Source organism: Populus alba, chromosome 16, assembly GCF_005239225.2.
Source record: "Populus alba chromosome 16, ASM523922v2, whole genome shotgun sequence".
NCBI classification, from domain to species: domain Eukaryota; kingdom Viridiplantae; phylum Streptophyta; class Magnoliopsida; order Malpighiales; family Salicaceae; genus Populus; species Populus alba.
Genome location: NC_133299.1, coordinates 15,417,853 through 15,560,007, shown reverse-complemented (window position 1 = coordinate 15,560,007; position 142,155 = coordinate 15,417,853). Strand labels below are relative to the sequence as shown.

The window sequence follows — 142,155 nt, the reverse complement described above, 5'->3', positions numbered from 1 at the left end:
TTTCAATTGAGATCGAACAATTTTCTTCAAAGGCTGCATGATGCAACTCCTGTGATGCACTCTTAAGAGAATTGAGTGGCAAATCACAGAACATTTCCTCAATTTTAACCTAGAATTTCCTGAACCTTTCAAACCAAATCAAAGTTCAAGTGCTCTAGCACCTTGTCTAATTGTTAGTTTAGACTAAAAAAAATTACTTTTACCAGCGACCTTTCCATCCTCACTACTAAGGTAGAAAATGAAATATGATAGCACAAAAAAATTAGGGAACAAGGAACCTGACGAGGGTTGCAACAGGAGTAAAAAATGAACCTCCCTGCAAAACAAAAATGTTTAGACTGTTAGAACTTTGAAACACAATAACAAATACATAATACAGCAGATAAAACGGGAAAGATGACATGGCTGTTTAAAGAACCCGTACCCGAGTCATTATGATTCTAATGTCCCTAAGAAAGATTATAGCCACTATTGCTGCAGGACCAAACACAGTAGTTAAAAGCTTGAAGTCAAATATACAACAGAAGATATGTACAAGTATAGCATAAGTTGTAGAGAATAAAAAAATAAAAACCATGTAAGAAAAAAAGTGATCAAGCAATGGCCTGAAATAATAGCTATCCTTTCATCCCGAAGTAGCTCACACACTAATATTATCAGAAAATATAATCAAAATAGTCAGCCTGATGACTTAGAGCATGGAGGAAAGAATGCCCCAAAGCAGCAAAAACATGTACTCACAAAACCTGAATGGTTAAAATATGCAATAGAAGCAAAAACTTATAGATGAGGAAGAGCTAAGCTAGACACTAAAGCTCTTGTCTACGGTGCCTTTTAAATTTTTAACTTAACCCTGATCTCTCTTTGTTATGAACCTGCAAGTGAATCCAAGCATTTCATCCTTATGCTTTGAGACATTCTACACAAGGTGCATGCTGTTAAATTCATAACTTAACGGCATCCTTTGTTATATATGATACCATATTCCAAAACTTGTCCAAAATGATCCAACTATATAACTAATAAGAAACAGAAAGCAGCCTTCCTAAGCTCATATAGTTTAGAAGCTACCAACAGAAAGCAATTTGAGATTTATTCTTTTTATATGTCTATGTTTTATTATAGAATAGAACCACATACTAACCTGCCTGTCCTTTCAAGGCCAAGGAATCTGGCTCTCCTCTTTTGTAAGATTTTAAACTTGATACGCTTAAAGCCAGAAGTGCACCACCAAGAATGACACCAAACCTAATGGAATTGATGCTGCCTGACAGCATGAAGGAGAGAAATCCAGCAGTAGCAAGTAATAAACCTGTGAAGTGTAGCAATAGCATGAAAAACAATGAAGCCATTTAAAACAGAGAATACACTAAAAGGCAATTGCACAGTTAAGAGAAACCAATGTAGGGGTCGGGAGAGACAATTCAACAAAACCTTTCCCAGCTCATCCATATTCAGTTAGCATTATTAAGGGTCGTCTAATAGAATAGAGCAGAAGAGCTTGCAACCGTAAATTGACAGTATATTGCAACATTGTTATATCTATCATGTTGTTACTCCTAACAAATTCTAATTTATGACAGAAACCTCATTCAACAAAATTTTAACAAAATGAGTTCCAGTGGCGCACTAGTCATACCATATGGTATTCCAACATGGAAATCGCGGACTTTAGAAATATCATTAAAATCATCGGTTGAAGAAGATAACGTTTCCACAACCTCCTTCACTGGTTCTGGAGAATTCTCTGTAGCTGCTACAAGATACTCTATACTATCTTCACCAAGTTCCTTTGCTAGCTCACCCAAATCCTTCTTTGCCTCCACTGCTTGAATCTTTAACTTCTCTGAAGTTTCTTCCAAAATAACCATGGCTTTCTTTGAGTATATCTCATATGCTTCTTGAGAAACACTTTGCAACCTTAAAGCTTGTTCTTTGAAAGATTCTAGTGTCTGCTTCCATACTTCCTCTGAGTCTTCACCCTCTAATTTTTTATCTTCACTTTCCTTTTCCACTTCAATCTCTGAATGCTCCTAAACATTGCCAACAAAAAAAATATAAAAGATGATCCAATTGCATCTCATTTCAATTCAGCTATTGAAAAGAACCCATTTTAAAAATCTCTCTTGAAATGAAATTGCAAAGAGAAATAAAAAGCTTTAAAATTTGGCACAAACAAGATGGGATTGCTCAAAATACAAAACCAAATCAAACCATGAAAATTCGATGTTAATCAAACAGCACAGCTTTCTCATGTTCAACAAAAAGCACTAACACCCAACACAAATTCAACATTCAAAAAAGGGAAACCCAATTGAAAAAACACAAAAATCACTCAAAAAGAATTCAAGAATTCAAATTTCAAATTTTCAGACGGTAGATGAAATTAAAAGAAAAGGAATTGCAATTCTTACAGAATCCTCGTGAGCGCCAGCAAATACCACAATTTGTCGGTTCAACGAATTCCCAGAACGAAAACCAACGCCAACACCAAGCCCTTTTGGGACAAAAGCCCTTGGAGACTCAAAAGACAACCTGTGACCGCTAGGTTTAAGCAATAGAGATTGAAACTTTAAGGATGGAGCAAACATAGCCATTGAAGAAGATGAACAAAAAGATGGCCTTTTTGTTAGCAACGAACTACAACCAGAAGATAACAACTCCATTGAAAAACTCAGTCTCTTCTTTTACCCTTCTTGTTCAGAGAGAGAGAGAGAGAAGTCTAGGTTTTTGAAGCGAGAGTCCCGAGGGGAAGAAGAGAAACGAGGGTTTTAGCAGTGGGATACAGTTTTCCTACTTCCTTTGCCTTCGGACTAGGAATCATGTAATGTCTTGGTTACACGTATTGAGAAATGTTTGCATGAAATTTACTCTAGTCCTTATATTCTTAACAATATTTCACTTCTCCCTTCATATTCATAGATAAGAGTTTTTCAAGGAGAATAATAGAATTATTCTATATTATTTTCATTTATTATTTTTATTATCTTTCTCCTTCAATTCTAATCATTTTCAATGAGCAAATGCTCTCTGATGTGTAGTTGTTGAAGCAGGTTTTTTTAGAATGATATTAAACATGATAAAAGATTTTGATAACCACCCATATCGAATTCTCAAAATAATTTTTTCATAATAATTTTTTTAAATAATGCAATTTGTTTTCTAGCCTTTAATAATTTAAATTTCTTTTGTGCTCCATAGCATGTGCACAGAGATTCCTGCTGGAGGAGGAGCTTATTTGAAGAAGGGAATAATAGAGAGCGCAGACGGCAAGAAAAGGATTGGATGCAATCGGCATTCTATTGTTATCATTTATTTATTTATTATTATTATTATAGATATTATGCTACGGTTATACCATTAGTAGTTGTAAAATTAGAAAATTAAAGTTAATAGTGTCGAAAATTAGAGGAGTTAATAGCTTTAGAGTGTGTTTGAAAATGTGATAATATTGTTTTTAAAAGTACTTTTTATTTAAAATATATTAAAATAATATTTTTTTTTATTTTTTTAACATCAACATATCAAAACATTTAAAAAAATTAAAAATTATTCAAATTTTTAAATTTTTTTTTTAAATATTTTTAAAACACAAAAATAATACAACTTTTACTCCGTAACCGCAGTTCTTGTAGTCTAGATTTGAAGGCAGCGTAAACGTTATTGTGTAAACCGCTAGCAATGCCATGGCGTGTCAAGATTTGTTGGGCATTACTCTGGCCCAGGATATACAATTGATAAATCATGAGCTTCAAATGTCCAGAAGTATTGGGCCCTGATGGGCCATGTTTTGGCGTTTTATGGGCTTCTGTTGAGTTCATGGATATGCCCTCTCTGCCTCTCCAAGACACGTCAATAGAAGTATAGAACTATGAAAATGCTTGGGCCTCTTCAAGATTTTTCCAAAAAAAATGGTTACCAAGTGACTGTAATTGTTGTAGGAAAAGCTTTTCAATCATGGAGGGCAAATCGTATCCTATTTGATAAAAAATTATAATTATTGGAATTAAATAACTAATTAATCACCATTGGCAAACCACAACATCATTTAATTAAAAGGGCCTAGAAAAATTAAAGTGCCTCCAAAATTATAGAAAGTGAGCGAGTTGATGTATTCCTGTTTCCTTTATTATTTTAATTTGGGATAGAAACATTGTTTATAAGAAAAGTGAAGCACCTTTATTTTCTTTTCTTTTCCTTACTTTTCTTTTTTAAATTTAATCATCGAATTAGAATCGAGCATGGTAAATTATTTCTATTGACTTTGTATAGGTACTCGTCGTGCTAGAGAAGAAACCTTATGCTTGATTTGGTAAATTTAAATTCAATTTTGTTAAGTTTTTTTTTTTCTTTTTCTATTGAGTCCTTCCAAGTTTTTTTTTTTCATTTGATTGTTTTTGCCACTTGTCTCTCTTTTTTTTTTCAATTTAATCCCTTTACATTAGGTTTGTTTAGAATCAACCATGATAAGTTATTTTGATTGGCTTGGTATAGGATCTTTGTGATATAAAAAAACATATTTGACACTTAAATGATGCTTGATTTGGCAAAAATCAAATTTAGTTTTATTGAATTTTTTTTTTGTGTAGCTAATTTAGTGAGTAATTGATGAATTTTTAAATAGAAAAAAGAAGAATGTTGAAATGGGAAAGGTGAGGAAATCACATAGCCAATCTAGAATTCATGCAAAAGATCATTTTAGTTTAAAATTCTAATTTGTTGATTTTTTTAGTTTTTATGTTAAAGAGAATCTCATTGAAAAACAATAAAAAAGAGAGAATGTTATTAATTGATCACATTCTGACAATTAAAATGAACAATCTCGGTATTGATGAATCTATATTTATTTTAATTATATATATTTTTATATCAATTTAAGAACCCATGACAAAAAATATATGTTTTTTTTCAATGGAGTTTAAATTATTTATTTTCTAAAAAAAAAAATTTTATTGTTATGTAATTAAATAAAAAAAATTAAAGAGCTCCCATAACATAAGATCAAATAGCTTAAATATGCACTTTATCTCAGCTTCCAACTCAATTTTTAGTTGGAATCATCATATTTGTTATAATTTATTGACATATGTAATTTTTGATTTATTTTAATGAATGCACGTATAAACTTTTTAGTTTGTAATTTTTTTTTTTAATGGTAGAAAAAGTATTACAATGCCGGTGCCCTTTTTATGTTGAGAGAAAAATTGCTCCATCCCACAACATAGACAAGTAACAAAACACTTTAAATCGGTGTTATCATACCCAATGTAACTTAATGGGTTAACTCGGTAACTTATCAGCCTAAGTTTCATATCAAACTAGATGTTAATGACTTGATCAACTTGATCAACTCGATTAAAATTTAAGTAGAACTTGGTTTGATTTTTTAAAAAAAACTATGTTGTTTTAATTTTTTTAAAAATTACTAAAATAACATTGTTTGGATTAACATGCTCAACATTTAAACTAGGCCTCGAACCAGGTCATGATCCAGGTCAAAGTTTATAACTCCAGGTTAAATTCCACCCACAGTTGATATTAGATCTTTCAAACAATTGGGGTGTTAATCATGACAAGCTAGTAGACGAAGCAAAGGATGATGTTCTTTTATTACTTGTGATTTAAGGGTTGAAGATGGACATCATGTTAGAACTCGATCGAAACATGAACTGCATGCCACAACATTGCCGGGATATATAGACTTTTTTCAAAAAGGCCATGGATTCTTTTACAAGGGCAATCGATGGGGACAACAAGAACTACACAAGTCATAATTTGGATTTACCAAAGATTTTAGATCTATTTGTAGATACTATTAGCATGATAGCCCGCCATCCACGCCACCCATCCACCATCCATGGCAGCTCCACGAGAAGCACAATTAATGCACAAATTTTCTAAGCATAAAAAATTACATCGGGAGGAGGGTTTGAGGTGTGGAGACCGGAGGGATCAATGGAGTTTACAAAAGGGATCTCAAATCTCCCATTCCCCTTGTGAAAAGGCCAATCAAGTGTTTAATAAAATGAATTTTAATGTCATTTTTATGAAGAATTTACTAGAAGAAATGGTAATATATATATATATGTTTTTGTAGTAGTTAGGAAGAGTTTTTAAATCATGTAGTGCAAATTGTATCCCATTTGATAAACAATTATAATTAATGGAATCAAATAACTAATTAATCATGGATGGCAAACCACAACATCATTTATTAAAAACACCAAGAAAAATAAAGTACCTCCAAAATAATAGAAAGTGGGCAAGTTGATATATTTTTGTTTTCTTTGTTATTGATATAATTAAAAAAACTTGGGATGGAAAAACTAAAGAGTGAACAACCTCAATGTCTTTTTTTTATTTGTTTTTTCATCACTTGACTTTTTTTTCCCTTCAATTTAATTATTTTATATTAGATTGATTTAAGATTAGACTTGGTTATTTATTTATGTTAGCTTGTTATAGGTATCTTATGGTGTCAAAAAAACAAATCGGATGCTCGATTGATGCTTGATTTGGTAAATTTAAATTTAAATTTTTTTCTATTTGAATCCTTTCATGTTTTTTTTCTTTTGTCATTTGATTTTTCTTGGTCACTTGATTTTTTTTTTTAAATTTTTATTAATATTAATTGATTTAGGATCAAGCTTGATGATTTATTTTTGTTGGCTTGGGATTTCTCATAGTGTCGGAAAATAAATTCAACATTTAGTTGATGCTCGATTTGAGAGAATCAAATTTAGTTTTGTTGATTCTTTTCCGATTAAATCCTTTTATGGCCAATTTAACAAGTAATTGATGAAGTTTTCAATAAAGAAAATAAAAGAGGGGTTGACATGGAAAAAGTAGGGAAATCATATAGCAAGTCTAAAATTCATGCGAAAAGGTCATTTTAGTTTAAAAATTCATTTTGTTAATTTTCCAATCCTTGGGCCGAGAGAAGAGAGAGAATCTTGATAAAAAAAATGAATGAGAGATTTCAATGGAGTTTAAATTATCTTTTTCCTAACATTTTTTTTATTGCTAAATAATTAAATAAAAAAAGATTAGAAGAGCTCCTCACAACATGAGATTAGATAGCTTAACATGCATTTTATCTTAGTTTTTTTGACTTAATTTTTAGTTGGAATCAATAAATTTATTATTATTTATTGGCCTATATAATAATTCTTGATTTATTTTATTGAATGTATATATAAAATTTTTAATTTGCAATTAAAAAAAATTTTTTTTGATGGTAAAAATAATGCTTCCAATGCTCACACCTTTTTTTTATGTTGAGAGAAAAATTGTTACATATCACAACGTAGTGTAGAGAATCAAACTAGTTATTATGATGTAAGATGATACTTTTTAAAAATAAAAAAAATATCATGATAATTTAAATTAATATTATTAAACCTGGTCTAATTTAACAGGTCAATTCAATGACTTGTCAATTTAAATTTAAATTGAAATGGATCGAAATCATCCAGTCGACCAGAAATTCAAATAAGACTTTGATTGAATTTTTTAAAAAAATTATATCATTTTAGTTTTTTTTAAAATCCTTAAATAAAGTTTTTATAAATTAAATAACCCAACTTGTAAATCATATCTTGAACTGAATAGTCCGTGTTTATAACTATTGGTGAAATTCCACCAACAAGAGATATTATATCTTTCAAACAATTGAGGTGTTAATTATGACAAGCTAGTAGACGAAGCAAAAGATGATGTTCTTTAATTACTTGTGATTTAAGGGTTGAAGATGGAAATCATGTTAGAACTTGATCGAAACATGAACTGCGAGACACGGCATCGCCAGGATAGACTTTTCGAAAAGGCCATGGATTCGTTTGCAAGGGCAATCAATGGGGACAACAAGAATTACACAAGTCATAATTTGGATTTAGCAAATATTTTAGATTTATTTGTTGGTATTATTAGCATGATAGCCCGCCATCTACGCCACTCATCCACCATCCATGGCAGCTCCCCGAGAAGCACAATTAAAACAAAAATTTTCTAAGCGTAAAAAGTACATCGATAAGAGGGTTTGAAGTGTGGAAAATGGAAAAATAAATGGAGTTTATAAAAGGGATCTCAATTTTTTTATTCTACTTGTAAGACTAAGAAGTCAATTGATTATTTAATAACCTGGTTCGAAATTCCAAATAAAATTATAGTGGTAAGACCTGGATTAGCATGATGGATTAAACCCAATAACTTCGAAGATTTTTATTGGTTCAAGTTGGAAAAAAAAAGAAAAAAAACACTACCATGTTAAAAATTCAATTTAACATGCTGATCTAATTGACTCGAGCCTGATCGAGTCAAGGTCTAACACTCAATTCATTGATTTTTATTTAAAAAAAATTTAATTAAAATAATATCATTTAAAAAACTTAAGTTGATCAATGATCCAGGATACAAATCTTGCTCTAAGTTGATTTATTGGTTAGGCTTTAGAATTATGGGTTAAAGTAAAGAGTAAACCGTGAACCAAGCGTCTTTTCTAAGGGATTTTCTTGGTAGGATGATTGTTGTATTCAATTCCTTTTCCCTTGTTTGGTAATTGGTATATACCTAGAAAATCTCAAATTCACTAAAACGTGAGAGAAATATCATATTTGTGTTAGAAGTCCGGAGTTCTAAAATATACTATAATGTTATTTTATAACTGCTATTGTTATATATCTTTGATCATTTTTATATTAATATTAACGGCAGTTATAGCTATATAATAAGTTCGTTGAAGAAGAAAAAACTTGATTAAACATGCGTGTGTGTATATATATATGTTTTTTTATCAAGATTCTATCATGTATCACGTATATATGTGGTGATCTTGCAAAATATTTATTTTCTACAGGAATTATGACAATTGTCTGGAACGTCATTAAAACATTTTCTTACAATTATATTTGATTAAAAATACCGGTATAAATATCGAATAATCGCGACTAAAATCTCATATCTGTGGCAGTATTTTTCTTTTGACTAAAATCCCACTATTCTAGGGTAACTCTTGCTCGCCACAGCTACGTGTTTTTCTCATCAAACCCATCATTTCTTGGCGGGTAAAATCTATCTCAAGACCTACCTTCATACTCGAACATAACGTGAAAAACAAATGTTAATTTGAGTGAACACTCAAAGGGCGAGCTCGACGAGGCCGGTGAAGGTGGGTGGAGAGTATCGAAGTGGAGAAAAATGCCAGAAGAAGGAGGTTTTTTGATTGATGTCTTGCAAGGAAATCTTATACGACAACTGGGTTGTTAGAATACGAACAACAGTAGAGAAAACATTAAAGAAACAGAGAGGAATTTGGCCACATTCAACACATGGATCTTTGAAAACTGCTACTACGATTTGCCTTTTTTCTTGTACTTTGTAGTCTAATCTTGGACAAGACAGTACTGCTGCCTTAGCTACGGTATCTTATATTATCATGCCTCCATTGAACAGTGTAAAAAAGGAGGTGCAGGTCTCTGTCCCTCTCCTGTCTTGATTACTACCATTTCTGATCCTGTTCTTCCTCCATGTTTTCTCAACCTGGGAGTGTAACATCCCTGTTAGAAATCTTAGGGCCCTTTCAGTTTCTCAACCTGGGTTTTTTTTAATATATATATATATATATATATATATATATATATATATATATATATATATAGTGTCCGACTTGGTAGTGCAAGGAGGTGTAGTTGAAATTCTGTCTTGTCCCTACTGTCTGAAAGTGTTTGATTGGTCGAAATTCTGAAAAATTTTATTCTTTGATTATGAAAAAAATTATAATCTGTTTTTTCTTAAATATATTTTTTAAAAATAACTGTAAAAGCTATTATATTATTGAACAAATATATATATATATATATATAATATTCAAATAAAATGAAATTTATATGGCCTGAATATTTTTTATATATATAAAAAACTATTAGGAAACAAATTTATTAAGCTATACTTATGACATTAGTTCGGTGGAGATATTAGATTCAAGACATGGATTCTACACATGAATGATCGTAAACGATAAAAGATAGCACTCCCCGTCACTCTTTGGCTTAATTCTACGTTTTTGGTTTTCATTTGATTTTATTAATTATGGTGCTTGATTTTTTTGTCCCACGTCATAGCTACAAACTCTAAGCAATCAATTTTCAAGTAATCGGCAAATATGAAAAGCCATCTTGACTAAGATATTTGACGTAACTTGTAAAAAAAAAAAAAAAAACTTTATATGCTAAAACTAATGTAGCAACATGGAATGTAATAAAATAAATTATAATTGATTCGAATTTATGATTTTTAAATTTGAAGCTATTTACAATTTCAAACAAGTTAAATATATTAGAGAATAATATAAATCATATAATATCAAAGAACCACCTCAATTTAAAAATTTAAACTGTTTGGTGAGGTTCTAAAATATGATTTATATTATTTTCTAACACATCCATTCAAGTGAAAGCTTTCTAGACTTAAAACTTATACAGATCCATATTACCTTTATTCTTTATCAAATAAATGGGGATGGTGAGATTCAAACTCGTGACCGTTTGATCTTCAAAACTCTAATATTATGTCAAATAACCATCTAAACCCGATAGTAAGCTATTGAGTTGAGATGATTTTTTGATAAAATAAATGCAATTGATGTATGATTGTGGTAATGCTAGTCTAAAATCAACTTTTTTAAAAAATAAAATAAAATGTTATTCACAATAAATTTCTTTATTTGATATCTTGGGAAAAAAGGTTGAGGTAATGGGGTGAATTTCATATATTTGTCTGTCAATCAGTAACATAAAAAAAATAAATGTCTGCATATACGAAAATAATAGCAAAATAAATTAAAATTAATGTAACTCACATCACATGCTTTGTTTTTTTTTTTTTTTGTTAAATACTGCATATACGATGACAATCTTAGTAGTCATTTGACATGTATATAGTTCATACTCTGGTATAAATACACACGTACGTACGTGCAAATGTTAAAATATGATAAATTTTGAAAATGAAAATATATAGTAGGGATATCGATGCCGTTGAGTGCTGTTGAGTATGAATAGAGGGAAGAGTGAATCTTAAGTTAGTATTATAAGATAGAAATGATAGATATAAAAAAAAATATAAATGAATTTGGTTAAAAATATGAAAGAAAAATATGTAAAATAAATCTGTTTTCAAATAGTTTTTTAGTAAATTTTTGTATTTTTAAAATATAAAAAGAATAATGAAACATGTTTATTTTACCCCTATTATCTCATTCTTTTTTGTTTTAAAACGAGAAGTTATTTTACATTATTTTTGAATATTGTGATGTATAATAATTTTTTTTTATTTAAAAATATATTAAAATAATTTTTTTATTTTTATTTTTGATATCAGTATATTATAATTATTAAAAATATATAAATTTAATTTTTTTTAATGGAAGATACACTTTTAAAACACAATTTTGACGACAAGAATAAACAAAATTTTAATCAATTTCAAAATTCCTCTGATCCCTGAGATCAAAGAAAAAGAGAAGGATAAAATGCCCTGACAATTTGGGCAAGAAATGGACAAAAAAAAAATCAAAGAAAACTGGAGAAGAATCGAAGAAATGGCACTTGGTTTCAGACAAGGGATTCTCCTTTGACCATGAAAACCCCCAAACAAAACATTAAACAAATCAAAGAGAAAAGTAAAAACCCTTCCGCAGTTCCTTGTCTTCTGTTCCTGTTCTCATCGGTTACTCCTTTTCTTTGTTTTCAAAAAGAAAGAAGCTTTGAAAGCCCTCTGCTGCTGCTGCTGCTTCCACTAGAGCACAGCACACTTTACTCTTTCTTTATTTCTCCTTTCCTTGTTATTAGTTATTACACCCACTAGCATCGACACCAACACCAAAACAGAATCATTACTGTTTCTCTTCTCTTCTTCTGACCCCATCATTAAATGTTCTTGCTGCTCCCTCCGCTTTCCCATCTCAACCTCTAGTGATCAATCCCTTCAAAAATTCTTAAGAAAAATCTCTCTTTCTCCCGCTTCTTTCGCTGCTTTACCGGCTACCCTCCCGCCACGATTCCCTTTCTTTAAAATTTCCCACTCCTATTAACTCCTCCATCCCTTCAGCACCTAACGCCCTTTATGACATGCTCTTTGTCGAGTTATAGAGGTGGAACTAACTAACTGGCTATAGAAGCCTCATTAATGTGAGGTTTGGTAGTTGGTGTTTCTTTTTTTGGAGATCGAAGGTTGTGTTTGTGAGAATTCCCGTATAATCTATACCACTACCACTACTCTACTGATACTATAGTGACTGTCTTTTTTCTTTTTTGAAATTTGAAAAAGTTAGGGAATTGAAAAAAGAAAGTGGGTTTGCATCTGTGGTTTCATTTTATTGCCTTTGCTTCATTTTTAGTCCAAAAACATTGCCTCCCACATTCTCATTCTCCGGACTCTCTCTCTCTCTCTTGCTTTTCTTTTGTTTGGCCTGGAAATTGTTTTAGCTTCTTCCGTCGCAGGGCTTATAGCTTCACCATCCCTAGCTTCTACTGCTAGAAGTATATGTTTTCAGAGACAGAAACTTTCTGCTCTCTCTCATTTATCTCCAAAGATTAAAAAAAAAAAGTAAGAACAAAACCTTTTTGTTTCTACTCCATCCCTGCTATTGTCAGTTGTAACCTCCACCTTGTTTTCTGTCTTTTGAGTCACAGGCGTTGTTGCCATCTTTGATAGCCCAAAAAATCTCTCCTTTTCAAGTTTGATAGCCCCTTTTCTCAACCTTTTGCATTCTTTCATGGGGTCCTTTTCTTAGCATCAAATGTATCAAAAGTTGGGATTGAATTGAACTGGGAAAAAACATGCTGCTCAAGTTCTTATTTTTAGCTGTTTTAGCTCCACTACTTCTGGTACAGTGTTTGGACTCAATCAATGATGATGTACTTGGCTTGATAGTATTCAAGGCGGGTCTTCAAGACCCAGAGTCTAAACTCTCATCATGGAATGAAGATGATGACAGTCCTTGTAACTGGGTTGGTGTCAAATGTGACCCGAATACCCATCGGGTCACTGAACTGGTTCTTAATGGCTTCTCTTTATCTGGGCACATTGGTCGTGGCCTTTTGAGGCTACAATTTCTTCAGGTTCTGTCTTTGGCTAATAATAACTTTAATGGGACTATAAACCCTGATCTTCCTAGACTTGGCGGCTTACAAGTTATTGACTTGAGTGAAAACAGTCTATCAGGGTCAATCCCCGATGGGTTTTTCCAGCAATGTGGGTCATTGAGGTCTGTTTCATTTGCTAGGAATGATCTTACAGGGATGATTCCTGATTCTTTGAGCTTTTGTATGTCGCTTTCAGTTGTTAATTTCTCATCGAATGGCCTTTCTGGTGAATTGCCATCTGGATTATGGTATTTGAGAGGGCTACAGTCTCTTGATTTGTCTGGTAATTTGTTGGAAGGAGAGATTCCTGAAGGAATTGCAAATTTGTATGCTTTGAGAGCCATTAATTTGAGAAGGAATAGGTTCACTGGGCGGCTACCAGTGGATATTGGAGGTTGCCAGGTTTTGAAATTGCTTGATTTTAGCGAGAATGCTTTGTCTGGTGGTCTTCCAGAGTCATTGCAGAGGCTTAGTTCATGTGCTACTGTTAGACTAGGAGGAAATTCATTTACAGGGGAAGTTCCTGGGTGGATTGGAGAGTTGACAAGTCTTGAAAGCTTGGATCTTTCTGTCAATAGACTTTCAGGTCGGATTCCAGTTTCAGTAGGAAACCTTAACGTGTTGAAGGAATTGAATCTGTCCATGAACCAGCTTACTGGAGGATTGCCTGAGTCAATGGCGAATTGTGTTAACCTTTTGGCTATAGATGTTAGCCATAATCAGTTGACAGGTAATCTTCCTTCATGGATTTTCAAGACGGGGTTAAAAAGCGTGTCGCTTTCTGGGAACAAACTTGATGAAAGCATAGAACATCCTTCAGGTGTGTCTTTGGCAGCTTCTCTTGAAAGTCTTCAGGTCTTGGATCTATCTTCAAATGTCTTCTCTGGAGAAATCCCATCTGACATTGGGGTTTTAAGCAGCCTGCAACTCTTTAACGTGTCAAGGAACCAACTGTTTGGTTCTATTCCACCGAGTGTAGGAGAATTGACAATGATACAAGCTCTGGATTTGAGTGATAATAGGCTAACCGGAAGCATTCCTTCTGAAATTGGAGGAGCAGTCTCCCTCAAGGAACTGAGATTGGAGATGAACTTCCTAACTGGGAAAATTCCTACTCAGATCAAGAAGTGCTCATCTCTAACATCTTTGTGAGTTTTTCCTCGCTTGCTTGACTTTTGCTTTAAAAGTTCTCCGATTGGTTCTTCCCATTTGTAATTTCCTTGTGCTTGCAATACTCTGAGAAAATAACTTTCTGCTTTTACAATTCTGTTAGCAGTCCTTAATAATTTCAACTGAGAGCCATTACATTCAATCATTACAGTGAAAACAATTGCACTGTCGTATTGTTTTCGAGGGCAGGTCACCCTTATGGTTGGTTGCTTTAGCTCTTTTTGAAATTGTTTGCATGAAACAACTAGACTGTCATACCTTCTCTTAGTTTAATTATGTGTTTGTTGGTGTTTAGTCTGACCTTTGCCGGCAAGCTTTATTGTCATTTTGGTGTAAGATGAAAAACAATCTACGTTTTTAGTGCTGATAGGCTCACCAAATGGCGATCAACATATGACTATCATCTATGCAGCAGAACCTGATCAGTATGATTTTTTGTGTGTTTATTTGTTTGTTTAAGCTGATAATCAGTGGTGTTTGCTATTTCTCAGCGCATTACTATACGGTGCCCATCTTAAAACTGTTATCGGGATTTGATCGAATTGATATAATTTGAAGTTTTTGTTAAATGCTGAAATAAGAATGAGGAAGAGAAAGAATACAACAAAGAAAAATCTGGACTCTTGAATTGCTGTTGTCTATTGTACGTTCATTTAATAATTTCTAGTTTCAATTTATAAGTTATGGAACCTGCATTGTTCTAACTATTTCTCTCTCTGTTTTTTGACTGGACTGTACAGAATTATATCTGGAAACAACCTTAGTGGTCCAGTTCCAGTAGCCATTGCAAACCTAACCAACCTACAATATGTAGATTTATCATTCAACCGCTTCTCTGGAAGCTTACCCAAGGAGCTGGGCAATCTTTCCCACCTCCTGTCCTTTAATATTTCTCATAACAACTTAAAAGGTGATCTCCCACTTGGGGGTTTCTTCAACACTATTTCCCCATCATCTGTCTCTGGCAATCCCTCCTTGTGTGGATCTGTTGTCAACCGATCCTGCCCTTCTGTCCATCAGAAGCCTATTGTTCTGAATCCCAACTCTTCTGGCTCCTCCAATGGCACCTCTTTTAATCTCCATCACAGGAAGATTGCACTCAGCATCTCTGCTCTCATTGCTATTGGTGCAGCCGCTTGCATTACACTCGGTGTGGTAGCTGTTACTCTCCTCAATATCCGTGCAAGATCTTCTATGGCACGCTCTCCTGCTGCTTTCACATTTTCTGGCGGGGAAGATTTCAGCTGTTCCCCAACTAATGATCCAAACTATGGCAAGCTTGTCATGTTTTCTGGTGATGCTGATTTTGTTGCTGGGGCCCAAGCATTACTCAACAAAGACTCAGAACTTGGTCGTGGTGGGTTTGGGGTTGTTTACCGAACAGTACTTCGAGATGGGCGTTCAGTTGCTATAAAGAAGCTGACAGTTTCAAGTTTGATCAAGTCCCAAGATGAATTTGAAAGGGAAGTGAAGAAACTTGGAGAGGTTAGGCATCATAATCTTGTCACTCTGGAAGGTTATTACTGGACTCCATCCTTGCAACTCCTTATTTATGAATACGTATCCAGTGGAAGTTTGTATAAGCATCTCCATGATGGACCTGATAAGAACTACCTCTCCTGGCGGCATAGATTCAACATAATACTTGGAATGGCTAGAGGTTTGGCTCATTTGCATCACATGAACATAACCCATTACAATTTAAAATCTACCAATATTCTGATAGATGATTCTGGTGAGCCAAAAGTGGGAGACTTTGGCCTGGCGAAGCTGTTGCCCACTCTAGACCGTTGCATCTTAAGCAGCAAAATCCAGAGTGCATTAGGATACATGGCTCCCGAGTTTGCTTGTCGAACGGTGAAGATAACTGAGAAATGTGATGTGTACGGGTTTGGGGTCCTAGCCTTGGAAGTGGTGACAGGGAAGAGGCCAGTGGAATACATGGAGGATGATGTGGTTGTGCTATGTGACATGGTGAGGGGAGCACTGGAGGATGGAAGAGTGGAAGAATGCATTGATGGCAGACTCCGAGGAAATTTCCCAGCAGATGAGGCGATTCCAGTAGTAAAACTTGGTTTGATATGTTCATCTCAAGTGCCATCGAATCGGCCAGACATGGAAGAAGTGGTCAATATTTTAGAGCTGATCCAATGTCCTGCAGGGGGGCAGGAAGAGCTGGAGTGAACTGGACTTGTACTAGAGTTCAAGAAAGAAACTGAAAACATGTTTTCTCCAGTGAAGAAGAATCCGGTTGGTTTGTTCAAAGAAAAAAAAAAAAGAATATATTGTTCAATTTACCTTCAAATTTTTCCTTCTTGCTATTGAATTTTATTTGTATCCCTTTTTTTATGACAATCTTATCTACAGTTTCCATGACCGGATTCCTTTTCACCAGAATATAGGGCAAGTATAATATTGCATCAATGGTATTCCTCCCCAAGGAGTATACTTGACTGGTTTCTCATCTCTGTCTTGATAGCATCTTGTATTTGTTTCATGTTACATGGACTAAGGTCTCAACAAGAAAATGAAAGCACACCTGAGGTCACTACCGGACAAGCTACAAGGGCTTCTGTGGACTATATACAATTTGAATGGTATGATGCTCTTGGATAAAGCAATCTTTTGCTTTATTCATACTTCTTAAGCCAGAATTTGCCTTTGCTTTTTCACCTTTTGCTTTTCTGAGAATTTATTGCACCCTCAAGAGCAGCATGGTCAACAACTTTTGCACTCATTGCAGAGAGCTGCCGTGCTCTCAATTCTGTGAACCAACCGATGCCACTTATTCCACCGATGCACTCCGTCGCACTGTTTGTAATTTATTACCATAAACAACCTCCTCTGTGTCCGCAGCTCGGGAGAATAATTAACCCTTGGATTTGAAGAATGGTGTTGGACCCCAAAGGGAAACAAATAAAACTGGAAATGGACATCATCATAGCAAATCACATGGGGGTCCTGAAAAGCACCACCATGGCACCTTTTTGAGTGGCAATATTAGTGCATGGCAATCAAGTGGGAACTTTGCATGATATTCATTGGTAATATGCCTTGTGAAGGGGAAAAAGTTTAACATGCTCTTATGAAATAGTGTGCTCATCATACCTTTTTATTTACATCATAATATTTACCTGTGGAATGAATCGGAAGATCTAAACCCAAGCAGTAGTAGAGACAGAGTTCATCAGAGTTTCACAGGCAGTAAATTTGCATCAACTATGATTTTAATCAAACCTAGGTGCTCTACGCTCAATTCTTTTGACTTTCTAAATATGAATCTTACAGTTAGTATTTAAGAGAATTTATTAAATTCTCTTTAATGCATTAAATTGACCTGGAATGCGCTTTTAAGTTGTTTTTTTTTTTAAAAAAAAAAAAACATATGATGCCTGAGCTCGTGTGATGTGTGATAAAAAGACGCGGTTGTGGTGTAACCCGTGTTTTCAAATTAAAAATATGAAAAAAATTAACGTTTTAAGTTTGAAAGAGCAAGCAAAGGGGTTTGAGATAAAACGTGCAAAAAATGCACGGGGCTTGAAGGCCTCTAGTTTTAGCAGAAGGGTGGCTAGCTGCATGATTTGGTGTCCTGCTTGCCATTCTTTAGCTGAAAAATGACCTCGAATCAAAATAGTTGAACGACAGGGAGAAACTTTTGAGCACGGTGCAATCAAAAGACGAAGTAGAATACAGAGGGATTTTGGACTGACCGAGCCTGATGCGACTCCAACTCATGGGACCTGGTGATTAAAATAAAGGTAAAAAGTACAACCATATCCATAACCCATGACAGGAACATACCAAATATGAGTGGGGAGTTGCATTCTTGGATTGAATGACAGGCACCATCTCTTGTTCCTGCTTTTGGGTCCCAAGCCCCAGCCCCTACCATACTGGTTCTGCTTCCCCTGGTGGACTTCATGCCTGAAATATGATAATTAAAAGGAGATCATCCTTCATCCTCAACCTGTGTGTGTTCATCGACTTCTATATGTCCCATGTGGTTTCCCTTTCTGTGCTGGACAAAAACAAGAATTGGGTTTCCCCTTCAATGAAGAAGAACAGAATGTGCAATGGAATATGTTTTCAAGTGCTCGTCAAAGAATGCAGATCGCACAAAAACAAATGTGAGCATTTTACATTTCACCAAAAACAGAAAAGATTATATCATCTACGTATTTCAACAATTCTCTGGACTCTCACCGTTGCACGAAACTACAAATGCCAAAATCGCTCTTGTCAGAAGGATTTACAATCAAAATTTTGTATTTCTATTCGTTTTCTTGTTCTACTCCTTGTCCACATCCTGGGAAGGTAGAACTTTCTTTTTTCTCTTCTCCCTGCAAAAATCCTAGTTGTCCCAGTCATTTTCCCATCCATCTTTGTTTGGAGTCCTGGAAGTAAGGCCATTGGCTGACACGCTTGCTGAATGGCGTGCAGCTGGTGACTTTATTGCATTCTCCTCATCCCAATTATCATCCCAGACCTTATCCCAGCCTCCAGCTGTTTCGAAATCATTTGCAACACCAGATTCTGGCATAGCCATTTCAAGTTCCTGATAAGCGATTCTGGCCTCTGGTCTCCCCTTCCTACACATGCAGCAAGCTAATGTCCCTCCAAAAACTACCACTGTAATAATCAGGAAGTAAGCACCATTGATGGGGGTGATTAGCTGGTCATAAGAAGGGAGGTTCATGAAAAAGTTTGCTTGAGATTCAAGAGGATCCAAGTGCAGAACACAGTCCCCATTTTTAGCATTTAATATCATCTCTGTCCTTTGACCAACAGTCAAATTAATCTGAAAAGAAAACATTGAAACTCTGCTTTAAAAGGAGGCAACAAATACACCCATAAATTGCCTGTACAATTATTAGATCACCGACATGAAACATCATGGTTCCCCCCCCCCAAGAAATATTTAATCTGTCTTGGGTAGTACCACGATGTCAACTGAACAAGATTAAATTTTCCAGAACAAGGCAAGAAAAATATCACAAATTGGTAGTAAGTTTCAGTTTCTAGTAAATTTAAAGTTTGCCACTGGATCTAAGCCTGTTCTCAATATAACTTCCTTACCTTCCAGCAATTACATGCATTCAAGCTAGCGGAAGCCAAGAACCAGTAACACCTTGTGAGTTCTTGCTGACTTTTGAAACTGCTCTTAAACCATGCCAACGGAATGTTACTGGAAGAAGCTTAATCTAATCTTGTTTTCTCACTCTGTTTTGCTTCTATTGCCTGGCTACAGCTTTTCAATTTTGTTTAAGTATTCCATATCTCATGCCAGTTTTAAGTCGACCATAGAAACAACACGATGGAACAGGAAAACAATACGTACCGTTTTAGTTTGGTGTTTCGCTATTTCCACCAAAAAATTGTCATTAGGATTTGGGGCAAGCACATCCACTGACAAATTGCGTTCCCCAGAATTTTGTATAAGAACCGTCCACCAATGGGATCCTACAAGGAGAGGGAGAATAGATGATGAACTATATAAAAATGGTCATACTAAGTACCCCTCTACAGATAACAGCATAACTTTTCTAGGTGAGTTGTAAAATGAGCAACACATAAGTAAATGAAGTTCTTCCACTGCATGTCTTTATGTACTTGCTAGTCACAGGAGAGGTCCAGAAAACAAAAGGTTGGACAGACAATTGTAACCAAAAGGGTGCAAAATAGAATGCTATCTGAGCACGGTCCAAACAACCAAAAGCACTAGTTATAGCTTATTGAAAAAAGTTGACTGATGAACTACTGCATATAATAGCATAAGCAGCAATAACCTACATGACACTGCAGACAAAAACTCACCGCCTGATAGTTGACAAGAGGAGACCAGTCAGTGACACGTATTAACAAGTATATAATGACCGTGGTTAGTGGTCATTGATCCAGTTCTGATATTGCAGTCACATATACCATCACTGTCCAGAAATTGTGATATGACCATGCTGAAATGTGTGTTTTAGCTTGTACTGTATGCAAGGTATTTCAAGTTCAAGTTTAAGTCCATTTTGTATTTGGAGGACCATAAACAAAAATTATGATTTACCAGTTTCCAAGAGAAGAAGACATGATAAATTTAATATCCCTTATGAAGCAGAAACTGCATGACTGTCCATAACAAGCAAAAATGCTGAGGCAAACCAGCTGTCACACCCGCATCTTGTGGTCTATCAATAGAAGGCTACATTGCCCAACATCAATAAGACAGATGCCTGAGGTTCATAAGAAGGCGAGTTTAAGGACAAAAACAAAAACATCAATCCTCCAGTCTCCACAGAGCAGCCTTCTAGAGTGTAACGATAAGAGAAATGGCAACAATCTGAATTGTTGAAAATATCTCAACTTTTTAATGATATTTTTAACAGAAAAATTGATTCATGGACATAGAGAAGCGATTTCTGGCACAAGACATTCCGCAATGACATCCTAAACCAAAGAAATGCTGCTCCCATGCAATGACAGAGGACTAAACCTGCCTATGTGAGGATTGGGGTCTGGACAAGATCACATGCTAAATATGATGCACCAATGTCCAATTTAAATTGGAAGTTGCTAAGGCCAAGAGCAAGATGACAGTAAGCAATAGATTGGGAATTTCTTAGGCACCTCCAAAGAATGCTTGCGATGACACTTGTCCTTCATAAGTTCCAATAAGACAGCTATCAATAAGGCATGTGCTCCAATCTCATCTCGATACCAGGACTTGGTGCTTCCACCGACCCCTATAATCCACATGTACTTCTCCTGCTACTTAAATGAAGAGGTCCAAGATTGGAGTTTAAATGAAACATCTAAGACTTCATATTTTCTTTCATTCCTGATAAAAATTGTTAATAGCTACATATTATAAGCCAAACAAGCTGCAGTTGAATAGCCTCAAGGGTTGCAAGTTATAGCATGAAACTCTTCATGCCATGATAAAATAGCCATTAAAATCCAAGAATCATCATTTCCAGCTGAGGTTTTGATGCCTGAACTTTGTAAATGGTTAACAGAAAAGGAAAGAAAGGCCACCATAAGGGCTTGTGAAAATTAAAGGAAATACACACAACAGGAGTCACTTAAACATAGACATGATAGTAAGGGGGGAATGAATTTTGACTTGACATGAATTAATGAAAGTCTTAAACAGGCATGAACAGGACTATCATGAGACTACGCATAGGAGTTACAGGAGATATAATACAATCTCAAGAGGCTTGATGCAACTTTAAAATATCAGGAGTTTGCTTAAAAAATAGACAAAGGAGTCTCCTTTTCAGAATATGCCAGTGTTCTGATAACCTACTTCATCAGACAACATAGGGCACAAACTAATCAAGGTAATTGTCTTGATAATGTATGCTCAGAGCAAAACAAGCACTTCAAGAGAAAGCTTTATACATACACTACTCTTTTATTTTTTTCAGTGGAGGTATTCTGAATAGTTCCTTTATGCTATGCACATATTAATGTTCCACTAACTAATTGATGGATTGAACTTAAACAGCTTGGATTTGTGATTCCAAGGTTTACATACTATCGCTCCTTAAAAAGAAAAGAAAGGAAGAAAGAAACCATCACAACAAAAATAACTACACTAAGATTCTCAATAATAAAATAAAACACTAGTACAGCAATCAGTAGAACCCACCAAAGATACCACATAGTTGCCAACCCTTAATATATTGTTTCTTTACTACCAAGAAAATAATTTGATTGTGTTGAACTTCAACACAGTTGCAGGTGATGTGAGTTTGGTGTTGTGGTGTATGATGTTTTTTAAAAGTGTTTTTCGCTTGAAAATGCATAAATGATTTTTTTTTCAGATTTTTTGACTTTAACACATCAAAACCAATAAAAAGCACTAAAAGAACCATCAATTTAATACTTTTTCAAGTGAAACACACTTTTGGAACGGACCCAAAAGTAGAAGCTACCACACTCCCAAACACTCACTGAGTAATCCACAATTAATTCCCTTATGCTAATCACACATGAATTTCTACACAGGGAACTCTAGAAGAAACTCAATATCTTAAAGAACAAGTAAACGGATTGGAACATGACCTTAAAAAAAGAAATTGAATATTAAAAGGTTATAATGTATCACAGCGAAAATAAAGACATTGTTTCAAATAAAGCAGGAATTACATGAGATTTTACAACTCTGATGAGTTTAATGCAACATTAAAAATATAGATGACTTTGCTTTTAAAGATGGACAAGGTGAGTATGCTATCATTTTAATACCATAATCCCACTTAATGACTTTACAGGGGCCAAGAAGCACTTGACTATCCATGTCAATGATAGACATCTGAAAGTATATACTCATGCAAGACTGCTACTACCATAAATTCCTATATGAAAGAAGCTCCAACTGTTTCTCTGGATATATCTATCTTGCCTCCTTTTGAATTTGACTCCCCATTTTCATTACATCATGGAACTAGATTTATACAGCTTTTAAATCACGCATGCCTGCAAACTCCACTGACTGATGAAATGTAAAACAGTATGGACTGTCAATTCCAAGGCTCACATGGTCCTTATTTCTTTTATTTAAAAAAAGAAAAAAAAGTGAAAGTGACTGGCCTTAGCAACTACACTACTGCAGCAATCAGCTGCACTCAACACATTTATAACATGATTCTCTACCACCTATCGTAATGTGATGTGCTACCAAGAACCTAATCCTCAGATAATTGCTGATACAGTAATCTAAGATTGATTCTCTTCTGCCACTCAACATAACAAATTAAGTTCTAAACCACCAAAAGATCCCATTTACATTTACCATTCGAGTTCAGCATTTCAAGACACAAAAATTCATTCATTTCCATTTTCGTCTCCGGCAATCCTAATACATCACATTACCAAAACCATAACCACTCACAACCAGCAGCACAGATAATGTCCATCAACCATTAATCCTCAACTCCATAAAAGAAACCAAGCATCGCAACTCGAAAAATGGGACTAAACAGCCAGGGAAAATAGAAACACATTGCATAATATAATAAAAACCATTACCATTATCAAATCCAAGAACGCAAGCAGTCAACGACTTGAGGTCCGTGCACCTCCTACCGCCCGCTGTTGTACAATTCTCCCCACCAGCCTCTGATTCCAAATCTGGTTTCCGATGATCCTTCTCTTCACTCACATTCTTCGTTTCATCATCCCTTTTCTCATCTCCATTCTCCTTTTCATTCCCCCGAGTCGAATTTAGTCCCACAACCCCCCTCTCACCATTACTTTTATCACTAATATTACCAATATTATTATTATTTTTATTATTATTTAAGCTCGTGGAATTATCAACTTTTGAAACCGAATTATCCTCAGTGTTTGTCGTATTTAGTGTCTTAGCAGGATCTGGACTTGGCGACGGGGATACCTTAATTAAATACAAAAACAATAAAACATCATTAAATTTATGTCTCTCTCTAAAAAACCATCATTAAATTAATTCCTCTCTAAAAGACAAACAAAAACAAAAACGTAAAATAAACAGAGAGTGAGTTTACTTGGATTTTGACGGGGCTGTTGCCGTCGTGGTCTTTAGGAGCAGCCAAATGCCGAATCGTGGAGACAAAGGAAGCGTTAGAAGCACCGGAGGATAAAATCAAGGCGACGAAGAACAAAAATAGTCTTGAAATTCCATTTCTACCCATTACTGAATAGAAGTACAGATCTTTGCTTCTTTTATTTTTTATTTTTTTTCCAGATTAGAGAAGCTTGCATGGATTTGTGATATTTAAGAATTTGGAAATTTAGGGTTAAGGATTTTTCATGTCAATTTTTTTTAGCTGTCTTGCATGCAAGGTGTGAGATGGCGAGAGAGAAGGGTGCTTCATGCTTGAGCTGTTGAGCATTCAAACGACAGATCAAACGCGTTAAAGTTTTACATGGGCTAACCATTGGATTATATGAAGCCCAAATTGGGCTTGGGTTATGTTTGGGCCTCGATGGAAAATTTGCTCTTGAATTTTGCTTTTTCGGTGTATGTGTAAGCCCAGAAAGGAATGGCTTACTTTTGTGTGGGAGAAGGGTGGTAAAGGAGGAGACGAAGACCATACATTTTTTTTTTTTTATTTAAGGAATAAAACATAATCTCTTTCAAACAAGGAAGAATCAATAAAGTGAAAGTTTTTAGCTTTAATGGCAGACATGGCTTGAGGGCTAATGACTTCTCTCATGGCTTGTGGCTCCAATAATATTTTTCACCTTTTGTGGTCATAGAACAAGAAGCTTGGGGGTGGGAAATTTGCTTTTTAATAGTAAGGGTTACATGAGGTATGGAACTATTTTTCAAGTGGGACTTGGTAAATAAAAATATTATATGAAAAAAAAAGGATTTAGTAGTATAATTTATTAAAAAAATAATATAAATTATATATCAAAACCTTGTTATTTAAATTTTTAGATTGAAATAATTTTTTTTCTTACATATTATTAGAACTTAACACTTTTAATGTTATATAAAATAGATGTGTTAGAGAATATTATAAATTTTATGTTAGAACTTTATTTACTAGCTTTAGGTTTTAGATTGATACAAGATTCTTTGATACATTGAGATTGGGAAGTGAGATAGGATTATTTTTTTTTATTTTTTTATTTTTATTTGAAAAATTAAAACAAACATTATATAATTTGATAGTATTAACATGCATGTATGAGGACTGGTTAGCGAAAGTATTTGTTTATTAAATTATCATTTGTGTTCAACTTTAGAAGTATGTTTCAAATAAATATTCTTATATATAACTACATTAGTCCCACACTTTAATTTCTTCTAGTATCCATATATAAAATATAAAATAAAAAACCCAATAATTCCTCCAACATTTAAGAAAATGCTTAGTTTGAGATCGTATTCAATATGTATAATGATCAAGGTTTAAAGTGAGTTTATATATATATGAGGTCATGAGCTAAAATTAAATGGGTTTTTCTTGTTTGAATCAAATAATTCTACAGAAAATTAGCTTGGTAACAATTAAATTATCACTCATGTGCAACATAATTAAGTCTACATGGTATTTTGAATTATATCCAGACGAGCTTGATTCGTGCATAACATATAATTTCTAGAGTCAATTAATTAACAAGATGGATCGTGCCAATTTTTTGAACCAAATTGGTGGACCATGTTCATAAATCTACCTGTTCTCCAATCTTTATGAGACTGGTCCACAATTAATATACTGCTAGATACATCATCCAGAATATATAATTTGTGTTCAAACTTCAAACGCAAACCCTCGAAGCAGAATCTATTAGCAGTAATTTCTGGCCTGGTGCTCACATTTAATGCAGCCTTTCCAGTTACCATGCAGATATAAACCGCCATTGATACTTTGCCTCTTGCTTGGATTAAGCACTGTTTGGTATTCTTTTCTCGATCAAGCTTGGCTTCCAAGTCTCAGCTTCTTCGAGCCACGTTCAAAAGCAAAAAAGAACCCTTTAAGCTTCCATGTTGTGAGCCATGACCCCATCTATAAACCTAAGTAAGCTCTCCCATGTCTCATTAGCGAGTGAAAGTGAAAAAGAAATGGACGAGATAGCGGTGGTTCTCAAAAGATTTGGGGATGAGCAAAGCACATTGTTGGACCAGTTTGAGAGACTCTCCTTTGAGGTGCAGCTGAACCAAGCCATACTGGGGAGGAGTCTCTCGGAGCCGGGTGCGTCTCGGTCTCAGCTCAGGGGAAAACTAAATGGGCAGGATACAGCTCCTCTGGCAACACATGTGAAGCAAGGGTGCCGTCGTCGTGGGTTGGGTTTTGACAAGCTCCTGAAGAAGTTGCTCAGGCCTATTCTTGGTAGAAAGGGTAAAGGTGGTGGCGGTGATGGTGGTGGTGGTGCTGCTGCAAAAAAGGAAGGCATGGCTGATCCTAAAGATCCCAAATCTTGGAAGGCTTTTAGTAGGTCATTAAGGATTTAAACATTGTTTGATCCGTCTTTTGATTAATTGTAAGAGCTACATTTGCTTCTCTAGCTCATCTTACTGTCTAGATTTACTACCACGATGATCCTTTTTCTTGATTTAAATATTTGATTAGGATAATTACTCTACTACTTAATTATGCACACCTTTTATATATATATATATATATATACAGACAATATGTTGGTAATAAAATTTCAATATTAGTGGAAATTATAAGGACTAAATTGTGTTGCATTGGTAAATTTGAAGCCAATGGATATCACTTCATTCTAATTTCTTTGATCTACAGTACTAGTATGTAAAACATCAATTTAGTCCCTGACCTATATGCCCATTCTTAATTGCATTTCAAACATAGATTTTATCATTTAGGTTCTAATAATTTTCTATATTTCCCAATTGGTTCCTCTTTATCGATTTATTTTATTCTAATGCCATCTTTTATGACATTGATATTTCTCAAAAGGTAGCCATTGAAGGATTATGTGCTATTTTTTCTGAGGGATGATAACTAATGCTGAGTGCCAAATGGGTTATTCATGTAGTTGCTCTCCTGGCCCTGTAACTTTTTGGAAGGAGGGTGTTTGGGAACGCGGTATAAACATTTTATTAAAATTTAATTTTTTTTTATTAAAAATTATTATTTTTGTAAATTTTAGATCGTTTTGATACGCTGATTTTAAAAAATAAAAAATATATCATTTTAATGCATTTCAGCACGAAAAATATTTTAAAAAAACAATCACAACTACACTTTTAAACAGGCTCGTGAGATGGAATTAATTTTATTTTCACTTAGGATTATGGCATTTTCATGTCCTTAAGGTTTCAAATGAATGATAATAAGCAAGATAGTTTTGTTCTTATTATTCCTTATTTGGATTTTATAAATACTAATAAATTAGATAGTTATATCATATGAATATAAGGGATTGATATAATTAGAAAAACGATTTGTTTCCTTTCTTGACCTTTTAAATTTGGATTTTAAAGCCAATACTAATGAAAATCTATTCTTTTTTCAATACATCAATTCAATGTAATATATATATATATATATATATATATATATATAACTAGAGTATATTCTAAATTAATGTAGAATAAAAAATAATAAGATAGAAAAAAAGAAAGATAACATGTGATCATACCATTTATTTTTTGTCCTTTTTTTTGGAATATAATTATAAAACTTGGATGAATTTGATGGGTCGATTCAAGATTTGATTTATCAAAAGATTAATTCAAGTAAAAAAAAAAAAACCTCTGATTAACTTGATAAAAAAAAAAAAAAAGAACTTATTTGATCCTGGCTTAAATTGATTGGAGCTCTCTTAACCTATTATTTTTTAATTTTTTATTAAAATTATATTATTTTTCTTTTAAAACAAAAAAAACAAACACTAAAATCAGTCATCAGGTCGACCTCGTGAGCCATAACTCGGGCGTTGTGAGTTGGGATAAAGTGAATCAAGTCATCAACAACCGAACACTGGAAAAAACCACCACCCTGTCCTCTCTCCCTCGCTCACGACATGATGTCGATGTCTTTGCCTTCTCCATGCTCTCCGCTGTCTGAATTCCTTCCATCTCCTTCACTTAGCAACCACCCCGTTTTCTTCAACAACACCCGCAAGCTCTGTTGCCACAAATTTTCTAGCCTCAAGCTTGTTTTCATTCCAGCAGCGTCACTATCCACCACAAAATCGTATCCCACAGAAACCACAGTGTTACATAGTCCAAGTTTTGGTAACAAGGAGCAAAGATTATACCCAAAAGAGGGTGAGGAACATAAGGGCTTGCCTATGAAAGAAGAAGAACAAGAAAGCCTGGATTTTGATGAGAAAGCTAGTGAATTTCAGGTACTGGCTCTTTTAAATGCAGTAAAAGCATTACCTTGTAAGGAAAGAGTTGATCACATTGTCAGGGTTCTTGATAAAGAGATTGGATTTTTGAACATCTCAGACTTCAATGATGTTCTCATGGCTTTGGTCACAGCCAATGAGTCTGATCTTGTCTTGAAATTGTACTCGGGTTTATCATGTTACAGTTTAGAGCCAAATTCTTGGACATTTACAATCATGGTCAGGTGTCATTGCAAGAAAAAGGACCCTGGTGAGGCCAAAAGGGTTTTAGACCAGATGATGCAAAAAGGGTTTAATCCAAATGTTGCAACATTGACCACACTAATCAATTCATTCTGCAAAATGGGTCAATTGCAGAATGCCCTTCAAGTTTTTGAGGTCATGGATAGGATTGGGTGCAAGCCAAACATTCAAACATACAATTGCTTGTTAAAGGGGCTGTGTTATGTGGGGAGAATAGAGGAAGCATTCGAGCTAATGGAAGATATCAAGAAAACCACTGTAGAGCCGGATATTTATACATATACTGCCATGATGGATGGTTTTTGTAAGGTAGGCAGATCAGATGAGGCAATGGAGTTGCTAAATGAGGCTATGGAGATGGGGTTGGCACCTAATGTGGTCACTTTTAACACCCTGTTAGATGGATATGCCAAGGAAGGGAGACCATTGAAAGGGTTTGGCGTGCTGAAGTTAATGAAACAGAGAAAATGCATGCCTGATTATATTAGCTACAGCACATTGCTGCATGGTTTGTTGCTCTGGGGAAAAGTTCTAGCCGGGTTGAGAATTTTCAATGAAATGGACGGGAGTGGACTTGAAGCGGATGAGAGGTTGATGAATAGTCTTGTTAGAGGTTTATGTAGGAAATCTATCAAAGAAAATGACCTAGTTGAGGTTGCCTATGAAGTGTTCGAGAAAATGAAGAAACGGGGTTTTGTCATAGAGCAGAGCACATATGCCTTGGTGATTCAAGCTCTTTGGGTGGCAAAGAAAGTTGACGATGCTTTTATCAATTTGCACCAGATGGTTAGATTGGGATACATTCCTAGATTAATCACCATTAACAATGTAATTCGAGCACTTTGTGTCGGAGGAAAGGTAGACGAGGCATTTTATGTTCTAGTTCTCATGTATGAAAATAGTAAAATCCCAAGTAGAATGTCCTATGACTTACTGATTCATGAGTTGAATCGGCAGGAAAGGACTTTGGGTGCATGTAATGTCTATGGTGCTGCATTAGTTCGAGGCGTGGTTCCCCACAAAAAGCCTCGACGATGAGAAAAATGCTTCATGGTAGTTGTTTATGCAATGCCATTGCGTTACTGAGCGTGGAAGTTCCTGTTTTTACCAATACTTCAGTGATGGTATTACCTGCCATCTATAATTAATGAAAAATGTCACACAAATTTGAATCAAAAGATGGAAATGATACAGCAGCAGAGCCAATATGACCCTTTTGATTCAGAAATGCTATTCTGCCTTGCAATGCCTGGGAGAAAAGGCACCTTGTCTCTCTTACAAAAAGATTTCTCAAATGATGAATACATATGTATTATAGAACTAACAGCAATAAAATATGGCAGGCAACTCTTCTGCTATCTAGGCCTGAAAGACAAAAAAACTCCAAATCCAAAACTCATGCCCTGCTCATGTATTGTCCAGTTCTTGTGTCTACCAATATTTCTTCGCCGATATTAACAAACAATGGAACATTAACTACAGCACCTGTGTCCAGAGTTGCTGGCTTTGTTCCACCTGTCACAAGAAATTCATTTCTCAAATGGTAAGGCCAAGAACAACAAGAACAGCAATGCTGTAATTGGTAAATAACGGAACAAAAGCTAAGATAACAAAGTCAAGTATAGATTAACCCAATCAGTTGCCTATTGGTATCCACATATGGCATGATAGCTAGCTAAGCACACAATGAACGAAATGACCACAGTTCACTGCTTTGTTCTTTCTTCTTTGGCATCTGAACGCGTGCTTATTACAGTGGAAACATGTGTGTTGGCAGGCTAGCCTATGATTACGGTCCGGGAACAGACTTACCTGGTTTCTACTCTGCCTCCTGTAATTGCACTTTTTATACATGCAGCCAGGGAAAACTTAAAACACATAATTACAAAGGAGCTTGACTCTATATCTCTACAGGATGATAAATTAATGAGCAATTGTACCCAGAGAATATTTTGTCTCAAGTTTTCCTTAAAGAAGCCAAATGACATTACCTTGAGCAGTGTCACCTTTGAGCCCAGGATCCACATCAACAACAGTCAGTTGAACTGTGGTTGGAAGTTCAAAATCAATAACCTGCAAGCAAATGAACAGGCAATTTTATAAATAGCAGCATCAGCACAAAATAGCAACCCTTGTTTTTGCAAATGGATGTCAGCCAAGTTAATTGTGCATCCAATTAAGTAAATGAGGACATCTGTATAACAATATTTGCACATAAATATATCAACAAAAAAAGTGTCCCAAATCGAAGGAAATTGGGAATTACTTTTCCATTCCAAAATAGCAAATTGCAGTCCATTCCCTCTTTTAGCCACTTTGTCTTATCTCCGACATCTGCATCATTGAGACGGTATTCTTCAAAGGTACTCTGTGAAAAGTCAAATGACACAAATTTAAGAAAAGAACGTAAATAAAAACCAAGTATATTCAGGCCCAAACACTCATTAATGGGGATAATAAACAGCTATATCTACCAACCAGAAACCTGCAATCTTCAAGAAGTAAATAAAGCAGATTATGACTGCAAATACCTCTGAAGTCTAACAAATTTGATTATGAGCACAGTAAGCCATACCAAGTCCATGAAAACAAACTGAACTCCATCTTTGTACGTGAACTGCTTTGCCTCCTTGAATACATTTGCCTCTTCAATCTGCAGAAACAAAAAACAGAAAAGAACATAAGAAAAAACTAAATGGGTTACCTCTAACATAAGCATCACCTACTATGGTTGACAATTGCATGCCTTTGCTGTAAATCTACAAATCAAAGAAGCCGCCAACTAATCAAATTTCAAGATCAGCAAATAAACCATAACCTGAAGCTGAAACAAAAGGGGACTGAAATTCCTATAACTTAAAAAATTGTTTCATCCAGATGCTTGAATTTCTTATCCATCACCACCTAATCCTACTCCTTATTAACATTAACTACCAAATGCCCGTTTGCCATCTTAAATTTTTATGACCAGAGAAAATATTAGTTACACCAAAAGTTGTACTCCCCCCACCCCGCCTCTCACATAAACATGGGAACCCACCATGAAAAGTATCCATAAGTCCCACCTTCATGCAAGAGGGAGGCGTCCAACACCAAATGTACCAAAAAGTCCCCGACCAACCATTGCAAGAAACACACAAATTTTGCCTATTTTGAGCCAATAGTATCTATTTAATCATAATGGTCGAGCAGAAACAAAATTAGAAAAAAAAAAAAAAAAAAGCAGCATTTTTTATGCCAGCCCATTACAGCATTGCTGGATTAACTAATCTTTCCTCATAGACATTTTATCAAACACCAATTACACGAGCCAAACACAAGTAAAGTCAAACACCTTAAAAAAAAACATAGAGAGAGATGAATTACCGTACTTCCAGCTCGGAAAGTTTTATCAACAGTATTTCCGGTAACATAATTACGCATCTTGGTCCTCACAAATGCCGCCCCTTTTCCTGGTTTTACATGCAGAAACTCTACACCAACCCGAAATGTTATAAAAAGAAAATCAAATATTATATGAAAAAACAGAAACGTAAACAAAATCAAAGCAAAAAAAAAAAAAACATAATTACCTATGACTCGCCAAGGAGCCCCATCAACTTCAATGTTGGAGCCCACTTTGATATCATTACTAGACAAAGCATAAATCCCTGCAAGAAAAACAACAGCAACAGCAATAAAAACAACAAAGTTGTCATCTATGTGTTAACGCCAACGTAGTTGAAAAGAGAGGGGGGACTTACTTGGAAAAGTGGGGGGCGAGGGTGTTTTGGGGAAAATGCGCAATGGAAGAAAGGAGGGCTTAGATGAAAAGGAGGAACGGTGAAGGATGCAGTAAGGTGAAGAGAGAGTGGCAGTTGCAGTTCGCGCCATGGTAATGGCAGTTGTTTCTGGTTTGGGTAGAGAAGATTTTTTTCTTTATTTATTTCATTTCCCCAAAAAAAAATACAGAGTAGTACATGGATAAGGGAAGGGAAGAAGGTCTGAGCTTGGATTGGGCCTTTGATCGAATGGGCCTTGCCCATTACAATCTGGCCTCCCTTTTACAGGAGTGCTGCTGCTCTATGAACATTTTTCTTTTTAAGTTTCAAAAATATTATAAAAAAAATTTAACTTTTCTCTCTCTCTCTCTCTCTCTCTATATATATATATATATATAGATCCATGTCGACATGGATTAAAACGAAGCTTGCCGAGAAAGGGAGAGAATGAATCTAATGATTAGCATGCGATTACAGGGAGATACAAAAGCAAAAGCATCCATCCAATTTATATATCTCTTGTTAATCTTGGTGGTCCAATCCAATTGAGCATAGGTGGCAAGATGGCACGTATGAAAATATTGTGCCCACGGCCAAATCCGAAGACAATTGGGAGATGATGACATGACTACTCATCAAACATGCACCATTGTTCATTTCCTTGGTCGACAAGAAGATAGAACAGAGGTTGACGGCACACATTAGCAATTTATCACGATGGGTGCTGGCTAGCATCACGAGCTGCACGCTTGGATCTTGAGGCTTTTTATGTATATCAAATAGCTTGGCTTTTTATGCTTTTTATGTATATCAAATAGCTTTAAGAATATCAAGTGAGGCTACATCTTATTTACTAATTTATAGGATAAACATAGTGATGTGTTTTAGAAGTGAAGATTCCCTCTCTAGAGGTCCTCATAAAATCTAAGTTTGAAAAGGCTGAATAAACTAAAATATGATATGAGCAACTAAACATGATCACTAAGAGAAGTTTAGTTGCAATTTGCCATCATCAGTTGTGTCAAAGAAGGATGACTAAAGTGTACGACAGAAAAGTCTGATTAAAGGAGTTTAATGAAGGAGATCTTATGTTAAGAAAAAGTCTACCACTACCTAGTGATCAAGGCCATATTAAATAGCCGTCAAATTATAAAGGTCCCTATGTAGTGAAGAATGCATTCTTAGAAGGAGTATTAATGTTGATATGAATGAATGGAGAAGATTTAATTAGGCTTGTGAACTTTGATTCTGTACAAAAATATTATCTTTGATGTATAAGTTTTCATCATATCAATAAAATGAAGTTTTGGACAATCAATTCTCTTTGCGTATCTTTCATTTACATATGGATATTTGTTGACACCAAAAAACCCGCAAACATAGCTTTGTAGTCTTGCATGATCTTATAGACTCAACTTATTTTTTTTTTCCAAAATTCTTTTCTCCAATGGAATTTTAAAAATTTAAACTTGCTTTTGACTTCATAAATAATTCAATGTTTATTTATAATAATATTTGAAATTCTATTTATAAAATGACAAATCAAGCAACTCTCTCATTGAGGTGATCAAATTCTAAACCAGAATATAAGAATTGCAAAACAAACAATCACCCTTATACTATGTCTCTTAAGACATGTTTTAGTTTTATGCATAATTGCATGTAATGGATTCAATGATCATGGACTCATGAAATGCATCTCTTTGCAAAGTTCAAATCATTACACTAGACAATGTCAAAGTTTATTAGTTTTAATTGCTTGCGCTTGAAATGAAGAAAGGTCATTCTTATTATCCCTTTCATATTCTAAAATGAATATATCTATTGTGATCCCTTTTTGAGGGTATGTTCAAATTAAAAGCAAAAGTGATAGTCCAAGTAAAATAATGATGCCCCATCAAAAAAAAAAAAAGACAAATCAAAGAAAAGTGGCAAAAGAAAAAAAAGATTGAAAGACACAATGAGTCGAGCAAGTGATAGTGATCCCGAGTCTTTTTAAACTTTAAACTTTTAAACTTTATAAATCCATTTCTTTTATAGTCATGAGTCATAACCTATATCACATACCTTTAAAAGTCTGTTTTAATCAAGTTAACAAGCAATCTGAACCAATAAATGGAGCTTTCAAAATGCAAAATACTTTTTTATAGGTGTCGTAACATTGCAAGCAAGTTACTTGTTATTATTCATGCTGATAAAATGAATACTGAAAAAAAGTTAAATATTTTTTTCTCATACAAAACCTTGAGCTTTTACTTGAACTTTTTGCTTTGAAACCCACAAAAGCAAAAGGTCACATCATCATGTACCTTCAACAATTTCAATCTCTCCGACACAAGAACAAATCATTTTTTTCTAAAAATTCCAAGGGAGTTACAAGATTTGTTTTAAACTCACATCAAAACAACTTTCGTTTTCAAAATGCAAGATGTTCAAGATTTCAAAACTCATTATGGATAAAGATTTTTTCACTAAAACTAAAAAAGAAGAAGAAGGAAGGGTTATTCAAAGTCATTATTTATTTGAGATATTGATAAAACACACTTAGAGGCAATGATCAATACAAAAAGGAAATATTGTTTTTAAACGAAGATTTGATCTCTTCAAAGTAGCAATAAAAAAGGAACATTCCCTACAACGAGACAAGTAGACATTTTTGTTTATAAAAAACAGTTTAATCCTTTCAAGATAGCTGGTGACACTAGTTGTTGTTATTAGAAAGAAAAGAGAGTAATGGATAATCATCTCAAAATAATCAACGAGATAGAGAATTTCCGGCAAGTAGATGGATCGTGATGGGCACCATAAAAACTACGCTGTGTAAAATTATAAATATTCTAAAAAAAAAAAATTATATAAGCCAACTTAAATGTCTTAAATTAATTCAAATTAACACAAAAAAATACAAACATAAAAGAGAAGGAGGCTTGAAATCTCATTAATTTGTTTATTCTGAAGTGTTTGAATTAAACTAAATACAAATAGATTATACATATGATAAACTAAAAATAGTTTTTGGGATTAAGCCTTGTTTCATAGAATCAGTTCTGATACCAAGAATAATATTTTTAATTTAACTTATATATAATCTCTTTGTATTTAGGTTAATTCAAGTACTTTAAAATAAACAGATTAATAAGAACTTCAACCTCTTTTTTTTTTTTTTTTTATGTTTGTATTTCTTTTGTATTAATCTGAATTAATTTAACAAAATGAACTAAAAGCTAAGTGATCAAAAATATCAAACCTCACTAATTAAGTAATAAAAAGATTGAGAAGAAACAGGATTGTATATTTCACATCAAATAAAGATACATGCATGTTATCTACCTCAAAATCATTAAATATGTGTTTTTGCATAAAGTTTCATGAGGAAAACCTCCGTCCATCAGAAAATAGACCATCTCAAAATGGCCAAATTTGAAAACACTTATGAAAATCATCACACCTGTAAGGATATCATTGGGTAACGGTGTAATAATCACAAGCTGATAATTCAAAAGAGGTTGCTGCAACCTCGTATGATCACACAACAACGATTCGTTCATTTCTTATCCTAAAACATTCTCTCTTACGACAGCACACGGGTCAACCGTTTTCTCGACGACGTCGTAGAAGCACAAGAAAAAGAAAAAATAATAATATTTATTCCAGGCGCGGTGGACACGCGTGCACCCACGAGCACGTCAGCTGTCAGACGTGACTGGTCATGTCTAGGGCGCGTGGGTTGGCGTTTCTCTATCAGCGTGGTAGGTGACCCCGCACTTCTAGGTCTTCTTACATCATCTCCTCATAAATATGGCGTCATAAATGCCATTTTCACAGAGTATTTTAAAATTCAACTGTTGAATAACATGTGGTCGTTGACAGTTGGCAGGATTCAGTTGGTCGTTGTGGGGCAGTTATGAAGGCATGGGTTCGCAGAAAACAAGAGACATTAAGGTTATTCTGGTACTTTCAAGTATGTATGCTTCTTGCATGCGAAATATGCGATTGGATTAAAAAGCGACTAGTGGCGCACTTTGTGCCGTCCTGCCGCTGTATTTTTATAATTTTTTCAGCTCCTTAATAGTTTTTTTTTTTAAATAGTTTAATGCAATTTACAAGCTTTTATCTGATTATATATTATAGAAATTTCCTTTTTAGACTATACAGTTATAAGTATTCATGGTTTATCTAAAATATGGCTGGATTGATTTTAAAAAACCAGTTTTGATTTGTAAAATTTTACAGTTAACAATACGATAAGTACCAATTTGAAAATATATACAAACTAAATAACTATTATTAAACTGACTATGTAATGATTTTTTTTTTTAATCTAAAATCACATATGTTTGTTGTGTTTTAAAGTGATTTTAGTTGTAAATACACCTTTAAGTTTGATTTTTAATGACTAGAAAATTAATTTTGCAAAAAACAAAAACAGAATATTTTTAGATTTAACTTTTATTTATTTAGATTAATTTTGTGATTCAATTAAAGTTAAGGAATCAATGAAATGGCTATAATTTTTTGAGAAACTAATTTTCACATTCTCGTTGGGAGTTTGAACGTTTATGATAAGGAAGAATACTTCTTTAACTATTATGTTGATCTTCTTTAAGTTTTGAGAAAATGTATTAATATAATGAAACAATTTTAGTTTGACTTGTTGCCTGCTTTATTTATTTTTTTTTTAAAAATTGAACTAATTTGTCAAATGAGAAAAAAAAAAGGTTTTGTTTTCATTAAATAGAATTTTGAATATCATTAAAATGTTTAATTAATTATTAAAAAATCATAATTATATATCACATATATAGATCACATTGGCAAGAATAATTATAATATAATAAAAAATGTTCTCAATTTAGCTGTCGTACAATCTTGCAATTCTTTGCTCATTGTCTAAGTTATATATAAAATAAATTATATTATACTCATACATTGCGCGATGATTACAATGAAAAGTGTTTGTTACAACATCCGTTTATGTTTTTTATATGTTTTTTAAAAGTTTGGTGGCTTGAAAAAAATATTAAATTAATAATTTTTATAATAATTTTAATGTAATGATGTAAAATATATATATATATAATATATTTTTAATATATTTTTAAACAAAAAAATATTTTAAAAAAACATATTATACTATAATACCAAACACTCTAAATAGTCACATCACCAAGAAAATATATTAAGTATTTACAAGATTTTTCTTAGTAAATATATATAATTGACAGGCAATCCCCCACCTACACGTAGAATCCATAATAATAATTTAAAAACAATCTAAACACCAAAAAACAAAAAAATTCAATACAAAATATATTAAATTGTGTGTATCAAGTAATAAGTAGCGTGCAAAAGGTTCCATGAAGAATTTTCACCCTGAAAATCTCGAGTCTTTCTTAACAATCAAGCGTTTTGCCTCCCAAAAAAATCTTATTTTCCCATTGGTCATTCGAAGTTCACCCCTTATTCTAGGGTTTGCTAATATAAATAGGCCAATTTTTAGATATTGAAATTACGCCCATTATTTTTATCAATCAAAAGCAAACCACCCATATTATACCCCAATCTCTTTCAAATTATAATTCAGGAATTGTAATGGTATGTGTGTGTATGTATATCAATCATTGCTATAAAATCTGGTACAAAACTCAAATTAAGGTTTAATTATGGGTTGAAAATGTCAATTGACAAATTAACTTGAATCAATTAAATTTTTTTATAATAAAATAATTTTATTTTAGTGAAATAATTTATTTTAGTAAAACGATGTGTTTTTTGTAAAAAATTATTACCAGATCGCCTGATAATGATTAATAACAAACCCAACTCAATTCAAACCTTAAATTACCGTGTTGATATGATGGACTGGTCGTGATTAATAACTATGTTAATAATAGAAGAAGAAAAAATGAAATTAATATAAAAAAACAAGAGGGGTAATTAAGTAAGGGAGAAAGAATTAAAAAATTAATAACAATAATAAGGTGGGCGAGTTCGCCGAGTCTTGAAGGAATATCATCGTGCAATGCATGCATTGTTTTTGGCTTTCTAAACTTCCAAACTCATTCTCTCTCTCTCTCTCTCTCTTCTCCACTGTTATTTTGTTACTTTGCATGCACATGTTCTTCCTCTCTCTCTTTCCCCTAAAAACTCAAATTCTCCGTCGTCAATCCTCCCTCCGGTCACCGGCAACCGACTTGTCACCTGATCCACGCACTTAATTCACCGCCTTAACCAATCTCCTCGAACTCGATCATTATTACACAGCAGAACTTCAACTTCCAAACAACATGTCGTTGACAGTCGTCTCTAGTCAACAGACATAACTGAACTAGCTCTAATCTCTGTCTTCTGTCTTAGCAATACGAGGTCAGTTTTTTTAATATTTTGTGTTTTATTATTAATTAACTAGTTGGATTAAAACTAATTAACTAAACGCGATTAATTTTAATTCTTGGAGATTAAAATTAATTTCATAGGTTAATTAAATTAAAATAAAAATGGCGTCGTCGTCGATTAAGAGCTGCATGAATGCAACATGTGGAGTCTCGACGTCGAGTTCTGGCAGGTGGAGAAAAGGTTGGGCTTTGCGATCTGGTGATTTCGCCATTCTCTGCGATAACTGCGGGTAATTTTCTTAATTTTAATTAAATTTTTTAATTTCTTTGATATTCATAGCTTTTCTTTTTTTTTAAAAAAAAAAGGTCTGGTATTTATATTTTGCTAGGAGTTATTGACTTATTGCGTTAAACGGTTTTGCGTCCATTTTTTCTTTTTTTGGATATCTGAATATTATTAACTCACAGTGCGTGGAATTATTATTATTATTATCATTATTAGGATTCTTCACTAATATAGTGCCATCATTTCCAATTAATTTTTTTCTCTTGGGATTTTCCATAGTTGTCGTCCCAAATTTCTGTTAGAATTAAAATGGTCGAATTTGTTTGTAAGAACAGAAATTAAGAAGAGATTCCTGAAAGTGAGGAGCCTAAGTTGTCCTAATGATACTTAAAAGGACTCATTTCTTTTTCTTTTTGTTATTTATAAATTGGGGATGATAGAAAATAAGTTAACAATGGATTCTAACACATCATTTATCGACTGTAATATAATAAGCTTCATGGGATATAATAATTTTGATCCATAGTTATAATTGGGGATTCGTGTTCGTTACAGGTCCGCGTATGAGCAATCAGTTTTTTGTGAGGTTTTCCACTCAAAGGATTCTGGGTGGAGGGAGTGCACTTCGTGTGGAAAGGTAAAGTCTATTGTTTCTATCTGTCCTAGTTTGATCATGGTAATTCCTTGCATAAATTTAATTGGATTTGGTGTTGGCACTTGGCAGCGTCTCCATTGTGGCTGCATTGCATCCAAGTCTCTGCTCGAGCTACTTGATGGCGGGGGTGTGAACTGTACAAGCTGTTCTAAAAGTGCAGGAGTCAGTTCTGTAAGAACAATTTTCATAGGCATTTGTCTTTCTTTGACGTCATCTAGATATCTGATCTAAAGAGGATTTTCTTTTCCATCTTCACCTAATTAATGTACACCAGCCTGAAATGACATTCACTTGGAAAGAAAACTAAGGCACTCATACTGTAATTTATGGCCTACACACCCCTGCTAGCTTGTGAACGAGAACTATTCTTCGCAATGTTTAAATATGCTGAGAAAAAAAGTACTCTTCCTAATATATGATGTTTTTATGACTTCAATAACATTTTGCTTATGGTCCGTTGATGCCTTTCATGGAAAGAGTGAGTTCTTTGTGAAAAGATGTAACTATCTAGAGTTCAAGATACTGCTGATTCAGGTCAACAATCCCTTATGTTCATGTATTTGAACAAGCTATGCAAATGGTTCTTCCTTCATGTATTCATTATTGCTAGACCGTGCTTGAATTCAAGCCCTGCGGTTCTCACCGACTGGATCTTGGTATTTCAAGTGTAATGAACCTTATTTTGATACAGGTGAATGGTGATGAAAAAACTAATGGATTTGGTATGTCAAAAGTTGATGATGCTGGGGAACTGCAATCTGCTTCTGCTGACAACCAGTTAACAACCGAAACAAAGCTGATGCAGTTAGGTAATTGTATTGATCGTATTGCCACGAGAAATTTGCTCCAGTTACAGAGTAGGGAGACAGACGGGTCTTACAGGAAAATGAAACAGGAGGATATGCTACCTCCTGTGGGAGAAATTGCAAGTTCAAGTTTCTCGACTTTTAACCAAGTATCCAATGCATCATCTCAAACTGCCAAGCTAGAGATTCATAGAACCACTGCAGCAAAAGATTTATTTGAATCACTAGCACAAACAAACTTGAGTATCAGTCTTGGTTCTTCTTTAGGAAACCCAAATCCTTTTCCTGGAGGTGTTGTCGATGAAAGGGTACTGGCTAAGGCATCCTCTCCACTCCAACAGGGGCCCAGGTCTCGCCATCTATTGCCAAAGCCTCCAAAGCCAGCCCTTGTTATGGAAGCAAATGCGGGCATGGTCTCACAGATACGTGTTGCTAGGCCACCTGCTGAAGGACGGGGACGGAATCAGTTGCTTCCACGTTATTGGCCTAGGATTACAGATCAAGAATTGCAGCAAATATCTGGAGAGTATCCATCATTCTGATATTCCAATTTCAGATTTATTATTTCTTTTCCTGCTGAATCATGCATTTTAGCTTATGCTTTTAAGATTTTCGAGTTTTCTGATAACTTGATTGTGATATCCTTAACCATTTTATCTTCAAGTCCAAACTCTACCATTGTCCCATTGTTTGAAAAGGTTCTCAGTGCGAGTGATGCTGGTCGCATTGGCCGTTTGGTTCTCCCTAAAGCATGTGCTGAAGTAAGTTTTGATATTTGATGGTCATAATATTTGCACCTAAGAAATCATTTTGTTGATGACTTTGCTGTGTATAAGTTGATGAACCACTGTGCAGGCATATTTTCCTCCCATCTCTCAACCCGAAGGTCTTCCTCTACGGATTCAAGATGTGAAGGGGAAAGAGTGGGTATTTCAGTTCAGGTTCTGGCCTAACAATAACAGCAGGATGTACGTCTTGGAGGGTGTAACTCCATGTATACAGTCCATGAAATTGCAAGCTGGAGATACTGGTATCTTCTAATCCATACCTTTTCTGAAAATCTATGATTATAATATGTGCTCGATAAAATATATGCCTTTTGTTCTATCTGTTTCTATTCTTTTTCATCATGCAGTATGTCTTGACACAGCAGTTTAGCTCCCAGAAACTAAACATTTCAGGTTTCCATATTTCTGACAGAACAAAGTAGATAACATCTCAATAGTTTTGTATTATTATCCATAATTTAGAGCTTTCCAGTTCTCCCTCTTAAATAAAAATAGACCATTCCAATGCGATATTTGTTATGCTATTACTGCCCTAAAAATATTTACTTCCGCAAATTACAATTTAAGTTTGTTCCTAAATCTTAAGTGTAAATGGCTTCTTGGGAGACAGTGGTGTGTTTACTGTCATATTTATATCTATTGCAGTGACATTTAGCCGTATGGATCCAGAAGGAAAACTTGTCATGGGATTTAGAAAAGCATCAAACTCTATTGCAATGCAGGTAAAAACCAGTCAGTTTTTATGTTAGCAAACCTGAACATATAGTATTAATGCATATATTATCATATAAACAGGACACCCAACCATCTGCGATTCCTAATGGTGTTCCTTCAAGTGAAAGTTACTTTTCGGGTGTTTTTGAGAACCTACCTATAATAAGTGGTTACTCTGGTCTTCTCCATTCACTAAAGGGAAGCTCCGATACACACTTAAATGCACTGTCCAAACATCTGCATTCAGCTAGTGGTGATATTAGCTGGCATAAATCTGAGAAGCAAGAAGCCAGGACAAGGGATGGCTTGCTGCTACCATCATTGCTGGCTCCTGAGAGAAAAAGGTTGCGAAATATTGGGTCTAAAAGTAAGAGGCTACTAATCGATAGCCTAGATGCTTTGGAGCTCAAAGTTACGTGGGAGGAGGCGCAGGATTTACTTCGCCCGGAGCCAAGTATCAAGCCTAGCATTGTAACCATCGAGGATCATGATTTTGAAGAATATGAAGTGAGTAATCTCCCTGAAGTTCTTAGTTATTGTATCCATATACACCCATATCTAATATACATTCAATTGTTTTCCACCTGTATATGTGTGTATGAACATGTGCACACCATGATTGCATTCTGATGAAAAAAACTCTCATATATTTAATCTAGCATTCTACCGATTTCTTGTTCTGCACTTACTGATGGTGCCTAATCAACAATGTTACATGTAGTTATTATGTTTTAAACATTAAAGAGGCATGGATGTTTGGTAAATGGAATTGATATTAGATATGACTAATATTTTCCATATAGTACTGTAATAATTTATTGACGAGAAAGCAGCCGCGCGGTTGATTTCATTATTGTACAATGTTTTAACATGCAGGAACCACCAGTTTTTGGGAAGACGAGTATCTTTGTAGTTCGTTCTATTGGGTAAGAATCACTGCCATCTATATCATTAGTCGTTTAGCGTGTGAAGGTAATGCACTCGCAGATTGACCGAATTGTCCTGGTACAAGAACTAACCTTCTGACATGGGGTCTTGAAACTCTAATACAATGAACAAACCGAGCTCATCTTTAAGATAGATGAAATCAATTCCTAATCAAGATTATCAATCTGCCCCATGTCAGAATCGCTGTAAATCATTTAAAATGATGATTTTCTTTTCGGTGTACAACACACTTGTGTCATTTCTTAGAGTTGAAAGGCATTTACATCACTGAATGAGAAGAATAGTAATTAACTGCTTAGTCCTGAATCATTTATCAGCAGATATCTAAGTTGGCGAATAAGAAGATCAGGAAGACGTGCTAGTTTGTTGATGAAAATAATCTTTATGGTTCTTTCAGCTTTAATCTATGAAGAAGTTCCTGAGATTCTATCTCAAAGGACCCATTGATCACATTTTATATTGTTTTTAATGATCTCAATTTTGATTCCACCTCCGGTGGGAAATCATAACCTTTTCCTTTTTTCCCTTTTTTGGGGGTTCAAATAGCCTATTTCTGTCATTCGTAATGGAATTTGGCCGATGTTTCTTTAAGTGTTGGTGTGCTAAATGCTTCTGATATTAGATCCAATTTGTTGTCAGAGGACAAGAGCAATGGGCTCAGTGTGATAGTTGCTCCAAGTGGCGAAGGTTGCCGGTTGATGTTCTTCTTCCGCCTAAGTGGACATGCGTGGACAATGCCTGGGATCAAAGCAGGTCAATGATACGTCGTTGTCATTTCTGGATCCCCCCCTCTTTTCCCCCCATGAAATCGAGTGCCAGGTCGATTTACTACAAAGATTAATATGATTTTTTCTTCAGGTGTTCTTGCTCTGCTCCAGATGAATTGGCCCCGAGGGAGTTGGAAAATCTTCTAAGACAGAACAAGGGTATGAATCTATGATGCAAGCAAGCATCCCTTTTTCTCCTTTTGTTGAAAGCATACATGATGATTGTAGCTCACACTTCTCGAATCATTCATGATAGGACCTTCTCTGTTTACATGAAAAAAAAGAAACTTAAAGAGTTTAGGCTGTCGCATACTGAAAATTGTTGTGTAGACCAGACCAACCAAATTGGTTGCTTCTCTTCCAAGTTGGTTGATCGATTCATCACTTGTCCAAGGTTCATGCTGTCGTTTCTCTGTCGAACTATTTTGTTGTCTCTCTGGGTCGGGTAAAAGAATAGCTTAATCTCTAATGAGACTCCAAGTTCTATCCCCCAAGTGCTTAAACCTCAATGATCGTTTTAAGGATTCTGCTTGCACTTTCAACACAGAAGATTTCATCCATAATCTTTGATAAATGCATTAAAGCATGGTCATTTACTCACTGAAATATAGAATAGAAGTAGCGATTCCAATTTCATCCCATCTACCCGATACTTGACATCACCCAACCCGGCTGGGTCGGTTTTTATGCAATTTGACCTGGGTCAAAACAGGCCAGGTATGGGTGCAGGTGAAGGGTTTGCCCAACCCCCACCCAACCTTGTATTTTTACTACTTCTTTTTATCCAATGTTATACATATATTAAAAGGAATCCCTCTTCACCGTCGAATCCAATTTTATGTAGTGGTGGTAAATTTGTAATTTGATTTTTATCCTTACTCTCGACATGTTTATTACTTGATCTATCTATCATCATTTTTTTTTTTCTTTATTCTTTTGTAATATCTTTTTAGTTTTTCTTTTCATTTTTTTTTTTAGGGGGAAAAAAATATATTTGTTCTTTATTCTTTACACTTGAAATTTATCACTTTCATTTCAGCTATTTATACTCTTCTTTTTGCTTTTATCTTTGTTTTTTGTAATTTTTTTTCTTTACATTTTATTTTAAAAAATATATTATATGAAAGTAAAAGTAAATGATGTTTCACTATAACTATAGCAATTGTAATATTATTTTGTTTTTCTACTGTATTAAAAATTCATTTGAGATCTTATATATTTTTTTAATGTATATAATTTTCATTTTATTTTGTTATATGAAAACATTGATTTTTTGAATTAATAGTTGTGTTTTTTACTCAAGTAAAAAAACTTCAATAACGTCTGCATATTCATTCTTTTGTGTTAGAAAAAAAAAAAATTGACATAATGAGACGAGTCGAATAAAAATGTTAACATTTTTATTTTATTTATTAGTGTAAGATAGTTCTTGATTTATTAAATGCATGTGTATAAGTTTTTTTTATTATTAATTAGGGTTTTTTTTTTTTTTTAAAAACAAATGTTAGAAAAACTTGTATATTCATTAGTATTTGACCTGGGCTTCAATGATTATTACAATATTAAATTGCAATTCTTGTAAAAAATCAATTTAAATAACTAGCTTTATCTTATAATCAAAGTGACCTGATCCAACTAGGTGTGGGGACATAAGAAACCCGACCCGACCCATAGCCATCCCTAAATAGAAGGTTTCTTGTATAAACTGGAGTTCGTTCATGAGTGTGTTTGTCTGTCGTGTCCCTCATGAAATTGTTGTATGGTATGCATAATGAGCCACCAATTCATAACTATTTGCATGCTTTAAATTAGTTTTTCAAATATGGTAAGATATCCTTATGCTTTTTTCTTCTTCTTTTTTTTAAATTTTTCTTACATTTGAAAGAACTAAACTGATATTACAATGGCCTTGATTTTTTTATACAGATTTCAAGAAACGGAGAATTACAAGCGGCCATCGTCCAGCCCAGGAGCATGAATCTTCTGGTCTGGATGCTCTGGCCAATGCGGCGATCCTTGGGGACGCGGGTGAGCAAAGCACCACTGCTGTTGCAGCCACAACCAAACACCCCAGGCATCGTCCTGGCTGCTCATGCATTGTGTGTATCCAGCCCCCGAGTGGGAAGGGGAAGCACAAGCCTACATGCACGTGTAATGTCTGCATGACAGTTAAACGCCGTTTCAAAACCTTGATGATGCGCAAAAAGAAGCGTCAATCAGAGCGTGAAGCAGAGATTGCTCAGAGGATTCAACATATGTCCGGTCCCAAAGATGAAGCAGACGTAGAGAGTAGCTCTAAGCTTGCATCGACGCCTATGGATCCATCAGATAATGAAGCCAGGTCAGGGAATGAGTTAGAATCCAAAAGCCAAACCAATAATCTGTCAAACAAATTGGCCGACTCAGGCAAGGGACATCTAGATTTAAACTGCCATCCTGGCCGTGAAGAAGACTCACAAGCAGGGTTAGCACGAATGAGCATGACAAGTCTTCTTCAAGTAGCAAGCCTTCCATTGGAGACATACTTGAAGCAGAATGGTCTCGCAAGTTTATCCGAACAACAAGCAAGTTCTGCATCGCATGTACCACCACAAGCTGGGGAAAATGGAGGGAGAATTGATGAGGATTGCCAACCTGCTTCGGTTGCTCAAGAGCAGGAGAGCGGAGGCGAGGAGGATGATGAACCTGCACCAGACCAAAGCCAAAATGACCTTCTATAAAGTCCCTTTAAAGCCAAAACGACCCTGTATAATGTGCCCTTTTCTTTCTCTTTTTTTGCACAGATAAATTCCTAGCTCTTTTTTTTTTTTCCATGTGAGATGAGCAGTAATTTTTGTTTCTTTTTTAGGGTCTTTATTATAATATATTGTGTGACAAGGTACATGAATTTTTCTCTTTTCCCGTCCATTTAGTAAATTGGAGGTGACCTTGTGCCATGGCCATCGATGCAATACAGATGCAAGTCCTGTTTGAAATTTCGTTTCCCTAGTGTTTCTCTTGGAATTCGCATCTCATAAAATCTCTCCATTTCTCTCTTCCAATTGTCTGCTTCATATATTGTAAGATCAAACCCGACCAACATTCACCACATTCGTTCAGTATCTTCGTTCCCCCTTTTGAGTATTATGGTTATCTTCAGGCAAACAAAACCCAGGAGCATTCGTGCAACAATACGTAACCGAGAAAATCATGGAAGAGCCTGAAACATGGGTTTGGAAAACTATCATGTAAATAGCATTGTTGATTACAAAGAAACTAATTGAATCCAGTCGAACTAGGGTTTGCACTCTATCTACAAACTAGAATCCACTCTAATCAACATCGAGGGATGGGAAGGTGGAAGAACCACATTTTTATCTTTCTATATATTCTGTTGAATCACCAAAAAGGGCAAAAGAAAAGCCATTCAAAAAATGAAAAAATGCATATATTAACAATCAAAATCCTTCAACACCTGGCCTTCGAACAGCTGACGAAGATGATTTCCTGCTTTCTTGCCGTTCTAGTTCCTCAAGAGAGATAGTTGAGGAACAGGCACGAGGAGGAAGAGACGGAGGCAATGCTCGAGACCTGGTAGGGGAAATGGATGGCCGGGCTCTGGATGGTGGAGACGGTGAGAAACTTAACCTTGGTGCTGGGGTGATGATCCCATTGAGACTTGGAGATCTGGACATTTGTTTACCAGCAACTGCTGCTGGTTCTTGCAGAGGAAAGCGACTGGAGTATTTCATGTCTTGTATGACTTTGAGATGTTCCACAATGGTTCTCATAGTTGGTCTTTCTAAAGGATCCTTCTGAAGACATCTTAGAGCAATGTCTGCCAATGTGCCGGCTGCTTTTGCAGGGAAACGGCATTTTAGTTGAGGATCCATAATCAACGATAGTCGACAGTCATCAGCTAAAAAAGGCCGGGTCCACTTGACCAAGTTCCTCTCTTCTCTAGGATGACGGCTATCAAGATTTTTCCGGCCAGTGAGCAGTTCAAGAAGAAAAATTCCAAAGCTCCATACATTGCTCTTCGGTGTCAACAGCCCTCTCTCTACTGTCTCTACTGAGAGATTTGCGGCAGCCTGTGTGAGTGAAGAGAAATAGAAGGTGGTCAACTCCACAGAGCAAAAGAATGCCTAAACAGATGCTTTTACAGACAAATGAAGGCATGCAAATTTAATTGGAAGCCATCTCACCCCACCCCATGTGTGGAGGCAGAGCAAACCACTACTGATTTATTCAAAACAAGAAGAAATATCCTCGGGCCAGGTAAATCAGCTTACCGCTGTACTGTTAGAGATCTCTGTTTCAGGGATGTGGCCAACACAACCATATCCTGAAAGCTTTGCACTAAAGTCTTTGTCAATTTGTATGTTGGCGGTTGAAAACTCATTGTACATTGCCTGCAAATCAAAGGATAGCATCAGCAAATATAAAACTTAATGAAAACTAAAAAGCTTGGACACTACACAGTCTCCCACCTATTTACCTTCAGGGAAAAAAAGAAGTAACAAACAGAGGATTCATTTCAATTGGCTTGTAGATTCACAAATCAGGATCTATTGGACAGATTTAATCAATTAAATACTAACAATACAAAAGATAAAAAATGCTAACCTGTCATCCATATGGAAGTCTGCTAAAATTGTGAGCTAAACATAATATCATGCATTGTTTCATTGTTCACTTTATGTGGATCAAAGCAGCAATTTTTTACCTGGAAAGGCCCTTCTTCATGCAAGAAAGCAAGACCTTGCGCAGCACATAAAGCAATTTTCATCCTGGTATTCCAGTCAATGGGAGGGCCATCAGACCTTCCATACAGTAACCGGTCCAAGCTTCCATGATAAAGCCTCTCATAGACCAGCATTCTCTGGTCTGAGCCATCACGTGCATGATAACCAAGCAATTTGCACAAGTTTGGATGTTGCAAAGATGCAAGGGTATTAACCTCATTAATAAATTCTTTTAAACCCTGGAAGATCAATACACAATGAGTTTAATTGCAAAATATCAAGCCACTTCAAGTGTTTAAATAGGAAAGGAAAATGATAAATAACTCCATACATCTTCTTTAAGTAAAGCATAAGCTATCAGCAAATAATGCAATCTAAGTTCTAATTATATTCTTAAGCTAAAACTTAAATCATAGTGTCATGCATGAAAGAAAGGGATAAGATGGTTACACTTAGCACCTCATCTTTTAGCAAAATACATTGTGAATCCTTAGCAAAAGAAAATTGACAGTATTCTCTCCATCTACACAATTGCAAACATTCCTATATGATTTTTTTGGGGAGCAAATGTAAACCACAAACATCAGCTTTTCTAGAAGGCAGCTCACTAAATTGGAGTTTTTGCTAATCATGTGAAACAAATAACAGCCTATGTAATCCAACATCCCTTAGGCCAGAGAAAGGACTCTCGGCGTAATATTTTGAAGGAGATAGAAGATGGGGGGTGTCAAATGGATTAGACAAGCATAGCAAGTGCTTAGTTTACCAGTAGATGAATAAATTTCTAGAAATGCAAGACAAAAAAAGAAAGCTGTTCATAAATTTAAAGAATTATCAAAGCTCAACTATCAGCTGTCATCAACTGAAGATCTAAGAAAAATCTCTTCTGTGGCTGTACATAAACAGTCACTTCATGCATTACCTGAGGAGATGGGTTAAGGCGAATAACACTAGCTTCAAACTTCTTCGAACTTGCAGTATCATCTCCAAAGGAAGCCCTGAACATTATGGAAGAAAGACCTTCAGAGACGCATCGATCTGAGACGAAGTTGCTGCAAGCAGATTGAATTTCTTCATATGGAAAGTTCCTGAGTGTTCCACTGTATGTTCCACTGCGAGGCAGTGGCAACGGACCAGAAGCATAAAGAGAACCACTGCTATTCACTGATTTAAAGCTACTCATAGGCTTCAGTATAGCACAACCCTGAGGTGAAGGGAGTGGAAGAGGTTGTGGACCTGGTAGCCGTTGTTCCTTTGAAATTCCAATTCGGTTTTTTGACTCCTCATGCTCATCATATTCAGCTGATGCAAGAGCATCTTGTTCTGCTGCATCAAGGCTTTCTGGAGCCGATAATGCCCTTGCCCTGTTGCTAGGTACTTTGTTTTCTGGTTGAACAGGCTTCACCCTGGTCCGAAAACTAGGGGGTGCTGACTGCAATGAACGTGTTGGGACCTGCGGCTCAGGTAGAGTAGTTGGTATTTGCTCCTTAGGACTGACACGCTTGATGGAAACTGACGGCTCATGCCTTTTCTTTTTGTACTTTAAAACAGTGAAACAACCCATCTTATTACATTCAATTCTTGAAACCTGCAAGGAAGTCCTCTATGTTTCAGTAATGAAAAGAAAAAAAAAAAAGCTTAATTATCAATACCAACTTCCTAGGCAACAAAACATTTGGAAAATAATGCATGTGTAAACTACAGGATTAGATATTCTCAATTATTCACAATAGGGTTACAAATCCTAATATGACCAAAACTTCAAGGGCTCAAGTTGCAGGAATTTCCATGGTTGACCGTAATTATCCAACTGTATAACCAAAACGATCAATTCCTAACCTTCAGTGCTTCTATGGAAAATGCTTACTATACATGCCTTTACTCAGTGAGGTATCATGATAAGAACATTCAGGGACCTCCATCAAAGTTTCAATAAATTTAATCTTTTTAAATCAATGACAGCTCGAATTACACCTCAATTAATCAAAAACACTATAAAGGAAGTAAAATCATAAAGGAATAAGTTGGCCAGTGGGTTAATTTTGGACACCCCTTCATCACAAGCAGATCAAATTCCCTTAAATTTTAAGGACCGAATCATCAAAATTGCTATTGCAATCACAATTAACCTTGTATAACATACATCAGTGTTGCCAAAAAATAACAAAAGAACAAAACAAAATTATCCAACTTTGAGTTCTCCACACACAATCAAGGTATCTTAAATCCCCTAAAATGCCAACTAGACAATACGTTCCCCACCAATGACCTACACCATTAAATTACTGAAGGATTACAAAAAAAAGGCATACCCATTAATGCACTTTCAAAATAAGACAAAAGGCTACATAAATCAGCATCCCATCAACTGAACCAAACTACCAAAGCCCTGATCCAAAATCATCCCAACAAAATTTCAAAACTTTAAGCACCCAAAACTCCACATATCATCCAATCCTACTTCAATTTTCCTATAAAGAAAATCCCACAAGCAAACAAATAATACTTTAACAATAACATAAAAAATAAAAAACAATCAAGCAACAAACAAACATTAAACAAAAAAAGGTCACAACTTTACAATCCTTTAACAAAAATAAAAAGAACCCAACAGCTTCCAACTTAAAACAACCACAATTCTTAAACATTTAAAATCAATAATAAAATCAAACCTGTAAACACCAGCTCATGAAAAGCTTCCAACTTGAAAGAAGAGGGGATAGATATCGGGAGGGAGGAGAACAAAATAAGGGGAAAGGTGTGATTTTGATGAGGTAAAATAAAAACCCTTCACAAGTCAAAGAAAAGAAAGCAAAATGAGAAAAGGGGAAGGGAGAGAGCTTTATTTTATTAACAAAAGGTAGACAAAAAAGATGCTAAGGCATATTTAGTGTAATAGAGAAGAGAGAGAGAGAGGCAATGAGAGCACTGGTCAAACCTACCAAAACCCAGCATTTAATTACTCCATTTAAGATGTGATTATTGTCACCTACATTTTACAAAAATAAAATATTATATATATATATATAAATAAAATTAGATTTATCATTTTTTTAGACATTTGTACCCTCTATGTTGTCATGTTGAGTTATTGCTGGCTTGTTTTCCATTTCTTCGTGTGATTTTGAGTAATGACCTGATTGCCCTTTGTAGTTTGCAATGCTATCTAAGGCATATATGTTTATAAGAGTGTTTTTTTAAAAAAAATAATAATTTGCTAACAATGTGGATGCATCTATAAGATTTGAAAGTAAAAGGATGTGAAAAACAGAGTAACTTTTTGTTGAAAGGAAAAAATCTATTTTTCAAGTAAAAAATATTTATTTATTTCTTACATTAGTTCTTTGATTTGTTAAGAATTACAATTGATTTAAATTCATCTTATTAATCCATTAAAAATATGTATTCTAATAATGAGCCTTCAATGAACTAATAACATGCATAAATCTCTAAAGTTTACTTTTATTTAGAATATGTTTAATAATGTGGTGATGTTTAGTTGAAATTATATTTTATTTTAATTATAAATTTAAAAATATTAATTAATACATATTACAATTTTGTATGAATCTCATTATAAAAAAATTACAATTTATATTTCAAAATATAACCCCAGAAGCTAATAAAATGACAAACGAACACAAACTCAACACAAAAAAATTTAATCACCAACCCACTAGCTTATAAGGGTGTTTTGGTCTTGTGGGAGGTAGGGGGCATGTAAAATTGGAAAATGTGATGCCCATAACTGTAAATTCACAAGCTACATCGATTTTCAACGAAGAGGCCTCGATTGAAGTGACAGCTCAGTCAAACCTTGGAAACTTAATTATTTTCTTAAAAAAAAAGTTTTGAAAATTTTTGAATGTTTCAGTGTGGTCAAAGAGACCCATCAAGATAGGTCTTTGACTCAGAAGATTTGTCCCCGTCAGATTTGCTCGTGGCGGAGAGATCAACGGCCAGCATGAATCCACTTAAAGCCACTGTAGGTCCCACACCGAATAGAGACTTGGCGACTCCATCACGCGCCATGTAAGCGTGGGGTTCACACCAAAGGGGGGGATCGTGGGGGCCATACGAGTACTTTTTACTGTTCATCTTCATGGCGCGTGTATTGGCCTGCTTCTAAAACGCGTGGTGGTCTTAACTTGACTTAACCTGGCTGGTAAAGTCATTACAGACAATATAAGGACTGCATTAATTGAGGACTCTGGTAAGAAAATCTTTCCCTGCTGTAATCATAGTTCATCTTATCCTATTAGTAATGGGCCAGACCTTGCGAGCCCAGATTACATGTCTTAAAAGGAGGCAAACCCATCATGCTCAGCGGATCGACCCGGATCTTAAACGGATCAGGATAAAAATTAAACTAACTTGATCAGAACTTATTAGTCGATAAAAATTCAATTTTCAGCTTGTTATTTAAAAAAAATATATATATTATCTAATTTTTTAAAATAATTTAATAATTTATATATAATAAAAACTTAACTTTTGACCCATTTTATTTTTAATATTTTTATCAAAATAATATTATTTTAATTCTTTTAAGAATTTATTTAAGAGAGTCCAGCTTTACAGCTATAAATGAAGTAAGATCAAAACAAAGTATTTTATGATACAAATTTGATATATCTATGGATAAATAAGATATTATTCATAGTTTTTACTTTTTATAATAATTTTTTAATGCATATTTTAAAAAATTGATAAATGTAATAAGATATAGTAATGTGATGTTCTATGTTAATAATAAGAATAAAAATAATATTTTTTAAATACCTGAGTTTGGCAAGGGCAAAACATGGTTTGAGAAGAAAATATTAATGCTAAACATCAAGAAAAAAAACACTCTAAAAATAAATAATGTGCAAAATCATAATTTTAGAACGTGTTTAGAAATGTAATTGTGGTTGCTTTTTAAAGTAATATTTTTTTTAACATCAATACATCAAGATTATCTAAAAATATTAAAAATATATATTAATTTAAAATAAATAAATAAATAAAATAAAAATTATATTTTAAAAAAATATTTTTAAAATTCAGATACAAACAAGTTCTCAAGAAGTGGGATTCATTCGTAAGGTTCTATTAGAACAACGAATCATTAGAATTCTTAAAGGTTTTTTTTGTTATATATTTTTAATGTTTAATATCACGCGGGTGAAAAAACCTTCTCGTCAGGTTAGGTAAAATGGGGTTTTTCGGAGGGTACAACTGGTATTTACCGAGTCGGTCAAGTTATCATTAATATGTTTGTCTTCTCAGCATAGGGCCGAAGACAGAGAAGTCGAGCCTTGGACAACATGTTCAAAGAAGCAGACTTTGAAAAGTAGGGCGTCTTTTCTCTTGGGCTCAGGGATTTGGTCTAAAGCTTTCGGCTATAAATTTCGTGTTATACTTTGACCAGGTGAAGATTTTACAAGACTCCAATCGAGGCACAAACTCCAGCCAAGACATTACTGGGCCAAGAATTTGCAAAACCCTGTTCAGATTTGCAGCATCATCTGTCATATATTGATTCATATAACACAGGAGCTATGGCCAATGGTCATTTTACTTTGTGTCTAGGAGGCTTACACTCTCACACTAGTGGTGTCAGACACCGGGTTTATTATTTTTATTTATTTATGTAGGATATCTTGATTAATTTATGTGCATTATTATGAAGTTAACGACTAGGTAAGTCTCTAGTAACTATCAATATTATCAACCACAAGATTTAAATCTGAAAACATAAAAAAACCTAAATTTTTTAGTTCCAAACTCTTACTTACTTGGCCGGGTTTTATTAACTTTGACGTTAAATAACCATTTGTTTATTAATATTCAAACTTTCAAACAATCACTAATAGAAAGAGAGAGGTACCTACACTCAAATCATTTTCATAGATGTTGAGAAAATAATGGTGTGGGAAAAATGCACATTGATTTTTCTTTGAACAATAGGCATGTGTGGTGTGTGGTTAAAGATAGACAAAAGAAGAAGAAATCACCTAATCTAATCAAAGAAGAATTGATTCATCTACAACGCAGCATTAAGGCTATCATTCATAGGATAATTGGGATGTCAAGTCCTCTGACTGCACCACACCCATAGATTGGCAAACCTTGAAAAAATTACCTGAAAAATGTCAACTTAGTCAGGCAACTAACCATCTGGCAAAATCATAACCAGAAGGGCTAGAAAAGAAAATGAAAAAGATGATAATACCTGAGAAAGCTCATATAAGCACCCAGAAGAGGCTGCATAATTCCATGCCCTCCAGACAAATTCTGAGACCAAACCTTGATCATAATTCATGTACTCGGCTAAACGAAACATAACTGCACAAACTGCAGTTGCCATTGTTAAAAACACCAATAAAGTCAAGGCCTTTCCCGTTATATATTTCTTGAACAAGAAAGCAAGAAAGAACAAGACAGATGAACCATGGATGATAATTCCCTTCTGATTTCTCTCACAGATTGATTCTGAAAGCAATGCCAGTGTCCCGACCAGCAAAGATCCAATGCAAGCTGGCTTCTGCAAACATTAATCAATACTCAGAGATTCGTGACTTTAAAGACATTATGCATATATAATAAGAGAATTGAGTGAAGTGACATGATGATTCAATACTACCTTGTAAGAAAACTCTCTCTGTCGATCCACATGTAATTTACTGTCTGGGTTTTGAAGATTTTGGGTTTTCTCTGCTGCAATTGCCTGTTTCTTTGAAGGTAAAGTCTTGAACTTTTGAAAAAATCTGAGGAATTTAGATTTCAGAGTTCTTGGTTTTTTCCATCTAGGAATTGAATTCCGAGATTCTGTATTCACTTGGAGGAAAAATCTATGGATTCTAAGAAAGATTGAGAATTTGGGGGACTTCCAGATGGGTTGATCTGTTTTTGTTGCTTTGAATTTGAAATGGAATTTCTTGGCTCTAGCATGTACTTTGATTTTCCAAGTTTGCTGCTTCTCTGCTTGCATTGTATGCAGACAAGCAGACTAGCCAAAAAGAGAGAAAGTGGAACAGTGGGTAACCAGCAAATTATTAAAGGTTTTACTAGCCGTTGAAGCGCTGGGTTGCCCTAGACAGAAAAGGTTAGCAAAAGCATAAAAAATCAGATAGGAGAATTGGCCCTTTGCTAGTCACAAAAGATAAAAATTCGTGCCACCAGTTGAACCGACAAACACACTTGGTTTGGTAAGGTAGATTTGTTATTATAATAATGAAATCTTTTCAAACTAATTTTTATTTAAAAATATATAAAAATAATTTATTTTTTACACAAGTACATTAAAACAATCCAAAAATCTATCAAACTTTATAAGGGAATGAAGAAAAAAATTGAAGGGTTAATGAAGGGAGGGGCGGCAATGAAGCTATATATAGAGGCAGAGAGGAAGGATGCATCATCTGCCTCTGTGAATGCCTTATAAACTTCATATCCCATTTATTGATATTAGAGATAATTTTCGATTTTTCTTAGAAGTTTTATCAAAGAGATCTCTTTTGAAAGTTCATGTTTATGACTAATTTTTATTAAGTAAAGGACACGGAATATAAAAAAATAAAATATTTTATATTTATCAAACCAAGTCAGTTATTGACTAGGTTTGGTACCGTGATTCGCTGCAGCCTGATGAAAAGCCAACTATTACATATAAAAACAAAATGAGCGTTATTTTTCCCCTCCATATGATGAAATATTTAAATAGAGGATTAAGAACTCGATCAGGTTATTATATCACATTCATTGTCCACCTTATAAATTAATAGATGAAAAAAGACTGGTGTTGTTTGTTCCACCTAGCAGGCGAAGAGTGAATTGGTCACTCCGTTTAAATGGTGATGTAGTTAAAATAAAAAATAATTTTAATATGTTGTCTTTTTAATATATATCAAAGCCAATTTTAAATATAAAAAGATGGACTATTAAAAGAATAAATTGTAAAAAACAAAATAAAGAGTGAAATGAAAAGATTTATTGTGTTGACCTGGATTAATACATGAAATTTATAATTTGGATAAATTACACGACCACAAAGAGTTTATCCAATTTGACAACATGTTTCTTTCTTTTTCATTTTCTTATTCTCTTCCTTGTTGGGCCTTGAATGAGTCTTAATTAACCTTAGATTGGATTAAATCTAGAATTAAAATGAAGAGTTATAAAAGATTTAGAGATGAAATTTATAAAAATTATTTGATATTGTATTAATCATAGTCAACCTAAGTTAATCCACAAAACTCACAACCATAATCATAAATATAATCTCATTTAAGTAATTCATTTGGATAATATATCTATTTCTTTTCTCATCTCTTACTCTTTTCTTGGTCAGATCTTAATTGGGACTTAAGTAGCCACAAGTTAAATGAATTTTGAGATTAAATTAAAGAGACTAAATTGAATTGACCTAAAATAATTGGCATAAGACTGTCAATGTGGCTTCGACATTATTTTCTTTCCTTGCATCAATTTCCTTTTATTGTCTCGATATTCTTGCAACAACATCAAAAAATATTATAGCTGTTCATGATGTTTTTTTGCGCGCGCGCACACCACCAACTATTGTAGAAAATGCCATTCAGTTTTAGTCTTTACCAAGACAGATGCGTGGGACCAAGACAACAAAAGCAAACGTAATCTCTTAAAGCCAAACGATAATAAAGAATGAAGTTGTATTTTTTTTATTTTAATTTAAATAAAAAAAAGATGATTGATAACAAGGGGTTAAATTGTATTTTTTTTAAATGAGGGATAAATTTTTTTTTTATGTATTTGTTTGCCATTAAAAAAGTTGATTAACAAAAAACACTTTCCGATTAAATAAAAATTTGACTTGATTTTCATGAAAATATTTTTTTTTTATTTTGTACGGAAAGCGTTTTCCAGAAGTTGTAAAAAAATTAAAAATATTATATTATTTGCTAATTATATTAAATTTGGTCCTCAAACTTTTAATTAATATATATTTTGTTTATTTTTTTTAATCTCATCCCTTAAAATTTGATTTAATTTTATTTTTATATCAACCTTGGTCTTCATTTTTATGATTACTATTTGCTTTTCTCTTATTATTTTTTAATTGAAATTTTTTATTTATCAAATTTAGTCCTTATTCTTTTGATTGTTACTTATTTTATCTAAAATAATTTATAAAATTGTAATTATTATTATCTTAATTTCACCATCTTTTAATTTTTTTTTATTTGTTAGATTTGATCTCCATTATTTTTATAATTATTATTTATTTTATTTAAGATAATTTATGAAATTATATTTTTTTCAATTTGATTCTCATTCAACTTTTTAATTTATATGATTTATTCCTTATTATTTTAATAAACTTAAAAAAAAAATATTAATAAGCTATTTTTCAGCTCATTTTTCATAATACAACCAATTACTGAAAAGTGTTTTCTGTCTTATTTTCCATGACACTACCAAACATCGAAAAAATAATTTACTTTTCAAGAATTCACTTTCTATCAAATAAACAGGGTTTTAGAAAAAAAAAACAAATATTCAAGTATGGCCAGTATTATCAAGAGATTAATTAATTATTTTTAAAACTAGAGTAACTATTTCCCGTATTTAGAAAAAGTAGAGGGAGTAAATTTATAATTTACTCTAAACTAACCACCGTTGCTTCCCATAATTATATAATATTTATTATTTTCAACTCTATTTGATTTTGTTTTTAATTTAAAATCTATTGGATCCCGACGTTATTCTTAATTTTCACATACCAATCAAACAATTGTAACACTTTACCTTTCAACCATTTTTCACGCTCTCAACATTTCCTAATATTTAACTTTTAATTTTGTATTATGTGGAGTTATAGTGTATTTTTCAAAAGTATTTTTTACTAAAAAATATATTAAAATAATATAATTTTTATTTTTTAAAAAATAATTTCTGACATCAACACATCAAAATGATCTAAAAACATTAAAAAATATATAAATTTAAAGCAAAAAAAATAAAAAAATAAAAAATTTATTTAAAAATATTTTCAAAACACAAAAAAAAAAAAACATCTCAATTAATGCTCCAACTATTCCAAAAATATCCCTTACCAAACCAAACTAAATGAGATAGAAATGGCCTCATAGTTGATTTGATTAAAGGCTATTGGTTTATAGAGAGATTAATTGGGTTTTGTGCTTTGCAAATGGAACCCTAACCCTCTCATTATCAACAAAGTAAACCGTATTCCATGTGATTCCAACCTTCATTACTTGACATAAATCGAATCCCCACAAAACACTAGCATTTGTCAAGCTAGTTGGATCATCAAGAATGACTCATGGGGTAGGGGCAATAAAGCTGTTTTTGGTGACGTGGTTTATGATATTTTTTCAATAGTATATTTTAATTAAAGTATTATTTTTACATTTATATAATAAAATCATTAAAACATAATTAAAAAAAATATCAATTTAATAATTTTTAAACAAATAACATTTAAAAAAATAATTTCAACCATAAAAACCCGTACCATCAAAAATGTTTTGTTGGTTACTTCGATTTGTTCAAAAATACAAGTTGACACGTCACTCATTCTGCTCAAGAAAAATACAAATTAATTTGTGACTCGATCAGTCCAATAAAAACTCAATGATTCTTTTTTTAAATTTTTTTTAAAATAATATCATTTTATCTATCTATTTATAACTAGATATTTAACCGGGTAAAACCCAAAAACAGGTTTAGGAAACTATGATAATTAGAGTAGTCTAAAAAAGTATGGGAAATAGCAGTATTCACTTGAGAGTTGAGACAACAGTTAGGTCTGTTCATTAAGAAGGTGGGCGGCCCATTGATTAAGGCAGCAACTTTCAACCATATAAATGATTTTTTCTTGCGTTATTATCCTGATAAGCATGCATTTTCCATGCTTTTCCAAAACCTTTAGCCACCTCTCCAATTGTTTGTATTCTAATAAAAAATTGTTAATATAAATTATAAGATGAACACGACATAGAAGAAATCAATCAATCAAATGGTGAAATTGACATTAGGTGGTCCACATTTTAACAACAACAAGTGATATATCCTCATATCCCCAAAATTTTTTTTTTTTTTTTTGAATCCAGCCCAGTAGGTTCATCCATAAACTTAGGGGTTAATTCAGAACAGTTTGTAAAAAACCATGAATTTTTTGTAATTTTTTTAAAAAATTTAAATTAATCCAGGTTAATACGGTAAAAACAAGCAAATTCTTGAATCGGACCAAGACTTAGATTAAGGGTCTATTTGAGAACGCGGTCCAAACAGCGGTCCCTCAATTTTTGAATTTTTTTACTATTTTTTATGTTTTTTAGATCGTTTTGATATGCTGATCTCAAAAATAATTTTTTTAAAAATAAAAAAAATATGATTTTAATATATTTCTAAATAAAACACACTTTGAATTGAACCGAGCCTTAAATTAAAGGTTTGTTTAGAAGCGCGGTCCAAACAGCAGTCCCTCAAATTTTAATTTTTTTTTATGTTTTTAAATTGTTTTGATGTGCTGATCTCAAAAATAATTTTTTAAAAAATAAAAAAATATATAATTTTAATATATTTTTAAATACATTTTGAACCGCAACTATTAGTATAATAGCGAACAAACATGAGTTTCCTAACTATGGCATAACATAGTTTTCTAATATTCCGACTCTCAGGGACCTGGCCAGTCAGCTGGATGCTCATGTAACGCTGACTATTCCCATTCTAAGCAGGGAAAAGGTTCTGAAAGTTAGAAAACCCTCCATGACCAAACAGGGCAATCGATCAGTTTTCTTACAATCATGGAATACTTAGCATGCCAAACATCTCTTATGTCATAATGTCAGCTACGTATGGCAATAAAGAACCATGAAAAAAGGGGGCAAATCTTAAATTAGTCTAGAATTCGTTCTGCACACGCATCAGCAATTATAACCCTGCTGCCACCATTCTTTCCAATTAACTTGCTGATTAACAATCTAAAAAGTAATTAGCAAAATTCTTAAGAACTTGCAATATGGCCTCGGATTGTACACTCAAGTGAAGCATTAATTCTCAACTACCGATACAAGCTGATTTAATGCCAACCACCATGTTCTGGCCATCCACTGGCTACAATATTCAACCAGGCCCTTAAACTACTGTACTAACATTACCTTGTCGGCCGGGATCGTTTTCGCCTGGCCGTGTTTCTTCGGTAACCTCCTGTGCTGCACCTGAATCTGTGGTATGTTCAAGCAATGAATGCCGACAGTTCGGGCACGACGAGTGTGACAAAAGCCATGTGTCTATGCAACTGACATGGAATCCATGGTTGCATTTCGGAAGCACCCGAACTTTCTCTCCATCGACGAACTCCCCTAAGCAAATTGGACATTCTGTGGCTGCAATACTCCCTCCTGCTCCATAGATCGCCACTGGGATCTGGCGTAAATCACGCTTCTTGAGTCCTGTGGCAGCTAAACGCGCTGCAGTTTCTTCTGTGGTCTCCAAGGCAAACCTGCTACTGCAGCGCAGAAGGCAACGCACGATTGAATTCAATCCTAGCGCACCGATTAGTGCACATAGCAAAGCTGCTAATATAATCACCATGTTGGTGTCGAAATTCGTCTCGTTAATGTACGAATCATGGGTTCTGTTCCCGTTAGCCGGTGGCACATCAAGCGGTACCGTATCAAGCATGCGGCGATGCATATTGACAATCAATTAATAGGAAGAATTCCCTTCTCTTTCTCAGCCACTAACAGCTTGAAATCTTTGATCAGTTTTGGTACTTGAAGGAGAGGAAATGACTCACAGGAAAAAGAAAAGAAAGATGACTTCTGAAAGCTTGGGTTGATTTCTTGAACTAAAAAAGAAAGGATGTCTGCGGTTGGTTCCCTTTGAGAGTTCCTTGCAGCAATGTTGTAAAGATTCCAACTAGAAAAAGACACACGAAGAGCATCTTCTTTGTGTCAAAGATAAGAAGAAAAAGCAACAAAGTGAAGCGTTGGAGATGATCAGTGGCTGTTATCCGAATCAAGGGGACCGTTTTTACTGCAAGATTCCCAGCTTCTTAATCAGAAATGGTCCTGTCTTCTACATGTATGTGCTCAGATAATTTCTCCCTGAAACCGAAACCGAAACCGAACAATAAAGCAAAAGACATGACCGGGATTGGAACTATACAGCAAATTATCAGCCTTACCTGACTCTTGTTTCTTTATCATTGGCTACTGGCTACTACAATAATTCATGCTTGCTGCTCATGATCTTGACCAGGCGTGTAGAGAGGGTATATAACTAGGTGTCGGAAGGGTTTAACTTGAATTAAAAGATTGAAGTCTGTGGAGGGGTCAAGACGCTAGGAGATATTATGCTAAGATACAAAAAAAATCAAGGGAAAAAAGTAAGCTATAAGTGTAGCAACTTTGCCTACCTAATCATGATTACCAAGCACTACTCTAACTTAAAGCTTACTCAAGTACCGAATCTAAACCTAATCCCCTTAATTACACAGTTGGACATTTCTGGGTGGAAGCAGCAGATGATCAGTTCCTTGTTCATGTGACTTTTTACCCAGATGATAAGTGGAGAGGTTTGCTGCCACCATTTCATTTGATCATATATCCCTTTTGACATCATATAAAGGTTGATATGTACGATGATTAAGGATTATAAAGACGAGAGAAATCGTCATCGCCCCTTCAAAATATCGCTTGCCCTTTTCCTACCATGATGCAATACTTTTTGCTCGCACATTCAGCTTGATTTTTTGTGGTTGCTGAAAGCAACTTGATCTGAATCAGGGCAGGAGTAAAAAGATAGGGTAAGATTTAGGTGTTTTGTAGGCAGAGAACATTTTCCAAAGTACTTGAGAGCTCATAGCACTTTGTTCCATCATTAATATCATTAACCATGTGTTAATTAACCTAGTTAATATAACTAGCCAATGTCCCAACTCCCAGCTCCCAACGTTGTTTTTTTTAAACATTTTTTTAGAGAATCATAATTCTTAAAATATAATAAACAATAAAACCTAGTGTCTCCCCCAAGTTTTCAAGATTAACTTGAAGCAGCTACTGCTCAAATGCCCTAGCTTCAACTCTGTGTTTTGTGGCCCTATAAAATCAAACTAGGCAAGACAAACAGCCCTTAGTACGTGGCAAGGGGAACAGGGGACTGGTCCGTGACGATCGACGAGTCTAATTTTGTGGGGTTTAGACGGTCAGGTTATGTTGCCAGCACTAGACTCATGGATGATACGTGTGAGCTCTTGGTTGGGACAATTATATGCAAGTTACATCAAGTGGGGCCATAGCAACTATGCAAGAGATTACAACCACTTCCGTAAATCTAATCTCGTTGTTTGTGGAGTTAGGTAATGCGAAAATAAAAACAGTTGGTAGTTACAGCAGTTCCAATATATAATTTCCAATACCAAATTAAGTATTATGTTTGTAATAAAATGCATTACGGTTGTATTGAAGGATAAAATATAAAATTAAATTAAATAGAAGTTGTTTAAATATAATATAGTTGACATGATCAATTTAAAAATAATACATATGACTTAAAAAATAATCCAATGATCACATTTTATTTTATATAAAAGCTAAATTATTTGTGGATTGTTCAGCAAAAGTTTTTTTCTCTGCAACTCAGTAATATTTTTTTATTTTAAAAATAATTTTAAAAAATTAAGATATTTATTTTTTAATTTTATATTAATTTTTTTAAATTATTCGATGTGATGATGTTAAAAATAATTTTATAAAATAAAAAATTATTATTTTAATATATTTTTAAATAAAAAATAATTATAACATTAATAATACTTTAAAAAGATTGACATGATGATACTTTATGGTACGCAGACGGAGTCAGGTCCCTAACCCACCTGCAACGGGTAGGAAAGGAAGGTTCTGATGTATCATATTTTGAAGAGTCCGTTTGGGATTGAGGTGTGACCTGTTTTTCGAAAAAATTCAATTTTTTTTTTTTTTTTTTTTTGCTAAAATTGAATTCGATTTGTACTTTCTGGATCGTTTTGATGTGCTGATATCAAAAATAATTTTTAAAAAATAAAAAAACATTATTGGCATGCTTTTCGGCACGAAAAGCTATTTGAAAAGCAACAGCTACCACAACTTCCAAACACCCTCTTCATGTGTTGTGAAGAAATGGTTGCACTAAGTTACAAAAGATGACGAGGCATTTCGTATCATAATTAGTTAATTTTTTTTACTTGACTATAATAATAGTTTTGGATTATATTTCATTCAAAGCTGATAATTTACAATCTTGCTATTGCATTCTTAACAAATTATTTTTCTTGTATTTCTTTTTAGATTTCAAACTCTAAATATTAATATAAATAGCTAACCCACCTACCAATTTAGCTAAGCCAGTTTGTTTTATGAAAAAATTATTTCTTAAAAATAACTTTTCTAATTTTTTCATATTTTTCTATTATTAAAAAAATTGTTGAATGAAAAAAAATTTCTACGAAAAAAATGGTTTGGTTTATAAAAAAAATATTTTTCATTTATTTTGGACGCAATACACTTTCTAAAAATTACAGAAAAATAAAAAAATATTATGTTATTTATTAATTATATTAAATTTAGCTCTAAATATTTTGATTGCCATATATCTTATTTTGAATTTTTTTTTATTTGATTTCATTCCATATAATTTGTTTTTATATCAACTTTAATACTCATTTTTTTATTGTTATTTGTTTTTTTTCTTATTATTTTTTTAATTAAATTTTTTTTTATCTATCAGACTTGGTTCTTATTTTTTTTATTTCTATTTATTTTATTTGAAATAATTTATAAAATTAGATTTTTTTTAATTTCATTCTCCCTTATTTTTTTTATCTGTCAGATTTGGTCTTTATTCTTTTAATTTGTTACTTATTTTATTTAAAATAATTTATAAAATTGATTTTTTTTTCAATTTCATCATTCTTCAACATTTTTTTTGTCATATTTAGTTCCTGTTCTTTTAATAAACTTGAAAAATAATTAAAATATTAATAAGTTATTTTTTCAACTTATATTTTATGGCATAGCCAAATATTAGAAAGTGTTTTTCTATTTTTTTTAATAACACTATCAAATATTAAAAAATAATTTATTTTTTCAAAAATTTATGTTCCATGAAAATCACTCAAAAACATTTTTTTTTTTTTTTTTACAAACAAGTAGCATAATTAGTAGACTTATTTAGAACTCAAGTTTTATAAATATACGGGTTACTAGTGAGGATATTTTTTTTTTATAATTAAATGAATAAAAAGTTTCACATTTTGTTTTTTACTTTTTATATTTTTAAATTTGTTACTTATTTTTTTTGCTTGCTATTTGATTTATCTAGGATCACTTTTTAGATTGCTTTTTTTAAAAAAAATTAATCTTTAATAATTTTTTTTCCTTTCAAATTTGATATTTATTCTTTTTATTACAATTTTTTTTTACAAAATTTTTTAAATTAATATTTTTTTTATCATTTCATCATTCAAAATTAAATTAATTTAAATTAAGTTTTTTAATTGAACTCGGTTCAAGAATTCCATGAATTGCAAGTTTTAGATATTATATCAAGTTTAAAAGGTTTGTCGGGTTAGTTTTTTTTTTTTTAAAACAAAATAGTTAATGTTTTCTTTTTTACTATTTTTTAGAATTTTACTTTATTATTTCTAATAATTTGTTTTTTCGTATGATTAGTTTTGGGGAATATAACTATAGTTGTAAATCCTCAATATTTTTATGCAATTCAACACATGATTTCTTATGTTTATTACAATTATTAGGTGAATTATAATATGTTATTCTGTCTTATAATATGTCTATCAAATATAAAATAAAACAAATTATCGAGTCCAGTTTAATATATATCAAATATAAAACAAGATAATTATTTGTCGGGTTTCTATCTAATGTTGTCCTTTCAATACTATCTAGCATGCCAGACATTACCTAATCTTTTGATCACGCATATCCAATTTTGAATTTTTTTTTATTTGATTTCATTCCATATAATTTGTTTTTATATTCAACTTTAATACTCATTTTTTTATTGTTATTTGTTTTTTTTCTTATTATTTTTTTTTAATTAATTTTTTTTTTATCTATCAGACTTGGTTCTTATTTTTTTTATTTCTATTTATTTTATTTGAAATAATTTATAAAATTAGATTTTTTTTAATTTCATTCTCCCTTATTTTTTTTATCTGTCAGATTTGGTCTTTATTCTTTTAATTGTTACTTATTTTATTTAAAATAATTTATTAAATTGATTTTTTTTCAATTTCATCATTCTTCAACATTTTTTTGTCATATTTAGTTCCTATTCTTTTAATAAACTTGAAAAATAATTAAAATATTAATAAGTTATTTTTCAACTTATATTTTATGGCATAGCCAAATATTAGAAAGTGTTTTCTATTTTTTTTTAATAACACTATCAAATATTAAAAAAATAATTTATTTTTCAAAATTTATGTTCCATGAAAATCACTCAAAAACATTTTTTTTTTTTTTTTTTTTACAAACAAGTAGCATAATTAGTAGACTTATTTAGAACTCAAGTTTTATAAATATACGGGTTTACTAGTGAGGATATTTTTTTTTTATAATTAAATGAATAAAAAGTTTCACATTTTGTTTTTACTTTTTTATATTTTTTAAATTTGTTACTTATTTTTTGCTTGCTATTTGATTTATCTAGGATCACTTTTTAGATTGCTTTTTTTTTAAAAAAAATTAATCTTTAATAATTTTTTTTCCTTTCAAATTTGATATTTATTCTTTTTATTACAATTTTTTTTACAAAATTTTTAAATTAATATTTTTTTTATCATTTCATCATTCAAAATTAAATTAATTTAAATTAAGTTTTTTAATTGAACTCGGTTCAAAGAATTCCATGAATTGCAAGTTTTAGATATTATATCAAGTTTAAAAAGGTTTGTCGGGTTAGTTTTTTTTTTTTAAAACAAAATAGTTAATGTTTTCTTTTTACTATTTTTTAGAATTTTACTTTATTATTTCTAATAATTTGTTTTTCGTATGATTAGTTTGGGGAATATAACTATAGTTGTAAATCCTCAATATTTTTATGCAATCAACACATGATTTCTTATGTTTATTACAATTATTAGGTGAATTATAAATATGTTATTCTGTCTTATAATATGTCTATCAAATATAAAATAAAACAAATTATCGAGTCCAGTTTAATATATATCAAATATAAAACAAGATAATTATTTTTCGGGTTCTATCTAATGTTGTCCTTTCAATACTATCTAGTAGGGGTGTTCAAAAAAACCGATCAACCGATTAAACCGAGAAAACCGAGAAAAAATTAACCGAAAAAACCGAACCGATAAAAAAACCGAATAAACCGATTAAAAAATTTAAAAAAACCACCCGGTTCGGTTCGGTTCCGGTTTTAAAAAGCTTAAACCGATTGAACCAGGACTAAACCGAACCGGTTTTAATTGAATCTAAAACAAAATATAAAACCTTTGCACCCGGCCCCCACTCCAATACCCGCCGGCCCCACTCACCATCCCCCTTCCCTTTTCTCCAAAATCTTTGCACCCCACTCACCATCACCATCCCCCTTCCCTTTTCCCCAAAACCTTGCACCCCACTCACCCTCCCCCTTCCCTTTTCCCCAAAACTTTTCCAACCCACTCACCCTTTCCCTTCTCTTTTCCCCAAAAGTTTTTATTTTATTTTATTAGTTTCGGTTTTTCTGGTTTTTAAGGCTAAAAACCGACCCCGAACCGAACAAATCGGTTCGGTTTGAACCGGTTTTCGGTTCGGTTCGGGTTATATTAACAAGAAATGATATTTTCCGGTTCGGTTGAATTTTTATGTTAAAACCGAACCGAACCGGACCGTGAACACCCCTACTATCTAGCATGCCAGACATTACCTAATCTTTTGATCACGCATATCCACGTAATAAATGGGTTGTTGGCTACTTTTTAAATATGGACCTAAATGCACGAAATGAAATTGAAAATGTGGCGATCACGTGATGGCCATAAATCACTCTTTGATATATATGTTTTTGGAATTGAACCAACCTTGCAAACCAAAATCAGGAGTTAATTGAAAATTAATTTTTTGCTTGTTTTTAAATAATTATTATTATTTTATATAGAATTGGAACATAATTAAATAATGTCTTGATCATCTTTGATCATTTCTAATTTAATATTTTTTATATTACATAAAAGCTTCATGTCCTAATAAAAAATTCCATACATTTCTTTTTTTATTATTCTTTTTACAAAAAAAATTGGAAAGGAATGTAGAGTTGAAGGAGGGACTAGGTTATGAATAAAAAAATGAGGATTATATACATATATATAGTTTCTAAGACCATGTGGTTTAATTAATTAATTTCCATGCAATAGAGTTATTAAATAATAAATACTAATAAACTTCCAAATAAATCTCTAATTGTTGGAGGTCATTAGTTTATTGTGTCGTGTTATGCTGCAAGTAAGATCATTTTAATTTAAATTAAAAGAATATTAAGATTATAGAGAATTATTTGGTATTATTATTAAACCTGATCGAACAAGTCAACTTTGAAATCTATCAATTTGTCTCATTGTCTAACTCGAGTTTAAAATCAAACAATGTAGAAGTTATCTGATGTGATTTAGTCGACTTGGTAGGTCTACAAACAACTCGGAAAATCGATATAAAAAAATATGGTTTGATTTTTAAAAAATTTTCAAATGATATTTTTTTTTTAATATTAAAATGATAATATATTGAATCGACTTGAACTCTGTGACTTAAATAATCAAACTTGTGACTTAGGTTATTGACTCTGCTTTGTTTAATAACTTTGTTTTTTTAAACTATATTTTATTTAATTATACAATACTAAAAATAAATACAAACCAAATATAAAGATATTTGTTTAAAAATTACAATAACCTCATAAAAAATAAACTAGAATAAATTATAAAGATTAATTCAAAATTAACCAAATATTGAAGAATCAAATTAAAAAGAAAAACGAATAAAAAAATACAAACAATGATGAAATTAGAAGGAAAAAAAAAAAGCAAAGGAAAATAGAGAGAGAAAGAATGCTCACATGACACCCCGTTTATTTTTGTGTTTTCAAAAAAGTTTTTTTTTAAAAAAATACTTTAAATTAAATTTTTTAAATATTTTTAGATTATTTTGATGTGTTTATATAAAAAATAATTTTTTTTAAATAAAAAAAAAATATTATTTTAATACATTTTATAACAATAAACACCTTAAAAAATAACTATTACTTTACTCCCAAACACCGGTGAATCATATCCAGTTTTTTGGTATAGAGTAAAATTGAACTCTTCATATTACAGGTCATCCGAGAGAAGAAATTTTGGCAAGGAAAGAAATGGTGTCTACTGATCTCTGTTCTGATAAGGAAACTAGGAAATTATGAAATAAAGAAGAAACTTCGCTTTGTTCCAATATTACAGTACATATGTTCTAAACTTGTGATTTTGGTGATTTAAAAAACGATTTGACAAGGTGCCATTGCTGAGGCCGTGGAAACAAACCTCTGGTTTACCTTGTATTCAAATGGTCATCTGGTGGTGATGGAGTCCACAACCATATAAATTCTAGCTACGATTTCTCCATGTTTATCTGTGTTTGTGTGCCAGGATCCCACTGGCATGGATCATTTAGTTGACAATTCGTCAAATGGAAACAGCCGAGGATGGTTGAACACAGACAACATCGATTGGAATGCCTTGTTTGTCTTCCTCAACGACGACTTGCAAGAGCTAGACTTGTCTGTGACCTGCAGTTGAATGTGGATTTGGAAGGGATCCTACCACATGCTTGAGTCACATTATCATGGAAACTTTACATGTCCTCCCATGGCCACAACCTCACAAAGCAACAAACCTGATTTTTTTTTGTTGTTTCGATAGTCTTTTTATTTTGGACGGCTGACATTGTAAGAGGATCTTATGGCTGAGAAAATTCCAGAAAGTTTTCACACAAAAGCCTAGCTAGTAGTACATAAAGACTGCAAGGAGACGAGAGATAAGGTTGGGAATATGGAAACCACAATGACAACCGCTGTACCCAAACTCACAACCCTTCACCCTCGCATCTCCTCCAATTCATTTTCTCTCAGATTTTCCCTCACTTTCCCGGCAAAGAAAACCGCTCTTGTTAAGCACACTTGTTCACCCTCTCACGTTCCTCTAAGAGTTTCTGCAAGTTCTCAATCCCAAGCAGCAGCTGAAGCCACCAAAGTGTCCTCCATACCTTCTGAAATGAAGGCGTGCGTATATGGAGAATACGGGGGTGTAGAAGTTTTGAAATTTGATGATAAAGTTTCAGTGCCTGAGGTGAAAGAAGACCAGGTTCTGATCAAAGTTGTTGCTGCTGCTCTCAACCCTGTTGATGCCAAGCGAAGACAGGGAAAGTTCAAGGCCACTGATTCTCCCCTTCCGGTACATCTCTTGCCTCTTGATCACTCTGTTTTTCTCTCACTCCTTTCCCTCTCTTTATCGCCAGAGTAGTCATTACCAAACTCAGCTTTTGTACCTTACCTTCCTTGCTTTAAGCTTGAATTGCTCAAAAGGGAAGACGTGGCTTCAAATTTCCCATCTTTACTTTCTGTTTAGTGGAGTTTTCTTAATTTATTAATAATTATCTGAGAAATTGTGTAGACTGTAGGAGACCATCAAGAAATGACTTTGCATGTTTGATTTGCTGATAGATAATGTAATGTTCGAGAAACGGAAAGAAATACTGAGATGAGATAATTAAGAGAGAAAATTAGAGAAATTGAGCACCTTAGTACCACTTGTGTTCGCTACTACATCGAGCCAAATTGACAAAATTATGAAATCTTCGAAGCCAAAAATAAGAATATTTTGTATTTTATGCAAGGTTATTAAACAAGGCTTGTACCGGCAAATTGACCTAGAACTCAGCTCAAGTCAAATTTCATAATAAATAAGAGAAGAGTTGAGCTGGTTAAAAGCCTGGATTGACTCACATTTCGGTCGATTTAATCAAAAACCCATCAACTTTTTTATTTTATTTTCAAAACAATATTGTTTTGATCTTCAACAAAAGTTTTTTTTGAGTTAACTGCCTTGATTTGCGACTCAAGTGGTGAGTCAATCCCGAGATGGGTTTAATAATAATGGTTTTATGTTGCACTTTATCACCACGTTGAATATATTTTTGTAGGTTCTTCAAATTGTTAGCCATGCAAGATTGATTTGCAGTAATCAATTCTTAATAAAAAGGGTGTTCACTTTTTAGACTGTCCCTGGATATGATGTTGCCGGAGTGGTGGTAAAAGTTGGCAATCAAGTGAAGGAACTGAAGGAGGGTGATGCAGTGTATGGAAACATAAACGAAAAGGCATTGGAAGGACCAAAACAATCCGGCTCTTTGGCAGAATACACTGCTGTTGAAGAGAAGTTATTGGCCCTGAAACCTAAGAACCTGGATTTTATACAAGCTGCTGGTCTTCCTCTCGCAATTGAAACTGCATACGAGGGTCTGGAGAGGACTGGCTTTTCTGCTGGCAAATCTATTCTTGTTTTGAATGGTGCTGGTGGTGTTGGAAGCCTTGTGATTCAGGTAAGTCCAATTTTCCTATTCCATTGGTTAAAACATGATTTAAGGTTGTGTAGTAAGCAAAAAGCATATTTCCAGCTTGATTTGCAGCTGGATTTGAGCCTAATTTATCTCTGTTCAAAAAGCAATCAAGTAGTTTGATTAACAATGGTGAAAACCTGTAATTTGAGGCTTGAGCATACCACAAAACCCTCCTGGCAAATCAGTTTGGGTAATTGCTCTACATTGAACAAATGATGTCCCTTTTTCATCTGCTTTTCACTTTAAGTACATGATTGAGCTAACATAATTCAAGTTCTATATGATACCAACTCTGATCCAGCAGCAATCTTAATAATAATAATAATAATAATAGCAATTTTCATATAATTAGTGGTTTTACGTACCTTTATCAGAGATTCTCTTTTCAATCTTTTTTTTTAATTTCTATTCTCTTGCAGCTAGCAAAACATGTGTTTGGTGCTTCAAGAATCGCAGCTACTTCAAGCACTGGAAAATTGGAGTTGCTCAAGAGTTTGGGGGCTGATTTGGCTATTGACTACACCAAAGAGAACTTTGAAGATTTGCCAGAAAAGTTTGATGTAGTGTATGATGCTATTGGTAAGTTTTAAACTATATGATTGTTTCAAAAAGGGACTATAATCTCTTTTTTCCTGCTACATTACCCAAAATTACTCTGAATTTGGGCCAAACTAAACTTAGTCCTTAACCTTTATTTCCAAGACTACAACTTTTTTCATTACTAGCTACACATGTGTAACTAAACCATGTTCTTTCCTTGTTACACTTCTGGGTTTGATTGCCACAGTTAATCTAATGAAAGTAACGATCTTTTGCTCCAAAATGACAGGACAATGCGACAAGGCAGTGAAGGTTGTGAAAGAAGGGGGCAGTGTGGTGGCCTTAACTGGTGCAGTCACGCCCCCTGGTTTTAGATTTGTGGTCACTTCCAATGGGAATACTTTGAAGACACTAAACCCTTACCTGGAGAGTGGAAAGATAAAGCCAGTGGTTGATCCTAAAGGCCCGTTCACATTTTCTCAAGTAGCAGAGGCCTTCTCTTACATTGAAACAAACCGAGCAACTGGGAAGGTAGTCATACATCCAATTCCATGAGATGAATAGAATCATCAATCCCATTTTGCAATGTGTTCTTCCTTTAAGAACGCACTCCAATTAATCTCTACTGAATTAACAATATTGAGCCAAGAGTATGTTGATATGTAGAGTATATGAGAGTTAAAGTTTTCCATTTCTTGAAGAATGCTTGATTAGATAAGCTTAAAGATTAATGTGTTCGTTTGTCTATGTGATAATGGTTTTTTTTTTTTTTGAAGTAAACACAGCTTTAACCTTATAGATAAACGTAGCTTAAGAGGGAGTAAACATGGGTTTGATAATATAATTGAAAGTTATTTTTGTTTGAAAAAAAAAAGATATTATATTCATGTTTTATTGATATTTTTTATGGTTTTGATATTTTTATATTTTTAAAAAAATCAATTTGTTGTTTTATTTAAATAAAAAAAACATTTTAAAAAAAGTATCAAACAGTGCTACCGGTGTTTGAAGATGAGGATGGACATGAAATTGAAACAAACCTTAAAATTATTAATAAAACATCGTTAACCCTAAACAAATTTATTAGTTGAAATTGATATCATAAATCTTAACCCCATCAAGGCCAGAAAGCCCAAAATGCTTCTCATACTCCTCCCCATTTTTCTCATTCTCATCAAAGAGATCAAATAAGTAAACTTCCATTTCTTCATTTGGCTGTCTCGGGGTCCCGACATAATTCGCCACTCGTCTTACCACATTCTCGTTGTACACCATTGCAATAGCCACACTTGCTGCCTCGCCACCACCAGTTGGCCACCCTGTTTCTGATACAACAATCTTAATCCCTTGAAATCCTTCTCTCTCCATTGCATACACAAATGCATCAACGCTAGCATCGAAAAGATTAGCATACAAGAATCCACCATCTTGCACTACATTTTGGTTTCTAAACAAGGCATAATCTAAGGATATATGTTCCTTATCGTTGATATAGCTTATGTAAGGATAAACATTAACCATGAAAGGAGATCCAGTGTCATGTAGAAATTTCAAAAGACGGATCATAACAGACTGGAGATAAGGTCAAATGCTGCAGATGATGGGGGATATGAAACAGAGAGCACAGATGCCGCTTGAGGTGATGATAACTTAATACTTGTTACTAGATTTACCATTTGTAGTGCTTGGTAAAGATTCATCATGGCAGGAACTACATGAGGAGTGTAGAATGGATCTTTGAGAAAGACTTCGTTTCCAACAGCAATGTATTTGACTTGGACAGTGGGGATATTTGAGAAAATATTGGATTGAAGCCATTCAAGCGAGAAATTGAGGGTGCCAGTGGCAAGAGAAGGGAGATCTTCATTAGGAATGTCGACCATGACATTGATTCCAGTCCCAGACAAATATTTTAACGTTGTTGCATCAATATCAAAGATGCGAACGTTAGTGATGCCATTAGAATTAAAGAGGTTGGCAATGGTTGATGGTGGTGGGAGGTGGTTGTCGGCAACGCCACCATAGCATATTCCAACAAGTGCTGCAACTGCATGCAACATACCAAGGGACATCAAAATTGAATACACACCACAAGTAAAAAGCTTGATTTTACACCACCACATGACTATAATAATAATAATGATAATAAAAGAAAGAAAATTATAGTAGCATTCATATAAATAAATGTATCTTGCAATAAAGGTGATCAAGACAACTGAATATTATAGATGAATTAAGGAGTGTTGAGTTCTGTTTACCATCATTAATTTTGATCTGAACAAAAATGACGAGATAGAAAGACTCAGTTTTGGTGGGATTTATTATTATTTTTTGCATCATTTTGTTAAAATGGAAGGTGTAGGGTAGATTAGAAATGGATGGCATGAAATATATGTGACAATGAGTTAAACTTTAAGAATAGAATAGTTTAAATATGTTTTCTCAGCCTACTATGTATTTGATATTGTGATAATTTTTTGTGATTCTGATTTGAAAAGGTAAATTTAAAAAAAATTATAAATTATATTATAATATTCAATGAATATATCCCCATATATCATAATATTCAATATACCTATTACCTTGATATGAGCATATCATGCTAATTGTCGACTCAACAAACCTAATGAAAGTTGAATGAGCATTGGTATATTGAACAATACTAGATTTGTTTTTCTTTGAAAGAAGTATGAATATATAATGTGCAAGTGCTATAGTGTTGTTATAAAAAAGGATAATAATATCATTTTAATTTTTTTGAAGAAAAAATGAATGTAATAATTTTTAAAATATATTTATAGGGTATTCGCATAAACTATATGGTAGTAATTTGATCAGATTCTCATTCCAATCCCTTTAATTTTAGTAAGATTTTATTTTAATCGCACCACGATTAACTTTTTATGAAAAATATGCCCCGATGGGAGGCTTTTCAACCCTCATAAATATGTTCACTTTAATTCCAATAGGCCAAAATTTTACTTACAAGTGGATAATCTGTATAAATTCTATTAGCTTAATTCATAATCTTAAATGTGCACCATATATTATGTTTGTTTTTATGTTTTAAAAATATATTTTTAAAAAAATTGATTTTTTATTTTTTTATTTTAAATTAATATTTTTATATATTTTTAAATTGTATTGTACTAATATTAAAAATAAAATTTTTTAAAATAAAATATATTATTTTAATATTATTTGAAACAAAAATTACTAAGCTGCAAATTTAGAAGTTTTCGATATTAGAGATAATGATGTTGCTTCTAGCATATTCAATGTTAGCCTCTTCTATATCTACTACAGGGGTTTAATAATTATTATTTTTAATAAAAAAAAATAAGCAAGAGAAAGTTGTTATATAAAAAGAGAAAAAAAAAAAAAACGGGATGGTTTCTAATGTGAAGTTAATCCTACAAAAGAGAATTTTCTCCTATAAGGGATGTTTAAGCAACTAGTTGAAAGAAAGAAAGTTATTTTTATATAAATTCTTATTTACTTTCTTTACTTGTCAATTATTTTGAGATTTTAAAATTATCTCCCCAAAAGTTATAATTTTAGGTGAGAGAACCTCACCAAGCAAGCTGTGTTTCAGCCATTCAATTTCATGGTCCTTGAACTGCAAATTATGGATGAAAAGGGGATTTTGTTCTTGTTTTATGTATTTTTATTTTAATTTTTTTATAACTAAGTTGATTTAGAAACAAGTTGGTAATGTAATACATATAAATATTATTTTTTAAAAAAACCAACACGAGCATTGTACACGTCATCGCTTGGATTGTTTCTACCCTATTCAATGGCACATACAAGTCCATTTGAAGGCCAAATAGTGGCTTTTGAGTGGGGTTCAAATTATCTCAATGGTCCCTCCATTTCTAGGCAGTTCATATTGCCACCAGACCTTTGTTTTGACATTGATGGCTTTTTGTTTTTCTTATTTCCCATCTCCTCCTTAATTTTTCATGTCTAACCTTTTAGATTTTCAAAACAACTTTTTAATTTTTTTAGAATTAGTTATTATTTATTTGATTACTATTTGTTTTATCTAAAATAGTTTATAGAATTAGATTTTTTTTCAATTTCATCCGTTTTTAATTTTTTTTTATCTGTCATATTTAATCCTTATTCATTTTACTGTTATTTGTTTTCTTTGAGATTGTTTTAAAAATTGATTTTTTTCTTTACAAATTAATCATTCTTCAGTTTTTTTCCTACTAGATTTGATATTTATTTTTTTTTTATTACTATTTTTTTTTACCTTTTCAAATGTTTTAAATTGATTTTTTTTTCTGATTTTATCCTTTAACGTTAATTTTTAAATTTTATTTATTGATTTTCTATACAATTTTTCACTAGTTTCGAGTCATTTTATTTGTTATTCTTTGTTCAATTGAGATTTTTTTTAGAATTTTAATTAAATTAAATTGATTGACTGACTATTAGTGTTATGCCATTTGTAGATTTTCTATATATTTAGTTATTTTCCTCTTTTTTTTTTTTGCTTTATTGACTATTAATGTCTTTTTTTAATTATATTGTTAAATTAACCAAACTTATTGAACCAAGTCAAATCAATGTTCTGGACTCTATTTCAACTTTCTTTGTGTATAGTTTTTTGTGTATAGTTTAGGTGAGGTTCATAAGATTGTGTTAACATTTGATTCAATTTGTAGGATGACCAGTGTCATAACCTAATTTTTGAATAAATAATATAAAATGAATGGATAAAAATATATTTGAGAATGAGATTAAAACAACACAAATTCAAAATTCAGGGATGAAATTATCAGATTTGAAAGTAAATTGGTCAGAAATTGAAGAATTAATAGTTTGAAAATTTAATTAAAATTTGGATTAGTTTAATTAATGAAATTAGAAGAATTAATAAGTTTGTGGACTTAATTAAACTTTGATTTAATTAAATATATAAATTCAGGGACTTAATTGAAATTAATCCAAGGGTAAAATTAAAAGATTGTTGGGATCAAATTGTTAAATTTTCAGAGGCAGGGGTCAAATTGAAAATTCCCATTTTTTGCCGAAACGGCACCGTTGCTAAGGAACAGCCGTGCGTCTTCTCCATCCCGATTCAACAGGGGAGCTCTCGATTCAGCAGGGGAGCTGATAATCTGCAACAAATCCGATCATGGACCACGTCTCTTGCCCACGATCTCATTCGTGGATTCCATAACTGTCCTCCAAAGGCAGGACTGGTGGAAGGGCAAGCTTCTCTATAAAAGGGAGAAGAAAACCCAGAATTAAGGGAGGAAGGAGGGAGTAAAAAAACCAAAGCAAAACAAAGCATATATCAAAAAAATTACATAGAGAGAAGAAGAGAAAGGTAGAGGAGAGTCGCAAATTAGCCCTGCCATTGTCTTCATCCCTGCAAAAGAAGAACGACACTGGACCAAAGACTGTTGACAACCGGCATCGTCATTGTCTTTTTTCCTTCATCTCAAAATAAGAGGAAACCGAACGCAATCAAAGAAAGAAGCAGAAGGAAAGAAAACCAGCAGAGAAAATCATTATATAAAAAAACAAAAAGAAGAGAGAATCGGCATACCCATTACTTTCTCAGCTCGTTCATCTTAGAAATTGAGAAATCAAAAGAGGAGATGACAGGGGGGCACAGAGGGGAGAGCAATCGAACGAGAAAAGCAGTCACCAGCATCGCAACCTTCTTCATCATCTCCAGAAGTAGGTGCGCCCAATTCCCCTTCATTGTTTGTGTTCAATAATCATTTGAACAGTGCGAAGGTAATTTAATTACCTTCACACTGTTGATGCACGCGTGAGCCTTCTGCCCAGCCGGTCACTGGCTTGGGCCAGTGACCGGGCTGGGTGGCTGGGCCTAGGTCAGCCCATGTGGGTTGAGTTGGGTCTATCCCCAAAAAAATTAAAAAATTAAAAAGCAGAAAAATAAAAAAATAAAAAATGTGTATGCATGAATAAAAATAATATAAATTTATTGGTTTATTCACAAACGTCAGAGTCAGGAATAAAAATACTGGTTTAAATTTATATTATTTTTATTCGTTGTATTTTATTTTATTTAGTTAAAAAAATAAAAAATATATGTGTAGGAGTAAAAATAAATTTATTTTTATTTATTTATTCGCTGGCACTAGAGTATGGAATAAAATTTATTTTTTAGCTACGTAATATTTACCAACGCTAGAGTTGGAGATATTTGTAGTTGAATATTCACTGACGCCAGAGTTAGAAATATTATAAGCAAATTATCATAGTGTAAACTAATAAACATTTAGCAATTTAAGACAAAACCAGTAATATAGTCTGCCTCAGGCAGAACGTTTAAGGGGTGATAATATCTTTCCTTTTACGTAACCAGTTCCGTACCATAGAATATTTGTTGACCAGTTAGGGTTCCTAATGACTATAATATTAGGTGACGACTCCTTAAATAAGACCATTCTCTATTAAAAAACAAGATACCACAAAACCATTCTTTCCATAATATACTAATTTTTAGGAGTGTCGTGATATTAAGTGGGATAACTAGAATACATCAACAGAGCCAAGTCCTACTCCTAAGCCAAAGGTACAAGGTTAATTATATGGCATGAGTTATTTTGGAAATGTTTAATTTTAACAATTGAAGTAGAGCATGGACTTATTTTTTTTTAATTTTTTTTTTATTTACGTGGGTGTCCGGGCCAGCTTGCGCGCACTACGACTAATCCCACGGTTCACTGAACATCCTGCAAACCCAGTAAACATGTAAGGCACCGCGGGGATGACAGGCGTGCATGGTAAGGTTTGAACTCAGGATGCAGAAGAAGAAAATAAGTTCCTTCAACCGCTGGGCCAAGACCCATATGTACTTTTTGATTGCATTTATGCTTGCACTTCTAATGTAAACGCACGCATGATGATGATTAACAGGTCAGCACAAAATTCGCTGATGTGTTGGCATTTAGCGGACCCGCACCAGAGAGGATCAATTGCAGGCTTGCCATGATAGGCTTCGTCGCTGCAATGGCAGTGGAACTGTCCAAGGGCCAAGACCTTTCTTCTCAGATATCTAACGGTGGAGTCTCGTGGTTCGTCGGAACAAGTATTCTGCTCTCTATCGCATTTATGTTGGGTTTGGTTGCGTTGGCCTTCACCGGGGTTGTCTCGGGTAGAACGCTTCTGTAGTTTCTGTTTTGTGTATTATTCAAGCTTATATGTTAACATGGATACTTGAATCAATGTAATTTCAGTAGCAAAATATATAAGATCAATTTTCAATCATCTATATAACTTAGAAATAATACTTCTGTAGATTTTGCTTCTCCTTCTTTATGTTATGCCATCTGTAGATTTTCTATATATTTATTTATTTTCCTTCTTTTTTTCTTTTGCTTTATTGACTATTAATATATTTTTTAATTATATTGTTAAATTAACCAAACTTATTGAATGAAGTCAAATCAATGTTCTGGGTCTCATATTTTTCTTACTTGTTTAAAAATATTAGCATTGCTTTAATATTTTTTTTTCATTGTTAATATTTTTTTTCTAGTTTATTTATTGTTGTTATATTTTTTTTATTTTTTATTTAAATTAACTAAACTTATTAAACACAGTAAAAATAATAGCCCGGCTCTCAAAATTTTCTTATATTTTTGTAAAAGTATTTCCGTTATATTAATATCTTTATACATTGAATTTGTTTTTAGATCAATCAGTAGTAGTATAACACGGGCTATCCATCTCAGTCTTTTATATACTAATCAAATGTTTCATGGTAAAAAACACTAATATAATTTTAAGTTCGAGTCATGTTGTTGTTAATATGATAATCATTAAAGACTTATATAGTCGTTAACTTCTAAGCAGATTAATTAAAGTGAAAGTAAACTAATCCGGACATCAACGTTAATAATAATATTAAAAAAATTGCCTTTGCTTACTGCAAATGATCATAATGGGAGGTCCATGCCGTATTTTTGCCCCTCTTTCCTCTTTATTTTCTTGTATTGTCCTGGTCAGATCTGGACTCCAAGTGACTGCTGGCTAATGTCATAAAGGCCATGTTATTTTTGTCGCTTTCAGTATCCATTTGTTGGGAGCATAGTTAAATTCAAAGATTTATACCACAAATTCAGATTTGATTTCTGTATATTATTTAATTCAATGACTGATATGATATCAAAGACATTCTATAGATACAAACGTTCTACACTTATCCTAGTATGGAGAACAATAATTTATGTCAGAAATTTTATCACGGTGCTCTTCTAATACGAAGGAAACGCTAACAAATCTTATTTTAAGAAAAAAAACACAAGCATCCTATACGATGAAAGGGGGACGGACATATTTCACAGATAAATGGCATTACCGTAAATTACTCTAAACTTCATACAGCATTTCCCAGACACCATTTTCATTTGATGTTTGACGAAGGGTTACATGCTGTGGAAGGGTTGGACACTATAAGGGCAATTTAAGCTTTGAAACACTAACCCCCACTATGTTAATGGTAATTAATTTGTATTTATATAAATGTGATTTTCGATTAAGGTTTGGTGCTTGTAATTAATTTGAAAAGGCATATTTTTCAAGTCAAATGTAATATCAGCCGAATTTAAATATAAAAGCAAGCTATACTTTCTGAAAAATAGAAACCAGAGAGTACTAGAACGCTTAAACCATGAAATATCCAAAGTAATCTACTCATAATAAAAGGAGGTAGATGCATACACCACACAACTAGTTTTCTTAGTCCTGCACATCTGCTTAATTCTCGTCATACAACATAGTAGACCAAGCTACAAAGGGTACTAGAAAATAATTAGACAGAAGACTTCCTCATGATCAAGTAGAAGCCACTTATTCTCGCACAACTCGGTAGATCCTCGTAGACAGAACACTGAACTGCATCAATCCATGTTCAGCTCTTACTTCACACTGCAACAGCACAATTTGTTTAAAGAAAAAACCAATAAAATTAATCTCGATACAATTTTTTTGAAGAAACAACCAATAAAACATCTAGTTAATCATACCTTTTGCAGTCAGTAGAGGGGTCAATCTTGTAAGGAAGTTTAACACCACACTTGCCGGGAAGTCCAGCAGCAAGAGCAACATTACGACTGTTGTATGAGAATTGACTAGCCGTGTTTTTCAAGCATGTACACACGCTCTGACGGTCCGGTGTGGTACGGGCCGCACTGTTCAGGCCCCTGATCCCGTTGCAGCAGTTGTCCGTCAGAGCCCCGTTGCCGACCACGTAGGATAGGCAAGGGGTTAAGGTGTTAATCACCTGATTACATGAAATCGATGCTTTAGTGGTGGACGCAGTCATGACCATGATGCACACAACCAAGCAAACTAGACGAAGGGCTCTCGGACTTGCCATGATCGATGAATCTATTGGAGCTAGCAGATTATAAGCTTCACTTGTTATTGGCTGAAGGGTGAGTTCTAGGGCTCCAGGATGTCGTGTTTATATAGGGAAAATGTGCAGGCATTACTGGTGAAGATTCTGTGTTCTACGAGCAATATATTGAATGCTTGGTGGTTGAGGTTAATGGAATTTGGTTGCGAATATAAATGCTGCAGTAAATTAAGCAAGTGACTAAACATCAAACCCCAACCATCACCATGGACAGATTAAAGAAAGAAGCTACTCCAAGCATACTGTTCTACTTACCAGCCTCAGGTTCGCACGTACATCGAAGTAAAGACGAATAGATTTTGATGTGGATGTTTTTTAGAGTATTTTTATTTAAAAATATATTAAAATAATTTTTATTTTATTTTTAAAATTTATTTTTAATATTAGTATATTAAAACAATAAATCTTTTTTTAAGAAAAATAATTTTTAAAAATCAATTTTTTTAAAAAAATTACAATCGCTCAACAGAACGAACTCAAGAACTGCCCTATTATTTACGAGCTGAGATTAGCCATTAATTTGGACATTGGATTGCACTAATTCACTTGTCTATCCCTTAGAGGGGACTACATCTCTATTATTAGCTGATATTAATTGTAGGCAGCACTGCTTTAAACAACCACAGCAACAACAAGTCAAGAACTGCAGTCAAATTAATTAATTTATATATTTGATACTGGGAGATATGGTTTTTTTTAAGTGCTTCTTTTAATTAAAATATATTAAAATAATATTTTTATTTTTATTATTTTTTATATTAACAGGTCAAAACTATCTAAAAACATCTAAATAAATTATTTTGATATTTTTGAAAAAAATATATAAAATAATTTTAAAAATAGATTGTGATGCAAAAACAAACATTAAGTAATAATTACCAACAATAATATAGATAGATCAATGTCATTAGTTAACAATTCTATTGGCTAATTAAAACACCATTAATAATTTCAAAAAAATTACTGGAAAAACATATTTAATTATTATTTTCATAAGAAATTAATAACGAAATATTTTTTATCAATAATTTTATTATTATTTACCGATTTTATAGTTGAGTGATATTTTATTAGAAAAGCTAAGCCGGCGGTGGCTTAGAACCTTTTTTTATTGCCAAACATTATCTCCAATAATGCAAAGATGGGATAAAAGAATACTTGTAAGCATGGCCAATGTTACTTTCAGCAGTTTTCCAGTGAGATCCTTATGGTCTAGGGTTCTTCCATAATTAATATTCCTTTTCTATTTCTACGTATTATAGGTTATTTTTCGTACATGGGCACTCAAGAATGATTAAAGATCAACAAAGTTTTCAATTGTAAAAAACGATCGTGACACACCGTACCACACTTCCCTTCCATGTGTTCTTGTTCCTTTTAGAGATCTAACCGGATTGTTAGTTGTTGCAATTTATTTTTGTAACCATAAAAACTCTCTCCGGGCAGTCTCTACCCACCGGTTCTTGTACTAATAAATAGTGAAGATGAACCATTTAGTGCACGTTTAATAATGTGATAGCAGTTGCTTTTTAAATAACTTTTCATGCTGAAATGCATGACAATGATATTTTTTTCATTTTTAAAAAAATATTTTTGACATCAGCACATCAAAACGATCCAAAATATACAAACCGCATTAAATTTTAGCAAAAAATAAAATAAAATTTGGTGGGAACGTGGTGCAAACCACGTTCCCAAACGCTTCTTTAGTAAGTGGTTTAGTAGTAAGAGCTTGGGATTAAATGATTTGTTTTTTATGTGATTTCAAATTCGAATTTTATGATTGCTAATATGATAGCTACTGAAGATTTATATAATTGTTAATTTCAGGACCTGTGAGATTAGTCGAGGTGTGCGCAAGCTGACCCGAATTACATTCTCTAAAAAAAAAAAAACAGAGAGGAAAAGGAGCAGTTTGATAGCATGTTTTCACAAGCAATACAAGGATAGAAATTCACGTTTTTAGTATAAATTCTAATAGATTTGCAATCGAATTAAAACAATTGACGAAATGTTTAAGATATTTTCATTCCATGCTCTTTGTTTATTTTCTTAACGTTTTTCTTTTCCTTTCAATTGTTTGTGTTCCAAGTGTTTTAGCTGTTATACGAGCTAGACAACATCATTTTTGGTGATATTTTTTTATAGTCATCAAGACAGCCAAAAGAATATTTTGGGTTAATAAAAGAATACGGCATGCAAGTGTAGGTTAATGAAAGTACCAATAACATCAAATCATTGTATTGTGGATGTGTTTATGGATAAAATGTTTAAGATAAAATTTGTAAAAAAAATTCAAACATGTCAAACACACAATCTCACAAAAAACAAATTATAACTTTATATCTATTTGTTAGATTAGGTATGAATTAGAGGTGTTCACGGTTCGGTTCGGTTCGGTTTCAACCATAAAAACCAACTGAACCCAGTACCTCATATTTTTTAAATTTCAAACCGAACCGAACCGAATTCCGGTTCAAACCGAACTGGTTCGGTTCGGTTGAATTCGGTTTTCCAGCTAAAAAACCGGGAAATCTACTCATTAAATTAATGGGCTTTTCTGACTTTTTTTAATGGGCTTAAATTAAATTGGACTGTTAAATTTTCTTGTTGGGCTAAATTTATAGGCTTTTTAATCAAAACTCTTTAAAATGTTATAATTTGATTAATTTTGTTATAAGCTTTCTAATGAAATTAAAATATTTAAATTTTTTTGAAATGCTTAATTGCTTATAGTAACAGATTAACAATAAATCTGATATATTTTATCTTACTATTTTTAATATACAAAGAAATATGCTATGAAAATTCAAATCAATGCAATATGCAAAATGCATGATCAAATTTGGACACCTCAAATTAAAAGAGGTGATCACACTAAAAAAAATTTACATTAGCAAATAGATACATTAGCAAATAACAACTAGTAATAAATTATCATAAACATTAAATCCGACACCAGCACTACAGCAGCATCCAAAACTTCCAGCAATAGCAAAAGCCAAAAGATCCAGCAAGGATAATGCTATAAAAAAACACTACCAAATTAGAAACATATTATAGTTTGACAATTAAAAAAATTAGGAATGCAAAATTTTAAAAGGAATTAATAAGGCAAAGTAAATTAATTACCCAAAACAATTATATTCCAAGATTTCACCAACATCATCAATATAACGGGTGGCTTAAGGAGCATGGGAGGAAAAGGGAGAGGAAGGACATGGATGGAGGGCCCTACCTAGCTTCTTTTCTCAATTTTGTGGCCGAAAGTTATGTTCCTTGGAAAGAATCTTTATAAAGTCAAGCTCAATAGGAATCCCTTTCCTAATGAATGGGCATCGTTAGCAATTGAAGAAGAATCTACTACTGGGGAAAGGGGGGAAGTTCTTCCGATAACGGGATTGAGAGCGTTGTGAGAGCGCAAGAGCTGCTTAGAACACGGGACTCGTGAGACAAGAGGGTGTCTTTTGAACAACCAACCTGACATAAGGATTCTAGCTCGCCCACTCTAAGCACAAAACATCAACAGGATCGGAATCAGGGAAGGGGGCTCTTACTATTACACAGGCTAGCAGACAACGATTCCTCTTCTGGTGAGTCAGATTTAAGTCTTATTTGTCTAGCCTGTGGCCCAAGACTGTCACTGTCATGGATGTTGTCTATGCTCTTAAGAGGCAAGGTCGTACTTTGTATGGGTTTGGGGGTTTAGTCACTAAACAAAGAATCACGGATGAAGATGAAATTTACCTTGATGTTGTTGTTAAAATGAAGACGTCTGAAAGATGGAGACGGTTTCTGGGAAAGATGAAAATGGAGACGATTTCTGGAAAATAAAAATATGAAGATAAAGATGGAATAGACTTGGAAATTTAGAAAATACTTTCAAAATTCAAACCCATTAAACAAAGAATCAAAGAAGATAGAATTTAGTCATTTACCTTACTGTCGTTGCTTCAATGAAGAAGGTTTCTGGGAAAGGAAGATTGTGAATTAAATATTAAGGAAGATTGGGTTTTGGTTGAAAATGGGAAGGAAGATGAAGACGGCTGAGATGAGAATATGTTAGGGTTAGAGAGGGAGGCCAGGTTAACCTAACTATTTATAGTACTTTTTATTTTTAATGGTTTAATGGGTCTGGTTAGGTTTGGCTCGGTTTCTGGGTCAAAACCGAAACCGAACCCGAACCGGACCTGTTAGCATTTATGGTTTTTTAAATCAGTTTAATTGATTTTTATTTTCGGTTCGGTTTTTTCGGTTAATTTTTCTTCGGTTTTCTCGGTTTTCTTGGTTAATCGGTTATTTTGAACACCCCTAGTATGAATTTTATCAGATTGTTAATCAATAGATCCGAGTTCTATATAAAGATTTGAAATATTATTTTTTTAATCAAATTATTGAATTTCAAAATTTTCAAAAATTATAAGTGTTTTCTCTATTTATTTCCTTATAATTTATGACTATAGCATTAGAAATTAAAAACGCTAATTTGTATCCAATGTTATATGTTGCTGTAACTAATAATACAAGAATTGACCATTAAATGTGCAAGAGAAAAACTCGTAATTGAAGTGAAAAGGGAGTTAATTAAACTTTACTATTGTCTTCACTTTACAGCAATGTATTCCAAATAATTGTTGATGTGATGAGGTTGTAAAAATAACAGGGAATATTCTACAAGGAACTATTCCTAGAGATTCTTGTACATAATTTACAGTGTTTTACGATCTTCACTTTAAGATTGCATTGCTTCTTTTTTAATAGAACTCCTCAAGGGGTGTGAATCTCTTCTTGGATAAATACCTGCACAAAGTCCCCTAGAGATCCCTGGTAGTGTTGATGGGGTACCCTCCGAAGATCAAGTCAGTACAAGGTATTTTTGTGTGGCAAAAAGACATTAATAAAGGTATTATTAAGCTTTTATGAAGATAGAGAAGGGGAAGAGGAAGAGGATGTAAAATTAAGGAAGAAGAAGCAGAAAATGTGTTTATGTCTTAGAGTATAAGGTTTCAAACCCCTTCTTATATATTCATGCTTTCTTTTATATTATATGACATGACATGCTTCATACAACATATGGGGGGTAGAGTATAGGAGGCTTAGTGCGGAGTTACCTTTCAGCTATGAACTGAACCTAGGGGGCTTTGGGTTCAACTCACACACTGAGCCCAGGAGGAGTTGGGTTCAACTTGTGACTATACACAAGAATGGTCAGGGATGAGTGCAACATAGCCCAACATGGAGTTGGGCGTGGTCACGTCCCTGACCCAACATGGGGTTGGACGCGGACGCCACATAGCCCAATATGGAGCAATCATCCTCCCTAATTGTTTGAAGTCGCCACCAAGTATTTTGGTCATTAGAAACTCTAATTGAATTTCAGAGTCTGTAAAAAGATATTGATGTTTATAGAAAGGATATTATCACCCCTAGTACATCGTGCATAAAATAAGCTACATTGTTTATTTGTTTTATTTCTAAGTCATTATTGTGTTCTTCTAATTATTGTTCTGTCTATTGGTTAAAAGCTGGTCCACCCAAATATATTTTTGTATTTGTTTCTTTTAATACTAGGAATGCTTCTTACGTATAAGTTTGTAATCCTTGAAATTAAAATAATTAAATTGATTTTTTTTTATATGTTTTTGAAATATAGGCCAAGTTTTCATGGATTAAATAAACTTGTTATTAAACCAAAAATGCATGCAAAAAGAATATATTTTTTAAAATTTTGGCATTAAAAAAATTGCTAAATCATGCCATATATTATTATTATTATTATATTTTATTTTTATACAAAACATGATTTAGTCCCTGAAAGTTTAGAGATAAAAGAAAAGGTCTGAATTGGTCACATTTTGATCATTAAAAAACATCAACGTTAGAGTTAATGGGTTCGTCTAATAAAAGTGATTTCAATTGAAAGGGTTTTATCATTTAATCATGGTGAAAAAATATATCAAATCTAGAAAGTTTATTTTGATTCAGTTTAATTTGAAGTTTTCAGACTAACTAGAATGTGTTATAGGATTGGAAATGGGGTTGCTAGGGTTTTTAATATGTTTTTCTACATATATTATGTTAAAATATGTTAAAATTTTGGTTTTGAAGATCCCAAAACTCGGATCCTAATTTAATAATCACTAGAGATGATCTTAATTTGTTACAGTGGACACATCACTTATTTAGATGAACACTTTTTAAATTAAAAAAAAATGCAAACAGGTTTTGGCTTTGCTTTGCACGCCTAAACTTATTTGGGTTATCTTTTTAAGCATCAACCCGTTTGGGTTTAACTCTCATAGTATTTTTCTAAATTATTTTTTTTTTACATTTTAAAATAAAATTCTTTTATATAAAAAGTTCAAATAATTTTTAAAAATTTTATAATGATACCATACTTTTCAAGTAGGATTAGAAGTTTTTAATAGTAATGTTGTCAATTACTTTACTTTATGAATAATTATATATAAACTAATATGTACATTTTTCTTTTATTTTCATGGTCATTAATGAAACTAAAATATCCGAATTTTTTTTTTATTTTGAAGATTTTATGTAATTTTCTCAAAGTAATAATACTTCTTTTTTTGCATATAGTTGCATAAAAATCATCCAGGCATATTTTTTTATTAAAATTTTCTTATCAAATTATAATAAGTTTGTATTAATATTCAATCCTATGAATATAAAAATATATGTTTTTACAAGAAAATAAATACATAAACAAAGAAGGGAGATTTAACTGGAGAAATCACTATTTTAAGTGAATGACCGACATGGAAAATTGCGAAGGGAACAAGCCTTCTGGCAAAAATAATTTCCTCGGTATTCGTTCATTAAACTGGGCCAACCTACGCGACAGTAGTACATATACAGGTGTGCAAGATGGCACCCAAACTTTGCATTTTATCAATTTAACCCTTATATTTAAAGTTTACTCATCATTATTCTCCATTTGGCGTCCTCAAATAAGTAATTTATTTTATCTATACCCCTTTGGCTTAATTTATTTTCAAGCTACCATTTAAAGTAAATCATTCTGAAAGGAAGAATGATGTGAAGTATAAGATTCAGGAATAGGACGGAATTATTACATGGGAAATTATTGTAAGTGAAATTTATAATGAGGTATTTGATGTGTAAATAAATAGAATAGTAAATTATCTGTAAAGAGAAATAAAAGAGTGTGTTATGTTTATTTAATTTGTCAATAAAATAAGAAGAGAAATTAAAATGATGATATTTCTTGGAGGTTGAATTTTATATTTAGTGCTTGGAGAATAGAATTTAATTTTCAAAAACATGGGGTAATGATGAGAAATTATCCCCTTAAATAATTCATATAAATAAAACCAAACAAACTTAAATTCCATTACCATAAAGTTTAACGTCCCATAAACTCCTTCGCAAACAATAAACACAGACAGAAGAAAATAACAATGATCATCTAAAATTTCAGATACGTAGAAGATAGCAACAACATAGGAGAGACTCGCTCGAGTGGAAACCGGGAAATTGCAGCTCCAGCTGTCACTTCACTTAATCCTGCTTCATAAAAATTGAAGGAAATATTAGTGAGAAAACTATACTCTCTTCTCAAGTAGTAGGGAAAAAAATACTTAAATATATATAAACCGATTACACACACGATAGCGAAGACAAGATCGAGGTTGTGAAAAATGCAAACCTGGAGCAGTCAATGGAGGCGCTAATACGGTAATGAATGTTAACATTGCAGATGCGAGGGAGATCAGCTGCGAACCTGAAATTGACTATACCATACTGTTTGGCGGTTGTTTTCAAGCAACTACAAGTGTCACGGCGGTCCTTGGTGGTTCTAGCGGCGTTGTTGACATTCCGAACTCCTCTGCAGCAACTGGGAGGAACACTCCCACCGTTCTTAAAGTAGCCAAGGCACGTTGCCAAGTCAACTTTCACAGTATGACATGGTATCGAGGCTTCAATGTTCAACATGGGGGCAGTGACCACCATGCATAGCAAGAGAGCACAGATCAGCCTAGCATTAGCCATGCCTTGATTTTCCAGAGGTATGCTTTAGTTGAGAGAGAAGGAGAAGTGCGATTTATGTAGAAGAAGTACTTGTGAGTGTGAAGACAAGTTGTCTGCCTGAATTAATGACGGAGAATTGAGACCACTAAAAAAAAAAGCATTGCATTAATCGCAGCTACAGCATTGCTCATCTTGTAGCTCTTGATTATTGCTGACCATTTTTCTCTTAGGTTCTCCAGTAAACAAAAATCTTGATTTGCTAACTACTATTTGACCTTGCATTTTCGTGTTTTCAATTACCTCGGATAATCCATCACTTCTATTTAGATTACTTACAATTTGATTTTTCAAAAACAAACTATATATTAAAATTAATTATCATCTTACTTGTTATTATCTCAAACACGACACCATTATTTTACTCTTTGTTTCTTTTTCTTTGCAAATGTCAAGTGCTATCTGACAAAGCTTTTCAACCTCTTTAAATTGCAATATACATGAGCCTCAGCTATATATACCGGCATGTCTCATTAACTTGATGATATGTTTTTAAACAAAAATGTTTCTATATTAAAGGTAAAAGAGAGTAAAGATGATTAATTCATTTATTTTTTTATTTATTTTTAAACAGTATAATTGATTTTAATTAGGGAGTTAGTGTACTTACATGGTAAATTTAATTACTGTATAGTTGATAACATTTGTGGGGCAATGGAGTTTTTCTTGGTTTTTTTTTTTTTTTGGAAATAAATCGATATATTGAAAGGGCTAACCAGAAGGTAGCCAAAAACAAGATACATGAAAAAAAAAATCACAATAACAAAAAGCAAACACAAAAAGAAAGGAAAAGAAAGTCAACAGATACATAACCGAAAAAGGACATTAGGAATGATGAAGCTGATACGCCATGCTAAAAGCCTTTATTTGGTGTTAGACCAATCTATAATACCTTCAGGACCCATAATTAAAGAAGTGCCAGTAGCCATGAAGAACTTATCTGCAGACTTGAGCCAATTTAAGAGGCGATAAAGAATTAAGGAGAAAATATCTTTGAAAGTTGCAGTTCCATCATTGAAGATTACCTTGTTCCTCATAAGCCATATACTCCAGCTAACACAACAAGAAAGCATAGACCAAGCCTTACGCTGGAATTTTCCGAACACTAGGTTGGGCCATTGATGTAAAAGATCATCCACACAGCAGGGAAGGCAACCACTAATACCCCACCAATCCAAGAATTTCATCCATAATTTCCACACTGGTCTACAATGGAGGAGAAGATGATTTGAAGTCTCAATCTCATTTTCACAAAAGATACAAAAGGCTTGATCAACTGGGATTATATTACGGCAAAGTAAGAAATCCTTAGTGCACAGTCTATTCTGAACAGCTAGCCAAAGAAAAGATTGAACCTTAGGGGGGACCCCTTTTTGCCATATCGAAGCCTTGAAAGTTCTAAGCCCTGGATTCACAATCCTGTCAATAAGTAAAGAACAAGTTTTAACTGTATACCCTCCATCTGTTGAAGAAGACCAGACTTTTTTATCTAAAGTTGTTGCCTTTATTCGAAAGCTTTCTAGAGATGAGAGAAGGTAGACGACCTGCTCAGTTTCAAAGAGGAACAATTGTCTCCTCCAAGCTAACTCCCACTTCCATTCTCCTTGCTCCCAAATTCCCATGTCAGCAATTGTGGCATTCGGTTTAGTGGTAAGAATGTAGAGTCGTGGGTAGATGACTTTCAATGGAGAGCTATCAAACCAAACATCAGACCAGAATCGAGTCAGAGAGCCATTTCCCACTACAAATCTGCAATTATTGGCTAAAGCTGAAGAGACAGAGTCTGTTGAGGTCATAAGGGATGTTATATCCCTCCAGATACAAGACAATCTTCTACTAAAAATAGGGAAACCATTTTCAAACACCGGCTTGAATTTGTTGAATATCATCTTCTTCCACAGCTCATTACCAGGAAGAGAAAGCCTCCAAATCCACTTGAAAAGCATTGCTTTATTCTTGGCTATCAATGACCCAATCCCGAGGCCACCCCTATCCTTATCTCTAACAACCACGCTCCATTGGACTTTGCAAATTTTTCTCATTTTGACAGTTCCCGACCATAAGAATTTGCGTTGGATGGAAGTAAGTAAGCGACACACACCTTTTGGCATAAGGAAGATGGACATGAAGTACAAAGGAAGGGAGTTCAACACACTTTTGATAAGGCAAATACGACCGGCCATGCTTAACATTCTCCCTTTCCACGAAGTGAGTTTCTTTCGAAACTTATCAATGACGGGTTTCCATGTTGAAATCCTTCTAGGGTTAGACCCCAAAGGCATTCCCAGGTAATTACATGGAAGAGAATCATGCCTGCAGTAAACTGATTTTGCAAACTCATCCAAACAAGAGTCATCAACATTGATTCCTATAAGAGAACTCTTAAAAAAATTAATGTGCAAGCCTGAGCATAGAGCAAACCACCTTAAGACTCTTTTAACTGACTGGAGGGCATGCAAACTAGCTGGCATAAAGACAAGAGTGTCATCTGCATATTGAAGGTGACTTAAGAAGTTATTGGAGCCAAAATCAATACCCTGAAAGATGTCTGAGGATGCCGCACGTTGGAAGAGAACAGATAGACCTTCAACAGCAATATTAAAAAGAAAGGGAGATAGGGGATCACCTTGCCTAATACCTCGCCCCACTTTGAACTCTGGGGAAGGAGAGCCATTGACTAAGACTGAAACCTAACTAGTAAACAAGCAGGAGGAAATCCACCCTCTCCATTTAGCACCAAAACCCATGTAAGTCATCACCTCATCAATGTAATCCCATAGAACTGAATCAAAAGCTTTTTGGAAATCAACCTTGAAGATGAGACCTGATCTTCGACTTCTTTTTAGATCATAAACCACTTCATTAGCTACCATAAAACCATCAACAATTTGTTTGTCTGCTATAAAAGAAGTCTGATTGTCACTAATCAAGTTGCCTATTACTTCCTTTAATCTGTTGGACAAAATCTTCGCAATAATCTTGTAAATACCATGGATCAAACTAATGGGGCGATACTCTTTGAATTCCATAGTAACCTTTCTTTTCGGTACCAAAGTGATATAGGAGAGGTTAACCCCTTTTGGCATAGACCCTGTTCTAAAAAATTCAGTGATCAGGTCCAATAAGTCTTCTGCAATAAAATCCCAAGCGAGCTTATAGAATTTAAAATTGAAACCGTCTGGACCAGGACTCTTAGAACCATCACAATCCCACACACATCTTTTAATTTCATCCAATGTCACATCTCGCTCTAGCCAAAGAGACAACTTTGAATTTAACCTTTTAAAACCTACTGGACCCATCTCTGCTTTCTTCCCAATTGGAGCTCTATACAGATTATAAAAATAATCAACAGCAGCAGATTTGATTTCTGGTAATGACCGGAGTTCAGCCCCCTTATGATTGATCATCATAATATGAGATTTAGCTCTTCTGAAGTTAGCTATCAAATGGAAAAACCTGGTATTACGATCCCCTAGCTTGCACCACAACTGTCTAGATCTCTGCCTCCACTTGCATTCAACTCTATTACTGTAGGTCCATTTATCCTTTATAAGAGATTCAAGCTTGAGGTGATCTGAGGGACATAGAGGATCAGCCTCCTGTTTTCTCTCTAGATCATCAATTTGGGAAATCACAACTTGAAGCTTGTACTCATGTTTTTTAAGGTTTCACGTGTCACATTACCATGACATTGGAGGATAAATTAGGTTTTGGCTAAAAAAAACCTGCTCCGTTGATCGTGCACGAATTTGGACCACCCCTGTGGTTCATAATTGAGACAGAGAGAGGACAAAACAAGAAGCCAAATCGGTGACCGGGGCAAGGGCCGCCGTTAGCTTTTAAAGCCTTTGAAAATGCAGCCAATAGAATGGGAGACAGCTGCCAATCAAACTTTGTAAACATCAAAGAAAAGGTGTCTTCCATGCTCTCTGAAAGGATAAATTTCTATAAATAAATACTCTTGAGACTATAAATACATATTAGTTAATTAAGATATAGTTTAAATTTTAAATTTAAATCAGGATGAAAAGATATTATTTAATAAAAGTTATTAACTTATCATTTGTATATCTTTCTGGCTCAAGTGGTAGAAAAAAAGACATACTTGTCACCTACTAACAATTAATAGGGAGATGAAAGGGTATAAAAACTTCTAAGGTGTGACCTTATGCTGCTTTTAGGACTGTAATTGTAGTTATTTTCTAAAGTAATTTTTATTTAAAAATATATTTAAATAATATATATATTTTTTAAATAATATATATATTTTTTTAAAAAATATATTTTTGATATTATCACATTAAAATAATCTAAAAACATCCAAAATATAAATTTAAAGTAAAAAATTATAATAAATACTAATTTTTTTTAAAAAAATACTTTTAAAACATAAAAATAAACAATGCATAGTTAGCTCTTCTTTTCTTTCTCCCCGGTCTATAGCTTTAGTAAAATTTTTTAAAGGAATGATAACCACAAATAATTAGTAATTAATCGTTCCAATATGGTTTTACATATTTTTGTTGAAAAAAATTGTGATTAATAAGCTAAAGACTGGTATTTGGTTATGTGTGACTTTATTATAATTGAGGCATGGGCAAAATGAAAAAATAATACTTATTTTTTATATGTTGTTATACTAAGTATGGGAAAAATATATGATATCTTTGAGCGTTGATTGTAATTCTATAATATCATACGAAAGTTATTACAATTTACGTACATTGTTGAAAATAATGAAAGAAATTATTAATATATTTTGAAATATTATTAGCAAAATATTATTAATTTCGTTTTAAGGATATAATTATTCAATAACTTAAAATGTGAAAAACTATGGTCGTTTCCATCTTTCCTTGCGAATTCCCGTTACTTGAAAACTTAAAATTTAAAATTAATTCAATATTAAAGAAAAAAATAATATAAAAACTTGTTTTTTTATAAAAAAATAAAATATGTGAAATTGAGTCAACCAACCAAACTTTGAAGTTATGGATGTCATCAAATTCAATATATTTTTTTTATTTCATAAATTATTTTTCTTTTAATAGATTTTTATTTATATGACAATAAAGTTTATGCAATTTTTTTTATCAAAAGGTTTTTTTTTAAAGGAAAAAAAAGTCATGACAAGCATGTATTGAGATAGTAGAAGTAAATCGTTGATAATAAAGGATGAAATTATATTTTTAAAAATTTAAGTTAAATAAAAAATTAGAGCATTAATAACAAATGATAAATTTATGTTTTTTAAAAATCAAGGATGAAAAACACATTAAAAAAAACAATAGATTAAATATTGTGGTTTAACTCATCGAATTTGTAATCTAGATTATAAAATTAACATCATCATTTTTTTTATATAAATATGTATTTAAAAAATACTCAAAAAATAGCCTAACATCATAGGTTTATGGCCTAGCACACTAGGCCTTTGGAAGGAACAATCCAGGCACACGGGCCTTAAAGCTATACAAGCCTTGGCTTGTTTTTCTCTCATTTAAAGGAGCAGATAATCGTCAGTCCCTTCAAAAAAAAATAGAGATGATGCTTCGCTTGATAAGGTAGAGACCCATTTAGCAGCTTAATAAAACCCAAAAGAAAGTTCAAATCACAAAATTAAACTGAAAAGATTTTATTATCCTAGATCTAAATCTATTTTTTAAATAATATTAAAATTCTAAATAATCACTATAAGACTCTTTTCATCTCTTTTCGTGGAATTCACATAATAAAACTTATTATCACTAATTTCAATTATTTTGATGGTTAAAATAGATATAAATAATAATTCTCTCTCTAAACTATAACACAAAAGTCCTCTCTCTCCTCTCATGAAAAATAACTAAAAATAAAGGAAATAAACTTTGATACCAAAATGAACTTTATAAAAACTAAAGGGACCAATCACCTATAAATCAAAAAATATAAAGGATTAAAATAATTTTTAAAACAAATTAGGTTCAAAATAGCTCAATTGGGCAAAAATAAATGAGGATCAAATTGAAAATTTTAAAAAATTTAACTACTTCAAAATGGAGTTATTTGCGAGAGAATGAACAATAATCATGCTATAGTATTTTGGCCACAATGCTTGGTGTTAGTTAATTTAAACGTACCAATATATTCATGAACTAAACCAACATGAATATTACAGCTTTTATAAATATGAATACTTCTTTGAACATGGAAACTCATTGTTCATGGATAAATAAAAATCATTTAAACATAAAAAACAACAAAAACTAAAGTACACATATAATAATGAATTCAAAATTGTAACCAAGTCACCGTTTATTAATTTTAACACCGAATTCATAACTACAAAATTTCTCCGATACTTTTCTAAGTGGTGATAAAAAGATTGGAATTTGAAAATAAAAAGATTGGAATTTGAAATGCCAATGTCGATGGCCCGAAATGGCTGCTGCTGCTGTGCTCTTGGGACCGTTGCCTGTCCTCAAAGTGTACATAAAGTATACGGTGTTGATATTATTTTCTGACTGGATAATTAAGCGAGCGGCCCTACAACAATAATTCATTAATTCGATAAAACTCGACATTAATTTATTTCATTAAAATTAAAATATTAATTATTGACTTGTGCTAAAGAAATTTAAATACTTTTTAAGTGTTTTGGTTGTCAAGATCAAGTATGAATTGATAGATTTGTGGATTATTTAAGAAACTTAATTTATAATATTTCGGGTTTCATGAAACTACAAAGAGTTTACAACGAAATTATTAGCGTTATTTAGCTCTGATACTTAAAAGGGCGGTAAAGATTATTTCGCAGAAAAAATTACGAATATAGATCAAATATTTTATGTATTCTTCAATTATGAAGTTCTTGACCTTTTATCTATTCAATTGAATATTGTAAAAAGATTTTAGGGTACATTAGTTATTATTATCGTCGCAAGGATTTGTATATTCTTCCATTCAATGCTTTCAATTTCAATTCAGTACATTAACATCCACAACAGCCATATTATATAAATAAGAGATGGAAAAAACAAAAAAAAGGGGAGGAATATTAGATAACCATAAAAATAACATCAACAAAATAGTAGAAATTTATTTTCTTAACATATTGCATAACGCCAAAAGATACATGAAACGACGCATGATATTCATTAAATTAAAAAAAAAAAAAAGACAACGACACAAGACTGAGTGTGGGGCTCGCCCTAGTGGAGACCCATCAACAGAGGCAAACACCTACTTTATTATGATCACGGTGCAATCAGATGGATGATGCTCGATTTTGCTCCCCTCACTTAATGCTGCATCAGACGAAAATGACGTTAGAGAACACTCTCGAAGCAGGAAAAGTGATTTGCAAATTTATTGGACGTTGATGTATAACAATTATTTTGTTTAATATACAAGATTTAATACATGAAACGAAGAATAAGATAGAAGTTATAAAGTGCAAACCTGGCGCAGTTGGTGGATGTGCTGATCTTGTACGGAATATTAACACGGCAGAGACCAGGGAGAGCCGCCGCGTTAGCAGCATTGACCCCACCAATTTGAGTGGCGGTTGTTTTAATGCAATTACAAGCATCCCGGCGATCTTTAGTGGTTTTAGCAGCATTGTTGAGAGCCCCAACTCCTTTGCAGCAAGGGTCAGGAACTTTACCGCCATTTCTTAGGTAGCCGATGCACGGTGCCAAGTTACTGGCCACAACACCACATGTCAAGGCTTCAACGTTCAACATGGGGGCGGAGAGCACCATGCACAGCAAGAGAACACAGACAGACTTAGCACCAGGCATGTTTGATAGGTTAGGGAAGGCTTGAAAGAACCTCTTTTTTTCTCGAGTGTTTGAGAGTGAAGGACAAGTTCTCGAGTGAAGGTGATTATAGGTGTCTAGCAGGAGTGGTGTTTATATAGAAGAAGTTAGAATGAAACTACGACAATGAATTCTAGTTGGCTTGTTGTTGGCCTCATTTAATGACTCCGGATGGAAATTCACCTTGTAAATTGAAATTAATTAATTAATTAAGAACTTAAAACGAGGGGTAGGAAAAGAAGAAGTTTTAGAGAGAGAGAAACAAACATGCCTTGACACTTAAAATTAATTAAGAAGTCAAAGGCTAATTGTTATTAATAATAAGAGTATGTTTGATGTGTTGTGCTTATTGTTTTATGATAGAAAGAATGATGGAAATAACAGATAAAGTGAAGATATAAATATGTTTAGTAAAAAAAAAAAATAGAGATACAACAAAAAAAATATATGCCTGCAATAATTTTTTAGGGAATTTATATATTTTCAAAGTAGGAGATTCAAAGATAATATATCTACAAAGACAATACTTTTTAATTTTTATTTCTACCATATCCTTATAAAACACTCAATTATAAATTATCAAAATAATAAAAGCTAATTTAATAGTTAATCCGGGGCAAAGCCTGAATTACTAATAGAATTGACCATTAACATGGATCAATATAAAAAAATATTATTATTATAGATTTAAAGCTTGACTTAAGGGTCAAATAGGGGTCACGAGTGAGGAAAATCAACCTGAGTCGACCTAGGTTAATATAAAATAAAAGTGGTTATTATAATAGTTTTAAAACCTGATTTGAAAGTCAATCCGAGGTAACATCCTAGTCACAAATTAGAAGAGTCAACTCAGGTTGATTCATGTTAATGTAAAGATAAAAGTAGTTCTTATTATAATTTTAAAATTCGATTCAGAAGTTAACCCGAAACAAGATTCAGGTCGCAGGTTAAGAGGATCAACACTACTGGACACGAGTCAATATGCAAATAAAGGTAGTTATTTTAATATTTTTAAAACCCAACTCGAAAATTGATCGGAGACAAGATTTGAATCGTGGCTTGGGATGGTCAACTTGTTGACACAAGAATTTTTTTTCAAAATTTAACTGCTTTTTGACTTATGTTTTATCCCAGGTTGACTTGGGTTTTTGACCGGGTTAGGTCGAATCAATATTTCTTTAATTGTTTCTTAAACTTGGACCAGTTTAGGCCCCAAATCAACCCATCATATCAGTCCTTATTTCATAACAAAGATCTTATAATATTATTAATTTCAACACTATAATAAAAATTAAAATAAAAATATCAAATTATTTTTTTATAAGTAAGTTTAATAACCATACATAGCTGTCACCATACAAAAACAAATATAAAAATAGTATACCATTACTAAACACAATTTTATTTTAGTCTCATTTATTATTTTGTACCCTTTTATTTCATTATCTCTATCTTTTCTATCTCAATAATTAAACTCTAACTTATAATTGTTAGTTAATCGTGAATACAATCAATTAATTAAATCAAATTTTATCTAAAAACTGTTTTAGTGAGGTTATATTGAGTTTTATGCTCATTCACAGGTGTTCAAAAATATTTCTAAGCAACACCCTAAAAAATAAATAATTGTGGTATTTGGGACGGAGATCGTAGATGATAAAGCTAACGGGTGACCAAATAACACTCATTAATGAACATTAAATGGAACTGGCTAAGTTTTAATTATTATAAATTGATGTGGAAAAAATTATCCCAGTCCAAGTCTTTTTTGAAAGGTTCTTTTCCTTTTTAGTTTCTACCTGTTTTTGGATAAAAAATAAATCGAAAATCATTATTTTTTATACTTTTTAACCTGCTTTTTTAATAATAAAAAAAGGGGATAAACTTTTATTGCAAACAAATATAAGCTACCCATTCATTCAAATGTCAGAAACTCACAAAAGTGTGTGTGTGTGTGTATATATATATAAATCAGAAGGCAGTGCCATCACTTTTTATTTGAACACAGAAAGCAAGAAGCAAGCAAGATAAAGTAGCTGTCTTTCTACCAGTATTTTGTAAAATTTTTAATTTTTTTAATTTTTTGTTAAAATTGAGTGTAGTTTATACTTTTTGAATTGTTTTGATGTGCTGATATTAAAAATGATTTTTAAAAAATAAAAAAATATTATTGGCATGTATTTCGGCACGAAAAGTTATTTAAAAAGTAACCGCTACCACACTGCTAAACACGCTCTAAATCAAGTACTTTTTTTTTTTTATATTTTAAAAATATTTTTTTGAAAAATTGATTTTTTTTTAAAATTAATATTTTTAAATATAAAAAATAATTTTTAAAAAAATATAAAATATTAGTGTAATATCACCTTCCACACACACACACCCTATATCAAGCAACCTACTCCTAGCAGGCAACTGTTTGTCAGCCACAATTTCAAGCGACTAGCAATAAATGCAAGCAAATTCAGTAGCTGACGTGCCACAGTACAGCCATGAAAATGGAGGCAAAGTTAGGTCCCAGGCTCTGCTTCTTGGTGCCTCATTCATGAGTTTTGGACCCTTTTGTCAACTGCGTGTCGGTGTGTTACTGGCCGCTCTTTTTAAATTATTTTTTTATCTACATTTAATATTTTCTCATATATTTCTACCTCTTCATATGTTTTTAAAATACTTTTTAATAATGCTAGTATCAAATAAGAAGTATACAAAAAATATATTACTGTAATTAAGAATTATTTTTGAAAAGTATAAATGGGCATTACCGGTCTTTATTAATGGCCCTCGAGGCATCGAAATCGGTGCCAGTAGAAATGGGACACGGCAGCCGATGCGACAGTGTAACCCAACAGTAAGTGTGTGGGTCCCATGACTTGCAGCATGGGTCAAATGCCTCGAGTAAGATAGGGAGGCACTTGCCAGCTGATAGCAATTAATCACTAGTAGTAGGCGGCACCGATCTTGACACTCGTAGCTCTACATTTTCTGTGGTGAAGTTATTTTTTATTTTAAAAATATATCAAAATAAATTAGTTTTTTATTTTATATTTTACAACATCACCTCAAAATTATTAAAAAAATATTAATCATAGCTCTAATAGTGTCGGTGATGAAATCAAATGAAGATCTCTCTGTCTCTCTCTCCCGGCCTCCTGACCAGTGATAAGTTCAATCAAATCCTATTTGGCTTCTTCTTTCACAGGTCTCATAATTCTTAGGGCAATAAATTGATTGCAGACTTCTTGCAGAAGCAAGTGAACTGGTTCAAGTTCAGAAGTATATGGCGCATGGGAATTGGTCTTTAACAGTGACTGTAAATTCTTTGATTGAAAACAACCACACAGGATTGCATCTCATGAGTGTAATAAGCCAGGAGTGGTAAATTAAGGATTCGGGTGTTTTTCTCTCCAACAATGTCCGAATCATCAGGGCTCAAAGGTGTCCCAGAGTACTTGATCTCTAGAGACAAAATTGGATGCGAAGATTGTTGTTTGGAGTCTCTATTCTACGTGAGAATTGCAAAAATTTGTCACAAATAGAATTAAATTTCAATCTCAGTCAGGTTATAGAAATGCTAAGAAAGCCGCTCATGTTTTATCTGTTGTGTCATAACTGTTGTAAGTTGTTGAATTTTTTCTTTTTTTTCCTTTTTTTTATATTTCTTTTGATACTCCAAAAAAATAAATTATAGGTAATACCTAGTCTATTTGGAATATTATAAAGAAACTTGAATTATTATAAAAAAAAATATAATTTAATTAAAAAAATTAAGATGATATATTTTTAAAATATCAAAACAGTAACAAATTAGATCAACAATAATCAACTCAATGTAACATGTCAAATTCGTTATCTAAGTAACGAGACTCTAATAACCCTATAGAAAACAAATTAATAAAATTAATAAACTTAATTGTTAATTTACCTAGTATTTAATAATGAATTTGAAAACAAAATTAAACTAAAAAACAAGCAAAGTCAATTCATGTTGTCAAACTCAGATCATAAAAACTAAAATAACCTTATAAAAAAATCAAAATAAATTATAAAATTTAATTCTCAAATCAACTCAATGTTGATGGATGAATTTAAAAAAAATTAATTAAAAAAATGACACAAAAAACCATCTAAATCAACCGACCAAATCCTTGACTCAGGTCATGAAATCATGATAAACTTATAAAATACAAACCAAAATAAAACATATAAAACTTAATTCTTATTCAATTCAATATTAAAAGAAAAAATTGAAAAAATAAACCAACTAAAAAATGGATAAAAAAACACTAAGTAAACTAGCCTAACCCACAACCTTATCATAATACTGTTATAAACCCAAATAAAAAAAAAAAATTGTTTTTCCATTAAAAAAAAAAAAAGGGTCTTAATTTTGAAGTATTGATGTTTGGATACTAGGAACAGTAATTTTGGCCAGAATTCGATGATCGTATTGTGATTAATTCAGAACATGCGTATGTAAAAGGGCACGAGTGTATTAATTAGGATAGATTGGACCTTATCCTCTCTTTGATGTCTTGAGTATTATATATCACAAGAACTCTGTCTCCATCTTTAACACACAATCAACAGCTTTTTTCCACATTTACATCATGCATGCACATATTTGGAAGGTTTTGGTTACTATTTATTGAGCTAGCAAGAGAGAGACTTGTTAAATTTTAAATTTATTTTTTATAATTTTCAATTTAAAATTAAAAAAAAAAAGAGAGAGACAGAGACAGAGAGGACACACCAACGACCCTACTTGATGGCACTGTGTACAGTAGCTGATACAACAGTGTAGTGAGCAAAAATGGAAGTACGTGTATTCCATGCTTTGCAACGTGGCTTCCATGGCTTGAGTCAAATAAAAACACGCTATATCCGCCTAATATCAATTAATAGGCCGACGAAATAAGAGCATATGTTTTTTATAAGGACACCACGTGATGTCGATTTTTCTTTAAAAATATATTAAAATATTTTTTTATTTGTATATTAATAAATTAAAAATTACTAAAAAATAAAACAATTTAATAAAACCAAAAAATTCTTTAAAACAGAAGCAAAAACTGTGTCAAACACTCCCCTTCCTTAAGTGTAGTGCAGTGACAATTTCAGGAAAAAAATAAAGATAAAAAGACAATGAGAATAAAAATATTTACTTGTATTTTTTAAAAAGTATAGAAATTTATTCTAAAAATAAATTTATTTTATATTTCTATTTTTTTTAATTAAATACATTGCTATTTATTTTTTTAAATTGAATAAATTTATTTTTTTAGTTGCAATTTCGGTTGTTTTCCGGTCTCCAACCATTTGAAGGATTGTCGAATATAAGTGGGGCGATCATATGTTTCAATTATTATATCAATCATTAAAAATCAATAAAATGTTTATGATTACCAGAGAAATTAGTAAAAAATGTGCTGTTTTTTTTTTATTCAATCTTAAAGTCAACATGTAAGAGAATTTTTTTAAATTTATTTGAATGTGTTAGATCAATGTGGAGGACGAGTATTAGAGTAACATCTTTTTAAAGGAAAAGGCGTGTAGGAAACAATTAAATATTTTTTAAAACTTTTGCGAGACCTTCTCCCTTTTTTTTAATTTCCATTTTAATTTTTATATTTTTGGGAGATTGAAGCTTTTGTCAGATCACGATCAACACTCTGTTATATTAATGTAGAGTGTTATTATAAATTGATATGGTGTAGTTATTAATACTTACAGTTATATATAATTGTTAGATAATTACTAAAAAAAGCATTCTTATAAACTTAAATTTCTAGGTAAAAATAGTTTTTTTTTACATTGTACTATAATTTTAATAATCAAACAATAATGAGTTTTTACACAAATAAATTTAGCTGTATACTAGAACTTTCATATTCAAAGGTTTTTTAAATATGATTATTGAATAAGTTTTGTTTATGTAACTAGTGACAGTTTGTTTTTGCAGTGACTATTAATATTTTACCCAACCTTAATTATATGGTGTTTGGTTATAAAATAAATCTATGATTTGGTTTATGTGACCTGTCAATAAATGAGGTGTGACCTTAGTTTTTAGTGAAGTAAATTTTACATGTTTGTAGTGATCCACACATCCTATGTTTTTTTTCATCAATTTTTTTTTTATTGTTAAAAAAACACACAGACCAAAACAAACTTTGAAATTTTCCTTAATCCAAGAAACAACTGTATGAATAAAAAAAGCTAAAAATTGTCTCTAAGAATTTGGAGAGTCTGCATGTGCATAAATCTACATCAAACGTGCTTGATGTCAACTACAGAAGACCAATTTTTTTGACCAGTTTTAATGAATTTCTTGATAAGTTATATATCACAAAGTTTAGATTGCAATTATGTGAAATCATTTTCTTTTAATCTTCATACTTGTTTTTCAACTTAAAAAATTTATGAGTTTTTTATTTATTTAGCCTATGGTTCTTGATTCGTGAACAAGAAAAGCATGAATTTGCTCTTTGATTATCATTGTTTTTAAAAAATATTATATTGATCATTTTCATTTTAATATTAATTTATTAAATAATAAAATAGAATGAAACAAATTTATGAATTTAATTACTCTTGTGTTCATAGTTAAGTAATAATTAACAAGTTCATTGTATATAGGTCATGTTCATGAAAATATTACAATAAGTTTAATGAGACAATAAAACCAATATTATAATTTAGATGGTTGTTTTTATAATGAATTAATAATCAAATGCACATAAATATAATTATAAAATAAGAAATTACTATATTTTTTTTTAGTCATTTTATTATTAATATCAATTTCAATCACAAGTTTTAGCTAAATATATATTTTAATTAAACTTATTTTTTTAAAATTACCATTACAAAAACTACTATAATACCAAACATATTTTATTAAAAATGATTATATTACATATTGGCTAACGTAACAAATGGATTTGCACATTATATATTTTAGTATATATAATGGACATGAAAATACCTGATGAACAATTTTATAGTAAATACCAAGAAAAATTATTATTTTGTTTTTTTTTAAAAAACATCAAAATAATATCTTTTTAAGATTTTTTTATTATTATATTGTAATTATATAAAAAAGTAAAAAAAATGTATTTTGATGAGTTTTAAATTAAAAAAACTTTCAAACACACACTAAATAAATACATGTCCGGGACGTTCTCTTATCATCGTTTTTCTTCAATAAACTATTTATTAAACTTTTTTATTTTTAAAAGGTGAACAAAAAAATGTATAATTTAAAACTTACAAGAACAATCAAACAAAATAAAACTAGAGACTGATCCCATTATAATTATATTATCCTTCGGTGCCGTGACGTTTTGGTTTCTTCTTCCACAACCTGAAGTGACTATTACTTTAATTACAATATTTCATTTTATGTAATTAATAGAGTGTTTGAAAGTGTGATAACGGTTACTTTTTAAATAATTTTTAGTGCTAAAAAGCATGTCAATAATGTTTTTTTATTTTTTAAAAATTATTTTTGGTATCAACGTATAAAAACGATCTAAAAAGTACAAATACATTTAATTTTAACAAAAAAAAATTGAAATTTTTTAAAAAATAATTTTGACCGTAATGCAAAACACGCACTAAACTATATAAATAGAAATCACTCTGTTAATTAAAAAAAAGAAAAGAAAAAAAGAAGAAGGTGGAAGTAACCACGACACTCTCAATCACACCACCAGTCACCGGCCTACCATTCCACGAGCACCATCGAAGAAATAGACAAGGAAATTCGTGTCCAAGGAATAGCCATGCTGCTGTCTCATCCATGGCAGGGCCAAGCTTTTCTTCAACACGATTCCCAACACATAATTGCGAGAGAGATGAAGGAAGAAGATGCACGACACCGGCTCCGAGGCCAGAAGGAGTAAAGGAAACGGGCACACGTAACATCAGCCTGATACGTTTCAAGAATTTATTGCATCATTCACATGCAGCAAGAGGGAGATCAGACCAGTACGTGGTCATCTCTTCTCTTAACTGAGTCTTCAGGCTTTTCTGCCATTAAACCCTAGTACCACTGCTAGGGCCACAGGGTTATCGTGTACGCTAAGTAAATGTGCTGTGATTTTTTATTTTTTATTTTTTTTGTTGATATCTTTCAGGGCTCTGAAAAAGTACTAGGACCCAAGTAAAACTAGCTTTAAGGATTTTCATGGAAGATAAAGCCGTGGGACGGAGATCTTAGGTCATTTTCAGCATCGCATTAGACCATTTTATTTTTTCCAGCGCATGGTTCGGAGATGATGAACATGTAATTGACACACAAGCTTCTCATTAACTCAGAGTCAGTGATGATTTTATGAGAAATTCCAGTTTTTATTTCTCAGACAAAGGGTGGGTTTCTCTCTTCGAAGATAGTTATTTGATCATCTCTCGTGAGCCCAGAAAAGGACTGCCATGAACATCATCGGATTAAAAGTAACAAGGCCCCATGAAGAAGACTTTGAATATACTTTTCATCTCCTCTTTTTAGTTTTATATAATCTGATTTGATACCGATCGACAACTTTGAAAATCTCACAACTAATTACAAGATTGGAGTGGAAACGAATATGCCATAAAAAAAATCTCCGCTCGTGATGGCCTTCTCCTTCTATTTTCCTCCGTAGGATGCTTGTCATGAACTATAATTTTTAAAAATAAAAAAATATATTATTTTAATGTATTTGTAAGTAAATTTATTTTTGAAAAGAACCATTATCATACTCTTAAATACCTTCAAAAACTCAAATCAGAAGAGGGTGGCAGGATCTTGATTTTTATAAGAATTATTATCATTAAATAAAAATAATCGATAAGTAATGCAGAATTTCTGATTAATTTGGGAAATGAAACATTTTATCACCAAGGGCCAAGGGGAGAGGGGAGAGGGAAATGAATCCTGGACCTCAGGGCATGGAGAACTATAGGCCATATGGCCTCCATGCATGCACCATAACTTCTATGGTCTGTTTGGGCCGAAAAAAGCCCATCTAGTCATATAGAGTAACTGTTTAGGCCCAAAGGGCTCTCCAATTCCTATAGCATTCCCAAGCCTTTATCGTGTGAAGCAAAAAACATCTCGACAAGAAGCCTTTAAATCATGTGGCCTTTACATTATCAAGTAGGTCAACAAACCCTTACTAACCATCTTTAGTTCATGGACTGGTTATTTCCCCGTGCTATTGTTGTGGTTTGTATCAAAACTTTTTTAAATATAAAAATATATTTAGAGCATGGAAATCTTGTCAGCATTCTCATTTAATCTGGTATAATGGTTCAAATATGAAAACTATCCATCCCTGACTCTTTGATTAGCCTGTATTTTAAATTAAATTATGTGAAAATTGTTCTAATGTGAATTTATCAATTATACAAGTTTGAAGAAAAAAAAAAAAAATCAGGTTAACTTTAGTTAACCTATAAAACTTGTGACTCGGATTATAAAATTTACTTTGTTGAATTATTATTTTTTATTTTATTAGATGAAGGATTAAATTTGAAAATCGATCAATCAATCTAATACTGAATGATTAAATTCAATAAAAAAACCCAACATTACATGAAGTAATTTGAGAAAAACGATAATAATGTGGGGCAAAAAAACTTCCTATAAAAAAGAGCACAAACGTGTGGGCTTGAGTAGTCCAACGCGACTAGACTGTTACAAAAAAAAAAGGCTCTAGGGCCTGAGTTAGGCCCAAAAAACAATAGACCATAGGTTATTTAGCATTTCAAAGATAATAAGGTTCCTAGTGTCACTTGAACCCTTGATCTTTAAGCTCAAACTCATGTGCTAACCAATTGAGCTAATAAGAAAAATGTAATAAAACAATTTTAAAAAAATATATTAACCTAGTTTAGTAACCCAAGACCTAATTCTTGCTAGATAACCCAATACATAGAATTTCAAAAATACTCACTAGTTCTATCTCAAAAAGAGAAACAAAAATAATAAATAACTTTCTTAGTTTGACCTAAAAAAGCTAGGATTACTAAGTTGTCGGATTAACCAAAGTCTATTATTTTTATTCAAAGTGTGATCTTTTTATTTAAAATAAAATCATTAGTGCTGGCTTAACCACCTTTGAACCATATCTGGTTAGGTTAATTAAAGTCAACCTGGTAAAGCCAATGTCAAAATTGGTTCAACTTATGTAAGGTTTTAAGTTACAAGGTTTTTTATTCAAAATGTTATGCCAAATTGGATTTAATAATTATAAACTTTTCATGAAGAAAAGGTTAACCAATCCATTTCAGAATGAAAATAGGATGATATGGTAAGGAAAAGCTCCATGTGAGTATCTCTAAAAATAAAAGCAAGATTTTATTATATATAGTATAATACCCTAACTCATATATTTTGGGCTAGAGTATTATAAGAACAATTTACATATAATCTTATTTTGGAATAAGTAGGATAAAAAGTAGGCCCATATATATATATATATATATATATATATATATATATATATATATATATATATATATATAAAAGAAAAGATGAAACCATAAAGCTTATTTACTCCAGTTTTACAAACTTCATGATAATTTAGAGAAAATAAATCATAAGAGCCACATGTTTTTCGATACATGCAGAGAAGAGAAGTGAAGTGGATTGACCTTGAAGGATTGAAATTTCATTTTATTTATCTTGACTTCAAGCTCCATGTGAATAGGTTTTTTAAGCTACGATTTTAGACTTTTGTTGTTTAAAAAATGAAGGTAAGTAAATCTTCATACATTCTATTATTTTTAAGAATGTTTTATCAATTGATTTATGAAAGAAAGTGTTTTGGAATATATTTGTAAATGGTTGTATGATGGTTCTCAAATGGTTATGAATGAAGTAATGATCCCAGGTGAGTGAGGTTGTTGACACTAGAACTAGTTCTAATATCTTGCTAATTCGTTATAATAATTGACAGTTGCCCTTGCCAACAAGTTGTGATAGTTGATAATAGGTATAATATAATTATAGCAATTTGATAATGAATGACATCTTTTGGCATGTTATTAAACATTTATTATTAATAGTTTTGAGGACTTGTAACATGATTTTTAATATTATTTTTTTTTGTGGGATTTTTATCATGTTTAAGACTTGATGTTGTTAAGTGATCATTTATGAAATTCAAAAATTTAATACTTTTTGGTTTAGCATTTATGGTTTTTAGTGAACTTTGTAAAGTTAGCATTTATATTATCACCGATTGAATGGAGATGGTACATGCATGTCTATACCTAATTTTGAAGGCATGACATAGTGAAATCAAAGCAATGGTTAGTAACATTTGGATTAGTCATTAGACCAAATATTATTAAATTTTAGGTCAGTTATTAAACTTTAAACTTGTTACTAAAGTTAAGGCAAAGTTACAGGAACTTGTGTAGACTATGATAAATTAGGTAACAATAATATGATTACATTGGATTGCCTAGATATTAATAGATTGTAATTCAAACTTTGGACTAGATATTATCGTTCTCGAAAGGTTTTCTAGAGAATCGTCTTAAATTTGTACCCTTTTTTTCACTTACTTGTAGTTTAGATCCCAAAAGGACTCATTCAAATGACTCTGCTTGTTTTTTTTTTTTTTTTAATTTTATTTTAAAGCATTCAAGTAGTTTTTAGGACCAAATTAATTTAGATTGTTCTACAAACTTTTGACGAGGCAGTATCTTTCTAAAAAAGGTTTCTAGTAGATCATATGTATTCATGTTAAGCTCGAGCCCTTCCCTTCACATGTGAATATATTTATAGATTAAAAAAAAAAAAAAAACATAAAAAAAATTAAAATTGTCCTATTTCAAATCATAATTATTAAAGGTTTAACAGAGTACAAAGTCTAAGATTATGAGTCAGGTTTATTTAAAATATATTAAAATAATATCATTTAAAAAAATATTTATTTTTAAAAAAATCACCAAGTTTTAACTAAGAAGACCAAATCATAGATTAATCCACCTTTTTTTTTTTTTTTTTATCTAATTAACTCCTCTTTATATTTTATAGTTTATGAAATTTAGGTTACACAGGTCTTATGTTGATCAATGTATCAAATACGTGAGAGAGGTGTATAAGAGATATAAGAGTGAGAAATATGAACTTTTTTTTTTATTTTTTTATTAAAAAAAATTGTTTGTTATCAATATGAAAGAAGACAGGACTTATCCTTTGCATGCCTAATTTCACTAATTTATTACCCAAACAAATTGCCAACTTACTCTTTTGGATGCATAACTTCTGCCCTTTTCTCTTTATGTTTTTTAGGACCTAAAATTAAATGAAATGGCTGAATTAATGTCACTTTTTTTCTGCTTAATTCAATTGCAATGCATAACAATGTCCCGCTCATTTGCTTCAAAATGTCAACACTTCCACTGCTACTAAGGTAATTCAACAAGACCAAATATTTACATATTGTTTTTGAAATTAGCAACCTAAAAATATATATAAAAAATAAATCTAATTAATACAGCCCAGCATTGACAAGTCACTTATTCAATCGGCCAGCATGTCAACCTAATCCCACCAACCAGTTGACATGTCAACCAGATTGATCACATGTGGCCAACGATTGATCGCACGTGGCCAGCCCTCCGACAACTTGCTGACATGTCAACCTGATCTTCTCTTCTTCTTCTGGACTGGATACAGTTGCCTTAGGTGGATTCAGGCCGCCGTCCCCGTGACTCTACTAAACACCTGATCTACCATGACTGCGTTAGGATCATTTGATTGCCTTTTGCTCACAATCTAACCTTCCCTTGGTTGTCAATGAGTTGTTCTTTGATTTTTTTTTTCTTGGTGCAAAAAAGAAAGCATGCATGTTATCCTACACTACAGGTAATATACACGTGGACATATTTAAGGAAATCTCTTCGCATCTATATTAAATTGTTACAACTCAAACTCCTTTATTTAATGGATTAATTTTGAATTCAATGATTTTGTATGTATATATATATATAAAAAAAAAAAAAAAAGATTAAAAGAAATTCCATTAAACCCAGTTGTAGTCAAGTGAGGGGCGTTCTTAAATAAACTTTAAACAATAATTTTAAGTTTCTTTTATATGACAAACGTTGTGGTATTTATTGGTTTTTTTCTCTTTCTTGTAATTTGTGGTATATATAATCGATATTGTTTTTTATTAAAAAATTAATTTAATTAAAAAATTTAAATTATTAAGTGAGGCTATAAAATATAACTTATATTATTTTTTAATATTCTCGTAAGTGAAAACCCTTCGAACTTATACAGATTTATATTATCTTGTATTTAAATTTTATAAATAAATAAGGATGATGAGATTCAAATTCGTGACAGGTTAGTTAACCAAGCTCTAATATTATATTAAAAAACCAATTTAACCTAAAAGCTTAAACTGTTAGGTAAAGTTTTAAGATATAATTTATTTTATTTTTTAATAGTTTTTTTAAAAAAAAAACGAAAACTCCATGCGTATCATGGTCAGTAAAGATTAAGTTTTTGTTTATAGGATTGAAATCCAAAATCTTACTAATCCTTGGGGGTTAATTCTGTGTTTCTTTAACAAGGAAACTTTAAACAAGGCAGCCATTGTTAATACTCTGAAATTTGTTATGAGAGAAGGGATGATGTGTGTAAGTACATGCATACCCCACAAAGGCTTTGCCTTTTGACGACAGTGCCATGGAATTAATCAAAGATCGAACTTCATCTAAAAGAGACTTACAGACAAACTCACAATTCATTTGATCTGCATGCAGAGCTGACAACCACAGCCACTATAATAATAATAATAATAATAATAATAATAATAATAATAAATAATAATAATAATAATAATAATAATAAAAGGGATAAAAGAAGAAATCGAAATGCCAAAAACTGTACATAGAAGGTTGACATTTGAGATGGTGCACACGTTGTAGTTGACACATCCATACTATTCATTTTAGAAAGTTAGATGGTGTATTTGTTTGGTAGTACGATGGATGGATCATGTTTTTTAAAAATAAGTTTTAATTAAAATAATTTTCTAATAAGTTTTTAGATGAAAAAACAATTTTAAAAAAAATTTTGAAAAGTAGAAGCAAACGAAATGTAAATATAATAAATAAAAAATATCAAGATAATTAAACATTATAATTAATCCTAAGTGATATATGTAATCCTGTGGGGCTAACAATGAGCTAAATGTGAGGATAATTAAGAGAATGCATGAGAGGAGCCGGAGGGCCATGTACGTTAATGGAGAAGAGGACAAAAATTGTTGAATTCAAAGGCATGTGTGCATGCTCTAAATGTCCCAGCATCTTTGGCAGGTTGGTCGGTTCTAATTATAGTTCTAACGTGACTGCCTCTAACTCGCAGGTTGTAATAATAAACGAAGTCTACTCTCTGGTTTGCTAATTGGGTCACTGGCTAAATCCCCTCTGGTATAAATAGCCATCACGATTTCTCCTACTAACACTAAAGCTTTTTGCTCCAATTAGGCCAGCTACCCCGATATCTTCTACTGCTTGTTTCTTAGTAACGACACAAGAACGTAATGGCAATGAAAGCAATGCAAGATTTTGTATTTGTTCAGCTGTATCTTGTATTGAGCTTTCTTCTCCATGGCATCTATGGAGATTATGGTGGATGGCAGGTTGGTCATGCCACATTCTACGGCGGTAGCGACGCGTCTGGCACAATGGGTAAGCTAAAAACAATAGTGTTGTTGTCGTATAAAGTCTTGAATGCTTTAGGTCTAGTGTTTCTTACAAGGTGTGGCGATGGTTGCAGGGGGTGCTTGTGGATATGGAAATCTGTATAGCCAAGGGTATGGGACAAGCACTGCAGCTCTAAGCACTGCCCTCTTCAATAATGGCTTGAGCTGTGGTGCTTGCTTCCAGATACGCTGCAACAATGATCCTGAATGGTGCCATTCCGGTACCATTACTGTGACAGCCACCAACTTTTGCCCTCCTAATTATGCTTTGTCTAATGACAATGGTGGCTGGTGCAACCCCCCTCTCCAACATTTTGATTTGGCACAGCCTGCTTTCTTGCAAATTGCACAATATCGAGCTGGAATTGTTCCTGTACTCTTCAGAAGGTAATTTCAAAACGTCCTTAGTGACATGGTCATGGTTTCAGCCATGACTGCACCCTAGTCTAGACCACCCAGAAGCTCTACTGCTGTAATTACTTAATGCTTGACTAGCTGGAACAGCATCATTTTAGTTTGTTTGTGGTTTTTTACAGGGTCCCATGCGTGAAGAAAGGAGGCATAAGGTTCACCATTAATGGTCATTCTTACTTCAACTTGGTCTTGATAACCAATGTTGCAGGTGCAGGGGATGTTCACGCTGTGTCTATCAAAGGATCTAGGACTGGTTGGCAAACCATGTCAAGAAACTGGGGGCAAAATTGGCAGAGCGACTCGTATCTCAATGGCCAAGGACTCTCCTTCAGAGTCACAACCAGCGATGGCAAGACAGTCACCTGCTACAATGTTGTGCCTGCAAATTGGCAATTTGGACAAACTTTTGCTGGAGGGCAACTCTAGTAAAGCTAAATTAATGTCCCTGGAGATATGTTTCAAGTTGAAAAAAATCTGTAGTTATCTATGTATGTGTGTGTGGCCGGTTATGCTGTGGTAGCCCAAGGCACCGAGGCTTTCAAGTGCTAGTATGTATGTTAAGTTCCCAACTTTGCCAACAACAAATGGCGTGGGCTGGAATAAGAGCACCCTTTCTACCCTTAATATTTTTTGTCTAGTTTAAAAATACAAGTGTTTGATAAAGAAATTGCTTTTGAAAAAACTAATGTTATCTCTGGAAAATATGAAAGATGCATGCCTCCTCTAGCTAAAAGAGTGTTTCACTCATAAACACAGCGATGTCAAACAGACGTTAAATATTGTAGGCATCGTGATGAATCACAGGGGCAACCTTTTCTACCCTTAATATTCTTTGTCTAGTTTTAAAATACAAGTGTTTGATAAAGAAATTGCTTTTGAAAAAACTAGTGTCATCTCTGGAAAATATGAAAGATGCATGCCTCCTCTAGCTGAAAGAGTGTTTCACTCATAAACACAGCGATGTCAAACAGACCTTTAAATATTGTAGGCATCGTGATGAATCACAGGGGCAACCCAGCACACTGGTTCAGAAGATTAAAAGATAGAAGACTCGGAAAGCAAAAGAATTATACTGCAGGCATATGAACAATCACGTTTAGAGGCCACTCCTACATCCCTTCCATCATTTATAAATGTAAACTTAGCTTCTCTACAAAATTCACAGCTTAACGAGAAAACAGACTTGACCTTTGACATTGGGAAGAAACCCTAACCAAGAACCATTCAACCCAAGCTCATCATGTTTCCGGAGTTTACACACTTGATGAACACTAGTTCTTCTGCATGAGAAAACACCGCCTCTATAGGCATCAGCATTTACACCGTAATTCTTAGCTCAATAATTTAGCAAGGAGTATTTCACTCTCAAAACTATTCTGCCTTTCTCTACACCAAGCTTTCCACCTGTAACTAGCCAATGTCCTGGGGGGTCTTGTGGCCCTTTGCTCATCTCAGACATATCAACAAACTTTGCCAGCTTGTTCCCTGCAACGTTTTCTCTTGAGGCTGAACTTGAGTCACCAGAGTTAGTATTATTTACAGCCGGGACTTTCTTTGACTTGTCATTTGGCACGTGGTCCCACAAGGATCTTCGTATCGTGCAGCCCGGTAGCCTAGAATACAAAAGTTTCATGTATAAGACATTTCTTGAACCGAAATCCCACACTCCAAGCTGAGCCCCGGTGACAATGTAGACACAAGATTGGTCACCAATAAAGGTTTCAGGGTTCTCAACTGGAGCAGAGCTCACATGAGAGAAATTCTTCCATTTCACTGGTTCAAACCATCGACTATCCTGCTCCTCAGGTCCCAGCCACTTGGGAGCACCAATTGCAACTTGGGTGTCCCAGTATGGCAAAAGGATTTTTGGAAGAGATGCCAAGTGTTGAAGATGGATACGCAGGCGATTCTGCTTGGCTCCTTCCAAACATAACCGCAAACCTGTGACGGGCTTGCGCCCTACTGATACCTGCAGCCAATTTTAAGCAAAAATAAAAAACCAAGTTTTGTCAAGGCTAACCCTTTGCATTAGCTAGTCAAATTGTCTTTTGGTTCAATTATATAGTTACAACTGAAGAATCATGACTGCTTTACAGAGAATCCAATTAACAGTAATAAGTTGTTTGGTGGTAGAACACTCTCTACAAATCTCAGTTGCTACATATATTTTATGAGATACAACACCAGCGTTAAACCCTTCAACCCTGTTTCCCCCAAAAAATGTTAATAGTTGAGCCATCTTTCACTTCGGGTGAAAAGTATAGTAAGGTAAGAATGTATACCTGCTCCTGACTCACATAAAGCTTTTGCCCCATCATGCTGAACTGCAAAGAAGGGCAAACAGGTTCCTTTCTTTGGTGACCTGGAATACTGTCCTGTACAGGAGCCCAAATTCGAGGAATCTGGAACTCCAAAAAATATCTCAGCTCTTCAATCTGAGGTTTGTCTGGGCACAATTGTTGAAAAAATAAGTTTCACAGTTAAGAGTAGCACTACCTACTAGAAAAGGAGCACATAGGAGGGAAAGGATTCTAACTAGACAGTCATCTACTTGTCTTACATTCAAGATATAGAGCAATTGCACGACTCAGATGCTCCTTTCCAGGCACCCCAACAAGGAGATCTGCGATAGGAACAAAAGTCATCTCAATGACATCTGGAGATGACTCTACAGTTCTTGCCCATCGGATATGATTTTGCTCCAGATCATCTCCTCCCCTCCTGCGGAAAATGACGGTAACATCCTGCATATAGAAGAATAACAGAACAAATTTTTAGACCTTCCAATAAATTTATCGGAGCAAGTTCTAGAACATAAGCCTTACACATCATTTAACTGTATGTAAATAATCTATTGACAAAAAGAGAATGCAGACTGCATTCATGCAAATACAAGAGTTAGCCACCCGTGGCAACTTCTTAAATGCAATAAACTGAGATAGAATTGATCCTTTTTTTCCTGATAAAATCATGACAACAATAGCAAGAAAACGTTTTTGACAAAAACATCAAAACCCATTGTTAATTCATTCCAGATCCAAGTGATGCATACAGGAAAACATCGTTGCAATGGGATTGCTATGAAAAGGCAAAATCCAAACAAGGAACAAATATGGAAAATACTAGACATATTTGCAAGCAAACCTTTTCAAAGAAAAATGATAACAACATGAAATTCATTCCAATTTCAACTACTCAATAATAGAAAACATAGTTACGATACACAGAGCAAATTTAAAGAAGGAACTGGACTGGGAACTACAAGACCAACAGATGGAGTAAAACCTCGAATGCTCAGTTGTTGCATTTCGTTAACATGTTCAGGGAAATTATGTTTGGATGTAGATACTGTGCGTCGTCATATAAAGAAATCTTGTATTCATTAAAATGACAACAAAAGGCATCATAAAACAGTTCAACAAAGAGAACATTTAACATCAAAATTTCAGTGGGATAAAAGGGCAATTCTAAGGAAAGAATAGAAAAAAGATTGGCTTCTACTTACTTCTTTCCCAGTAAGATATGGCACACTAGTTGGCTGAGGGTATATCCCTTGGCTGTTAAATATACCTGAATCACCACCCTGCTAAATCAAGAATAATCTGGTATAAGTCACAGGTGATCAAGAAGTAAGGGCATGTTAACGAAGGTGGACAAAGAAATAAGGAAAAATCATGGGACTAGCCTTATCCTTGAGTTTCATTGGACCCGAGCTCATATGGCCCTCTGTGTCAGAGAACCTCTGATTTCCAATATCCTGCACGTAGTGTTTAATCTCCATGGTTGACAAAGGCGATGACTGGTGTTGTTTAACATATATCACATCCTTACCACCAATAGTTACAGAAGTGATAACATGCGTCCCAAAATTTTCAATGAAGCTGTCAAAAAAAGGATGCAGTTGTTATGGACAATATAAAGCTTTGATGCCAATATATTCCTTCAGAGAATTAAAAAATCACACCTTGCCAAGGATGGAGGATCCCAGAAAGTTGGCACGGCCCTTGTAACATTTTCATGCAGCACTAAGGGGGATCTCATAAGTTGGACCTTGGCAAGTGGGATATAATATCCATCCATCGAGAGGGTCTTTGTAGCTGCAGCATCAATATGCTTTGAACCGGTAAAACTAAATGCAGAATTGAAGCTACCAAGAGGAAGACCTCCTGATAGATTAGCCTTTTGATTAAAGTACTCCACCATCTGCATTATTTGTTGTGAGAAGTGCATTAGAACAACTACAGCAATTTCGTTCATTAAAACAGCTTGTATCAGTATTTCAAGAAGGGAAAATATAAAAAATGCTAGTTTAGCAGTCAGTTCTTAACACCAAGGAATTTTGGCTAGTGCTATTTCATCTCAAATTCTCAATCAATTTTAAGATTAAAAACAAAAAATCCTAGTCGAGCAACAGAGCTAATGTGTAAACTTGCAGTTTGCATTTTGAAACTCTGGACATCATTCACTGCTGTCACTCAAACACTCAAAGACGATTAAAGTCCTCTGGCAAGATACAATCCAAAAGTTCAAACATGGGTCTTGACCCATGCTCTCAAGCACAATAATTAAACACTACAAGAAAAAAAATCCAAGAAAGTATCAAATAACTAGGCTTGAGAAACATGCAACAACCCAGTGACAATAAATTGCAGAAGTAATGCAAGAGACAAGTTAAATTCTCCACCCACTTGGTACTGGTGGCAAAACCGAACCAATCCAATCCTAATCGGTGTCTTAAGCAACTAAATTGATCAATATCAATTCAAGCTATCTTCAATACACCCACTATAACCTAGTCCTCAAACCATGGATTCAAAATCAAAACAACGAAAAATCAAAAACCCACCTCATGAAAGGTGCAAACACCTGAACTCTGGCGGCCAATTGGGTCCAAAGAGTCCCTGATGTCCCTGGAAACATTAGGCAATAGAATCCCACCAGCTAACAAAAGATCTCTGGTATGTTCACCATCAATCTCCACCACTTTAGACCCAGCAACTCCTTTACAATACAACAACCTTTTATCATAGTTCACATCAAATCCTCTCCCAAGAGCTTGCACAGCGTTCATAGCTGTGTGCATTGCTGCAGCATTAACACTTCCTCTCTCTCCCATTTAAGCTAAATACCCAATTCTTTGACAATCATTTAGACCCTAAAAAATCTTATCTTTTCCTCCATTCCCTTGATGGGTTTTCCAAAAAAACCTGAAAGATCAAACTGCTATCTCAAAAACTTATAAAAACAGATTTTTCCTCCATTTCTTGCTTCTTCAATTGACAAAGATGAAGTCTTCAAAGAAATCCCATTGATCGGTATCTTCCTCTAGATCTTGAATCAATCCAAAGAAACCAGGCTCAAAATCTAATCTTGAATGCATCCACTAGCTAGTACTCAACTTTCTTTCTTTATCTCTCTCGGTATTGGTAAAAAATCTATTTTCTGGTTCCTAGTTTTTCTAGTTTCTACTATGTTTATCCTGTCATGTAAGAGATGAAAGCATTGACTTCAAGTCTTTAATTTTTATTGGAAATGTTTTCAATGTTAGCTAGCGTGTTGGTTTGCCTAAGAAATTGACTGCTAAAAATTCTTTTCATTCTGACATGTAACCATGTAGGTGGTAATTAATTATTGGAAAATTGAAAAAACGAAAAACGAAAAATAAAAATAAAATAGTTTTTTGTTACTAAATTGATTTTGATTTTATTTTATCTTGCTGAATTTATAAATAAAACACTTGATTTCTTTTAAATGATTATAAGATAATGATTTACGACCTTTTTTTTATCTATTTTTTATACAGTACTCTATTTAAAATCTTGATTCTAAATTGTTTAAATTATAAACTCATGCATATTTTAGAGAATTATTTTTCTATGCTAGCATATAGGTTATGCTCTTAACAGTTATAGATTTAAATGCATGGAGATTGAATTATTTTATATGACCGAGTCTTACTCAAGTTATTTATATTTAAATTCTGTTATTGAAGAAGATTTTATTTTATTTTTATATTTAAATCCAAATTAATAATGTGTGATGCAAATCCAATGCTGATGAAAGGATTACAGTCATTAGTGGAATGGATTTTTTTGCAATTTTTTTTTTGTTGACTTTGCCTTGATATTTTCTAGCTTCCACGTGGGAGTGATCGAATCCATGCCGTCTCCTTCTACAAACTCGGCCTTGTTTGGATTCGTTGATTATTGAACGTAGACTTGAATTCCAAGTTATTGAATTTTCAATCATCACTTTAATTATCCTAAAAGAAAATTCCAATTAGCACATCCTACACGGTTGATTTCACGTCTAGAGATTTAAATGATGATTTAACCATTTGATCGGGTAGGAGACATACCATCAATGCATTTTGCAATTGTCATCATCATCAATGTCTAACAACTATCCTCCACATATTTATGCTAATTGCATGAAAAGATTGCTTTTTTTTTTAATTATTTCCACAAAAATTTACAATAATTTAGATGTTCTGAAGTAAAAGTTTAAGAATGAGTTTATAATAAAGGAACTGATAAATATGGCCCAGCAGTTCAAATTTTATCGTGAACATCTTTCATTCTCATGATGTATTACATGTTTATTGAGCTTGCAAGATATTTAATAAATTTCAAAAATTAATTATGATACACACAAGCTGATACGGATATTCTAGACTTTTTTTTAAAAATGAGTTTACAAATACTTTTATGGTGTTTTGAAAAGTAAAAACAGATTTAAAAACAAGGTTTGGAATCCGAAAACCTTAGCCTTGATTTTTCGAGGAACCAGGAAGAAGAATAATCTGAGAAAAATCAAATGATATTTACATGAATTGGATGGATGTTGTTGTGATTCAATTTCAAACCCTTTTGGCTCGTTTTGATGTGTGGTGGTTGGGATTTGTTCTCCGCCCTCGCCTGTTGCCATCCACATGTCAAAAGCTGTAGCAAATGCAGTGGGACACGGTTTTACTTTTGATGTCGACAAAATCACGAAGAACTATTCAGCTGATTGCATCTCATGGAATCCAACAAAACACAAGGAAGGGGGGGATGATGGATCATGGACTGTACAAAAGGGGATGTCGCAGGAGATAAATCTTACTGAAACAATTCATGAGCTGCCAGAGGAATGGGCATGTATCTGTTCAGAGCAGGAAGAAGACGATGGATTCATTCCATATTGCCAGCCGAGTCATGGCCACTTGAGCAGAGCAATGGCATCTCCTATTTGGACCATGATGAAACAGTGACCTTTCAACCGGACAGTGAGTGCATTGCTGACCTTCATCGTTATCCTCCCCGCCTCTCAAAAATGGCAGCAGCCATCGCACAGCAGTCCAGCCAGCGTGCCCGTTCTGGGTGCGCACAGTTGCGTTACAGGCTAAGTAGATGAAGGCAATGTAGAGAATGGCAGGTCCATTTATGTGTCAGGGAGTCCAGGCGACATGGTCCATGGCTGATGCTTCACCGGCTAAAAGACAGCCCCGACTTTATAAGTTTTCCCTGTCACAATCAACCTCTGTATAGTTGTTTCGTCAGTAACTTTGTCAGTAAAGAAAAGATGTACATTATTGACAGAAATAATGGATAGCAGTAGGTCTTCGTGTGATGCGGAACGCCTGTCGACAAGTGCTAGTACAGGAGATTCTGCCATTATAATTTAATGATTTTTAAAAGTGTTTTTTTTTTAAAAAAATATAATAGAATATTATTTATTATATATATAAAAAAATCTAAAAATATTTAAAAAAAAAAAAAAGGTTTTCTCACCACACAAATATATAGATAAGCCAAACAAGTTTTCTAATTAAAACATGTATAATTTTTTATTTGACTTTCAGATCAACTGAGATTTGGTTGACGTGTTCTACATGTTCAGTTTTATAAAGAATCGGTTGGCTATAACAGCTAAGATGAAGATCATATTCAAATTCCATTATATTCAACTCGATTCAAAAATACTAAAAAAAAATTTAATTTAAAACAAAAAAAACTTCAAAATTCTTTAAAAACATGATTCAATCACACTTCCAAACCCAGCTGCAAACGCTACAAGACAGTTTGCATAAGCATGCTAACAACCTGCATTGAGGAAATCTGCAGGTCTTAGCAACCAGTGCTCCATATCACATACACCATACACAAATCCTGTCTGTTTTACCATGCCGGCAGCAAAGAATGAGGAAGCCACCATCTAGAATCGATCCTGCTTAATCTAAAAATAGTTCTTGGCAACTAACTGCAATTAGCGGCCAGATGAACCATCAGTGACTGCAGCTATTGCCGGAGTCGATAAGATCTTATAAATTCAAAGCTATTCTCCAGTAAGCATTTTGGCATACCACAAGAACTTGGTAAAATGCATGCCAGCATAAAATCTACAAGTAAATAATGAACCATGATCATTTAACTCGTTAGCTACTATTAATCTTTGCAGAATAGCATTGTAAATATCATAGTGGTTTCACCTCCGACTGTAAGTACCAAAACTGTGAAGCCAGATTGAAGTATGGAAACCATATTCGAAAAAGAAAAAACGATATGGACATAATTGCTAAACCCATGTATTTCCTTTACAAAAAGGTCCACAGACCATCTAAACAGTCTAATCGTCGTTTTATTTTCCGACCAAGTTTCCTCATTAAGTCATTTCTGTTCAGCATTTGTTTCAATCCTACACTAATCACCATCATCTAAGCAGTTAATAAAATTCTTCTATGACAGGACAAGTTTCTGTGAGCTGGTTCAAAAGGAAAAATTTTGAAAAATTTAGCCAGTCAATGAGTGTTCCTGGTCTTTTTAGCTGTGAATAGTTGGCGAAGGAAAGCAAACTTTCCTCTAGTGCGAGAAGAAAACTCGGTTATGGTGCCATTACTTGATGATGCTGCCTCATTGGTGTCAGATTCTGGTAAGGATGGTGTGGGTGAAGGTGGTGAGAGTGTGAAGAGAAATGCATTGAGCATCCGGATGATCTGGTTGAAGCTAGGCCTCAAGTTGGGGTCTTCAACCCAACATGACTGTATGATAAATGCGAGGTCAGGGGATACATCCTCTGGAAGAGCAGGCCTCTCTTGCTGTATCCATTAAAAACCAGGTTAGTTGTCTCCGAAAACAAATAAATACCGGGTTAGAAGATTTGATAGCAATAATGCAGAATAACATCTGCAAAGATGGTCCTAAAGTGGCACACATCACAAGTGCACAAGGAAAAAACAGCAGACTGCATTTGGATTGCCACTTGAAGTTGCCATCCAATATTAATATAACACACACACACAGACTTGTTTGCAATCAATTCTTCACCTTAAAAGCAGCAGCATAGGCAGCTTGCAAATTTGACATGCCTTCAAATGGCATGCGGTTGGTCAACAACTCCCATAACACAATTCCAAAGCTGTAGACATCAACTTTGTTATTGTAATGCTTCTTTTCTCCCTGACGCAGTGTCACGGTGCTGTACAACTGCAAAAGAGCTGTTAGAAAAACAGATGGAAAACTGAAAAGGATTTGTAACTTACAAGCAAATCAATATAATATTCTGAAGCAGAATGCTGATAACATATGATGAATGCAACCTAGCCATTCAACACCAGATATCAACTAAAACTACAGAGTAAAGAACCACACTGCTTATGAAAACCTCATGCTTCTATTTGTCAAGCAAATGTCAAAAACTGCGTTTATGCGATCCATCTGGAGCAACAAACAAATAAAATTGAGGAAACAAAATGAATAAAAAATAGCACTAAAGCATACAGTACATTTGTTGTTGAAGGGTGGTGAAATTCAGATTAAGATCTTCTATGTAGTTTCTCCGCATGTCACTCTTGATGAAAATCTACAAAATGATGAACTAATGGCAAAAAATGGAAGAGGAAAAGACTATTGATATAAAAGACACGTTCCCAACTATCAATATTGGTTTCTGTTGTTTTCCAATAGTCACATGACTGATGTGTAACCATCACCTCTGTTTTAACAGAAGAATATTGACGCACTACGGGGCTTCTTATGCTGCTAATATCAGGTGATATTAAACCAAAATCAAACTACATTAGCAAGAAGGCACAAACCTCAGGAGCCATCCAACGGTATGTTCCAGTTTCTGCAGTCATCATCTCAGTCACAGTTTCTTCTCTTGCAAGACCAAAATCTGCAAGCTTCACAGACTTATGGTTTGCCGTAAGCAACAGATTGTCTGCATCAGGAAAAAGGCTTTCCAATCATTTTGGTGGAAAGGGGTAGACAGTGATTATAAATTACTTGAGGTGTGCAATGTGGTCCAGGAAAACAACATTTTTTTTTACAGCACAAACAACATGAAAGTCACAAGCATCATTAACCCTGACTCAAGATGCAAAGGTCAATTACAGAACAATTTAGAAGACCTAAAAAGGAACTGGACTCAAATATCATGCCGTGCCAATGGCCTAATTGAATTACACGAAGAACAAAGTCATAAGACTAAAAAACAGCAATCAAGATGACATTATCCCAAAAATTTAAAATCAGAGACCTTAGTAGAATGTCACTTTCCCAATCGCAGAATCATAGAGGTGATAAATAAAGGTTGCATGATTCCAAATGCATGCTCTTTTTGATAAAAGGCTAGTGCAAGGCTTGATCATAGTAATATTCAAATGCATCTACATTATAATGCTAACCATAAATGAACTTTGAACTCTAAATTTTGACACCAACATAAACGTAAAAAAGTAAATCCTTGACCATATTCTTACAATACCTGGCTTAAGATCTCTGTGTATAATCCCATTAGCATGCAAACAATCCATAGCTCGCGCAACATCAAGAGCAAAATTTATGGCCACATAGAGGTCTAACTGTTTCGGACGAATACTAACCAAGTACTTCCGGAGTGACATCCCTGGTAACAACTCTGTAACAATCACCATAAATGGATCCTTACAAGCCCCAATAAACTGCAAAACCAACAAACAAAAGCACTGTCCTGACTGATACATACATACAAATTACATTACATTACCCAAAAATTAATCATAATCACACACTTTACCTTGACAAGATTCTCATGTTTAACTCGAGACATCATATTAACCTCTCTTGCAAACCGATCCTCAAGCGCAGCTCTTTCCTCCGGCGTGGTCCCTGGATGAAGAACCTTAATGGCCACAATCAGATCACCGTACCTAGAAACACACAAACAAACATTTTCAGCAATCACCTACTACGTAACTAACAATAACTAGAAATAGAAACTACTCTCTATTCAGTAACAATAACATTTTTTTTTTCTCAATAAAATAGGAACCTACACAATCTTTTATAAGGATTTAAAAAACAAAAATCAAGTTTCAGCTGTCATCAGCAACACTAACCTTCCTTTATAAACTTCACCATGGGCTCCTTCGCCGATTTTATTTCCGATAAACAACAATTTAGGGTCAATTAGCAGATTCTGATCAATAGAGCCGTTTTCCTCAACGGAAGTTCTCTGCTCGTAAATTTCCACCCCTCCTCTCCTTCTCTCGCAACTCATGTTGCTCAAAAGCTTCCAAAATTGTCAAACTATCCCTGAATTCCTCATTTCTTGAACAAAATATCTCTCTGTTTTTCCATATATATATTTTCTGATTTCACCTTTACCAAATTATACATCCAGAAATTTCTACACGGCAAGATTAGGTTAAAATTAATTAATTTTTCTTTCTTTTTAGCTTCGGGGAGAAGTAAAAGAACAGCTTGAAATCTTTTTCACAAAAAAAATGAGGAGAAGAGAAGAAGCGTCGTGAGATGGAGTGACGAAGGAGAGTTGGGCTCCGGCGATATTTTCCGACGGAGATGGTGATTTTCCGAGGCGATGAGGAGGGTTTGTTTGCTTGTTTACTAAAGTTTTTCAAAGTGGGAGGTGAGAGAGGAGGGAGAGAAAGAGGGGAAAAAGCAGCGAGAGAGGAGGGGGAGTGGGGAGGTATTCTTGAGAGAAATGTGAAGAACCACTGAGAGGAGAGCACGTGGAGAGCAAAGAAATCAGGCGCCTTTGAGGTAGGTCAGCACAGCAGCAATTCGGACGTTGTTGGTCCAGCAGCCGCTCAGATATGGTCGCAGTCACGTACTCGCAGGGACAAAACCAGGCCTATTCAGCTCGGCTTACTTCCTAACTTGGCTTGGCTCGCTGCATCAGCCAGTCGGGTCTCTTTCTTTTCCACATTTGTCTCGTGCTGATATAAAAGTTAAAACTACAAAATTAATTTATAATTTAGCCTCTTTATTTTTAGTGATTTTTTATGTTAATCCTGTTTTATTTATTACGTTTATATTTAGTACCTCCGTCCCTTCATCCTTGTATAATTAATTAATTAATTAATTAATTGGATCTTAACCATTAATAAAGCAGTCAAACTTTCTTCACCTAACAAAATAACTTGATTTAGAATGTCTTTTTTTAAAAAGCCATCTCCTGAGTAAGCTGTTTTCATAATAGAAGAGATATTTAGCGATAAGTTTCCGCTTGTTTAAAAAGATTATTATAAATAATTAAAATATGTTATTCTGTTGCCTTTTTATTCGTTAATTTCGAGAGGAGAAGGGAAAAAGAAAAGCAAAGTGATTTAAGTGAATAAATAAATGAATAAATCACTTGCTTTTCTGCTAGGGGATAAATTATAATGGAGAAAGTATGGGAGACTAGTGGATTTGGGACCGGAGAGTCTCCATCAATCTCAGTTCTAATGATCTATGATTTCCATTAACCATTCAATGGTGGCGTCCTCGTGGCCCTGTGTGTTTCCCGTCACCTTCTACACAGCAGACGACGGTGAAGCTCAAAAATACACACAGCAGGCCCGGAAAGCCGCCTAGCAAATGGGTTTCGTTTTTGTTTATCCTTTTCTATTCTTTTATTTTGATCTTCCAGAAGGGATTGTCGTAATTTGTTGTTTATTAGGAGATAGGTTTTGTTTGCTATTTAATTTATGATATTTTGATAATTAATATTTCTATTATGAATTTGATATATATATATATATATATATATAAGATATTAACTATTTTTAATGCCCTAAAGTTTCCTTTTGCTGTGACATGGAAAACTGTCACGAGTCACCGACTCACACAGCCCTTGAACTCCTCCTCCACTCTTTCCTTGATGAAGGCAGCACCAACCCTTTCCGCGTAAGTTTATTACAATTTGGTGCGATGTCGTAAAAGGCAAAGACGTGCAAATTTATAAGGATAGCTATAGACTGTTCTTTGTGCTTATGAAATCCATAGCCATGCTCAGAGAGTGGTTGGTATTGTGATTATTATTGTGGTTGTAATTTTAAAAAAGTTATTTTGTAAAAAAAAATTTAGTTGAAATTGATTTGGAAAAAAATATGTTTGATTAAAATTGTAGTTGAAATTGAAATTAAATAAAAAGTAGTTTAATGTGTTTGGTTAAAAAAATGTTTTTCAAATTGATGTTATAAAATAATTAAAAAATATTTTTAATTTAAATATTGTAGAATTTAACTACTATTATTATATCATGAAATAAATAATATTGATATCAAATATTTTTTATTATTCCATTAAAATATATATAATGTTATCACACACGAAATATATCCAACAATGACTATATTTTTCATGGTTTTCTTAAGCACGCAACAATAAAAACTGAATTTTTTTTTACGTCATCAAGCGATCTTCTTCTAATTTTTTGAATAAAACACAATTAAAATAAAAATAAAAGCTAATTTTTTTTTAACTAGGTCGGACCCGGCAAGAACATAATTGGAATTGCGATCAAATTCCACAAATGTTATGTCATCATGCGATATCCTTATAATTTATGTAGTGTTATTAAATAATATTAAATACTAATTTTTCGAGTAAAACTCAATTTTTTTTAAAAAAAATTACAATTTCATTACATTCAAAATTCATTCGACAAGAACTACAGTTTTCATGATTTTTTGAGCGTGCAATAAAATTAGGTAAAATATTATCATGAATAAAATTGAGATTACAGTACGAGTAAATTTAATTCACCTTAAACTAATTTTTTTTTAAAAAACAAAAAAATATATTGTTCACGTCCATATGGATAGTGCAAGTGAAATCACTTAACTGCACTGGTTTTTTAGAAGAAAAAAAAAACTAAACTTTTCATGTGAACAGTGCGAATGAATTAATTCACTCACACTGGTTTTTCAAATAAAAAAAAACTGATTTAAGTTTAGTGAACAGTGCAAGTGCAAGTGAATTAAAATTCACTTGCACTTTACAATGGCTCCACTGTACAGCTTCCTGCCCCATGAGAAGCAGCCAAATGCTACTTTTCCAAAACCTGTGGTCTCATCTTAATTTTTAATGGGTCCTACCAATGAAAAACATTTTTTTTTTCTTATCAAACAATATTATGTGTGGCTGGCTGGGTGAACCTCACCTGCAAACCATGTTACCAAACAAACACTTAGGAGATTCAAGCTCATGAGGTGGACCAAAGCTTGTTTTACATATTATTGTTTTTTAGTTTTAAAATGTTTTTAAAAAAAATTAATTTTTTTATATTTTTGTTTTAAATTAATATTTTTTTATGTTTTTAAATCATTTTAATGTACTAATATCAAATAATTTTTTTAAAAATAAAAAATTTTATTTTGATGTATTTTTTTTTTAAAAAAAATTAAAAATATAACTGCAATCACATTTTTAAAAGTTCAACGCATTGGTTAATATTAATGATTTTTTTTAAATTTTTATAAAAAATTGATATCATTTAAAAAATAATTAATTAAGCCTAGAAGGAAGTTTTTCGAATTGACCCATAAAAATTCAAAGCAGGCACGGTGCTTAAAACTAAGGAAGAAGAAGGGTTTTCAAAATAAAATAAAGGCAAACTGGCATTCCACGCTAATCCATTTGCCTTGGAATTTTTTGAAAGTTGGAGAAGTTTAAAAACTTTCTGACATCAAAGGGAGAAATAAAAAAGTTGGAAGTTAATGGTTATCACTTTGGTGGGTGTGCATAGCCCCATGATTTCCTCAGCTTTATCGGCTTCGCTAACAGTACGGATTGTTTTTAAATTTTTTTTTTATTTTAAAAAATATTCAAATAATTTTTAAAAAATTACTTATCAAAATAATTTTAAATTTTTTTTTTTAAAATCTTCCACGTAGACTACTCTTATTGCAAAGACCCATGTTGTGTCGTTTTAGCGAATTGGGAAACTCTCGGGTACGAACGGTACCTCCTCCTCCTCCTCCTCCTCCTCAGGCTCAGGCTTTCTTTCATTAAATGCTTTGTTTTGTGGAGCATGATTTCTTTATTTTGATAGACTGTTGGGCAGTGAGGAGTCAGTCATGGCGGAATTGCAGAGGAGTTGAGTTGTCAACCACATCTTCGAATTCGAAAACAAGTTAAAATGGATAAGATAAATTGATGATCGCAGAAGAACTGTCTGTTGCACAGGATTTCTTTGGAGTGATGCTATGAATTGCAAGTGTCCAAGCTAGAATTTGTTATCCTATGGGTATTTGGCTCTCTAGTTACCATTGGATGCTAAATAATATTTTCTTTAAAGAAAAAATAAATATATATAAACTTTTTAATTCTTTTTCTTAGCGTTTTTAAAAAGGTCAAAAAAACTTGATGGTTGGGTTGAACTTTCATTAATTTAATAATATAATAAAAAAAATAACAAAAAAAAAATAAATTAAATGGGTCAATATATGAAACTTGTGACATGGCATTTAATATTGAGATAATCTCATATAACGATGAAATAAAAAAATAAATTGTAAAAAAAAGAATCTAAGTAAATCCGGTCTAATCTTTTAAACCTATCACTCGAAAGGTTAACAAAATTCTGATAAATAAAATATTGAAGGAAAGAAATCGATAATGAAAGTTCCAATAAAAAAAAACTAAAAAAATAAAAAGTTATTGAAAGAATAAGAGCTAAATCTGACAAAAATAAAATGAAATAAATATTGAGAGATACAATTAAAAAAATAAATTAATTAAAAGAATGATATAAGATATTGAGGAATGTAATTGAAAGGATAATTTAATTAAGAAAATAATTAAATCAAAACTTAAAACTCAAAAGAATGAGAATTAAATTTCAAAGATAAAAAAATCAAATGAGAGCTAAAATGAAAAGGATTTCAAATTTTATGGGTTATTTAAAATAAAATAAGTAACGATAAAAAATAATAAGGATCAAATTTAAAAAAAAAAAAATCAAAGAGTTGCTTTGAAAATATGGCAAGAAAGACACTAAAACTAAGGAAAACTTGATATTTTTTTTTTGCCACATGAACTGTTCAATAATAAAGGTGATGTCGTGAGGATTAAAACACTGTCATAGAAGTTGAGTTTGATTATTAAATGATTATGTATACGCCATCCGATTAATGTAAGAGCACCCCCGCATGTCCATTTAAATGTCAATATATATATATGCGTCTAAATACTAAAGTGCTCCTAATCAGCCTTTGTGATTATTAAAAAAATAAACAAGTGAAAAAAAAACCTATTTTTTAAAAAACTTAAAGCTGAGTTTTGCTTTGAGTTCTATCTTGAAATCTTAATTAAAAAAATATATAATTTATAATTTTTTTTAAAACCGGTATCACAAAAATACCCCAATGTTAAATACACACTTATTGTTGATAGTATTAAGTATAGATCTACGAGCACTAATAACTATCCAATAAAATATATTATTTTAAATAAGAACTTGCTCTGAAGACATACTTATATGTTTTTTTTTAAAGCCTACAAAATACTTTTTTCTTTATTATTCATATATTTCGAATTTTCGAAATTATTTGTGATTTATTTTTTTATATTTTGTCCTCGTGTCTAAGGACCACTTAAGCTACTTTTAGCCTTTGAGCCTTGGATAATCCATAATTTCCTACGGCTTGTGAAGAAATCAGTATTGAAATAAGTGTACACTTTACAATAACGAGGTAGCTCCTCTAACAAAGTTTTCTAGATAAAGAACTTAAAAATCCTTCTTGTAGCATTGGTCAACAGACAAAATCATGAAAGAAATATACGATTGCCTCAGCAAGTAGTTAGGCCATATTTTTCATGTAGCTCTCATGGCCGTCTGCTTTATCATACCAACCCTATAAAAAGAAAGAAAGAAAAAAAAACAATTAAGCAACGTCAATGCCTTGCTCCATGAATAATGACTTTTAGCCATAGTTTTAAAATCTTATACATTATAATGTCTGGGTCACGGTCATAAGAGTTTTTTCGGATTGATATTAATTTTTTTAAAAAAATTAAAATAATATTTTTTAATAAATTTCATTGCTTTTTTTACCCTAATAATTTATTTATTTTTATCTCGGTAATTAAAGGGTTAACATTAGTAATTAACTAATAAGATGAGAAGTTATATTATCATAATAGAGATTAAATTACTTTAGTTTTCTCTTGCGATGAAATATATTATTAATTTTTAAATTTAAGTTCGAATTCTTCTCTTAAAAAAAAAAAAATACAACTCTTGAATGCATTTTTCTTTGTTTGGGAGAGTGAGGGGAGTTTGGGGAGAGGAAAATGGAAACAATACTTTTCCACCATGGCCCCCCGGAAGCTATCTCTCCATTTCGAAGAGAAAGAGGGTGGAAGGTTTATTCAAATGACAATTTTGAATTTTGACAGAAGTTGTATTTTAATATTATTATTTTTAAAAAAATATATTTTTTATTTTTAATATTAACACTGTAAAATGATAAAAAAAAATTAATATTAAAAAATTCAAAAAAAATTTAAAAAGCACGGTTGTTGGACCACCAAAACAACACTTGTCCTCTCATTCTGTATTATTTAAATTAGTTTTCTCCTTGGTGCTCAGATAATCAACGCTAATTCCACAACCAATAATCTACAAGTATTCATCTCTGCTATATTAATTAAACTGCAATAATCTAAAGCACAATAGTATCAATTTTGGAGTACGCGTAAGAGATTATAATATTTTGGAGTACGTATCAATTAAACTGTTATATATATATATATATATATATATGGATCAGCCGGCTCTCTATGAAGATCTTGATTATACCGAAATTAAATGTAGAAAATGTTGTTCCAAGTCTTCTCTGTTTAAGTTTTTGTACATTATTTTTTATAAAAAACAATTTAAGATTTTTAACTTTAAGAATTTGAACAAGGATAGATAAACAAGAAAGAAAGAGAGAAAAAACATTAGCTTTTTCGACCTTGCTCTTTCCCACTCCATCGATCTCACAATATATAAGAATGAATTAAGTTGTCAAAAACCATATGCCATAAAATATGATTATAATTTTGTTTATTTAATCCAGTTACGTGGAACCCATCAAAGTAATGATTCCTTTCATAAATCATTGATGGCCCCCATCATCACCCTATAAAATGGCACGACTCCATTGATGATATCTTCTAGTTGCTTCAATAATGCATAGATGACGATGTTTCATGTCTCTCTCTACAGACAAACCCTTTGATGGACTCCTGGTGGTGGGAGCTGGGGATGGGATAAGGTAGTTATTTTCTGGTATCTTCCAAACTGACCAAAGACAAGAGACTTTGGGTGGTTTGTGTTGTGTTGGGGTCTCTTCGAGTGGACGCCATGTCGGCAGCCATCCTTCTTTCCTTCCTTTTCCTTACTGTTCGTGTATTATTTTTTTTGCAGGAGAATTATTTATATAATATTAAAATACTCTTGACTGCTACTGCATACCTAACCTCAAGACGTGACAATTTCATCAGCTATCAGCGGGGAAAACGTGAACAATTTTTTAATATTTTCCATGGATACATCCAAATCAGTCCCCAACCTATATAAATGTTAATAGATCAGTCCCCAACCTTCGAAATCTTGTTAATTACCTTAGCTTATCCCTATAAATCTTTTGAAATTTAAGATTTTATTTTTGTTACGAGAACATTTCATGCATGTTAATTAATTACAAAAAAATCAAAATAGAACTACTATATCATACAGTTGTGATTCTCAATTTATATTTTTCTTAATTACCCATATACTTGCAGATAGAAAATCTCTATGAATCAACTATACGATAAGAAAACTGATGGGGATGAACTTGTTAGATCAAATAAAGTACAGAGAGAGTTGAGCAAGATCTTGGATTTGGAGGGCTGAAATCTTGGTGAGCATACAATTGAGTATTGATTTGTAGTCATCCCTTTTGTTTTTTTTGTGACATGGTCAATAAAACATCAAGTTGCCATGGGTCCAAGAAAATCATAGAGGTTCGAGGACAGTGATGGGAAGCCATGGTCAATGGCTATAAAACTGTCAATGCTACAAACTATGGGGATGAAAGTCACCTACCTGGGTTTCACGTGCTTCGAACCAACTTGTTTCCCTTGAGGAATTCTGGTCGAGTGGCTTGTTTTTTTTGGGAGATTAATGGGAAGAAAAAGACAGAATTTGGGGAGCATTAATTGTAGGGTTTGAAGATTAATTTGTTTTTGTTAGAAAGCCAGCAACTCATGTTCCATTTTGTTTCTTTAACTTTTGGAAATCCCATTTTAATAATTCCTATTTGCACGAAATTGATAAATTATATTATATTCAGATCATTTTATGTATTCAATTGTAACTTTATTATACTTAGACAACTTGGTTTAGTTGAAATTAGTTCTCAATACATATCCACTTGCTATATATATATATATATATATATATATATAGTTATATGATAATGTAAATCTTTAGTGATCAATTTATGTAATTTGAATTAGTGATTTTTAAAGAATAAATTCAAGATCTTACTAGTTAAGTTATACCCCTTATAATATATCCACTTATTATATTAAAGTTTATGAAGATGGAAAATACAAAGTTGCCTAGTTTTGATTTAATAAAAAAATCTTAAATTTCTATAAGGTCTGACCTTCTATGGAAGTTTTTTCATAACTTTTACACATTTGACATATTATTTTAATAATATTTATAGATAATCTCGATTTTGGCTCTAAATTATTTTGTTTTATAATATTCATCCTTAAACTTACAGGAATATTTAATTAAAAACTTTCATCCAATTCCTAAAATTTTCATTCGTATTTCTATCTGAATGGTACTTTTTTTTTTAGTTAAAAACAATAATATTTCATAACTTTTTCACATTTAACATATTATTTTAATAATATTTATAGACAATCTCGATTTTGACTCTAAATTATTTTGTTTTATAATATTCATCCTTAAACTTTCAGGAATCTTCAATTAAAAACTTTCATCCAATTCCTAAAATTTTCATTCGTATTTCTATCTGAATTGTACTTTAGATTTTTTCATTAAGTTATTTTCTAATTGATATATCAAAATGATAAAGAGGAAAAATGATAAAAAGAAAATTAGTTTGAAGGTAAATCAACACTATATCCAAGAATTTGGGGGGATATATGAGATTTTTTTGTTATAAGTGTAATATCCCTTAATTTCTTAATCGACGTAGGATTGAGCATCATCAACTTCAGCCTGCAATTATTTATTAACAAACCATGTGATTAGCATTAATTTAGTTCAACAATGAATTTTTTTTATAATGAAAAATCGAGTTTTTAATTGTTCATAAAGATAATCAAATTTAAAGATTTTGTACAAATTTAGTTTGTTCAATTAATTAAAAATTTGGTATATTAATGGATCAAATCGAAGTTCCGGTGGATCATTTCTCGGTTTGACAAAGGCCAATGCTTCTGTGAATCAGCACATTTGCAACATTTTGACTGTTTAGGCTAAAATTACTTCACATTCACTACGGCTGTACAACTTTAAATCTAGAAAATTAGATAGACAAACCAAACCAGGTCAAATGACTAGTTAAATCAATCTTGTTTTTATAGTCTAGTTATATTGACTCGGCATACAATCCTTAATCTAGATTGGATATCAAAAAAATAATCGAACTATTCAAAACTCAATTTGATTTTTTTTTTAATTTTTTAAAAATATTTATTGATCCGGGCCAATTTATTTGACCAATAACCCGAGCTAAATATAATAGAGTATAGGAGTTTGATGAAATGTGCTAAATAAGCATCTTGTTGTATATTTAAAAAGAACTAAAACTCTTGGGAAAAAAAATGTAGCTCCAAATCCATTTTTATGTTTCAATGAAGCTGTATAAAGTGTTTTTGCCTCTTAATCCATAAAACTTTAAACAAGCTCTTAAAGGCATTGAGATATTTTATTATTGTTCATTTGTCATTATCAAATAACACAAGAATAAATAAGTAGTTTTCCATCTTGATTACACGTTGAAACAACCCAAATATTCCTGGAAGCAAAAAAATTAAACCTAGCATCAAGTGGTTTTTTTGTATTTTTACAACGGTTTTTTTGGCTATTATAATTTAAGCTAAATGACACTTTAATATTTGCACAAATATAATAAATAATACAGAATTATCATGCATAGTGAATATATGAAAACACTCTTTAAATAAAAAAAAAATTAAACCTGAGGTCAAGGGGTATTTTCAACTTTTCATAACTTTTTTTTTTTTTGTAATTATAAAGTTACCTTAGAGGCAATTCCGTATTTGGCTAAAAAACGGTGGCCTCACGTGTATGACACTTGAGGGGTGTGGGAGGCATCCTTGCCCTTTGGACGGTGCATGAGATGTCACCCAATATTTAAAAATGTCATTCAATCGTGTCGTTAGAAGCGCCTCTATGTTCTTTTCATATTGGTGTGACACATGTCGTTGTTGGCATTTCAACTTCAACTCTTATTTTTATTTTTTTGGCTCTTTCGTATAAGTTTTATTTATTTTTAATTTTATCATTTAATCCTAATTTATAAAATATTATATTTTCTAATGTGGTTCTCATTATTTAGATTTTTAGTTTTTTTTCTTTGGCTCCATTATAAGAGTTTTTTTTCAATTTCATCATTCAATTCATATTGATGGTATCATATTTTTTAATATGATCCTCATTATTTTGATTTCTAATTTTTTTTATTGACCTTTTTGTAAAAGTTATTATTCTTTTTAATTTTTCAATTCAATTATAACATTGTTTTTATTTTTTATGTCAATTTTAATCCTCATTATTTTTAGTTTTTTTTTTGTTCTTTAACTAAATTGATTTTTTTTTTTCAATTTCACCCTTCAATTAAATATAAAATTTATTTGTATTTTAATTTTCATTCTTATTTTTTTAATTGCTATTTTTTAAAAATCATTATATATATATATATATATTTAATTTCATCATTTAATATTTTATTTATTAGAAATTAGACTTTATTATTTTTTCAGATTAGATGCTTCAAATCTAATAACTAAAATTATAGGTGTGAAAAGGATTGTATTATGATTGAGTTAAGTGTTTTTAGGATTGTATTTTTCCACGTACCAAACTATGTTCTTCAAGATCCCCAGAGAACTTTCGACTTTGTCAAGTTTTGTTTGTCTGGCATTTTATGATTATTTTTCTTATGAATTTAAATGGATTGAAATTCATGGAATCTTTTTCGTGGGGTTGAGCTCATTGTGTGTTTTTTTTGTTAGCTTTCGGTCCAGTACGCAGAACATAACTCATTACTACATTAAACTTGAAAACATAATCTGGGCCCCTCGATGTAGGCCGTAGGCCGATGTGGTCCAAATAAGATGTCGTGCCATGACGTGTCGTTAGTTAAAGGAAGTGACCGGAGCTCCCAAATACAAATGATCTGTCTCCTAAAAGAGGACCGGAAGTTCGGGACACTCTGCCACTATGAACGGTCGGAATTCGAAGACGAGTACAGATCCAAGGCAGTCAATTTCACGCTAATAATATTTGCTTTATCGTAATTTCCTAGATCTGAACTTATAATCAGCTAATGTATGTGAACATGGTTAACAGACTTGCCTGAGGATTGTAATACTAAAATTTGCACCTTTCTTCTTTACATTTGACAAAATGGTTTTGGAGCAATTAAAGGAGTTTTGGGTATCATTCACTGTTCTGTTTTCTGTTTTTGTTTTCAAAACCTCGAGGCTTTTTCCCTTGTTCGTTTGGACCATGAATGTGGCATACGATAGGGAATTCGTGGAATCTAGCAGCTGTAGGTTTCTGCTTTTACATGTACAAATGTATCAGTTAAGAAGTAAATGATGTTCCTGTTTCTAAGACATGATTCAAGATATCATTCAATCAATTTTAACAGAGTAGTTCTTTGTTTTTCTCCAGTATCAAAAACATGGATCACCCTGCAGTGGTTTCTGAACACAATAATATGTTCTTAGCTCATTTTGTATGTTATAATCTAGCCTGACTCTCTTTGTTAATTAGATGTTGCCTGTTCACCAACATGATTTCGGGGAATCAATTAACAGTTGCAAGCAGTCCTGTTTCCAAATCATCCCCCATCTCGTCGTCGTCGGCGTCATTATTATCATCTTCCATAGCTGCAGTTAGCTCCTCAGCCCTTTTAGCCTGGTGCCTCCAATCTGTATGAGCCACAGTATACAGCATCATGCACAGACAGCAAATCTGTGCTGCTAGTAGCCCAAACCATAGCCCCGGAAAACCAATTTTACATTTGAAAGTTAGGAGAATTGCAGCCGGCAATCCGACCAAGTAGAAGGAGTATAGGTTTATTCGTGCGCCATCTTTAGGACGGGCAGTGCCTGTTAGAACTCCGCAGGCAGCTGTTTGCGGAGAGTTGGCAAGCTCACATAACCCGAGTAGTGGAAGTCCGGTTGAGATCAAGTCAAGAATCTGTGGCTCGTCGGTGTACAGCTTCCCCCACACTGATCTCAGGGCTGCTGTGATAACAGATGCAGACAGGCCGAATGTGAACGCGAGACAGATACCGATTATTGTCGTCCATCGCGCACGAGACGGTTGTCCGGCGCCCAATGCTTGGCCAACTCGCGTAGATACACCGATGCTCAGGGAATATGGAAACGAGTAGATTATACCCGCTGTTTGAATGAGGATGCCTGTAGCTGCCACACTTGCTTTCGGGTTGCGGAGTAAGCCACAAAGAAACAGCATGATCTCATACCACCACCACTCCAAGCATACAGAGATGACACTAGGTACTGCTAGTGATAGCAATGGCCACCAGCTGTGGAAGATCGAGAGAGCTGTAACCCCATGCCAAGGTTTCAATGGTTTTTTAGAAACTGTGACATAAATCATCAACCCTAAGTTTAAATTTAACGTGTTACAAGCAAGGGCCAATCCAACCCCTTTTACCCCCATCTTCAAGTATATTACCAAAAAGTAGTTGATCGGAGCGTGGAGGATCAATGCAACTACTGCGGCTACAGTAAGAGGAGCTGTCAAACCTTGAGTTCTAAGGAAGGATCTCATAGGGTGAAGAACAGCTTGACCTATTAATTCAGGAATGCAGGAGGACAGATAAATTTTCGCAACACGAGTGATATCTGGATCCTGACCTAGGCGTATAAAGACTGGTTCCACATTTAGCCATAACAAGGAGATGGGAATACAAACAAGAATCAGAAGACAGAGAGTTCTCAGGTAGGTCTGGCCAAGAACTGACCATCTCTTGGCCCCATACGCTTGTCCACAGATAGGGTCCATTCCCATGGCTAAGCCTTTCAGCACCGAGAGGCCAGTGATGTTTGCAAACCCAAGTGCCAGCGACCCTCCTGCTAACTCATTTTTGCCAAGATGACCCAAGAAGAGCATAGATATAATGGACCTTGAGAAAATAAGCAGAGTCGTCATTATTATAGGGCATGCTATCTTGGCTAGAGACACCACCTCTTCTCCCACCTGCATAGAATCCATGCATAATGTTGTGTATAATATGATTAAATCTATATCACTGAAAACTGAATGAAGTATGGATGGTCAACATATATATATTTACTAGGTGTTTGAGATTGGGATAGAATGTTATTTTTCAAAATGTTTTTTGATTAGAAATATATAAAAATAATGTTTTTTTTTTAATTTATTTTTGAATATCAGTACACATCAAAATAATCTAAAAATACTAAAAAAATTAAAATTTAATTAACTAATAACATATCTTATATATCAATTAATATTCTAATCAATCAAGTGGATTTGAAGATTAAATGACAAGGACCCAAAAAAAAAAGTAACGAGCCATTTGACAATATAAAATTGGTGGAATTTCTACTTCTTGTCCATAAAGCATGTAAGCTAGCTGCATTAAAGGTAACTTAGTGTCCCTTATAAAGTGCATGCCTCAATTATGCAACCTTACCCCAAATTATTTTTTCTTAAAAAAAAAAAATTTTGTGTTATGAAATATGAATTAAATAACATAGTTAAGCATATTTTTCATAATAAAGCTTCGATTGAACTTTCCATTATAAAATCTTTTATGTTACTTTTTATAGTCTTACTTGCAATATCATAAGAACTGTGTAATGATGAAAAGTGTGATTAAGGAATTTCTTTCCACATAGGATATTAAATATAAAAATAAATGAATTTTAGGGATAAGAGAAAGCTATGATATTATGTTGTTCAAAACCCATAAAAATTTAATTAAAAAAAAAAGTAGAAGCTACTTTTGACATGGCTTAAAACAAAATCAAATGAATAAAGAGAGGGGGATATCAGCAAAGTTGTTCAATGTCATTTTTCTTGAGATTTAGGGTAGTCCATTGGTCATGGTTTCTTTAAAAGTAAAAAAAATAAAATTATACATTATTTCATATTTCTCAATTATATCACATGTTACGTTAAAAAAAATATTAAATTTAACTTGGTTTACGGCTTGATCCAAGACGTGTTTATAAATTGAATAAGTCGACGTGGATTAATCAAACAAAATAGTTTGATTTTTTTTTAAAAAATCAAATTAAATTTTGAATGAGTGAAACCTATAATAAATCAACTTATAATGTCGATAAAATCATACTAAATTAATTCACTCTTATTCATTTATATTTTAAATCCAGCTCAAATCAGGTGAGGCCTGGGTTTAATTAGCAGTCTCTAGCCTTACGTATTATAAGCCTCCATTGGTATTCGCCACCAACCAGAAAATGCGGTTGTGCATTGTATGGGCTTCTCCTTATTCTTATGATGACAAAACAAAATCGGTGGTTTTGGTTTCTAAAAAGTAACTGAGCAAATCTCTGTTTCTAAAGTGTCAGCCCGGAATTTGAAGCACTGAAAAGTAAGGCAAGGTCAATTTTTTGAGGTTTGTTTCTTGTCCACAAATGATCATACAACTTCAAGAACCTATGTCCGAAGTACTTAGTTCAGTTGAAAAAAGAAGAAGATCATAAAGACAAAACCGAGAAAGAACACAGCATTAGAGTGTCCAAACATAGACGATGACAGCCAAGATTGAGGATTGGAAAGTGGTAAAGTTAACCTTTTTTGACACTTATTTCAATGAGGAGGAGGAGGAGGAGGAGGAGGAGGAGGAGGAGGCTTGCTACCTTGTTTAGAAACAAGTATGTCCCCCAATTCAATTTCACTAATGTCGTTAAGACCAAGACATTACTTCTTGAAAAGGAGAAATGCATACACAAGCAAGACCCACACACACACATAAATAGAGATGGGGAGAGATGGAGAGGGGAAAACTTGCCTCTTGCAGTGGCGGCAACCTTCCTGCATTTCCATTGACACCAAACCGTCTGAGAAGACCATGTACAAACTTGAACTCTCCTCTTACTCTCATTGTATCTTCATTCTTGTAGTCTCCTCCTCCTCCTCCATTTCTTGAAATCAAATCATCACAAATTATAACCCCTCGAGATTCTGGATCACTGCCACCACTACCAGGGCACATGCTTGCTTGCTAGCTAGCTATAGAGACAAGATCAGTAAACAAATTAACCTAATAACACAAAAAACAGACCACTTCCAAAGATGGGTCCTTCAGTCTTCGCTGCTTACACAAACAACTGCAATGCCAAAAAAGAAACAACACCACAAGAAAAATATGAGCAGCGAAATCTGTGTTGGTTTTCATTATACGTAAGCATACGCCCAAGAATATTGCATATAGTAGATATTACAGAGTAAATGAAAAACAGACAAAATACCTTAATAATATTCACAAATTCCAAAGCTGTGTACAGTCATGGTGAAGAGGTTGTTGGTCAGGGATCCTCGGCCATGGCATTGGAATTATTGCTTTGCAGGGAGGATGGAATTAGAGCAGAGGAAATGGTTGCATTGGGACATGAAAAAAAAACAATGGATCTAAAAAGCATGGACCTACATATCCCTAGGTCTTGAATGATTTATGACACTTCTTCAACTAGAGCTTCAATGTATAGTAGTAGTAGATGTGGAATGCTATGTCCACTTCATTTTTTGCTATCTCCACGGATGGTGATTGTCAAATCTAATCTCCTCCATGTAAAGTCAATGACCCTAGAAATAAATTATTAATTCGAGCATATATACAACACAGTGATAAGTGATTATTGAAACCGAGGACAATTTTCTTACCTTTTTCTTTTGTATAGTGCCTAAGCAAGTTAGGGCATCTTTGTTCTCTTATGTGAATAATTAAAGGCTTCTCTAATAAAATATGGGCACTGAGGTACATTGCCTACATTGTGGATGCCTCATGAAATTAAGAGCACCACATTTGATTTTAGTACATGTAGTTGCTATTTTTTTTTTATTTTAAGAATCGAAATTTCTCATAAGAGGAATGTTTTAGGTTGTCATATTCATGTTCATGAGGAGATGTTTATGATCATGCATCTCAAGGCCTTGTGTGATGGACAAATTTAATACAATTGATATGTACGATTTGTCATCATATTATGCGCACCCCGTCTGCCATTCTAAAAGTTTCTTTCTGCAAAGCCCTAGGTAAGTAGTTAGTATTTTTATACTATTTAAGCCTCTTTTTTTTTTTGCATAAAATGTACTCCCATGTGGCCATATTTATTGTAATTTGAGTTGTTATTGATGGGTCTGGTTTTAAAAAATATAAAACATGTAAAAAAAACCAAAATTAATTTATAGTACTTGTTAACAAAAATAGTTATACATAGAATCAATCCTTTAACTTTAAAATAATTTATTACCCATTGATCGCAATCTTTTATTCCTAGTAGCACATTTAAGGATAGACAACAAACCAAAATTTATACGTTATTCCCAGCAAAAAAGTTTGTAGAAGAGAAGATTTTTTGAGATAAAGACAATTTTAATTTTTTATTTTACAAAATCATCATATATAACTCTTTAAAAGTGCACAACTCTTGTTTAAAATAACACAGCTCTATTTTAAATAAATTTTTTAAAAGATAAAATTATCCAGAAAAAAAACTCAGTTTTCCGTCACTCCAATAATTACTTAACAAGAGCAATGGGCTTGTGGAGTAATTGGCTCTCCTTAACTGAAATGGTAAACTATGATTTGTAAATGTTACAATTAAGCTGGTTGAACATGTTAATCACGCTCAAGGGTTTACTGTATGCAGGGCGGAGCCAAAAGATAAAATTAAAGAGGGAAGATTTCAGTTGTATTATTATTTTAGTTAAAATCATATAAATTATAAAGGCTGAAAAAATAATTTTTTTGCAGGGGTCCTAGCCTCTGCTTACCACCCCTTGTCTCCGCCCCTGACTGTATGCATGTCTAGCGGCCAGCTCGGACCACTGAACCTTATTTAGTTATTTTAAGCCATGCCATTTGATTTAGGTGCATTTAAGGAAGACCCCCCTTCAAGTTGTAAGTAAATAAACAAGTATCCTTTTGAATTCTCAAGGATTAAATTAGAAATCCCACTTACGAGGATGAGAAAAGCTCGAGATGGCTCTAATGGTGTGTGCCTGCGGTCCCTTCGGTTGAACTTATCGGTGCCTTTAAATAAGAAAAAGAAGTAACCAACGAATAATCACAAAGTGGAAAGGAAGCTGGTATTCAAGTGTTTCCAGCTTCCAGAGTTAAGCTTTTACGAAGACAAAAAAAAAGCAGAAACTAAGTAGCTTTTGGAATCTATGAGCGGCTTTGATGCAATTGTTTTAGGGTTTAAAGCCAGGATTGCTACATGCACGGCGTTGTTGGGAGCTTTAGGACACACTCCGATTGTGTCCAAGAGGGAATCCAAATTCCTCACTAACTAACACATGATCAAGCCATGAAAGAAATAATTTCAAAGGACTTCCTTCCATCATCATGCCTTTAATCTTTCTTTTTTTTCTTAATGACTAAGATTTAATATAGGGTTTGTAATTCTTCTTGTGTAATGGAATGGTCTCACTTCAAATCTTCTCCTAATTAATAGCTTTAATGCCACATTATAAGGAGAAGAAATGATCCTTTTGTCGGGGACATGAATTTGTGTATCATGTAACTTTTTTTTTTAATTTAGTTTTTATCAATGGGAATTAGATTTGACTTGTTTGGCAAAATCATTAGATTTTGTGAAAGTGAGTGGAACATAAAACCTAGGTGCATAACTTTAGGTTACCTAGCTATATTTTATTTTTTTTATTTTTTTAACGAGGTTTTTATAATTTCAAGTGATAAATCCAAAGTTAAGAGGTTCAACATCCCTCCCAAAAGATCCAACCCCCCAAAAAAATTCTAAGAATATCATCATGAACTCATGCTACTATATTCGAGCTCAATTTATACTAAGATATATGGACTTAGATGTGGTAGCCCGAGTCCATGTTAGGCATGTGTTTTGGAAGGCAATCAATGATCTTGTATGCTAAAAACATAGCTCACAAGAAAAATTTATAGTATGTGATGAGGACTAAATGAATTTAAAATTTAGGTTTGAGAGTTTTTTAAAAAATTATATTGATTTTTATTATTGTAAAATTTTTATTCTTTGTTTATGAAATAAACATACTCAAATATATAATTATGAAAAGTCAGAATATTATGTAATTATTTTTAATTATTTTTATAATATTTTTTATATTTAAATATCTCAATCCTTAACAATTTTCATAAAATGTCTACTTTCTCTCTATTTTTTTTTATTATTAAAAGGTTGAAATCATTTCCAAAAGTCTCATTTATGTTGATTTATGAGACTCATCAACGACGTTCATTCCTCCTTTTCTTTTCTTTTCCATCATACAAGATATATTCTCGAATAACTTTTACATATCCAAATTGTATATCTTATTTCTGATTGGAGGACGAATCTGTTTGCCACTACAAGCACTTGCATAAATACACACACACTGACACACATACAAACACATACACATACACATTCACACACATACACATACACATATACATGCATACAGTATATGTATGTCCGTACTATTTTGGTACTTGTGCAAGTTGAGTAAGGAAAATTAATTAGCGAGGTCACGTGGTTATTAGCTAGATAACAACAAAGAACGATGACTCTTTAATGCCAGGATTAGCATTTTAATTTATTGCATCATGGGCAAAAAATTACTCTAATTATACATTCTTGGCATTAATTTTTTCCCCTTA

General features: G+C 32.9%; 17 protein-coding genes and 1 long non-coding RNA gene across 22 annotated transcripts in view; 5 read left to right on the top strand and 13 right to left on the bottom strand.

Moving 5' to 3' along the window:
* Window positions 1–2,822, bottom strand: part of LOC118035643 (protein FATTY ACID EXPORT 3, chloroplastic) — a 4,037-nt gene extending 1,215 nt beyond the window's left edge. The window contains exons 1-5 of the mRNA XM_035041251.2: window positions 2,415–2,822; window positions 1,640–2,033; window positions 1,145–1,312; window positions 425–474; window positions 279–316 (exon numbers count right to left, since the gene is read on the bottom strand). Of these exons, the coding sequence (XP_034897142.1) occupies window positions 279–316; window positions 425–474; window positions 1,145–1,312; window positions 1,640–2,033; window positions 2,415–2,666 (902 nt within the window). The 5' untranslated portion in view covers window positions 2,667–2,822. The remainder of the gene's footprint in view (window positions 1–278; window positions 317–424; window positions 475–1,144; window positions 1,313–1,639; window positions 2,034–2,414) is intronic.
* An 8,749-nt stretch (window positions 2,823–11,571) lies between these two features.
* LOC118035594 (leucine-rich repeat receptor-like protein kinase PXC2) lies at window positions 11,572–16,736 on the top strand. Its single transcript, XM_035041194.2, has 2 exons — window positions 11,572–14,290; window positions 15,053–16,736. The coding sequence occupies exons 1-2, from the start codon at window positions 12,837–12,839 to the stop codon at window positions 16,494–16,496; spliced, it is 2,898 nt and encodes a 965-aa protein (XP_034897085.1). The 5' UTR covers window positions 11,572–12,836; the 3' UTR covers window positions 16,497–16,736.
* Window positions 16,737–17,738: 1,002 nt separating this feature from the next.
* LOC118035595 (uncharacterized) lies at window positions 17,739–24,197 on the bottom strand. 4 transcript variants are annotated; one of them, XR_004685200.2, is made up of 5 exons: window positions 23,834–24,197; window positions 23,337–23,703; window positions 19,651–19,772; window positions 18,516–19,110; window positions 17,739–18,330 (listed from the first exon to the last, which is right to left on the bottom strand). XR_004685200.2 is itself a non-coding variant. In XM_035041195.2 (4 exons), the coding sequence occupies exons 1-4, from the start codon at window positions 23,978–23,980 to the stop codon at window positions 18,664–18,666; spliced, it is 1,083 nt and encodes a 360-aa protein (XP_034897086.1). In that variant the 5' UTR covers window positions 23,981–24,197; the 3' UTR covers window positions 18,407–18,663. The 4 variants fall into 4 exon arrangements, 1 of the variants encoding a protein (XP_034897086.1); XR_012168159.1 differs by having other exon boundaries at window positions 17,739–18,325; XR_012168160.1 differs by having other exon boundaries at window positions 17,739–18,236.
* Window positions 24,198–27,797: 3,600 nt separating this feature from the next.
* Window positions 27,798–29,405, top strand: LOC118035637 (uncharacterized). Its single transcript, XM_035041246.1, has one exon. The coding sequence runs from the start codon at window positions 27,798–27,800 to the stop codon at window positions 29,403–29,405; it is 1,608 nt and encodes a 535-aa protein (XP_034897137.1).
* A 148-nt stretch (window positions 29,406–29,553) lies between these two features.
* Window positions 29,554–32,325, bottom strand: LOC118035632 (uncharacterized). Its single transcript, XM_035041240.2, has 7 exons — window positions 32,111–32,325; window positions 31,940–32,017; window positions 31,734–31,840; window positions 30,943–31,020; window positions 30,634–30,735; window positions 30,359–30,440; window positions 29,554–29,882 (listed from the first exon to the last, which is right to left on the bottom strand). The coding sequence occupies exons 1-7, from the start codon at window positions 32,238–32,240 to the stop codon at window positions 29,764–29,766; spliced, it is 696 nt and encodes a 231-aa protein (XP_034897131.1). The 5' UTR covers window positions 32,241–32,325; the 3' UTR covers window positions 29,554–29,763.
* Window positions 32,326–38,141: 5,816 nt separating this feature from the next.
* On the top strand, window positions 38,142–46,406 carry LOC118035604 (B3 domain-containing transcription repressor VAL2). Of its 2 annotated transcripts, none has more exons than XM_035041206.2 (13): window positions 38,142–38,494; window positions 38,605–38,753; window positions 39,305–39,386; window positions 39,474–39,575; window positions 40,096–40,736; window positions 40,875–40,971; window positions 41,066–41,240; window positions 41,644–41,720; window positions 41,794–42,219; window positions 42,589–42,638; window positions 43,300–43,413; window positions 43,519–43,586; window positions 45,354–46,406. In XM_035041206.2, exons 2-13 carry the CDS (start codon window positions 38,626–38,628, stop codon window positions 46,145–46,147), a joined length of 2,754 nt encoding a protein of 917 aa, XP_034897097.1. In that variant the 5' UTR covers window positions 38,142–38,494; window positions 38,605–38,625; the 3' UTR covers window positions 46,148–46,406. The 2 variants fall into 2 exon arrangements, with proteins under 2 accessions (XP_034897097.1, XP_073261280.1); XM_073405179.1 differs by having other exon boundaries at window positions 38,586–38,753.
* Window positions 46,407–46,634: 228 nt separating this feature from the next.
* LOC118035605 (probable serine/threonine-protein kinase PBL1) lies at window positions 46,635–51,065 on the bottom strand. Its single transcript, XM_035041207.2, has 5 exons — window positions 50,824–51,065; window positions 49,074–49,739; window positions 48,133–48,390; window positions 47,699–47,818; window positions 46,635–47,497 (listed from the first exon to the last, which is right to left on the bottom strand). The coding sequence occupies exons 1-5, from the start codon at window positions 50,839–50,841 to the stop codon at window positions 46,865–46,867; spliced, it is 1,695 nt and encodes a 564-aa protein (XP_034897098.1). The 5' UTR covers window positions 50,842–51,065; the 3' UTR covers window positions 46,635–46,864.
* A 2,959-nt stretch (window positions 51,066–54,024) lies between these two features.
* LOC118035606 (uncharacterized) lies at window positions 54,025–55,315 on the bottom strand. The gene is made up of 3 exons (XR_012168109.1): window positions 54,780–55,315; window positions 54,369–54,680; window positions 54,025–54,278 (listed from the first exon to the last, which is right to left on the bottom strand). It is a non-coding gene; the product is annotated as an uncharacterized lncRNA (long non-coding RNA).
* Window positions 55,316–60,071: 4,756 nt separating this feature from the next.
* On the bottom strand, window positions 60,072–61,760 carry LOC118035607 (RING-H2 finger protein ATL74). Its single transcript, XM_035041209.2, has 2 exons — window positions 61,335–61,760; window positions 60,072–61,254 (listed from the first exon to the last, which is right to left on the bottom strand). The coding sequence occupies exon 2, from the start codon at window positions 60,839–60,841 to the stop codon at window positions 60,281–60,283; it is 561 nt and encodes a 186-aa protein (XP_034897100.1). The 5' UTR covers window positions 60,842–61,254; window positions 61,335–61,760; the 3' UTR covers window positions 60,072–60,280.
* A 7,428-nt stretch (window positions 61,761–69,188) lies between these two features.
* LOC118035608 (2-methylene-furan-3-one reductase) lies at window positions 69,189–72,087 on the top strand. Its single transcript, XM_035041211.2, has 4 exons — window positions 69,189–69,635; window positions 70,459–70,782; window positions 71,220–71,379; window positions 71,630–72,087. The coding sequence occupies exons 1-4, from the start codon at window positions 69,234–69,236 to the stop codon at window positions 71,893–71,895; spliced, it is 1,152 nt and encodes a 383-aa protein (XP_034897102.1). The 5' UTR covers window positions 69,189–69,233; the 3' UTR covers window positions 71,896–72,087.
* On the bottom strand, window positions 71,909–73,463 carry LOC118035638 (glucan endo-1,3-beta-glucosidase-like). The gene is given in 2 exon segments (XM_073405200.1): window positions 71,909–72,897; window positions 72,900–73,463. Coding segments are annotated over 2 exon segments (1,038 nt in total). The 3' UTR covers window positions 71,909–72,423.
* A 6,789-nt stretch (window positions 73,464–80,252) lies between these two features.
* On the bottom strand, window positions 80,253–80,713 carry LOC118035609 (non-specific lipid-transfer protein 1). The gene is made up of 2 exons (XM_035041212.2): window positions 80,361–80,713; window positions 80,253–80,262 (listed from the first exon to the last, which is right to left on the bottom strand). The coding sequence occupies exons 1-2, from the start codon at window positions 80,711–80,713 to the stop codon at window positions 80,253–80,255; spliced, it is 363 nt and encodes a 120-aa protein (XP_034897103.1).
* A 7,574-nt stretch (window positions 80,714–88,287) lies between these two features.
* On the bottom strand, window positions 88,288–92,746 carry LOC118035640 (uncharacterized). The gene is made up of 5 exons (XM_035041249.2): window positions 92,548–92,746; window positions 91,515–92,432; window positions 89,712–91,403; window positions 88,440–88,785; window positions 88,288–88,297 (listed from the first exon to the last, which is right to left on the bottom strand). Exons 1-5 carry the CDS (start codon window positions 92,744–92,746, stop codon window positions 88,288–88,290), a joined length of 3,165 nt encoding a protein of 1,054 aa, XP_034897140.2.
* Window positions 92,747–95,875: 3,129 nt separating this feature from the next.
* Window positions 95,876–96,699, bottom strand: LOC118035611 (non-specific lipid-transfer protein 1). Its single transcript, XM_035041214.2, has 2 exons — window positions 96,263–96,699; window positions 95,876–96,108 (listed from the first exon to the last, which is right to left on the bottom strand). Exons 1-2 carry the CDS (start codon window positions 96,601–96,603, stop codon window positions 96,099–96,101), a joined length of 351 nt encoding a protein of 116 aa, XP_034897105.1. The 5' UTR covers window positions 96,604–96,699; the 3' UTR covers window positions 95,876–96,098.
* A 14,287-nt stretch (window positions 96,700–110,986) lies between these two features.
* LOC118035613 (expansin-A8) lies at window positions 110,987–112,551 on the top strand. The gene is made up of 3 exons (XM_035041216.2): window positions 110,987–111,327; window positions 111,416–111,728; window positions 111,878–112,551. The coding sequence occupies exons 1-3, from the start codon at window positions 111,180–111,182 to the stop codon at window positions 112,179–112,181; spliced, it is 765 nt and encodes a 254-aa protein (XP_034897107.1). The 5' UTR covers window positions 110,987–111,179; the 3' UTR covers window positions 112,182–112,551.
* Window positions 112,552–112,806: 255 nt separating this feature from the next.
* On the bottom strand, window positions 112,807–117,288 carry LOC118035612 (MACPF domain-containing protein CAD1). Its single transcript, XM_035041215.2, has 7 exons — window positions 116,602–117,288; window positions 115,720–115,958; window positions 115,441–115,636; window positions 115,261–115,338; window positions 114,316–114,499; window positions 114,038–114,201; window positions 112,807–113,724 (listed from the first exon to the last, which is right to left on the bottom strand). The coding sequence occupies exons 1-7, from the start codon at window positions 116,869–116,871 to the stop codon at window positions 113,092–113,094; spliced, it is 1,764 nt and encodes a 587-aa protein (XP_034897106.1). The 5' UTR covers window positions 116,872–117,288; the 3' UTR covers window positions 112,807–113,091.
* A 2,873-nt stretch (window positions 117,289–120,161) lies between these two features.
* On the bottom strand, window positions 120,162–123,731 carry LOC118035614 (serine/threonine-protein kinase STY13). The gene is made up of 6 exons (XM_035041217.2): window positions 123,115–123,731; window positions 122,793–122,925; window positions 122,502–122,697; window positions 121,831–121,955; window positions 121,061–121,219; window positions 120,162–120,831 (listed from the first exon to the last, which is right to left on the bottom strand). The coding sequence occupies exons 1-6, from the start codon at window positions 123,273–123,275 to the stop codon at window positions 120,535–120,537; spliced, it is 1,071 nt and encodes a 356-aa protein (XP_034897108.1). The 5' UTR covers window positions 123,276–123,731; the 3' UTR covers window positions 120,162–120,534.
* An 11,122-nt stretch (window positions 123,732–134,853) lies between these two features.
* LOC118035615 (protein DETOXIFICATION 53) lies at window positions 134,854–136,594 on the bottom strand. Its single transcript, XM_035041219.2, has one exon. It carries the CDS (start codon window positions 136,515–136,517, stop codon window positions 135,078–135,080), a length of 1,440 nt encoding a protein of 479 aa, XP_034897110.1. The 5' UTR covers window positions 136,518–136,594; the 3' UTR covers window positions 134,854–135,077.
* Between the last annotated feature and the right edge of the window lie 5,561 nt (window positions 136,595–142,155).

Coding starts and splice junctions, on each gene's coding strand:
- LOC118035605 (XM_035041207.2), bottom strand. Junction 48,391..49,073: donor GCCTTAACCCATCTCCTCAG/GTAATGCATGAA, acceptor TTGATCTTCCAG/GGTTTAAAAGAATTTATTAA. Junction 47,498..47,698: donor AGATCTCTAACAGTACAGCG/GTAAGCTGATTT, acceptor TCACTCACACAG/GCTGCCGCAAATCTCTCAGT.
- LOC118035609 (XM_035041212.2), bottom strand. CDS start 80,713: ATGGCAAGTCCGAGAGCCCTTCGTCTAGTTTGCTTGGTTGTGTGCATC.
- LOC118035632 (XM_035041240.2), bottom strand. CDS start 32,240: ATGGCGCGAACTGCAACTGCCACTCTCTCTTCACCTTACTGCATCCTT. Junction 32,018..32,110: donor CTCGCCCCCCACTTTTCCAA/GTAAGTCCCCCC, acceptor TTTTTCTTGCAG/GGATTTATGCTTTGTCTAGT. Junction 30,736..30,942: donor AGTTTGTTTTCATGGACTTG/GTATGGCTTACT, acceptor GACTTTTCACAG/AGTACCTTTGAAGAATACCG.
- LOC118035615 (XM_035041219.2), bottom strand. CDS start 136,517: ATGGATTCTATGCAGGTGGGAGAAGAGGTGGTGTCTCTAGCCAAGATA.
- LOC118035611 (XM_035041214.2), bottom strand. CDS start 96,603: ATGCCTGGTGCTAAGTCTGTCTGTGTTCTCTTGCTGTGCATGGTGCTC.
- LOC118035637 (XM_035041246.1), top strand. CDS start 27,798: ATGTCGATGTCTTTGCCTTCTCCATGCTCTCCGCTGTCTGAATTCCTT.
- LOC118035614 (XM_035041217.2), bottom strand. CDS start 123,275: ATGAGTTGCGAGAGAAGGAGAGGAGGGGTGGAAATTTACGAGCAGAGA. Junction 122,698..122,792: donor AACATGAGAATCTTGTCAAG/GTAAAGTGTGTG, acceptor TTGGTTTTGCAG/TTTATTGGGGCTTGTAAGGA. Junction 121,220..121,830: donor ACCGTTGGATGGCTCCTGAG/GTTTGTGCCTTC, acceptor GCTCTTTTGCAG/TTGTACAGCACCGTGACACT.
- LOC118035595 (XM_035041195.2), bottom strand. CDS start 23,980: ATGGGTAGAAATGGAATTTCAAGACTATTTTTGTTCTTCGTCGCCTTG. Junction 23,704..23,833: donor ACAGCCCCGTCAAAATCCAA/GTAAACTCACTC, acceptor TATTTAATTAAG/GTATCCCCGTCGCCAAGTCC. Junction 19,773..23,336: donor CGTTCTTGGATTTGATAATG/GTAATGGTTTTT, acceptor CTCTCCTTGTAG/GATCCCATTGGTGGACGGTT.
- LOC118035594 (XM_035041194.2), top strand. CDS start 12,837: ATGCTGCTCAAGTTCTTATTTTTAGCTGTTTTAGCTCCACTACTTCTG. Junction 14,291..15,052: donor TGCTCATCTCTAACATCTTT/GTGAGTTTTTCC, acceptor TGGACTGTACAG/AATTATATCTGGAAACAACC.
- LOC118035608 (XM_035041211.2), top strand. CDS start 69,234: ATGGAAACCACAATGACAACCGCTGTACCCAAACTCACAACCCTTCAC. Junction 69,636..70,458: donor CCACTGATTCTCCCCTTCCG/GTACATCTCTTG, acceptor TTCACTTTTTAG/ACTGTCCCTGGATATGATGT. Junction 70,783..71,219: donor TTGGAAGCCTTGTGATTCAG/GTAAGTCCAATT, acceptor ATTCTCTTGCAG/CTAGCAAAACATGTGTTTGG.
- LOC118035640 (XM_035041249.2), bottom strand. CDS start 92,746: ATGGAAGACACCTTTTCTTTGATGTTTACAAAGTTTGATTGGCAGCTG. Junction 92,433..92,547: donor GTGCACGATCAACGGAGCAG/GTTTTTTTTAGC, acceptor TTGATGATCTAG/AGAGAAAACAGGAGGCTGAT. Junction 88,786..89,711: donor TTTAATTATGGGTCCTGAAG/GTATTATAGATT, acceptor TGGAAAATCAAG/GCATGGCTAATGCTAGGCTG.
- LOC118035607 (XM_035041209.2), bottom strand. CDS start 60,841: ATGCATCGCCGCATGCTTGATACGGTACCGCTTGATGTGCCACCGGCT.
- LOC118035613 (XM_035041216.2), top strand. CDS start 111,180: ATGGCAATGAAAGCAATGCAAGATTTTGTATTTGTTCAGCTGTATCTT. Junction 111,328..111,415: donor CGACGCGTCTGGCACAATGG/GTAAGCTAAAAA, acceptor CGATGGTTGCAG/GGGGTGCTTGTGGATATGGA. Junction 111,729..111,877: donor GTTCCTGTACTCTTCAGAAG/GTAATTTCAAAA, acceptor GGTTTTTTACAG/GGTCCCATGCGTGAAGAAAG.
- LOC118035612 (XM_035041215.2), bottom strand. CDS start 116,871: ATGGGAGAGAGAGGAAGTGTTAATGCTGCAGCAATGCACACAGCTATG. Junction 115,959..116,601: donor GTGTTTGCACCTTTCATGAG/GTGGGTTTTTGA, acceptor CAAATAATGCAG/ATGGTGGAGTACTTTAATCA. Junction 114,202..114,315: donor AATTGCTCTATATCTTGAAT/GTAAGACAAGTA, acceptor AATTGTGCCCAG/ACAAACCTCAGATTGAAGAG.
- LOC118035604 (XM_035041206.2), top strand. CDS start 38,626: ATGGCGTCGTCGTCGATTAAGAGCTGCATGAATGCAACATGTGGAGTC. Junction 39,387..39,473: donor AGTGCACTTCGTGTGGAAAG/GTAAAGTCTATT, acceptor GGCACTTGGCAG/CGTCTCCATTGTGGCTGCAT. Junction 40,972..41,065: donor TCCCTAAAGCATGTGCTGAA/GTAAGTTTTGAT, acceptor ACCACTGTGCAG/GCATATTTTCCTCCCATCTC.